Genomic DNA, 144,179 nt, shown 5'->3' on the forward strand with positions numbered 1-144,179 from the left:
CACCTATCCCTACCGCGATATCCCCCCCAATGGGGATATGTGGAATATTTTTCCATCTATTTCTACTGGTAGCGATACATGGAATCAAGTCGTCCATCTATCCCCCCTATTTTTGAATGGTAGGGCCAGATGGAATTTATTCCGCTTTTCCCAACTACTTTCCCCCCTGGTAGAAATAGGTGGATTTTTTTCCACGTGTTCCTCCGTGTGATTTCCCCCCTGATGGGGATAGGTAACTTTTTTTCCACATTAACCTCTTTTTTCCTCCCCAGGTGGGGACAGGTGGATTTTATGTTACCTATCCCTACTGCCTTGTTGTTTGGAAGGGATATATGGAATTTCTCCCACTCGTCCCTGCTACCTTGCTGTTTGGTAGGGATATATGGAATTTTTTCCACTCGTCCCTGCCACCTTGCTGTTTGGTAGGGATAGATGGAATTTCTTCCATTCGTCCCTGCTACCTTGCTGTTTGGTAGGGATATATGGAATTTCTTCCACTCGTCCCTGCTACCTTGCTGATTGGTAGGGATAGATGGAATTTCTTCCATTCGTCCCTGCTACCTTGCTGTTTGGTAGGGATATATGGAATTTCTTCCACTCGTCCCTGCTACCTTGCTGATTGGTAGGGATAGATGGAATTTCTTCCATTCGTCCCTGCTACCTTGCTGTTTGGTAGGGATATATGGAATTTTTTCCACTCGTCCCTGCCACCTTGCTGTTTGGTAGGGATAGATGGAATTTCATCCACTCGCCCTGCTACCTAGCTGTTTAAGGCCTGCGCAACCCGGCGGGCCGCAGCGCAGATCACCCAGAAGGATTAACGTGCTCCTCGATGCCGCGGAGTAACAATCCTCCGTGATGCTCCGAGATCGGTCTCAGAGCATTCAAATTTATACCTGAATGAAATAGGGAAGAATACACATTGATAAATTTAAAGTGGTCTGCGTTGCGCTCCGCCGGTTTGCACAGGCCTTTAGTAGAGATATAATATGGACTTATTCCACCCGCCCCTGCACCTTTTCATATATATGTTCAGATAGCCTCGTCACAATTTTTTTGGCCAGTCTTTCCAATGTAATTAGGTAAAGATGATTGGAGAAAACTTCCATGTATCCCTATTAAAATACAATCAGGTTAAGATGATTGGAAAAGTTTCCATGTATCCCTACCAAATAGCGAGGTTGTAGGGATAAGTGAAAAAAAATCCACCTATCCCCACCAATGGGGTATACATAGAAATAATTCCACCTGTCCCCCCAGAGGGGGAAACAGTAGGTACGGGTGGATAAAAATCCATTTATCCCTACCAGGGGGAAAATGGTAGGGATATGCAGAAAAAAATCCATTTGGTATCAATTAGTAGGGATAGATGGAAAAGTATCCCTACTAGTAGAAATAGATGGAAAAATATTCCACATATCCCCACTGGGGGGGATATCGCGGTAGGGATAGGTGGAATAGGCGTTAAAAATAAAGCGGTACTTTTGAACTTCAATGCTCTGAATAATTAAGAATTGTATCTTATATCTTCGCTGTCCCGGCTAAGCTAAAAGCATAAATTAATCACTGGGTATACCTATTACTCCGGAGGGAAGGGTTTAAATTAACAAAATGGCCCAGTACCGTATCAAATGAAAGACAACACAAATGAATTACCGATTAATTTAAGAAATATTTAGGCCGATTTTATAATTTATAGATTCTTCCTCGGCAACGACATGATTTTATCGTCACGATACCTACAGCAGGGGACCAAAATGTATGATTGTATGCAATCGCTTTTTATACTATCGTCCACGATTTAGTTGCCGCTCACTTGCCGTTAACGATAGTATGTCTGAGCGACTACCGCGAAAACTGAAATTCGCAAATTGCGGGGATCTTTCTCTTTTACTCCAATGAGTAAAAGAGACTTTTACGTATTACTTTAGACGTAATTCAAGTCCAAAAAAAGTAAGAAATGTTGTCATTTTAAATAAATGTACTTTTTCAAATCGTAGGAGTAATGTTACTAATAAATAAATTATCTTAGCGTGATTATTTATCAAAATGAATTTACTATTTTACAAACAAATTAAGTGGCTCCTGTGGTGTTGCTTATGTCCATGGGCGACGATGACTGCTTCCCATCATGCGGCTCGTCTGCTCGTTTGCTGACTATTACATAAAAAAAATTATTGCAGTGGCAACATTGTCTTACTTTTTTTGGTCTTGAATTACGTTTTGCAGTTTAGGGTTGAATCCTGACAAAATGTCCTGACGTCACCCTAAATATTCTGACACTTACTGGCGTCGTCCCTTGCAGTAGGCCCCTTTTGGCCATACTCGTAGGACAAATAAGCTCCAAATTTGACCGCTATCACAGAGCTACCTATATATGTATATCGAAAGTGCATTTGGTTGCGTGCGCCCGCCCGCCCTAGAGTGCCGCACTGACGTTCATAGAATTCATACCGGTAGTCTTACACGGTACACTATCTGCCGTACCTATTCGAATTTCAAGATATTCACAAGAGACGACACGTACTAGATCCATTCTAGATACGTTATATATAGTTTAGATATCAACTAGTTCTCTTTTGCAGCGCAATTCGGGCAACCAATGTCACTTTTACGTTAGATAGAGTAAGATATCTATTAGATACTAGCTGTTGCCCGCGACTTCGTCCGCGTGGAATCTTATCTTCAACATTTTACATCTTTAGTACCTATAATTTTTATATCCAAGCAATGTTGAAATTAAGTACTTTTCTTTTTTAGCAAGTTGTATGAAGTTTTAAGTGGATTTTGATGTTGGTTGCTGAAATTACTTTTCTTGTATTCTCATAATAGGTACCTATGCCCTTATACAAAGATTCAAGTTCCGCATTCCGCAATCAGAAAATATCTCCATACAAACTTTCAACCCCTTTCTCACCACCTTGGGGGATGATTTTCAAAAATGCTTGAATTAGTTTTCATGTTTTTTAAATTATTACCTTTTTTTCCAAAAAGTTAAAGTTCCTAGCTTAAAATTAAATTTACACCCCAAGACGAATTTTCATCCCCTTTTTAGCCCCCTTAGGGATTGAATTTCCAAAAACGTTGCAATTACTTTTTTTTGTAATCGGCTATTATGTCTTTCTAAGAAGTTTCAAAGCATTTGTAATGGATTCAAACTTTGAACCCCATTTTAACCCTGTTAGGGAATGAATTTTACAAATCGCTGAAATCACTTTTATTGTATTCTAAAAATATCCCCAAATACAAAGATTCAAATCCCGCGCTCGAAAAAATGCATGATATCCATACAAACTTTCAACCCCGTTTTCACCACCATAGGGATGAATTTTCAAAAACGCTGAAATTAGTTTTCTTGTATTTTAATATAATACCTTTTTACAAAGTTTCAAGTTCCTAGCTTCAAATAAAATTTGCACCTGAAGACGAACTTTCATCCCCTTTTTAACCCCCTTAGGGGTTGAATTTCCAAGAACGTTGCAATTACTTTTTTTTGTAATCGGCTATTATGCCTTTCTAAGAATTTTCAAAGCATTTGTAATGGATTTAAACTTTGAAACCCATTTTAACCCTGTTAGGGGATGAATTTTACAGAAAGCTGAAATTACTTTTATTGTCTTGTAATAGTATCCCCAAATACAAAGATTCAAGTCCCGCGCTCGAAAAAATGTTTGCTATCCATACAAACTTTCAACCCCTTTTTCACCACCTTAGGGGATGAATTTTCAAAAACGCTGAAATGAGTTTTCTTGTATTTTAATTTAAAACGTTTTTACAAAGTTTCAAGTTCCTTGCTTAAAATAAAATTTGCACCCGCAGACGAACTTCCATCCCCTTTTTAACCCCCTTAGGGGTTGAAATTCCAAAAACGATGCAATAACTTTTTTTTTGTAATCGGCTATTATGCCTTTCTAAGAAGTTTCAAAACCATTTGTAATGGATTCAAACTTTCAACCCCTTTTTAACCCTGTTAGGGGATGAATTTTACAAAACGCTGAAACTACTTTTATTGTCTTCTAATAGTATCCCCAAATACAAAGATTCAAGTCCCGCGCTCGAAAAAATGTTTTATATCCATACAAACCTTCAACCCCTTTTTCACCATTTTAGGGGTTTAGTTTTCAAAAACGCTGAAATTTATTTTCTTGTATTTTAATAATATATCTTTTAACGAAGTTTCAAATTCGTAGCTCAAAAGAAAACTTTAACCCCATACAAACTTTCATCCCCTTTTTAACCCTGTTAGGGGATGAATTTTACAAAACGCTGAAATTACTTTTATTGTCTTCTAATAGTATCCCCAAATACAAAGATTCAAGTCCCGCGCTCGAAAATTTTTTTGATATCCATACAAACTTTCAACCCCCTTTTCACCACCTTGGGGGATGAATTTTCTAAAACGCTGAAATTAGTTTTCTTGTATTTGAATTTGATACTTTTTTACAAAGTTTCAAGTTCCTAGCTTAAAATAAAATTTACACCCGAAGACGGACTTTCATCCCCTTTTTAACCCCCTTAGGGGTTGAATTTCTCAAAATCGCTTCTTATCTCTTGTACACTTTATAAATGCAATATTTTAATAGTATCCCCAAATACAAAGATTCAAGTCCCGCGCTCGAAAATTTTTTTGATATCCATACAAACTTTCAACCCCCTTTTCACCACCTTGGGGGATGAATTTTCTAAAACGCTGAAATTAGTTTTCTTGTATTTAAATTTGATACTTTTTTACAAAGTTTCAAGTTCCTAGCTTAAAATAAAATTTACACCCGAAGACGGACTTTCATCCCCTTTTTAACCCCCTTAGGGGTTGAATTTCCAAAAACGTTGCAATCACTTTTTTTGTAATCGGCTATTATGCCTTTCTACGAAGTTTCAAAGGATTTGTAATGGATTAAAATTTTCAACCCCTTTTTAACCCTGTTAGGGGATGAATTTTACAAAACGCTGAAATTACTTTTCCCTTCTTCTAATAATATCCCTAAATACAAAGATTCAAGTCCACCACTTGAAATTTTTTTTGATATCCATACAAACTTTCAACCCCTTTTTCACCACCTTAGGGGATGAATTTTCAAAAACGCTGAAATTAGTTTTCTTGTATTTTAATAATATATCTTTTTACGAAGTTTCAAATTTCTAGCTTAAAAGAAAACTTTAACCCCATACAAACTTTCATCCCCTTTTTAACCCCCTTAGGGGTTGAATTTCTCAAAATCGCTTCTTATCTCTTGTACACTTTATAAATGCAATATTTTAATAGTATCCCCAAATACAAAGATTCAAGTCCCGCGCTCGAAAATTTTTTTGATATCCATACAAACTTTCAACCCCCTTTTCACCACCTTGGGGGATGAATTTTCTAAAACGCTGAAATTAGTTTTCTTGTATTTAAATTTGATACTTTTTTACAAAGTTTCAAGTTCCTAGCTTAGAATAAAATTTACACCCGAAGACGGACTTTCATCCCCTTTTTAACCCCCTTAGGGGTTGAATTTCCAAAAACGTTGCAATCACTTTTTTTGTAATCGGCTATTATGCCTTTCTACGAAGTTTCAAAGGATTTGTAATGGATTAAAATTTTCAACCCCTTTTTAACCCTGTTAGGGGATGAATTTTACAAAACGCTGAAATTACTTTTCCCTTCTTCTAATAATATCCCTAAATACAAAGATTCAAGTCCACCACTTGAAATTTTTTTTGATATAGAAATAGAAATAGAATAGAAATACATTTATTTATGACAAACAAACACAGATGACAAAAACATGTTGACAAATATACAATGTATAACATTTAGTGAATAATGCCATAAAAGGGTCACAACTCAGCATGTTGCTGGCAAAGCCAGCGCTGTTCTTCCGTTGTAATATATCGGAAGAACAGCGCTGGCTGATATCCATACAAACTTTCAACCCCTTTTTCACCACCTTAGGGGATGAATTTTCAAAAACGCTGAAATTAGTTTTCTTGTATTTTAATAATATATCTTTTTACGAAGTTTCAAATTTCTAGCTTAAAAGAAAACTTGAACCCCATACAAACTTTCATCCCCTTTTTAACCCCCTTAGGGGTTGAATTTCTCAAAATCGCTTCTTATCTCTTGTACACTTTATAAATGCAATCTGGTGTGCAAATTACAACTTTCTGGCTTTTGTAGTTTCGGCTCTGCGTTGATGAATCAGTCAGTCAGTCAGTCAGTCAGGACACTTGCATTTATATATATATATATAATATATACTAGCTGTTGCCCGCGACTTCGTCCGCGTGGTATCTTATCTTAAATATTTTACATCTTTAGACCTATAAAGCAAGCAATGTTGAAATTAAGTACTTTTCTTTTTTAGCAAGTTGTATGAAGTTTTAAGTCAAATGATGTTGGTTGCCGAAATTACTTTTCTTGTATTCTTATAATAGGTACCTATGCCCTTATACAAAGATTCAAGTCCCGCACTCACAAAATATCTGATCTCCATACAAACTTTCAACCCCTTTCTCACCACCTTGGGGGATGATTTTCAAAAATGCTTGAATTAGTTTTCATGTTTTTTTAATTTAATACCTTTTTCTTGCAAAATTTCAAGTTCCTAGCTTACAATTAAATTTACACCCCAAGACGAACTTTCATCCCCTTTTTAACTCCCTAAGGGGTAGAATTTCCAAAAACGTTGCAATTACTTTTTTTTTGTAATCGCTATTATGCCTTTCTAAGAACTTTCAAAGCATTTGTAATGGATTCAAACTTTGAACCTCATTTTAACCCTGTTAGGGGATGAATTTTACAAAACGCTAAAATCACTTTTATTGTCTTTTAATAGTGTCCCCAAATACAAAGATTCAAGTCCCGCGCTCGAAAAAATGTTTGATATCCATACAAACTTTCAACCCCTTTTTCACCACCTTAGGGGATGAATTTTCAAAAACGCTGAAATTAGTTTTCTTGTATTTTAATTTAAAACGTTGTTACAAAGTTTCAAGTTCCTTGCTTAAAATAAAATTGGCATCCGCAGACGAACTTTCATCCCCTTTTTAACCTACTTAGGGGTTGAAATTCCAAAAACGTTGCAATTACTTTTTTTTTTAAATCGGCTATTATGCCTTTCTAAGAAGTTTCAAAACCATTTGTAATGGATTCAAACTTTCAACCCCTTTTTAACCCTGTTAGGGGATGAATTTTACAAAACGCTGAAATTACTTTTCCTTCCTTCTAATAATATCCCTAAATACAAAGATTCAAGTCCCACACTCGAAAAAATGTTTGATATCTATACAAACTTTCAACCCCTTTTTCACCACCTTAGGGGATGAATTTTCAAAAACGCTGGAATTAGTTTTCTTATATTTTAATAATATATCTTTTAACGAAGTTTCAAATTCCTAGCTCAAAAGAAAACTTTAACCCCATACAAACTTTCAACCCCTTTTTAACCCTGTTAGGGGATGAATTCAACAAAACGCTGAAATTACTTTTATTGTCTTCTAATAATATCCCCAAAAACAAAGATTCAAGTCCCGCGCTCGAAAAAAATTTTGATATCCATACAAACTTTCAACCCCGTTTTCACCACCTTGGGGGATGAATTTTCTAAAACGCTTATATTAGTTTTCTTGCGTTTGATTTTGATACTTTTTTACAAAGTTTCAAGTTCCTAGCTTATAATAAAATTTGCACCCGAAGACGAACTTTCATCCTCTTTTTAACCCCCTTAGGGGTTGAATTTCCAAAAACGTTGTAATCACTTTTTTTTAAATCGGCTATTATGCCTTTCTAAGAAGTTTCAAAGCATTTGTAATGGATTAAAATTTTCAACCCCTTTTTAACCCTGTTAGGGGATGAATTTTACAAAACGCTGAAATTACTTTTCCTGTCTTCTAATAATATCCCTAAATACAAAGATTCAAGTCCACCACTTGAATTTTTTTTTGATATCCATACAAACTTTCAACCCCTTTATCACCACCTTCGGGGATGAATTTTCAAAAACGCTGAAATTAGTTTTCTTGTTATTTAATAGTATATCTTTTTACGAAGTTTCAAATTCCTAGCTTAAAAGAAAACTTTAACCCTATACAAACTTTCATCCCCTTTTTAACCCCTTTAGGGGTTGAATTTTTCAAAATCACTTCTTATCTCTTGTACACTTTATAAATGCAATCTGGTGTGCAAATTTCAACTTTCTGGCTTTTGTAGTTTCGGCTCTGCGTTGATGAATCAGTCAGTCAGTCAGTCAGTCAGTCAGTCAGTCAGGACACTTGCATTTATATATATAGATAGAAGATAGATAGATAGATGAATTAGATCTCTAAGTCATATCCTGTGGAAATCGTTCAAGAGTATCTCCAGAATCGCGCAAATGTAAAATTTGGCAGGTTAGATCTTAAACATATCGTTATCGTATCTTGGTGATGTTTAATAGACGTCTATTTCATAATCCGAATCGGGCCCATAGAATTCATACCGGTAGACTTACACGGTACACTACCTCTGTGAATTGTGAGGTCGCTTCGGTGCACATGACATGACAGCGCTATGCACGTTTAACGTGGTCATAATCCATAATAATCATCTCATCACTTAGCATATCGGAGTGACCGCCATAGTGTGAATTTTGGGGTAGGCGAGTCAAACTGTTGGGTTTTTGCTACTTATGTCGGCTACATACGTAACGATAAATCGTTACGTATGTAGCCGGCATTAGAATCCTGTATGCATATTTTACACATAGGTACCTACATCCAGTTATTTACCTTCAAATAGCTGTTAACATGCATTTAAATACTAGTTTATGATTGATAGGTGATTAAGTGATTACAATCGATTTAAGTACCTAAGCAAACAAAATAAAGTAAATAATCAAAACACGCTACCGAATCGTTTAGGTAAGTCTTAAATATTAACTTTATGATGGTTGCTACAAGATGGAAAATCAGATGTATAAAACTATTTGTCAATCAATAATCAATTAATCATACACTAAAGGTACATGCATAGTATAGGAGACCTACCGGCGGAGTGGAATTAAACTTCCGGTTATAATAAATCTCTAATTAATAAGTAAATTACAACAACATTTAGAAAAATCAGCGATTGTTTCTGAATGTCATGCTTCAGCCTAAAACTCGTTGAACCATATACGGCCCCGACACTATCATTAGTAATGAAATGATTTTTCATGACACTTCAGCGTTTGGTCCAGTCCGGTCATTATATTCTAAAATCTCCCCACACACACTTATAGACGTGTGGCCAAAAAGGCCAGTCCGCTACAATAGTAGGTAATCACAGTTTAACAAGTAGCGGCCCGATTCGGATTTTGATATAGACATGTATTAGATATCTTTTGTTGGTAAAATTAAGTTTAAATTTTTTTATCATCATAATTACCTCGAATTTTAATTCACAAATAATTAAGTAAATATAAAACATTAAATTAGCTTACAAATCTTTTAGATATCACCAAGATACGATAACGATATGTTTAAGATCTAACTTGTCAAATATGACATTTGCGCGATCATGGAGATACTCTTGAACGATTTCCACAGGATATGACTTAGAGATCCAATTCACATCTAATAGATATCTTACTCTATCTAACGTAAAAGTGACATTGGTTGCCCGAATTGCGCTGCAAAAGAAAACTACTTAGTTGATATCTAAACTATAACGTAGGTATCTAGAATGCATCTAGTACGTGTCGTCTCTTGTGAATATCTTGAAGTTCGAATACGGCAGTGGGCCTAGCTTTAAAGCGCTTATTTTGATAAGCATTTCAGCTTCAGTTCAGTCTTCAGCCCGCATTCGGTCGCGGTGGTCGCTACCACCATGGAATTCCCCGTAAGACTCGACGACAAAAACTATGACATAAAAAAGTTCTTACGCGACCACCCAGGCGGTACAAACACACTAAAGAATTACAAGGGGAAAAATATCTTACAAGCAATGGAAAAATTTGGACACAGTGTTAATGCTTACCATATGTTGAATGATTTTAAAGTGGAGAGTGAGAAAGATAGTAACTTGCGTGGTGTTAGTGAGAATGGTAGGATTATTACTAAAGAAGAGGATGGCAGGGATAAAGAGGAGATCGCGTATTTAGAGGAGCTGGAGGTCAGTTGGACTTAAATATGATTTTTCTCACGTCGGTATCAAACAAGCGTACGTACAATCGCCTGCGCTCGCGGTGTTCCACCCTTAGGGCGATTTTCGTTTGAACGCCTTGCAGGTAGCAGGTAGTAAGGTGTAAGGGATTTTTTTCTAAACTGGAACACCGCGAGCGCAGGCGATTGTACCTATGCCTGATTGTATACGGATGGTATTAGCCTATAGGAATCAAATATTAGGTACATGCATGTAGCTGCATCTACACACACTTCTTTATTTATGTTATCTGGATCAATGGGTCGATTTTTATTCCGTTATTAAATCACATATATGTATAAGTTTGGAGAGTTACATAAAGGAGAAAAATAAGTTTATATGTATACATATTATAATTTTCGATTGAGTTACGAAAATTCGATGCATTTTCGTAACACAGAACAATTTGTGAGAAGACAGCAGGCACTTGCGGTGAAAATTAGCGTAGTTTGTACATAATAGGAAACTTTATCTGAATGTAACGAAAAAAAAGACAAACAATAAAAATGAGCTCTTCTACCTAACTTAGTAAATAAAGTTTTAAAATAATTAACAATAGACTGATGTGATGTCGATAAGGACAAATTAGGAAAAACATGACAGGCGTCCTCAATCAACATAATATATCGACTTACAGCTACTTAATAAAATATTAAAATAGTCAATTATTATAAGTACCTACCGTTATTAATGGAAAACATCGCGCTCTCCGTAGAGTAATTAATTATAAGAAATTTTACTTCTACATCGTCTTATTCAAAATATATTTAAGTATTTCAAGAAATAAGCATTCGAAGAGAAGTAATATGAGCAAAAAACCCTCTTAACAATTTGAACGCTAAAACACTTAAGAAAGTGAAGCACTTAAAGTGCCCATAGCGCCAAGAACGCTAGAGTTTTGTGGACCCTGTCAAAGTATACTTTATTAGTTATCAAGAGTTTCAAGTGAAGTTCGCATTCTTATACTCTGGCACTGCCACTTTGTCGGTAGGAAAAGGCGGCAAATTTAAAAAATTAAAGGGTTGACCAGTGATCACTCGTTTAAAATTTGAATTCCGCGCCTTTTTGACAAGCTTTTTCTAAACTTGCAATGCACCTAACTATAGGTACTCTGTCAAGCAATTTCCGCCAGTACAAAAAGCGACTAAAAAATGTAGGCTTACGTCCCGTAGAACATTTGAATTCTTTTTCTACTGACTTGTTTGACCGGTTATATGTATGGGGGGTCAAATCTTGCAAGTTAAATTTGACCCACTTCCCGACTTCCATTGAAGCTGAAAATTTGCATACGTGTGTAAGTCGCGTGACCATCGAGCTGATCTGATGATGGAGACAAGAGGTGGCCATCGGAACTCTGTGATAAAATAACGCAACCTAATAATTGTGTTTGGGGTTTTTAGAATTGTCTCGATGAGTAGGTAATTAATTAGCTGCCTGTGGAAAAAAGTACAGACAGCGATAAAACCAAAATGGGCAGAATATTTTGTCGTATACGCACGAAATAAGTACCTAAAAAATGGCTACGGCGCCACCGCGGCGTAGCGCTTCGTGGCAAAATTTACAATTTTTTACAGTTACAATTATCGACACAGATTTTCGATATTTATACATAAGGTACTTGCACCTAATAAGACCCAGTTTTAAAGCTTGCTCAATTTCAAAATTTCATACTTTTATAAGTGTAAATGAGTTTACATTTCTCGCCCATGTTTGGTTAGTACCATAGACAAAATTGCAAGATCATATCAAAAATGAAAAAAATAAATTAAAAGTGGGCCTTATTAGGCGCAAGTACCTTACGTCATATACTCTGCCAAGCCAGCTTTGTCAGTAGAAAAAGGCGGCAAAATTGGAAAATGTATAAGCGCGAAGGATCGATCTCTCATACATTAATTAGAATTTCCCGCCTTTTTCAACTGACAAAGTTAGCTTGCCAGAGTATAGCTGGTTATTTAAATATGTCCAAAACTTATTACGGCACTACTGGCAGTTATTATATAATGTTATAACATTGTGTAACAGTCGCAACATAATAATTACATATAACACTATCAATGTGATACACGATTATATAAGCCATTTATGGCAATACCATTAGAAAATCATGTTGCTAGTGTCTGGTCAGCTAGAGTGACCTCAAGTTCAAGACAACAGATTCATTAATAACTGAGCAAGCGGCCAAGGGAGATCGCTATTGTCACTAATAATAAAAACATAGAAATCAAGACTCGTAAATTTGTGAAGAACATAACGCGCCTATCAGGGTCATGCACATTACATTTTATGCTTAACTCTTTGGCATCTTTCCTGTAGACATGGCAAAGTTAAGTGAATCAAAAGTTATTTTTTCGTTGCACAGGTGGGGTAATTTTTTTTCAGTAAGTACTTCAAACTTCAAACTCAGATAAGAAAATTGATACTTATAAATTACTTTCATTGATTTGTCCACAGAAGGGACTATTTTCTGAAATGTTTTTGACCCACCAGCTTATTTACTACATTTGTACTAATAATTTTGTATTTTGTTGGTTTTGTGTTAACTAATAATAATATAGTATTTAATTCAGGGTGGGGCTTGCATAAATCAGTGTTAAGTTAAATGGTTGTCGTGTAGTCGATGTTGTGGGTAATTAATATTAGATTGGTACTTAAGGTAGGGCTGTGCAAGCTTGGAGCGCGGTACAAGTAGAATTAAAAACTTAGTGCAGGTATACTCAATTTTTTTTACAAGCTTTTATTGAGAATGACGAATGTTATTTTTCCTGTTTTGTTTTGTTTTTTGTACAATAAAGTGTTTTACTACTATTACTACTACTATTTAGTTTCACCTGACCGTTGTCTGTCTGTCTGTCTGTCTGTTTGTCTGTCTGTCTGTCTGTAATCAAATCTTGCAAGTTAAATTTGACTCATTTCTCGGTTTCCGATTGAGCTGAAATTTTGCATGCATGTATAAATCGGATGACATTGCAATATTATGGTACCATCGAGCTGATCTGATGATGGAGACAGGAGGTGGCCATAGGAACTCTGTGATGAAACAACGCAACCTAATTGTGTTAGGGGTTTTTAGAATTGTCTCGATGAGTATTAGTTGTCTGTCGTAAGAAAAGTACAGTCAGCGATAAAAGCTTGTACCAAAAAGGAATTTTTGCCAAAAACTTATTAAAATTTTAATATTATTCTGTATTTAACTGAAACATTTTTACCCACATCAAAAGTAAATATCATTAATACTTTGAAAAAATGGTTGTCTGTAAAGTCGGTTTACGGACGATAATTTTGTGTGATAACGTCATGAGGAAACGTTGATGAAAAATTGCATAATTTGGCCGTAACGTTACCATGGACATCTGTCCACAACGTTACCATGGAGATCCGTCCACAACGTGACACTTTCGTGCATGCTACCGGTGTATGTACATCGATTTATAAGACGTTATCACGTCAAAAATCTCGTACTCAATGCCAGGTACTCGTAACTTTGTATTCGTCCCATACATAATTAACACATTTTGATTGGCAAACCAGGAAGTTGATTCAAATTTTGGAATTTATTCTGGTTTTGAACTGGTTTTGATACGATATTGACATTTTGGTGATTGGCGCGCATTTTGTCTACAACTACGCTAAGATACGAGTATACATACTTATACTTTAAAGATAACTTTTTGTTACATCTCTCAGGAATTCGTGATGAACACACGAATGAATGCCCTTACCAGGATTCGAACCCAGGACCTCTTGCTTCGTAGGCAGGGTGCACCATAGGTTAGGAGGCCGCTGTTATAGATCTGAAAATTATAAGATTTCAGGATCACAGACATTCAGGCTCTGAATCCAGAGGTGTTTGTGTTGGTCACGTGTTGGCCCAAAAGTCCACGATTAAAAATGAAACACGATACACGGCAGTCGCATCCCTAGAGCATGCGATAGACGGTCGCGTGACCTTTTATGACGATATTACCTTAATTGAAGTGGTGATGAGGGTGTATCTGGGAATGGTGTTGTAAAATATCTGTATTTCACCTTTTGACAATTATTTATCGACTCAATGGCCAAATTATTTATTTATCTACTCGGTGCAGTCGACTGCAGCAGTATCGTAGCCTGGCGATCTTTGGTGTCGGAGGCCAATATCCATTTCGGGTCGTTGCACCACAGCAGTACTTACCTATAGTTCGTTTTTTTTAGAATTAGAAAGAACTTGCAAGAAGGTAAGCGATCTTGACAAGTCTTTTAATTGAAAAACGCTTTTTAAAAATAAAAAAAAACTATTAAGTATTTATGAAAGAAGAAGAATATAAATTATCGTATTTATCAGTGGCGGCGCGTCAAACATATCCATAGGCAAGCCGGGGCTAATTTGGCTTACATATTTCCTTTACCTACAACTCTGCTCAAACGTCCAAAAACAGGCAAGCCGGTGGGAATCGGCTTTTATGGACGCGCCGCCACTGGTATTTATTAGATTCATAATTGTTACATATTTGCCGTGACGTATTTTTTAAACGTGTTTTTCAATAAAAAGACACATCAAGATTGTTTACCTTATTTCTAATGCTAAAAAAAACGAAGTATATATAAGTACTTACTCAATGGCCAAAGATGCTTTCCACAATTCTCACTGATTTATTATATGACAATTACTACGTAGTCATAGTATCCATGTGCGAGTAAGGTACTTGCACCTAATAAGGCCCAGTTTTAAAGCTTGCTCAATTTCAAAATTTCATACTTTTATAAGTGTAAATGAGTTTAAATTTCTCGCCCATGTTTGGTTAGTACCATAGACAAAATTGCAAGTTCATATCAAAAATGAAAAAAATAAAAAAATAAATTAAAAGTGGGCCTTATTAGGCGCAAGTACCTTAGACATCATAATAATAAAGTATAGTTTGGTGTACTCTGAGAATAAATTCATCATCATCATCATGATGGTGGCCTTTTGGTGATCCAATCTTGGATGTAGGCTTCCCTCTTCTTCCACTCCTGTCGTTCTTGTGTCCGAGAATAAATTATTTAAACTGTATGTACACACATATGTACCTAGGTAAGTAGCTATTTTATTAGGTAGGTACCTAAAGAAAAATTTCTACCTACTAGAAAGTAAAAATGGATTCAGGAAGAAGATACAAGTAGATCATTATATCATTAATGTATTCAGGTAATATTTAATATATTTTTTTTATGTAGTATTCGGAAGGTTCAAATTAGATAATCTTTATTAGTGGATACAAACTTAATACCTACAAACAAAAATAATACTTAAAACATAATTAAATAACTAACCTACAAAACTTAAAAACTAAATCTAAAAATATTTAATATTAGATCACGTATGTTGGCAGCGTGCCTATCCCTACGTACTTAGTACGTAGTAGGGTTGCCAACTTTTTTTGAGTGAAATATAGTATTTTGCAAAATTACATATAAAATATATAGTACACTGAAAGAAAATATAGTACAGTCAAGGAGATGGTTTAAAATAAATGAAAAGTATACCAAATCTCGCGCGTGTCAGTAGGCGTGTGTAAAATCATGGGTTGGACTAGCAAAGGGGTTGCAGCCCTTAGAAAAAAAATCATGCGAGTGATGTTATTACGACACCTATTTTTTATCCGTTAAAATAAGCATCTTTTATTTGAAACTTTTCTCTAAAATCAAAAATGGCCGAGATATTTAACCCGGAAGTTGAGAAAAATCTAGGACATTAAAATTACGATGGATGTTGTGTCATCATAATACCTATTTTTTGTTGTGTTATTCTAGAGAATACGCTAAAATAAGCATGTTTTGTAGGAAAAACTTTTCTTTAAAATCAAAAAAGGCCGAGTTGTTGGACTTTATATTTTAATATTTGAAGCCAGTGGCAACGAGCGAGCGAAACGAGCGAGCAAGACCTTCCTGGGCAGAGCCGACTTGAATATGGTTAGGTTAGAAGACTAAGGCGGGAGCAAAGCTTAGTCTTCGAGGTAATTTTTTTCGACAACCCAAAAAACGTAATAGCACACATTACACAGCAACTTTCGTGTCAATATCCCAACTTTCGGGTCAAATATCTCGGCCATTTTTGACTTATTTTTCCTACAAAACATGCATATTTTAGCGTATTCTCTACGATAACACATTAAAAAAATAAGCGTTATAATGACACATCATCCATCGAAATTTTCCAAGTCCTAGACTTTTTTTTTCGATTTTAGAGAAAAGTTTTTCCTACATAACATGCTTATTTTAGCGTTTTGATTGAAATTTTTCTACGATTCCTATACATTTTGCACTTTTGGTCTAAAATTTTCTTTTTTTGCACCCCCTTTGCTTTAGGCCGACCCATTGTTCTTATTATAATCCTTATTACTTTGATCATTATCAGATTATCATTTTGGTCATCCATTTCAATTAAGTAGTTTGACATATTATTTTAATTTATTTCGTCGATGCAAAGTTACAAAATTCTGAAACTTCATATCACAAGATGAAAAAACCGTTGACAGTTGGCTGAGCGATGTATATGAGGACGTGACAGTGACACTGACAGTGTCACTTTTGACATATCACTCTTGACAGTAACATTGACATGTAGGTTCATGTTCAAGCATGCAACACCGCGAGTGTTGTTTGTTCTTGTTCAGTTTAAGAACTTTGAGTTATGTTGTTATTTTATATTTATAAAAAAAAAAGCACAGCGTAAGGACCCATCGAAATATAGTATTTTTGCGTACTATATAGTATCCTAAATATATATAGTACGCAAGGCCGAAATATAGTACAATACTATATTATATAGTACGGTTGGCAACCCTAGTACGTAGTGACGTCATTTGATTGTAGATTGGCGCCAAAATAGTTGGCACTCAAGGTAAATTATTGTCACAGCTATAAAAACTTCCGGACGTACTTTCGCGCTACTTTTTATGAACAAGACGTAAATGGAACTGAAGTTCCGTAGCTTGTTAAATAACAAGTATTATTATTAATTTCCCCAAAAAATATTATATTACTATTTAAAGAGGCCGCTAAGCTAAAGTATGTACGTACCTTAGCGGCCTATTTAAGGTTAAATTCCAATTTATTTATATACCTACCTATATGTCATCGACAGGGAGCGGCTTCCATGATAAATAATCTTATCGCCGAAAACTGTAAGTGTGCCAAGCCATACAAATTTGACAACGCGACCGATATCTAGAGATAGTAAAGATAGACATAATGACTGTGACAGATACGACTAAAGGCCAGCGTAAACCGGCGGAGCGCTGTGCAGATCACCGAGGAGCATTTACACCGCGCAGCGCACACCGGCGAGGTAAAATCCCCAGCGATACCGCGAGCGCCCGTCATCAGCCCGAGCGCTGGAGGCCGACGCACCAGGGAGCACTTCGGCGCAGGCCGGGGGATGCCGCGGCATGCCGCCGCGTGTATTCTATCACAAGGGATTAGTGACTAGTGTGCACGGGTTCTCCCCCGCCGTCCCGGCGCTACTCCGGCGCACTCGGGAGGCCTCGGCGCATGCCGGGGGATGCCGCGGCATGCCGGCGCCTACCGCTGCGGTATCCTCTAATGTGCTCCTCGATGCCGAGGAGTAACAATCCTCCGTGATGCTCCGAGGTCGGTCTCAAAGCATTTAAATTTATACCTGAAGGTAATTGAAATAGGGAAGAAAATACATTGATAATTTTAAAGTGATCTGCGCTGCGCTCCACCGGTTTGCGCAGGCCTTTATAAACAGTAACAATTATGATGTGATACACTGTGGACTGTGGACCTTATCTGGTTGTAATAAAGTATAAAATGGGCAGTAAACAGTGTTAAATTGATAAAACTGTATCTCATCCAACAGGTATCTGGATATCATTCCGTTCGGGTTACGAATTAAAATATTGCCCCGTATTCGATGCTGATAGCCAAATAAATTGCAAAAGAGGTGATAAGATTTTATCACGGATACGTTGCGCTTTTGTCATATTTCATATAAATATGATGTGTCACGCATCATGCACGAATCACTGTCACACATATTTAATAAGGGCGACCATCATAGGCTTACCTACCTCTATCGTAGTCTAGTGTTAACATCTTTGTCGGAACTGGATTAGATACGCAGTCTGTAATTGTTGTAAATAAATATCTTTTCAACCGTACGGTTTTACTACTTCCTTCAATAACTTAGGTAAGTAGGTACCAGTGGCGGCGCGTCCATAAAAGCCGATTCCCACCGGCTTGCCTGTTTAGGACGTTTGAGCATAGTTGTAAAGGAAATATGTAAGCCAAATTAGCCCCGGCTTGCCTATGGATATGTTTGACGCGCCGCCACTGGTAGGTACCGTAAAATGCGGTGAGTAGGGTCAAAACTGAAATTCAAACCTCGATAACATTTAATTTTTACATATGAAAATTGAATGGTGTATATAATAAGTGTTCCGGACGTTTGTATTTTAGTTTTTATTTTATTTTGGATAGTTCCATTTCATAACTTTGACGATAAAGAGGAAAACCCACCTCACCCCATAGTGCCTCGTATTTGGGGTAAGAGGAGTTTTCATACAAAGGTGATTTTGGAAGATTGTTGGATCGATTTTTTTTTATTATGCGTATTACTATATTGCACTGACAAAATATTAAATTACATAAATTACTATAAGACATAAATAGGAATATAAAACTAAAACTAACTACAATTAAAATAACTAAAACTAAAAATTAAAAATACCTATCAAAATTTGGTGCCCTCAAATTACTATAGCTCCATTTTAAATTGGAATACATTATTTTTGTAGCAGTAGCATTAAAATCCTTTCTCACCCCCCTCTCAAACCTTCTCTCCCCATTCATAACCCACCTCTCCCCGCGAAACTTTACTCACCCCGTTTTATGGTACCTATCATGCACCGCCATTTTTCATCTTTAGCAAAAAAACGCGATTAAGGACATTTAAATGCACTGGCATTTAGATATTTTCATTTTAGGTTTTCGCGGTAGGGCCTCTAATCTTACTCATTGTGTGATGTGATACTTATGTCGTGGCCTCGTGGCGCACGCAGGCAGGTACCCAATATACTTAAATATGTCACAATTTGTGATAAGCAATTAAATTAACTTTAACACTTGTTAATTACCTAATTCATACCTACACAGGAAACTTCACCACGTGCTTAAATTGGGCAATATAATTAGCGCTACTAGTACGCCTATTACTTTATTAATTTGCTTCGTTACACTTAGTTGCTGTTGTTCAAACTTTTAATGCTTTAATATTCAATACATATGTGACGTCCCACGGTCAAAGGTACCTTATGGCGGGTATGGAGTTATGCATACCCCAGTAATCTACAATAAATAAGCTATCGATAACACAAAAGATCAACCTCCTAAGTTGCGTAGTTACAGAGATATGATTTTTTGAAAATAATGTTGTGAAATGAGCAACTTTACGATAGAGAAGTTTTAAGTTTAGCCGCCTAAAAAACTATGTTCCTGAAGTAAGTTACATAGTTGACTACAAATAATAATACCTTATATGTATATCTGAGATTAAAAAAATGTTGCGACTTGTTCTGTAACGCAAATAGAAACCTTTGATATCGACTGATTTATGTGTACACTAACCAGTCTCTTGAAAATAAAGTTTTATTTCATTTTCACGATTGATTGCAATGAGCTCTCAAGATTTAAATTTTATCTATTAGAAAACGACACTGAGAGACAGTTTAAGCAAAAAACAATACCGATTTAGAGGTGAAAATGTATTTTCTGACTTTTTCATATAAAATCAGAAAATTGAATATTTTTACTTTTAATGTAACACACAATCAATTTTTCTGAGCACATATGAAAGAAATTCTGTCATTCAAATGAAATAAATCCTAAAACCCCAACTAAATACTATATTTAACCCCTTATGCCACTTTAAACTTACATAACAATAACAGTATTTGCTCCATACATTTACGAAAAGGTACCTTATGGAAATAAATCTAATAATACATCACTACAAAACATCAATCACATTGAAGCTTTTATCTTTTATGAATAGAAAATATTAATTTACATTAAACTGCCACAAATTTAATTGGTTCTTCGTCATAATAATCTTAAAAAAGACCAATAATTTGTATGTAATGAAAAGGTACCTTGTGGTTAAGTTACATGATGAGGCATGATGATGATGGAACAGTTAGGATAAACTAATAATATTTTGGGGTAAAGATGTTATAAATCGTCTATTTCTTATCAATAATATATTTTGGTTGCCATTGAAGACAAGCGGCATTGAGGTTCAATGACCTTAGATATTCCATAAGGTAATGCGTCGGGTATTGGCATTTTTCAGCAAACCAATGGCTGATTTATTGCATGCGACCAAACCAAATGAAGATTATTCTAGTTAAGAAAGACTTGACGAGAGTAACTTTAGAATAATAGCAGGCTACTTGGATTTATAATGTCGGTCGATGTACGGTTATAATATTTGCTAGGCGCCCCAACCAGAACTGAAATTATCAAATTAGTTTTGCAGAATGCTAATACAGTTCTCTACCAAACTTCTGTTCCCATATTGACTATTTTTGTTGGAAATTTTCAACCTTTTTTCCATAAGGTACCTTTTTACTAAACTCTGAGACGACGTTACTAGGCTTATAACTAACTTATAACAAAAATAAAAACAGGTAAACAAACGTTACGCATTAAGGTTTGAGATCACACAATAAAAAAAAATTTAGCATTTTTTCACCTCTTTACAAAACATTTCATAACTCCGAAACTAGAAACCCTCATAAGGTACCTTTTCCCGTGGAACGTCACATATTAGCACGAGGGGTTAAGCAGATTAACTTAACAGACCAATTCGAGTTTTAATTATTCGATCTCATTCCGAATTCCGATATGATCTGTGTCAAACACAAAAGTGACGTTTTTGGTGGAAGAAATGTCACTTTTGACACTCTAAACTCGAATTGACCTGTTTATGTTACTGTAGTTGTTTAATGACTCTAACTTGGCATAGGTGGTATGCATGGGTGGTATGTATGGGTTTAATATTTGGATGGGAGCGGCTTTTTGGCTTCACAAAGTTTGGAGTCACAACTCTTAAGCGTAAAGGGGCTCACAGATTACCAGTTCGCCGGACGATATCAGCCTGTCAGTTGTTCGGACCTGTAAAATTTTGCGTTTAACTGACAGGCTGATATCGTCCGGCGAACTGGTAATCAGTGGGCCCCTTTATAAGCGATGAAAGGGTGAGAACGACATGAAAGTGATACTTAAGTACGTATTCATATATTATGTATAAGTTGGTCAAGCAGATCTTGTCAACACGGCTGAAAAATGTAGGCGCGAAGGGATATCGTCTCATAGAAAATTTGAATTTCGCGCCTTTTTCTACTGACAAGATTTGCTTGACCATCTATTGTATTATGCAGTTAGTTTCTTCAGGCAGAGCTATAACCGCGGAAATCGAAGTTCGCAAATTGCGGGGATTTTTCTATGTCACTCTAATTACGCCTTCATTGGAGTAAAAGAGAAAGATCTCCGCAATTTGCGAATATCGGTTTTCGCGGTAGCCGCTCAGTATGGCAACTATGGCACCATCGATTGCGCGTTGTTAATTATTTACCGCGGAAAACGGCAGCTGCGCCTGACCTTGCGCGTCGATAATTGCGAGACGATTGCGGGAACTTTAGCGGCCCGCGCACCACCTGCTGGAGTCACAGCCATCAGATATATTGGAGTGGCCAAGGTGCTTAAAAACATCTGAACACGCACTTTAAAGGCGTATCCAGATTAGTCAAGATTTCGCCAATTTGATTAAATTGCCCGATCGAATCAGGACGCGCGGACGCAAACGCCAATTTGGCTCGCCGAATTCAATCGCCGATAATGACCGATATTACCAATAAAATGAGGTGCGGACCGCGGACGCAAGAATACCAATTTGTGAGGCCAGTATTTTCGTTCTGGGGTATTTTTGTCAATTATAGGGCTCTAATATCACCAGTTTTATAAATCTAAAATTGGAGATTGACGACAATTTTATTTCTGATCAAATCGACCGATTTCATCAGTCCCGCCTGGATACCGCTTAACATAGCCTCGTAGGCAAACAACTTGCGAACGCGAAGCGAAACGAATAGCAACGCTTTTTACGATAGAGGTATGTTTAGATATTTGTGAGCACCTTGTCCGCTCCGATATATCTAATGGCGACTGTACCACTATTACCGCAAACATCTAAATTCGATAATTGTCTAATCACGTACGCTGCGGCATTGGGTCGATTTGGCCCGATGCAAGTTTGCCTTATTAATTAGCAAAATTAATGCATGAATTTTTTTAAAGATGTCAATCGATTCTACTTCCTGTGAAATTCAAATGTATCTAATTAACTTGTTTATATTTTGGAACCATCCTGTGTATCTCGTCTAATAACCACTGCGATTTCGCCTAGTTTGCTACAAACTCTGTAATGATGTCCCAAATATTAATTACCTATTTAACCCGTCCTCCATCCAAAGTTTGATTGCAATTAAACGTGGTAAAGCCGCGAAAATGGCGAGGAGAGTTTTTAGAATTTGTATTTGTTATTAGACACTAGGGTTTCTGGTTTCTCGACCTTTTTAATTTCTCGAGGCACGGGAATTCTCGACCAAGATTTCTCGAGTTTCTCGAGTATCTCGAGAAATTTAGAAAGCTCCAAAAAACACCATGTTATTTAATTTTCTTTTGCTTTTTTACAAATCCGACTCGTAGGAATCGTAGGTGAGATCAATAATCAAACATATGGTACATTTTTATTCACCATAAATTGCACTTAATAATCAAAAATACAACAACAAAAAAAACTATAGGTGCAGACGTGCGCACCGGCGATGTGTTATGCTATAGTGTATTTCTTTAGGTATTCAACAAAATGTAAACAAACCACAATATGGTATTTTATTAGGCAGCAATATTCAAGTCATTAAATTTAACTCGATGTGACAAAACTTACAGAAGTTTTACTACGTAATATTAATTACTCGTACTTACTCAACGTAACAATAAAGCTGCTAAAATTGTAATATTTTGCTAATAGGAATATATCGGGATGATTTGATTTATCAATAGTAATTTAGTTTTGTAATACATATTTGTTACGAGGGCTGCTACTTATGTATCCGGAAACACAAAAAATAACAAATATCTATAGTTATAAATGGTTTTATTGCCTTTGTATTTGTCCACCAAGATGAATGATGCACTTTTGCATAATGTTGAAACGACTTTTCATAGCACTTTTTCCATTCTGATCTTGGTATACAAGACGTGCATTTTGTACGCAAGAACGGCTCTTTCGCGAGTTTTTCTTTTTTTTTTGAGCCAAATGTTCACGTAATATCGTACAAATGCTCGTCATACTATTGCCATGAGATGCCTCTATCTTGCGATATATACTATGACCATCTTGCATTATGAGTTTGTCCACAGCATCTATATTTTGTGGGATAAAAGCCGATTTTGTGCGTTTTTTTTTATTCGTCCTACCGTAAATACCGTAATATACTACGACCACAATTTATTCACTAAAACATTGACCTTCGATGGAACTTACTCCCCAAAAGTCGAAAAAAGTCGATCTATGCACTATTTTTGAGTTTAACCACTCCGAACATCGTAAAAAAAACATCTGCACGAAAATTTTCACAAGTAAATCCGTTGAAGATGAAACAAAGAATTTAAAAAAATAATTCTACTATGTAAAACCAATTGATAGACATGTGAAACAAGCTGTATTTTGCTTTCAAAGAGTTCCATTTTTATATGTTATATATATATTTTTAATACAGTTCCAGTAAGTGGCCCATTCCGGATACATAAGTAGCAGCCCTCGTATTACACTTATTACATGGTCCTATAAGTCGTTACAAATGTTTAAAGCGTTTTTTCAATAAAAAGACACTATATGAATGTCATGAATCATGATAGTTCAAAAGTTTCAAAACATGAAAATCGGTTAAAGCTAGAACGATAGGGGACGGATCACGGTAGTTTTTTATTTGGTTGGTAATAAGTGTTTTAAGTTAGTTACTACCTGAAAATATAAAAAAAGAATATTGTTCATATTTATTTAACTACCTAAAGAAATACATTATAGACACATCATGTGTTATCGCGTGTTTTCTTTTTACTTATCACAAGAGATTTATTTCTCGAGTTCTCGAGGCATTGAATATTTTTTTCCCGTCTCGACTTAGGACAAATTTCTCGAGATTACTCGCCTCGGGAATTCTCGAGCAGAAACCCTATTAGACACCTAATTAAAACCAAAAATATAACTTTGCTAATCCGCGAAAAGATAACGTGCTAGTCAAACAGTGCTAACCCGTTATACTTACTTGTGTATTGTTTACATGCAACGGGTTTTTTTTTATAACGGGTTAGCACTGATTGACTAGCACGTTATCTTTTCGCGGATTAGCAAAGTAATATTGTTGGTTTTAATTAATATGGATTTCCGCAAAGTAACGCCTGATTCTATTCACTATTAGACACCTATACTGATTGGGGTATTTTTATGTGCTCTTGGAAACCTTAAAAATGAAACTGCTGACCAAAACTGCAGTGTTGAAATCTGTTCTTTCTAGAACAGTCCGGGTCCGGTGAGGCTTCCGACATTTTGTTTTCTATGACGATTGATCGGTGATAGAGTTGAATCAAGAGAAGGCTGCAGATTTTGATAGCACAGGCAGTGCAAGTGTTATTTCAAACGTCAAACTTCTATGAAATTATGACGTATAAATGATACTTGTACTGCGTGTGCTATCAAAATCGTTGCACACTTCTCTTGGTCTATAAATCTAGTCACATAATGGTTCCAGAAAGCACTTTAATTTTCAAGGTTTCCAAGAGCAAATAAAACACTCCAGGAAATCTAAGAACTCGCCTCATGATTCTCCGGTGTTTTTTATACCGTTATTTCTTTTTTGTTTCTCAGGCTCGACTGGAGTGGTCAAAGCCCCTCCTATCCCAGTTGGACGCCATCGCCCCAGACTACGAGAAATGGGTGAACAGTGCTGTATACCGGCACTGCCGGCTCTTCAGCAGCCCGCTGCTGGAGGCGCTGACCTTCACGCCCTGGTACCTGGTGCCGGCGTGCTGGCTGCCCGCCATACTGTGGCTGGCCACACGCCAGTACAGGGAGCATGTGGCTCAAGGTGAGTAACCATCCACAAAAAAAACCACCAATATCTAAGCGCGTTTTAAAAATAGGAGAGCATAGGAAAAACGAATGAACGAAAGACCGGAAGGACCGACAGGACGAGTGACGGCGTAAGTTACCAGAAAAATATCTCAATGACCTGAGTGACCAAATTGATGACTGAGTAAGTGACTTCTATTACAGATACAAAAGTCTTTTTTACGTGCTTTTATTTAGTTTCACCAGAGATAATATATATAACTCCGTATAAGATAAATAAAGTCTAAGAAAAAAACGTGCCTCGGAAATCAAGAAAAAGTCATTCTCAAATAGATGGCGCCATTACCTTTGGCCTGTTCTCGGCTAGATGGCGTTGACGACACCGTTTGATATTTAACAATTTTAACACATATCAGTGAAAGAACGTGGGTCAGTATGGGACAATAAAAATTAAAAATCATTTAACGTAAACATATTTTGATTAATTATATATACAAAACGCGAGAGTTTAAAGTGTTATAATTTATACATTTTCAATTTTATTTTAAGTTTTAATCGTGTGTCGATAGATGGCAGTAAATGTACCGTGACTACAAAATTTACTTGGGCAATAGCCCTCTATACCTACTATCTATTCTCTTTGGTTTCACCTATTCCTCTGTCTGTGCGTCTGTAATCAAATCTTGCCAGTTATGTGTTGTATATTTGACCCACTTCCCGGTTTCTGATTGAGCTGAAATATTGCATACAAGTCAGTCGGGTAACAATTCTAACAATGCAATATTGTGGTGAAATTGAGCTGATCTGATGATGGAGACAGGAGGTGGCCATAGGAACACTGTGATAAAACAACGCAACCTAATTGTGTTTGGGATTTTTAGAAGTGTCTCGATTAGTATTAGGGAAGACTCACGCTAAACCGGGCCGAGCACGGGCCGGGGTGTCCGACATGTAATTTCTATGACGGCTGAAACCCCAGAGGCTCCGGCCCTACCCGGCCCGGTCTAGCGTGACTCATCATTTAGTTGCATGTGGAAAGAAAAGTACAGTCAGCGCTTTATACCAAATATACTGACCAAAAATTTTTTTTTGCTAAAAACTTATTTCTTTCCAGATAGCAGTGATGCGTTATCAATCCTTCAGTTCTTCTGGCACCTGGCGCTAGGTCTATTCCTGTGGTCCATCATAGAGTACTCGCTACACAGATGGGTGTTCCACTTAGACCCAGGGAAGAACCTCACCATGATAAAGATACATTTCCTGATACATGGGCTACATCATAAGGTAAGAATTTTGTTCGAAATCTCTAAGGCAGGCAGCGTAATAATTAGCTTTTGATTCCCTTAACTTTGCAATGTGTAGGTAGGTACCTCAGGGAAAACGCGAACGACTTAAGAATAATAGGTATAAAATGTGATGGTGATGCTGATGACCCATGTTGGATAAGGGTGAAAAACGTGAACTGTAAAGATGAAATAAAGAAACCTGTCTTACTTAATCTCGATTTATAAAACTATTACTGGATTGTAAATAATTATGGCGCGTTGTTTTATCCGCTACTATCAATGCTGACTGTACCTTTATACTCGAATATAACTGTGACTCATTAAGGTCCCACTCATGTTACATTACAATAATTTCTTTCATTGTTTAGGCACGAAACCGCAATAAAATAAGCACAAGTACAATGTGGTCTCCAGTTACATGTGCTTTGAAAACGATTAGGTAATTGTTATAGGTACTATAAGTTCTTTGTGCCCTATGGTATTTCATGAATTCATAAACTTATTTACACATTAGGTCAGGTATTTAATATCGGACGATTACCAACTAAATATACCTATGTAGTAGTTAGGTATACAGGTTTACAGGTAGGTACTTATTGAGGAGATGGCCTACCGCGAAAAACGAAAATAGAAATGTCGTTATCTGCCTTGAGGCTCGTAGCCCCCTCTATTAAATCCATTCCATTAAATCCAATTCATGGAAAGACTCTAATGCTTTAGGAGGGTTTTGAACCCCTTATCCTGTTGGAAAGTGTCTTCGTAAACTATAAGAATCTGGTTTTATAGGTTACTGCATAAACGCACGTGGAACAAGTTTCAATGTTTGAATAAATATACAGCTTTTGTTCGCGTGCGTGATGCCGTCACATTCGTTTCTGCCGAATAGCCTAAATTTGTAATCAGTGCTTATGCTTATTCTCGACAATATACATCTTCATATGGACTCATCATAGTTTCTTTTACGCCCAGATTTAACAGGTTATGGGCCCAGCACGCTTCCTCCTAAATTCACTAATCAAATGGGTCAGTGCCATTGTCAGTGTAAGTAAAAAAACACAGTCAATGGGTCAGTTTGCGTCAGCTTTAAACCTAATTGCCTTCCCCTTTGACATAAATTACTTCGTTAGGTATTTATTAAGTCTAGATAAAGATAGGTATAGTTTGCAATGCAAGCAAAAAACTCAAGCCATTAAAGCAAGCGAACTGTGTTAATAAACTGGGTAGCGGTATTTTACCTACTCAAAAAATATCATTTTGATTGGATATGGATATGCTTTTACTCTAATTGTATTTCGCTTGCTCTAATATAAATGTGCATAAATGCAGTCTAAGTAATGTAAAATCGAAATGCAAATTATAAAGTGGGAATGCAATTCTAAGAAGTGAGTCATCAATACCATCGATTTTGTGTCTGGCTATGCATACTTGCATAAAGCAAAATTGAATGTTGACGTCGTACAGTCGCCATCAGATATATTAGAGCGGCCGAGGTGCTCAAAAAAATCTAAACACGCACTCTAACGCCTTGACAATAGAGGCGTGTTCAGATATTTGTGAGCACCTTGGCTGCTGGGATATATCTGATGGCAACTTTACCTACTGTGCTCAGTATTAGGCAAAATAAGTATTTACTTCCTAGTCTACTAATCAAAATTAGCATTGAAATGAGGAATTACGCAAAATATGTAAACAAAATATTGTTCGAATGGAACTAACATTCAGTCTAAAGTCACTCGATCCGAGGTCCCAATTAAGGTTCAGAAAGTAATAGACCATCACCACCACCCGGACACACACCAGGTCACCACCACACAATACGATTCAAAAATCCGCTTTAGTAGTTTTGCCGCTACGCTACGGACGAAAACCGATCAGATACCCCTCTTCACACCTACAATACCTATGTACATACAGCAATAAGTACAAGACTACATTACTGCATACCTACAGAGATTGCTAAAACCATAATAAGATATTTAAACATATCGCACTATTCATATCGCTTTTTTTTAATTTCGTACTTGGTAAAATTTTACTACTATTTTAGAAAACGACCTTGCCTATTCAATTAGCGGTTTATTTGCAGACTTAAACACTTTTTGAGCGATATCCATTACTGAGGCGTTGCTACCAACTTATGACCTACTTACTACACGTAGGTACAGGTGAGGTGTGGTCATAAAAACATTTTATTACCAATATTTAGTGCAGTACCTAGTTATGTTGACATTTTGTTTCTACATATCTATTATTGGTAGGTTGTAGTTGCCTAGGTATGAATATCAAGACAATATGTCAACATATTTTAGGTAACAATTCTGTATTGAACTAGTAAATTACTATGTTGATTGGTACATACGTTTTCCATTGTAATGTAACGAAGTTGATGGCATTTTTTACTTTACGATTGCAGGATAACAAATACGTTAATATTTCGAATACTTACAGTAGTGTTTTTGAAAGGTATTTTAAAGCAAATACCATCTACCTTTCTCGTACCTACGTTTACTCATTTTGAACCTAGAAAATCTAGAAATGAGTCCGCGCGAACGTTAATTACGAAACAGGTCAAAACCTGCACAATTGCGCACCTGAAAAACCGAATATTCGGCGGCCGGATACTGAATATTCGACCGATGTTCAGGCCGAATATCCGGTATCCGGCCAAACAAGTATCCGTTGCATGTCTAATCGGAAGCATAAACTTCATATTTTACGCCTAGCGCCAGAACAAAAATCTAACGACTCCTGTGCTACCCCCTATAGTTTATGCAAGCTCGCTCCCTATAAAAACAAAGTGTAGTTCTCATTTTTCACGTCGTCATTTGATCCACAGATGCCATTTGACGGTCTTCGCCAAGTGTTCCCGCCGGTGCCTGCTCTGATGCTGGCTTGCATCATTTACCAGCCACTGTCGTGTTTCCTGAGTTACCCACTCATCAAGCTGACTGGTGGACTCATAGGTATGTGATATTGTTTGATTCTTACCTATTATATTACCTAAAGTAAAATTTTAGAAATTTTACATATTTTTGTGTGAAGAAGGAAAATTTCCTTTTTCTGGAAACTTTCTCTATTCCTCATAAAATTTTCCTGAATTTCCTCCACTTTTTTCCACACTTAACCTGCAATTTTACCCCTTCTCAGGTTCCCCTATTTTTGAATCTCTACCAACTTTCTTACCTTTATTGGTAAAACCTTCCTTCCTATCATCAGTAGGTAAAGGTTATAAAGACACGAAGGAATCAAAACATCGTGTAATATATTACGGCACTTAATAATCGGACTTGCGTGCAAATTGCCATGTTTAACTTTAGTTTCCAATTAACAAAGTGTCCAAATTGGTCTGCACTTTGACCTATTTCTCTAGTTAGGGGATGATTTACTGCTTACATTCAGTTAGGGTCAGGGTTTTTTCCACATACCTAGTTATCAGAGCGGCTACCTCGAGAACCGAAATTCGCAAATTGCGGGGATCTTTCTCTTTTACTCCAATGAACGCGTAATTAGAGTGACAGAGAAAAATCCCCGCAATTTGCGAACTTCGAATTTCGCGGTTATAGCCCAGGACCAGATAATATAAGCAGATAAACACAATTCCACCGTGTCCCAAAGATCTCCCTCTGAATTACGAAAAAGTAACCCAAACCCAGTACAAAGTAGTATATGTACTTAATTAGGTACATACATTTTTTTGCGGGATAAAGGATGACTCACGCTAGACCGGGCCGAGAGGCGTCTGACATGTAGTTTTCTATGACATGATCGGTGATCACGAGGTGCTTTCCATAGAAAACGAAGCGCCGGAAGCTCCGGCCCACCCCGTCCGGTCTAGCGTGAGTCATTCTTAACTTGTCACTTTTTATTTTTTCCGACTAAAATGAGGAGCTCCTCAAATTTTATCCAAATGTGACGAAAAAAAGACAGCTAAATAAAAATCGGGCCACATTAGAGGTTTTGTTCCGTTTGATAAATCGTTTCTCGTAATCTATGATTAACTAATTAACAATGTTGATAATGGATCTAGGTATCAATTTACAGCAAATCTGAATCATGGAGTTAATCGATTTTATCCTGTGCTTTAGTTCGTTTTCTTTCAGTGTGTCTCTATCGAATGGGTTATGGGTTATTGTTACCAGTGGTAACTACTGGGATTTTTTTTCCTATCCTTTTACCACTGGTAACTACTGGGAATAGTACATTACTACAGAGGCCGGGACGAAAGGGGTTGCCGGCCGAAGACATATATGTAGACGTAGGTGGTAACTACCGGGAATTTTTATATCCAGTAGTTACCACTGGTAACAACTTGGTGGGAATAACCCTACCGAATGCATTATATCGCGGTATACCGTTAACCAATCCTTTGTTGAAATTAAGTTCAAGGTTGATATTGGCTGCAAGCGTCAGTTGACATATTTAGCGATCAAATGATTCAAAGGCGTCAATACAGAAAGGTATGTACATAAGTCTATTTCTTATATTTCAGGTTACTTAACGTACGACATGATACACTACTACGTGCATCATGGCTCACCAGCCGACGGAACCTACCTCTACGCCATGAAGCGCTACCATTCCAATCATCACTTCGTCAACCATGACAGAGGTATATATTATATTAAACTAGCGACCCGCCGCAGCTTCGCACGGGTTAACAAATTATACACAAACCTTCCTCAAGAATCACACTATCGATATGTGAAAACCGCATGAAAATCTGTTCAGTAGTTTTTCAGTTTATCGCGAACATTAAGAACAAACAATTTCAATACTGTATATAAAAATGATTAGTGTATATTTCAATTTATTATAATTCTACATCCTTCCACAATTTATTTCTACATCCCGATGCTCTGAATCAAAATATTTCGCAAAAATTAGACGGAATTAAAAAATAACGAGGACTGTTGATAATCATCATTGGTGACGTTGGGTGCCCCACGTTGGGCGCCACGTATAACCGGAGATGGTCAGAAGGGGTCCTGTGATTTACACGAATGACTAAAGAAGGGATCACTCACTGAAAATTGTCGTAAGGAAACGGCAAACGGAATCGGACTGCCAGTATGGCGCACGCGAGGTGATTGGTTTAAGGGGTATCCAGACGGAACTGACGAAATCAGTCGATTTGTTCAGGAAAAAATTGGTCAATCTCATCTAGCGTCCACACGTACACAAATTAAATCACCAATTTGCATTCTACTATGAAAATTGGCATTTTTGTGTCCGCACCTGCTGATGTGATCGGGGAATCAAATTGGTATTTGCGTCCGCACGGCCCTGTTCGATAGAAGAATTTCATCAGATTGGCGAAAAATTGTCTCGTCTGGATACAACTTTAGAGTGAATGTGATGAATGGTGAGTGTATGAAGATTAGGGGGTTCACAGACATGTGTATGAGGATGTGTCTACACGTTTGTGTAGGAACTAAGGGCTGTGCTACAGACGGTAATATGTACATTTCTTTTTATATTCCAGCATTTGGCATCAGCAGCGAGCTCTGGGACCACGTGTTCAAAACCTTCGTGAAGCTCCGGACGCTCGGCTTCAGTTTACGATGGGACTGATCGGTTTGGAACCTAGATAGTGATAGGTATTCAGAATTAGATAGAGTATTTAAACTCACGGGAATATGATATAGGTACGACAGCCTAGACTACCTAGACTTCTTTACGGAAATATAGAAATAAGAACGAGTAGAACTGTAAATTATGAGGGAACAGATGAACATACATATACATACCCACATACATACCGGTCAAAATCATAACCCTCCTTTTGCGTTGCCGTAGTCGGGTAAAAAAGTGAATTTGATTTCGTAAAAATTGGATTCGAGCATAAAGGCCTGTGCACACCGGCTACTTGCGTAGACGTGGACGTGCGCGATGTATATACAGAGGGCCTACCGCGAATCACGTTCGACGGGTTGCCTGCCTGTCACACTTACGTACGAATTTACAAGGGCGACAGAGAGGCTACACGTCGAACTTGGTTCGTGGTAGGCACTCAGATCCTTATGAGAGACGGCACACCGCTTGCGTGACGTGTGCGTGCGCGGCTCCGACATTTTAGAGCACGTGCACGTTTACGGACACGGAGCTGATGTGCTCTGACCTGAACCCTGTACTTAACCTTATTAAATGCACAAACGCAAATGTCCTACCACTCTATCTTATTCTGAATACCCGTATTATCCCCTCCTAAAGTCAGTGTCCTGAGCCGCAAAGTTTTACAATAATGGATACAAGAATTAACCCAACGTGAAGAAAATCTTTAAAAAATAATTGAGACCGTTAGGAGGAAAGGAATCTGCATTTATTATTTTAGTCATAGGTGCTAAGTAAATACTTAGAGTTAGACCAAGATAAGACTGCAACGATTTTGATAGCACAGTGCAAGTGTTATTTAACTTATTCATACGTCACTATCGATTTACGCGCTCCGGTTTCACACGGGTTTCAGAAAACCTTAACAAATTATACACCTAAACCTTCCTCAAGAATCACTCTATTGATAGACGAAAACCGCATGAAAATCCGTTCAGTACTTTTTGTGTTTATCCCGAACATACATACACACAAACATACAGGCACAGAGGGGGACTTTGTTTTATAAGGTGTAGTGACAATTTCATAGAAGTTTGACGTTTAATAATGCTTGCACTGCGTTGTGCTATCAAAATCGTTGCAGACTTATCTTGGTCTAATATTACGTATGTGTAATTTTAAATTCTATAAGTACAAACCATATATTATATATATATATAAATCCTATATTCTACACTTTCATACATAAATCAATCATTTTAAGATAGACCCCAAAGTTTTAAAAGAAGATGTCAAAGGGATAATTTTCTTAGTCCATATTAAGAAGACAAAAAATTAACTTTAACTGAATATACAATTTATGTGTATGCTGCAATAGAGATACCACATCAGAAGCATAGCGTAAAGATAATAAGATTAGGTTATCATGTGATACCACCAAAATTGTGTATAGATGATACGATTGTTACGATACATATTATTTATTAGATTGTATATTAAGATACAATTGATAGATATATTGTAGATATAGATGTAAGAAATAGATAGATATAAGTAAAACTATTTGTACACCGACTTCACGGTAGAATATGATGGAACTTGCATTCATTCTAATTTAAGATCACATCAATGTACCATATCAATGTACCATATTAAATTGTCTTTCACCTGTTAGTATCTGATCCTTTCGCATTTTCTCAAAGGTTAGCTGGAAGAGATCCCTTTTAGGGATAAGTTCGCCTTTGTACATAACATTTTTATTTTTGTTTTGTTTTTGTCCATTTTATGTAAACCTGTTTATGTGCAATAAAGTGACATACATACATACATACATACATATTCTGACCAATAAATACATTTCATTTCATTTTAGCGTTAGTCCATAATAAGTACTATTTGACCGTAGTTCTGTAGAAAACGACCAATTTTTTATTTTTGTCCAAGTGACTTACATTAATTACTCGATTTGGAGAGTTGGTCGCTTTTCGCATTGATAAAAAAATTTAGGTGGTCGTTTACTGCATAACTTTTGCTCTTATTTTGTTTTTAAGAGTCATTTAAATCAAGCCGCCGCAATACAATCGAGGTTTCGCTTTTATTTTAAAACACCATTCTGAAAGAAAACACATGTCAGGTACTAGGTTACTCATTTTCGTTATTAAAAATCGAATTACAAAGAAATTAGAGCGAGAGAACCTCATATAGCGTTTTAGATGTTGCAATAAACAAGTCAGAGTTTAAGTTTTTATCAAACTTATTTTCGCTCTAGGGGCTATTCATAAATTACGTCATTTCAAATTAGGGGGGGGGGGTCTGGACATCGGATGACGGTAGCATGAAGTAAGAAAAAATGGGGTCATTTGAAGCATGATTTTTGGATGACTATAGGGGGGGGGGGGGTCAAAAATCGTCAAAAATCAGTTAATGCAAAGTTTCATGTACTCGGAAAGTGTCATTCTATGGAACTTGCTAATTATGTAAACAAATCGCCATATTGAAATTGTCTATGAATGATGAATTTCCTATACTTGGTCAAGCAAACCTTGTCAGTAGAAAAAGGCACGAAATTCAAATTTTCTGTGGGACGATAACCTTTAGCGCCTACATTTTTGAGATTTGCCGCCTTTTTCTACTGACAAGATCTGCTTGACCAGGTATATTGACCTTTATTTAAGTACATAGTTAGCAAAGTTCCATAGAATGACACTTTAAGTATGCATTTAAGCACGCTTTTAACAGGAGGCTGATTCAGATGTTACAACTACCTACAACTGTGTATTTGTTAGGTTATTATTTTATTTTGATAAGACCTTGAAGGTGATTAGTGCGTGCGAAATGATTTGAAAGTCGTGCGAGAGATTCGGGCCAATCACAAAGACGATCGTCAAGGTCGTATCGAAGTCTTCGAAACCCTACCAAGTTGTTAATACCGAATCGGCTAGCACCTGCAAAAAACAAATATTGTTATTTTGTTCGTATAAAAAACTTATTTACATTGTGATAACCATTGACTTTGGACATAAGAATACATAGACTAGGATAAGAATATAAATAAAATATATTTGGTCACTTTAAATGTTACTTATAGGTATATACGGGTGATATATATTTATTATGTATAAGAAGTAGTATTAAGTATGTCGTCAAATGGTATTGATTATATTTTTTTAGTTTTCTATGTCTTTTTTCATAGCCTTCCTTTATCCTTACCACATGGCAGAAAGCAACTCACACCTTTTAAAAAATGTAATCACTTAAAATTAAAAATGATTAATTCAATAATCAGTAGTTTACATTGTACATATAGTGATGGTACAGTCAACGGTAAAAATATGGGTGTACAAATCATTTCAAAAATATGTCCCATAACTCTTATGTCATTGAATTAAGAACTATGGGACATATTTTTGAGTAAGTTGTCTACACCCATATTTTTAACGTTGACTGTACCTCTTTTTAAGTAAATCATTACCTAATCTCAATACTTATTGCTTAGACCGCTAATTTCATTGAAAGAATGTAAAAATCTTCTTCCTTCTTCCTCGCGTTATCCCGGCATTTAGCCACGGCTCATGAGAGCCTGGGGTCCGCTTGACAACTAATCCCATGATTTGACGTAGGCACTAGTTTTTACGAAAGCGACTGCCATCTGACCTTCCAACCCAGAGGGTAAACTAGGCCTTATTGGGATTAGTCCGGTTTCCTCACGATGTTTTCCTTCACCGAAAAGCGACTGGTAAATATCAAATGATATTTCGTACATAAGTTCCGAAAAACTCATTGGTACGAGCCGGGGTTTGAACCCGCGACCTCCAGATTGCAAGTCGCACGCTCTGACCGCTAGGCCACCAGCGCTTCCAAAGAATGTAAAAATACACACTACAAAATTTCAACTGGTACACCTACATTTACATGAGTTGATTTTCATAACACACCTACCGTATTTCTACTAATCATTAATTAAAGAGATCCCATTGTTAATAAGATTAGAGAGATATAAAGACAGGTATGTGCCTACTTATCTGATTGTCACATATTTCTTATCATATCTATGATGAAACATTTTTAAGGTGTTTATTGTGAATGAATCATAATCAAATTGATGCATTTACATGATCTGAATCACAAAATAAATGTTAATTACCAAGTAATATGGTAAAATAAGAAAAGTAATCAAATATCATAAGACTAAATTGGCCGATAATAATTTTGTAACATAAATGATAAATGAGATATAATGCTGTTGAGCAAATATGGTGTAAAGGATATGAGGAAATGTCCTATCCCCCAGCAAATGACTTACGAAACATACGTGACTTGATTACAACCTGTAAATGGCACTAACTCGATACAAAACCATTATTTTAATTTGATTAGTGTAAACATAAAGACATCAGTCTAAAACACTGGCCTAAAATAAAATTAAAAAAGTGACGTTCCATTTTCAAATCCATTAGCAATTAAATAATGCGCGCGACCTATTTTTTTTAAACGAAGGAACTCGCTCGTTATGCCAAATATGAATACGAAAAACCTTTTTGGTGATTGCGGGAGTGTTTTTATTAGTGTAATTGCTTGTTTAGTGATAAGTGGTGCAAATGGGTGTTATTATACAGGGTGGGGGCCGCTGGCGAACGACTGGCGTCCTGACCTGTGCCCCGTATTGGACAAAATTGGGTCGGAATTTACGGATTTGTTTAAAACGCATTCTATGAGTAAGTACTATTTTTAAACTAAGAAAAACTTATTACTACTGATTAACACGGTAAATCAATCGATTTATTTTACTTTTTTCTTATTTTATATTTATTCTGGTGTGCAGAATTTAAAAGATGCCTTATTAATTAGCCAAGTAATTAAAAGTAAGTTTAAAGTCATAAAAATATAAGATTTACATGATAACGCGGTTATCTCTTAAAATATTTGCCTACACCTGTCAGTTTGTTCATTCTAATCCTAGATACAAATGTAGATACCTTCAACCGTCATACAAATTTTAGATTTTTAGGGTTCCGTACCTTAAAAGGAAAAAACGGAACCCTTATAGGATCACTCGTGCGTCTGTCTGTCTGTCCGTCTGTCACAGCCGATTTTCTCCGGAACTACTGGACCAATTAAGTTGAAATTTGGTACACATATGTAAGTTTGTGACCCAAATACGGACATGTAACATAAACGAATGAATTTTAAACATGGGGGCCACTTTTGGGGGGTAAATGAGAGTTTTTCAAACTATATCATGTTATAATATATCAAATGAAAGAGCTTATTTATTTATTTAAACTTTATTGCACAAAACTTAAAAATAATGTACAAATGGCGAACTTAATGCCTAATGGCATTCTCTACCAGTCAACCATCGGGCCAAACAGAGACATGTAAAAATGGTGCAAGGAGAACAGAGGCATTTTATTAGAACATTGGAAAACAACTGAACAACGAACAACTAATAATTCTGATAAACTACATATAGAATACACAAATAAATATACTAGAATATATAATTTTTTTTTTTTTTTTTTTTCTAAATCTAAAACTATAAATTACATCTAAACCTAAACTTAAACTAACCTAAAAAACTATTCAAACAACCCACCCCGCATCGCCCCCGGCGCAAAGGTGCCCATCACACTTGCCGCGTTACCGCGTTGAACCGCGATGGACAACCTCTGCGCCAGGAACAACCCGGAGCGGGGGTCGAGACCCCTCTGCCGCAGGCGACGCCCCAGCTCCCCGAGAAAGGTTTTCGCCTCCGCGCACCAACACCCCGATGTCTCCACAGCCAAGGGAACGAACAAGTAGTTCGTTAACCCCGAGTACTTGTCCCTCTTAAGGGACGCCGCCTGCTCAGCGGCTGCACCTGCCGACCTCACAGTGCGGCCAAGGTGCGTGGCGGCAAATGTGCTGACGCAGGTGGCGTCCCACAAAAGGCACTTTCCTTTCTCCCACGGCACCAGAGTCAAACCGTCCGGCCTTTTGCCATCTGACCGACTGAGGCCCGGCGGCTCCAGCACACACGGGACATTGGCTGAAACCAGCGCCCTTCGAACAATGTCGTTCAACGCGTGGTGGCGTGGGAACCTCCCCGCGCATCGGCAACAGCTCAAAGCGTGGTGCCCGTTACTCTCCACCATGGACCCGCAGATGCATAGATGTGGTTGACAAACATCGCAGCCCAGACGAAGAGCAACGGCCACCCGCAACGAGTCCTCGTCGAGCAGGGTGCCTAAGTTCGGGGAGGGAAGGGCGTGCAGCCAAGCCCCAGATTCTAGCGCCGAAGCCGCGTTCAGTCTGGCTCTTTCCGCACCAGAAGCTTTGCCTAAAAGGCAGTCGAACAAACGCTTAATCCCGACCTCGTCCCACAAGCGCTGACGGAACGGTTGTTCAGGCACTGACGCACCCGGGTTGAGAGCCTCCCAGGCCGACAACGCATCGGAAGCGAAAGGTATTTCTGCCTTGCCACCATCTAACGATAAAATCTTAGTGACAAGGTCCACGTATATAATTAATATACTACTACATATTTCATACATACTCATAATATATAATATATAATGATGGACACTACTCGAACTCTTGTTTCAGCAGCTTATTGTAAGGATCTCAAATATATTTTTATTATAATTTTCGAATAAACAGTTTAGAAGTAATTCAAGAGAATAGGCAAAAAATGACCATTCCCCTCCTTTATCTCCGAAACTACTGGGTCTAAAATTTTGAAAAAAATACAATACCTATAGATGACAGGAAAACCTATTAGAAATGTACAGTCAAGCATGAGTCGGACTTAATTACTTAGTTTTTGATCCGACCCCTACGGATTTTTTAAAGAGATTTCACTCACGTTTCACATAAAAAAATACATTTAAAAAAATTGTGTATGTACGGAACCCTTGGAACGCGAGTCCGACTCGCACTTGGCCGGTTTTTTAAGTGCGAGAAAGAAAGCCAAGTTCACTAACAAAACATCTAAAACTATCAGATCAGCTAATAACTTAAAATAAATTAACGACTAAACCCCTTATTCATAAAGCTTTACGGGCCTGATTTAGTTAAATTATGTTTTATCCCTTTCTCACAAATACATAAGTCAAAATGACAGATAAAGACATACCTACGATTATTAGCTAATTGAGGCTTGTAGCGCGTTTATGAATAAGGGGGCAAGACTGGAGTTACCTACCTATAAAGCTCACCAAAAACCTTCAATTTTAAAAGTGTAAAATTTTATAAGTACTTACTCGCAAGTAGGTAAGTACATATAACGGGTTAGCACTGAATGACGAGGACGTTATCTTTTCGCGGAATAGCAAAGTAATATTTTGGTTTTAATTAATATGGATTTCCTAAATAAATAAATAAAGACAAAGACCGGAGTTACCTATAAAGCTTACCAGCAACCATGAATTTTAAAAGTGTATAAATACGCAAGTAAGTACATATAACGGGTTAGCACTGATTGACTAGCACGTTATCTTTTCGCAGATTAATACCAGCAAAGTAATACCTATTTTAATTTTAATTAATACATCGACTTAAGACGAAAACAGCCGAAGTCGCCTTTCCATACAAACAGTCTCCATTTTGCTCTGTGGCTATTAACATTATTTAAAATAATTTTGACAAATTTTGGTGTATATCACCGACCGAAAGTTAGAGGAGACGTCTTTTCTATAGGTAATATATCCGAAAGTTTCCATTTTAACGAAAAATCGCTTATAAACACCCCTATATCCTATTTGAAAGACCTTATCCAACGACAGATATACAGCTACACTAATATTAATTTTACCCTCTTTACGTGTGAATCCACTTCTAACGTTTAAATTTAAATATTTTGTCGATGTGATTGATAGGAGTATACCTATACCTACTCGTATGTAGGTAGAATACCTACCTATACCAAAATGCAGCTTTCTTAACTATCACTGAGCTTAGCCACGGATGGACAGTCGGACGGACATGACGACACTATAAAGGTTCCTAAAGGAGTTCTAAAAATGGATACTTAATGCTAAAAAAACTATCTATTAAAAAACACATAAATAGGCAAAGTGGCACCATTAAGGATTCCTTTTTTCAAATTTAAACTGTTGTGAGACATACTAACATTGAATAATTACACAACAACAACAACAACAACAACAAGTGAGTCTAAACCGTAAAATTATTCAATAATTCCTTTTTAACCATTTTATTACGGAACCCTAAAAAGAATAAAAAAATAACGCAGTGAACGTTGGGCATGTTAGGCAACCTTGATTAAGTTTCCAGCAACTCATTCTATTTAATTTATTTCCAAATTTTCTAGAAAATCGTACCTTATCTACCCTTGTAGCACCTGTACACTTGTGCCTACGAACCACTATTACCCAACAGCTCACAGTCAATAACACGTGCGTTTGCGCACGTGACGTTGCCGCTGTTCATACGTGCGCGGAAATATGCCTTATTGTTAATAGACCAAAAGACGAGTGTTGCTTGGGAAACAATTTGAGATATGACCGTTTGCGGAGAGCTCTGTTACATCGTGTCTAGATATTGATAAAACATAATTAGTAATACCAATTTAATAGTTTTACGTGAATTAACAATGGGTCGAATGTAAATTGAGAAATAATGTGAGATATGATAATTTGTAGTAGCGAACGTCTCTCAGCCGGCCTAGCCAAGGTTACAATAGCTATCGCTTCGACAACGAAAAGCATTATGTCTCTTTATCGCTCTTCCTTATTAGTGTGACAGTGACAGTTGCGATTCGATCGCTACGGAGCGTACGCGATTGGCATCTTGGCTACACGGCCAGGTCTCCATAACCTGGTCCTGTCTAGAGAAACATCTCCGTTTCAACTTGGGCAATAATGCTTTCGTACCTATGTAAGGCTGGTCTGCTCTAGATACAGGTTGCACTTCTCCACCCAATCTATTATAGTCGCACCAATAAAAGTCTGCAGCAGATTTGATAGCCCACGCAGTGGAAGTGTTAGGTCATAATTTCATAGAAGTTTGACGTTTAAAATGACACTTGCACTGCGTGGGCTATCAAAATCGCTGCAGACTTTTTACGGTATAACCTCTACATATTGTGAACAGGTTCAATAATTAATTAATCCATTATGAATCCGAGAGTATGAAAAAAAAACAATTCAGGTTTGAAAAATGTTTTTTACATCACACAGAACCACTAGCTTATTGTACCTATATGTACAAGTTGGTCTGATTGCTATGCTATGGCGGCAAAGAGAATCCCCATCGAATTTCCCAACATGCAAAATATCAGCAAGTTTTCGTGTCGTTTCAATCTTATATGGCGCTGATATTATCTAATCCAAACTCTCGCACTTTCAGACGAACAAGGCTCAATCACCTCCCAAATGGTAGCCGAATCCCTCCGCTGCGGCCGCGAACTGTCCCGCGCCTCAGCCCGCCGGGGCAACGAATTGGTTAAGAACGGCATAAACCTGTCAGGCTGCACGCCTGCCATGCTGCATTTCTTCACGGGGAAGCAGAACGCGGAGGCGAAAGCTGCTGCTGAACTGTCCCATGAAATCCTGACGGCAACCAAGTTGCTGCAGCTTAAAGTTTGCTCTTCGTGAGTTTTTTTTCTGTTACAAATAGTGCATGGTCTTTAAAACTGTCAAGCGGGCTCAGGGCTCTCCAAGTGCGTCGTGGCAAAATGCTGGATAACGCTATACTATCCTTAGGTATTTAAATAAAAGTAAACAAATCATTTGTACATTTTCGGGTAGTTAACCAACCAAATACAAAACCGCCTGGATCTGTCACTGAACGACCCGACTTTAAACTACATTATTTGATCAACTACGAATCTCTGAATAGACAAGCCAGTGGAAATCGAGTTTTGTGAATGCCACTGAGTCCCGCTAGTTCATCGTTAGATAGTTGAGGTCGGCCCTGCTCGTTTGTACTTAGGAGCTAGTTAAAGCCTAGAGTAGTTACTGTTACCCTGTGAAAGCAGTTGCCCCAACTGATCTAACTCTGAACTGTAACCATTGCTGATCTGTTGAGATTGCCGCCTCCCAGTTAATACAATTCTTAGTCTCGTTTTTCCGCTTCGTATACACGCCGATCTTTTCGACGCCCATAAAGTTAATTACAGCTGCTTGCCATCATTAACTGCTGTATTTTCCGCAGTTGCAACGTCACCCCGAACACCTTCATGGCATTCCTCGAGCACCAGGTCATCAAGATCCACGACCCGCGCTACTGCAAGCCGGTCCAACTTAGCTGCACAAATTCGAAATACAGGTAAAGCGGTAATTGTATTGAAGGGTTGAAATGCGAAAGAGGAGTTTTTTATCTGCTCGCGCGCATTTCGTAGGTATAACGCGCATCCATTGCCAGTGATATCATCAAATCTCGAAGCAATATTATTGAGACCGCTTGATTTGTAGCCCAACTCATTTAATTTTGAAGTAGTATGTACTATCTCTTTGTTAGGTACTCGTATAAACTCATTTTATTTTAAATCTGTGTCCTACCCAACACTAGTGAAACGGTTTTATTGATCTATTACCAGGACCATAGACGGCAGCTGCAACAACCTCGTGCGTCCGTATTGGGGGAAGAAAGCTTCTCCATTCACGAGGGTGGCCCCTCCGTGGTATGCTGATGGTAAGTAAACTTTCCCTGGGCGGTTATCACTGATAGTGTTATATTGTTGGTTAAATCCTTGACCTATCCTTTGAGTCTGCATCAAGATTTTCAGAGTTTTTCAGACTCTATAATGAAATCGAAGCTCGAGTCCTTTTTAACTTGTTAGAGAGCCGAGTGTTTTGTAGACTCTTTTTTACATAACCCAATTTATTTACAAAAAAATCAATATGCTATTGCCTCCATGTTAAATTGATGTGTAAGATATCCTACAGATCATACAATAACGCCTATTTTTGTAGTGATATTTAGATAAAAGCTATAAAATAATTTACAGAATTTTTTTTTTCAAATCATACTATTTCCTACTTACTTTTTATATATTTTGTTAAGAATTAGGGGATATGTCAGATCAAAATGTTACTATGAACTTCAATTAAATTCAACAATCTTGATAGTCCTCTACAATTTTAAACAGAGAGGTTTTGATCTCGAGAAACTAGCCCATCCGGGCGTAGGTACTTATGAAGTGCGTGCTTAGAATAAATACCAAGAATCGAGCTGCGACTGCATTAGGTATAGGAATTTTAATTGTAATGTACGTTTGGGTGTTTTGTCCACCTAAAGACAGAGTTTACGCACTACAAGAACTTCCATCGCGTCCATTGATCGCCTCGTTTCTCGATAGCGCCCTTTTCAACATGAATCTAATGGCCCCTCTACACGATGGGCCAACGCCGGCCACTCCAAGGGACGCATTTATGCGTTAGAGGGAGCAAAAGATATTGCTATCTCATTCTACCGCATGGCTGCGTCCCTTGGAGTGGTCGGCGTTGGCCCATCGTGTAGAGGAGCCATAAAAACTTCGTTATGTACAGGTATCTACGCCATGCCGGTTGCCAAGAGCGGCGCCCAGCTGCCAAGTGCCCGGGTGTTGTCCACTCGGCTGTTCGCGGACCACCCGGTCAACAGTCGCGTGTTCTCCTTCATGAACATGCAGTGGGGGCAGATCGTTGCCCATGACTTGCTGATACATAGCGTGGAGACGACTGGTGAGTCAGTCATGACTAATATCTTCTTCTTCTTCCTCGCGTTATCCCGGCATTTTTTGCCACGGCTCATGGGAGCCTGGGGTCCGCTTGACAACTAATCCCATGATTTGACGTAGGCATTAGTTTTTACGAAAGCGACTGCCATCTGACCTTCCAACTCAGACGGGAAACTAGGCCTAATTGGGAGTAGTCCGGTTTCCTCACGATGTTTTCCTTCACCGAAAAACGACTGGCAAATATCAAATGATATTTCGTACATAAGTTCCGAAAAACTCATTGGTACGAGCCGGGGTTTGAACCCGCGACCTCCGGATTGAAAGTCGCACGCTCTTACCGCTAGACCACCAGCGCTTTTTTAGTCATGTCCAATATATATGCTTATTTTAATAAACTGTAATCGTGATTTACCCAAAGCACGCAAAAAACCGTGAAATAGACCTGTGTTGCGTTGCGACGACCTCATTCTTTAGGTTTTTGCTCGTGTTAGTGGAGAAAGTTCGTAGCATCATCCATAGGCACCTTACGGAACACTACCTACTCCAGCAAAGTAGCTACCTATATTACGTAAAGGTACAACATATATTTTAATCTGATATCCAAATTGATCTCGGAGTTGAAAAGTATTTGCGTGATAGGTTAGAGGAGGTGAAGAAAAGCATCTGAGGAAACCTGAAAATAGGTAGGAAGATATAGTCAGCGGCAAAAGTGGCAAAGAGGGCGAGAGATATTATATATATAGTTATCCATGCCGTAATCGGCAACGGCGACCCTAGCTAATTACGAGCGTGAGCTCTGATATGGCTGGCAAAGCCGAACTTACTTTTAAAAACTCTATCGCAGGTGGGACAGTAATTATTGTAAGTATAATTATAGGAGGGTTTCGGCCGGGATTTACGTATCTGACGTTTCGCATCAAGGTCAATGAGACGAGCGTCTTCAAAGTTCTTTACGCTCATCTTAACGCGGGAACGCCATTCTGGCCGCTGAGAAGCAAGCTCCTCCCATTTGTCAGGTGGTATACCGCAGGCAGTTAGGTGGCGCTTAAGCACATCCTTGTAACGTAGGTGCTGCCCACCTTGCTTCCGTTTACCAGCTGATAGCTGATGTAACTAGCCGTAAGCCCTATCTATAAATATAAAACATTTAAGTAATAAAAAGCCTTAATTATGAAATTGAATTAGATTTTACTCATACTTCAATATAAATATTAAGTTAAAACGTTTGATAACAACGCCATCTGTGGGCAGTGGAGGGAATTAAGTTCATAACAAGTTATGTATTGACCGACGGAGCGTTATCAACGAGACACCTAACGTTCAAGTAGTTGCGTAAGAAATCCATAGATGGCTCTAGGAAGTGACATCAATCAAAAATAAATCTTACGTGTGAGGCACAAGGGCTACACAGATAATGTGTCGTTACGACCTTTGGTTCTGAGGTATCAAATGTCTCAATTACAGAGCGTGTCTGAGCTACTTCGTCGAGCCAAAATAATTCTTAAGTAAAAGATGTAAGGTTGATTTTTGTAGATAATTCGTTGAAGATAGGTATCATTTTCAAGGTGAATGTGACTGAACTAAGGGTGGAGGCGCAGGTGCGTTCGTAACTCGGACATGATTCTTGGAAGAAATGTCTGAGGTAGGCAGGTGTTCTGTCTCAACTAGGGGTGGCGCGCAGGTGCGCTCGTACTTCGGACATGATTCTTGGAAGAGATGTCTCAAGTGGGCAGGTGCAGCACAGATGTTTTGTCTGAACTAGCGTGTCTGAGTTAGCAACAAATCATATAAAAGGGCTGAGAGGAGCGGTCACAAGTTTAGTTTATCTTCAGCATCCGGACCGACACCTGACTTTGGTTTTCATAAAGTGCGTCAAAATTACTGGTGAGTGGAAAAACTCTGTTCATTTTTCTAAGTGTTTGGCTTTATCGAGGAAAAGACTATGTCTTTGTCTCATAGAGTTAATATTTGGAATTCGTATCTTTGTTTGGCATTGTGGAAGCAATGTTTTGTTTTCATAATGTTTAAGCTTGGGTATTATTCGAGCGGAGTATTTTCACTTTGCTATTAATTTTTAATAGGAGTTTTGTAACGAAGGTTTAGAGTCTAGTGAATACTCTGGTTATCTATCGTTGGCTTTCGGGGACGAATGTTTTCGGAAGGCTAGAGTTAGAAGATGTGTTATTGTTCGGACAGTGCGGGGTCAATACTTCGTAACGTTGGAATTTAATGCATCTGTACTGAGTATTTCACTATCATTTTGGGCCTTCTTGACATAGAAATCAATTAGATTCAGTTTAGTTATTTGTTTTAAATATAAAGTCTATTATATGGCATTATTATTGAATAATTAAGGATAATTGTTTCAAAATTGTACCCGAAAACTCCTAGACTATTTTTATATATTTCGAAACCAAATCAGTGTCTAGACAGACAGTTTGTCTAGCCTTTCATCTGTTATCCTAACGGTGACAAACGACGGATGGAAGGAGGTTTTTCCTATTTACCAAGATGAGGGTTGTCTTGGGGCTTATCTTTTTACCTACATAGAAAGCCAAATATCTCTCCCTCCTTGGTCTACCGATGTCCAGCTGTAGCTAGTAAAATGGGAGATTTCACGTGTGAATCATCTGGAGTAATCCGGGCCCATTTGAAACCTACAGTATTCGGGGACCTCGTATATTAAATATATTTATTTATACCATTCTTAGACACAATAGGGTCGTCCTACCCGAGTTGCCACCCGGTCTTTGTACCAAATGCCTCGGGGGGGGGGGCAATAACTCGAGCCTATAGGTTGAAATTCTCAGAATCGCTCGCTGAATGATTACAGCTTCTCGTAGGGACTACACTTGCGTATATTCCAAAGTACCAGGTCAATGGTAAGAATGAACTGTGCTTTGGTTATACTAGATTAGGGACAGTGGTTAGAGTTAGGGTAGAATCACACACTCATTTGTTGTTTTTTTTAGGGTTCTTTTAGTTCTAGTTTATAAAATTGATATGGTTGATATAATAATAATATATTTATCTTTAAGGGTTTAAAAATATGGTTTCTTTATCCTAAAATATGTGTGTTTAAAAGGTGAAGGTTCTACTGTCTAAATCTTCCTATTTTCTAATTTATATGGGGATCTTGTTTTATGAAACTTCTATTTATATTTCTGGTTTTCTGGTGTGGGGACGAGGTACTGAGTGGTTCAATCAGGTTTTCATGATCAATACTTAAATATCAAGCTGGGTTTAGGAGTACAGGCTGGTCTGAGATGGACGGATCGAAGATTAGTTCTGTTTTAGGGACCCCTTTTGGCAAGACAAGAGTAGTTCAATGGGAAAAGTTGAGTGAAATAATGCTCATCTTGATATTTCAGTTTCAATAAACATAATAATTTGCAAATAAACTCGGTACTTTGTTTATACATCTAGAGAACTAGGAATTCTGACTATATTATCAGTTCTGGGGAATGGGACTGGGATTAGTATCCCTAGCTTTTGAATATAAAAAAGATAAGTAATTTTGATGACTGATGGATACTTTGGCACTTCTTTCCATCGTCATCTAGGTGCGCATAGGTTCCGGAGTGCTGGTCAAAGCCCGTCTGGCTATAGGTAGGGTAGGTGATCCGATTGATATTGTTATCGGACTAAGAGCTCCCAGACCTGCATCGAAATATGGAGGCAGTATGTGTGAGTAAATCACACGTCGTTTAGAAGATGATAGTTAAATATAATTATCCTTAAAATGCTAGGGAGTAAATGAGCTTACCTCAGGAGTGCTGCCTCTATAGTACCCCGGGAGCTTAATAGGCGTAGCAGGATTTTACCAAAAACATTTTTAAATTCATATTATATTCATACCATTCGAATATTTAACAATAACAATAATATCTTGCCTTGAAATTTGTTCAATATACTGTGTCTGAGACTCAATTAAAATACCCTTCAGATTATTCTTTAATATCATAATAAAACATATCTTCAGTACCATAATTATCTTCTTACAATCTAGGTAAAGTAAAATAATATTGGAGTCCAAAATATAGCTGTTACTCATTAAAGAATCTAGGGTATCTCGGTTCACTTCAGAGGGGTCCTAACTACTAGACTAGACGATCACGTGGCCAATTATTACTGTAATTAGGGAATTATGTATTTATATATTTATTTATATAGTTATGAGGGTGGAGAGTGACATTTTGAATGCCGTGACCAGTATGTAAAGTGTACCATGGGGCACATTTTGGTGCAGTGACCATGGGATCTAAAGTATACCTTTCTTAGGGTACATTTTGGATACCAAGGTATCTAAAATAAATAATAGAAAGTAGCCTTTCAGGCTACATTTTGTTGCAAGTGAAAGCGGAGTGGGTACGCTATTTTTGGATTCTTAAGAAAAATATTTGCTTTGCCTTGTAACTAATAAGACAAAATTTTACTTCATTATTTAATAATTAAGGCCTTAAATACATTTCTTCGGTTTTCAGTCTTGGTTCTGGGTAGTGTTCTTAGAAATACTGCTGTCTAGAAGGTGCCTTTCTTTCAACATTCAGTCTTGTCAGGGACTTTTAAGAACATTCTTCATTTTCTAACTGCTAGTGTATCTTGTATCTGAGAAATAAAAAGAACATACATTAGTTGAATAAGAATTGACTTATTTTAAGCATAAATAGGAAATTTATTTGTAGGTTAACATTTAAGATAAGATAAGGCAGGATAGCTTATACCTAAGTCATATCATGTAAGAGTATTTTAGTTTAAATTATGAGGGGGTGAATCTTATTGTATTAGCCACAAGTAGGAAGTGTAATGAACTGATGATGAGCGGCGGGGAAGAAAACACTTCAAAATTACAGTGGTCTAAAAGAATGGGGGTGAAGCCCAACTTTCTTATAAGTAGCAACGCAAATGTAACACTACATTTGATAGCTAGTGCTTAGTTTACGACAGTTAGGATGGAATTAAATGGGGGTGAACATTAATATAAAATGTTCCCAGTTTCTTATTGTTAGGCGAATTGGTTTTCACTTTCACTAGGTATGCATAGTATTTCATAAATGCTTGCCTTTCATAACATAGTAGTAGGTAACATAGTAATAGATCATTGTTTCATTAATACGAATAAATCAAATAAATAATAAAATCATTTTGTTGAGTACTTCTCATCATTTCAAGCCAGGAGCTGACCGGGTTGATCTGACATATCAGGACTACGTATAGTTGTTAGTTAAGATAGTCTATGATAACAGTAACAGAATCTGATACAGTACTGTATGATAAGAAGTGTGGGTAGGTATGCCACCACGAATGAACTTTTATCTACATACTCTTCAGTACGGAACCCTAAGTCACAACATTTATCAAGAAATTGCTATTATCAACTAGAGCCTGGCCTCTTAGATTTTAACAAGGCTGCTCAAATAATTTCATGAAAATCTATTTAACGCGCTAAGCAGCGAGCATACAAAATCATATCAGTATAGACATATTATCATAGGTGACTTAGAATTATAGTACTTTCTTGCTTGCAGTCGAATTAGTATACAGTTGGTTTAAGCTAGCATATATAGTACCTACACATAGATAAGAATAACGCAGGGATCATTTTTTCTGTCTGTCGAGCAGCCATTGTTTCAGCAAAATTCTTGAAATACCGCCATCAAGCAGGAGTCTTCAAAGTACCTGTAGTAGTAGGACCCATGGTCGTCTGAAATAAAATAGACAAGTATTAGAAAATTCAGAGAATAGAGTACAATAAGTAGCTTTAGATTTTCTTTTCCTTAGAGTCAGTTTCAGTCTGGCAATATATCAAAATGTTTCTTAAAATCATCCATTCGCGGGGGTGCGTTATTATTTTCAATACAAAATAAAATATACTTAAACACATCCAATGGAAGTATTTGGATTTATAAAGTAAAATAAAGTAGGCAGTACTGAAGTCTTCCTAAATCCAAAAAAGTTTGAGAATCTTTGTCTTACAGGGCATATTTCCATAAGCTAGGTCTTAAATAAGCTAAATTAAGTTTACTTAAGTTAAAATAATTAGAATAAGACATGTAAAGCTAAAGAAGGGTTTCATCTCTCCGCTCTTCCAACGGGAACTCTCCGCTCAGGTTTTTCAAATATTTGTGTCAGCCACAAGTCATGAGATTTTTAGTTTATAATGAGTTTTTTATTTAAGTAAAGAAATAAATACCTGTCATGTTACTGGAGACAGTCTGTAGATGAAGGTTGTAGGCAGGTAAATTGTTACTGCAGAGCTTTGCCAGTTCTCGGAACACTGGAATTGAATATGTGAAAAAGTTAGTTAAAGTAGGGTTTATTTAAGAAAACCTATTTATAAGTTTCATTAAAAGTGTTTATTATTTACTGCAGGTAGGGTCTTCATAGCTGCTTCAAGTTTCACTGGCAGCTACCGGCAACCATTTTTGTTTGCTGGAGATTAAAACAGAGTAATATTTATTGCAATAAAAGAATAATTATGATAAAACTAGGTTTGGACCCTCATATTTTATATAATTTACCGAACAACTGCGGAATCCTTTTCCAAAGAAATTACATATTTATTAACAAATTTTCTTTAACACGCTAGAAGTCCTGTTTATTTTTAGCTGACTTTATCAAATAATTATGGTTTTTATAATATATTGCACTTCCAAATTCAGGAAACTTGTAGTTTAGGAAAGATTCAGTCTTTTCCAATTGAAATTTTAGAACGACAATATTTATTAAATTTCAAATACAGTAAGATTTAACCAGAGAGTAGATGCCTAATAGCAGAAATGTCATACTTACGTTTTACAGTTGTTAGGTTTCATCAAAAATAGCAAAGGAGTCTCCAAAGCGTAATTTCATTTTCTTTTCAGTGAAGCTTTGTGCATACCAGCGTTCACTTTTTTAGAATTGTCAGTTTGCTGAAAAACCAAACAGCTTGTAAATCTTATTGCAATAGAAAGAGTGTAGTGAAACACGAATACTCCATTAGATAGACAGCATAAAACAAAACCCCGCATGTCATTTTTATATACTGATTTTAACTTTGTTCACTTACAGTTTTTAAAAAGAAATGTGTTTGTTGCTGAACAAAGAATAAAAATAAGGCGACACAATACATTAGGCATAAGCATTATAAGATAGGTTTATTTAAAATCAATTACTTTCCGTTAGCTGATATTCTAGTAACAGCTTTTAAATAGCAGTAGTTTATTAAATGCAAGAACATACTCGTAAAATCTTACCTTGTTTTGAGCAACAGTTGCCACATTTAATCCATTTCATGCACATTATCTACAGCTAGACTCATTTACACATCCTTGTACAAGACAGTTTGTACACTGGATCGTAGTTAAAAGCACTAGGTTCACCCATCATTTGACGAAAAAAGTACAAGTTTCTAGGGGGAGCATTGGCCATGTAATGTTTCTGAATTCCCACATCATTTGTTTTCTACAGAATCTGCAATGTTGCAATGCAATATTATTAAACCCATAAGAGCGCTCTCAGAGGCAATCTTTGCTTTATAATCTTTATATTTCAAATTTGGTCCGTCTGGGTAATTTTGTTGTCTCAATCATCCACGAAACAACGTCACATCGTAAACAGAGTTTGGTTCTCAACGTTTCCTGGATGTATTGGTATTTGAATAGTATTACACCGGTAACTAAGGTAACTTTGAATAATATATAACATCACAAACACTAATTATGAAGAAAATAATGTCGTTACTGAACAAGAAGAAAATACAACAGCAGGTTGACAGCTTGACAGAGGCGAGAGTTGCCATAGACAAATCACTTAAGCAGCGTTCCGATTCAGTCTAGAATAACTTGTGATTTGAAGCTATTAAATTGATAATTAAATTGTTCTCATTGTATTTGTATGTTTTTATTATCAAATTGATATGACGTACAAATTATGGACTTGAATAATAAAGTATTTCCTTTTTCAAATTTAATTACTTATGCCATCTATTGGAAACTTACTTACAAACAAACAATACCCGACTAAATTGTGTGAGTTGTATTTTGTATGTTGCCAGGAATATTAAAGCGTGTTTTTGATTTTGTCGCATTATACTCACACACCGTGTTGCCAGGGATATTAAAGCGTGTTTTTGAGTTCGTCACATTATACTCACGGGCGCACGCGCACCTTTAGAAAAATATATTATCTATGCAAAAAGGCGAGTCTACACTGTCGATTTCATGCGGCTTTGGAAAATGTAGGCGCGATGAGTTGTCGTCCCATAGAAAGTTTGATTTCGCGCTTTTTCTGCTGGCAAACGTGTTTGACCGCCTATAGCTTCAATTTTGACAGTTCATACTATTACTTATTCTGTGGTTCAGTTTATTATTTAACTTGCAAAATAAACAAAGCGCGTTTTTACGGATAAATTATTGTTTTGTGAGAAAGTGTAATGTTATTTAATTGAAATTACGTTAAAATGAGTATAATTTATGATCATTGTTGTGCGCAAGTGACAAGATTTACTAGATTTAGTGAGTTTTGTGATTTTATTTGACTTTCAAAGTGATGAAACTTGAGCAAGTGATTACAACTACTTGGAAATCTGTGGCATTGCTGAAAATAACAACAAAGACGTGCTACAGCTGGCTAACGCGTTCAAGCAACTGCTGGACCACGCAATCTGGAGATATTCAAGAATATAGGAAGAAGAAACCTTATCGGACTGGAATCCATCAACCTGCGTTTCGGCGTGTACTTGGCTTGAATCACGGTTTCCCTGTGCGACAGTAAACACGTGTGTGGTTGCTTCAATAAAGACTTGAAATGTAGGCGGAGAAGAAGAAAGCAAGGTGTACTTTGGATAATCGCGGACTCTCACAACTTTGTATAACTATAATGGAAGATTTATAAAACATTCAAAGAACTCGTCCTCTTTGCAAGTATTTTGAAATCAAGATGGACAGGTGATTGATTGCACGGGTCAAGAACGAAGACAAAGGATCTTCTAGGTGCAGGAGATACTGGACAAATTCTCATGGAACTTCAGGAAACTCAGTATGTAGTCTTTCTTTTTTCTTTTGCTTGCTTTGTTCTAAAGTATATTTACCTACCTAACCCTTGTATTATAACTAAGAACACCTGTAAGAATAAATGCAAAGGTAATGAAACAAATGCATTTGTAATTGTTTTAGGAATGCCTAGGTATTTAGTTCTTAAAAATACCTAGACATCTAAAATAGTATTATGGTTTGGATTTCTTTTTAAATAAGTTAAGTGAAACTGTTGTGTTTTATAGTGTAAATAGAGGTGTTATAATTGTCTAAGTGAAGTGGGAACCTGAATTAACTACATTCAAATTAAGTAAGTTCAAGTGTGTGTTACAGTGTGTGTGTGTGTGTGTGTGTGTATGTGTGTGTGTGTGTGTGTGTGTTGTGACACACAAAGTTTTGACTACTTTAGTCACATTCACATTGCTTGCTGACAACTGGATAATTTTGACAAGATGTGGACAAGATGGAGGCAAGTAGGATCTTGTAGCCGGTCTCCTAGCAGCTAGTATGATCAAGTAACTACAATCCCTGGATTTTCTGTTGAAAAACGCCTTGATAAGGACTGCATAGAATTTCAAGACACAGTTTTAGAGATGGAGATGCCGACCAAGAAGAGATATGTAGACGTGTGACTTCAAAAGGATTGTAATATTTTTTTATTTTCTTTGCTAATAAACAATCAAAACTTTATACTTTTCAAACTCTTAAGGTTTTGTTGTATTCTACTAAGGGGTACTCAAAATCAAATTAGTAATTGAGGGTATGTTTTGTGTAAAAACTGTTGTAATTTTCAAAACCCTTATATTTTATTTATTTATTTATTTATAGCCTTATTTCAGAATACATTTTTTTTTATATACCTTATCTACAGTTTTCCTTAATCTACATTCTACGGTAACCGCTTCTGTGTACCTTTGGGAAAAGGCCTTCCCCAATCTTCTCATTATGAACTAATCTAGTCCATGTTTTTGTTTTGTCCTTCTAGCCATCGGACCATCTTTTTATGCCCTCTAGGGTGCTAGTGTTACAATTTTGCTCCAGTTATCTCCTCCTCTAATAGTATGTCCAGTCCACTTCCATTTCAGTTGTTTTGTGTTGTATGTAATATCAGTACCTAAACCCTGTTTTGTCTCTTAAATTCTTGCTAGAGTCAGATCCGCTGCAGACTATTCTTGGTCTGACTCTACTTATTTTGTCTATTCTTATTTAAGATGCTTTTTTCCATGGCTCTCTGAGTTATGCATAACCGTTTATATTGTGCTTTGGTGAGTGCCCGCGTCTGGCAGCATATGTGAAGATTGGTAGAATGCATGTGTTAAAGAGTTTTCTTTTGATGTGCATACTTATTTGACTATTTCAAAACCCTGTTAAACATGAATAATTACTTGATTTTTTTTATTCATTTTGGAATTGTAAAGTTGTGTGTGCATATTTATGTGTACATTGAGAGCAGTGTAAATGTGAGATGTCAATGACCTTTAGGTAAAAATGCATGGAACTATTTCGCTTTATAAAACAAATCGTTACTTGAGCAGCATATATGCTAAAATTTATGAATCATCATCATCATCAACATTGTATGTATGTATGTATGTCACTTTATTGTATGTACATAAACAGGTTTACATAAAACAGACATAAACAAAACAAAAATAAAAATGTTATGTACAAAGGCGAACTTATCCCTAAAAGGGATCTCTTCCAGCTAACCTTTGAGAAAATGCGATTTGTAACTGGCATATAGTTTTTTTTCTTTGAATGTAAGCATGTTTTGAGTTATTTTGGCTTTTCAATAGGCTAATAGTATAGAGACAATGTATAAGTAGAGTCAATATTTATGGTTTTAAAATCTATGAATCACATTACAGCCTTAGGTCAGTTTTCTTATAAGTGGCTTGGCCTGGTATTGGGGTAGTGAGATCAGAGTTGTTTATCGGCCATACAATGTACGGTTACGGACTTTTGGTAGAGTGATAGGTAGACATTACAAGCAGTTGCATGGACTATCTGGGGTTTAACAACGGAATGGTTAAGCACGTTTCGGGATTGATTGTTCGTAGTCTGTATATTTCTGCGTTTATTTATTGCATAGTACGTTATCGAAGTTGCGTTTTGAACGGCATTAATGAGTGAAAGGCGGGAAAATTAATCACAAAGCGTCATCATGAAATCTTATGAGTGCGGTTTTATTTGTACGTGTCAATTGGTTTTAATACCTACTTAACTAAAGTATTATCGAGATTTATAAAAAAAAGTGGAATTAAATGAAAGAATAAAAAGATATTTTTTAGAAGCATATAAAACTAAATATAATGAACTAGTCTTGGGTTAGGACAGGTTGAGTTTTTTTATTCATATGAATATGTAATTTTAAATAAAAAATTCTATATTTTTTTCATTTTGATTACTAATCGGGGCGTTGGCTGTCTGTATTAATCGAGTGAAAGCGTAATTGAGGAGGAATGAATCTGTGTGTGTGAATGAAGTACTTATGGTTATGAGTTTGAGAGGATTGTATGTGAGGGATGTATGTACATGAGATGACGGATGCTAAGTGGACGAATGAATATTTCTTGGAAAGAATGGATTAATGCAGATAGACAAAGGCTAGAGCGTAATCAGACTAGATTTGTCGGTATTTGCAGGGGAACAACCAGGGGAGGGGATGGGATACACAACTAGCTACAAAATTATTATCAGTAGGTTAAAATCCATTGGATTCCACCCATTTAAAGGGGTATTTTTTTGTAGCTATTACTCGACAAGGTATGCGAACTATTCCAAAAACCACACACTCATTTTGGATGAGATATATCTGACACTCGACATATTTTATGGGCTGGGAGTGTTCAGAACGGACGAGGCTCTTACAAGAGATTAATTAAGTACAATTATATGTTGTTGTCTTCAATATGAGGCATAATAATTAGTAAATATTTTGTTTTATTTGACTTATTTAAATTATTTTTGGTTCAAACAATCTCTACCGTATCATATTGAGGTACTTACTTGTGTCAATTTTAAGTTTATTTCCATAAAAAAAAAAATACACCCAAATAAACTTAAAGGTCGGTATATTTTATTCAAGTATGAGACATGCGCCAAGAAAACGTGGCTGAGGGTGATAAAGTAATGAAAATTGGTTTGAATTTTGGCAATGAAATTTGACAAGCTTCGTACTTATAAAAATTAAAGGTCTCTTCGTTTTGCGAGGGGGTTTTTGCTGTCTCAGCAGATGCTATTCTACGGAATTGTACGGCCCCATTCGTGTAGAGACAAGAGTAATACTCGAGGCGGCCGGGTTGAGCTAGCAAGAACGGGTTAACTAGTAGCCTGCCAAACCCACAATTTGGTATTGCTGGTGGAGCGGGGAGACTGGGGAAAAGGCTATCATTGTTTATTGACAGGATTCTGATGAACTTATTTCAGAGCTGAGTCACTAACAGTCATTTAGTAATGGAATACACACCACACGATTAATTGGGGAGGGAAAGCACCGACAAGTCTAGAAATAGATTTAAGTTTCCATAGCTCATTCTTGTGATCCATTATAAAAACTGAAATCTATTGGGGGTGGATGTAACTAGCCGTAAGCCCTATCTATAAATATAAAACATTTAAGTAATAAAAAGCCTTAATTATGAAATTGAATTAGATTTTACTCATACTTCAATATAAATATTAAGTTAAAACGTTTGATAACAACGCCATCTGTGGGCAGTGGAGGGAATTAAGTTCATAACAAGTTATGTATTGACCGACGGAGCGTTATCAACGAGACACCTAACGTTCAAGTAGTTGCGTAAGAAATCCATAGATGGCTCTAGGAAGTGACATCAATCAAAAATAAATCTTACGTGTGAGGCACAAGGGCTACACAGATAATGTGTCGTTACGACCTTTGGTTCTGAGGTATCAAATGTCTCAATTACAGAGCGTGTCTGAGCTACTTCGTCGAGCCAAAATAATTCTTAAGTAAAAGATGTAAGGTTGATTTTTGTAGATAATTCGTTGAAGATAGGTATCATTTTCAAGGTGAATGTGACTGAACTAAGGGTGGAGGCGCAGGTGCGTTCGTAACTCGGACATGATTCTTGGAAGAAATGTCTGAGGTAGGCAGGTGTTCTGTCTCAACTAGGGGTGGCGCGCAGGTGCGCTCGTACTTCGGACATGATTCTTGGAAGAGATGTCTCAAGTAGGCAGGTGCAGCACAGATGTTTTGTCTGAACTAGCGTGTCTGAGTTAGCAACAAATCATATAAAAGGGCTGAGAGGAGCGGTCACAAGTTTAGTTTATCTTCAGCATCCGGACCGACACCTGACTTTGGTTTTCATAAAGTGCGTCAAAATTACTGGTGAGTGGAAAAACTCTGTTCATTTTTCTAAGTGTTTGGCTTTATCGAGGAAAAGACTATGTCTTTGTCTCATAGAGTTAATATTTGGAATTCGTATCTTTGTTTGGCATTGTGGAAGCAATGTTTTGTTTTCATAATGTTTAAGCTTGGGTATTATTCGAGCGGAGTATTTTCACTTTGCTATTAATTTTTAATAGGAGTTTTGTAACGAAGGTTTAGAGTCTAGTGAATACTCTGGTTATCTATCGTTGGCTTTCGGGGACGAATGTTTTCGGAAGGCTAGAGTTAGAAGATGTGTTATTGTTCGGACAGTGCGGGGTCAATACTTCGTAACGTTGGAATTTAATGCATCTGTACTGAGTATTTCACTATCATTTTGGGCCTTCTTGACATAGAAATCAATTAGATTCAGTTTAGTTATTTGTTTTAAATATAAAGTCTATTATATGGCATTATTATTGAATAATTAAGGATAATTGTTTCAAAATTGTACCCGAAAACTCCTAGACTATTTTTATATATTTCGAAACCAAATCAGTGTCTAGACAGACAGTTTGTCTAGCCTTTCATCTGTTATCCTAACGGTGACAAACGACGGATGGAAGGAGGTTTTTCCTATTTACCAAGATGAGGGTTGTCTTGGGGCTTATCTTTTTACCTACATAGAAAGCCAAATATCTCTCCCTCCTTGGTCTACCGATGTCCAGCTGTAGCTAGTAAAATGGGAGATTTCACGTGTGAATCATCTGGAGTAATCCGGGCCCATTTGAAACCTACAGTATTCGGGGACCTCGTATATTAAATATATTTATTTATACCATTCTTAGACACAATAGGGTCGTCCTACCCGAGTTGCCACCCGGTCTTTGTACCAAATGCCTCGGGGGGGGGCAATAACTCGAGCCTATAGGTTGAAATTCTCAGAATCGCTCGCTGAATGATTACAGCTTCTCGTAGGGACTACACTTGCGTATATTCCAAAGTACCAGGTCAATGGTAAGAATGAACTGTGCTTTGGTTATACTAGATTAGGGACAGTGGTTAGAGTTAGGGTAGAATCACACACTCATTTGTTGTTTTTTTTAGGGTTCTTTTAGTTCTAGTTTATAAAATTGATATGGTTGATATAATAATAATATATTTATCTTTAAGGGTTTAAAAATATGGTTTCTTTATCCTAAAATATGTGTGTTTAAAAGGTGAAGGTTCTACTGTCTAAATCTTCCTATTTTCTAATTTATATGGGGATCTTGTTTTATGAAACTTCTATTTATATTTCTGGTTTTCTGGTGTGGGGACGAGGTACTGAGTGGTTCAATCAGGTTTTCATGATCAATACTTAAATATCAAGCTGGGTTTAGGAGTACAGGCTGGTCTGAGATGGACGGATCGAAGATTAGTTCTGTTTTAGGGACCCCTTTTGGCAAGACAAGAGTAGTTCAATGGGAAAAGTTGAGTGAAATAATGCTCATCTTGATATTTCAGTTTCAATAAACATAATAATTTGCAAATAAACTCGGTACTTTGTTTATACATCTAGAGAACTAGGAATTCTGACTATATTATCAGTTCTGGGGAATGGGACTGGGATTAGTATCCCTAGCTTTTGAATATAAAAAAGATAAGTAATTTTGATGACTGATGGATACTTTGGCACTTCTTTCCATCGTCATCTAGGTGCGCATAGGTTCCGGAGTGCTGGTCAAAGCCCGTCTGGCTAGAGGTAGGGTAGGTGATCCGATTGATATTGTTATCGGACTAAGAGCTCCCAGACCTGCATCGAAATATGGAGGCAGTATGTGTGAGTAAATCACACGTCGTTTAGAAGATGATAGTTAAATATAATTATCCTTAAAATGCTAGGGAGTAAATGAGCTTACCTCAGGAGTGCTGCCTCTATAGTACCCCGGGAGCTTAATAGGCGTAGCAGGATTTTACCAAAAACATTTTTAAATTCATATTATATTCATACCATTCGAATATTTAACAATAACAATAATATCTTGCCTTGAAATTTGTTCAATATACTGTGTCTGAGACTCAATTAAAATACCCTTCAGATTATTCTTTAATATCATAATAAAACATATCTTCAGTACCATAATTATCTTCTTACAATCTAGGTAAAGTAAAATAATATTGGAGTCCAAAATATAGCTGTTACTCATTAAAGAATCTAGGGTATCTCGGTTCACTTCAGAGGGGTCCTAACTACTAGACTAGACGATCACGTGGCCAATTATTACTGTAATTAGGGAATTATGTATTTATATATTTATTTATATAGTTATGAGAGGTGGAGAGTGACACTGGGAGTAGAAAACGGATTTCGGTAGTCTGCAATCACTCATACGCCAAACATGCCCACACCACCTTAGCTGACCCTTCATCAAGAGCGCCTCCATGCCAGGCATCTTGCAACGACGAAGTACTTCAGTGTTGGGAACGCGATCTTGCCACTTTATATGCAGAATGGAACGTAGACAACGTAAGTGGAACGTGTCTAGCAAGCGAATGTCGCCTTTGTACAAACACCATGTTTCCGAAGCATACAAAAGAATCGGAAGAACCATGGCTTTGTACACCGACAACTTCGTCTGCAGCTTTAGATCATGCGATCCCCAGACACGATGCGTTAACCGACCGAAGGTGGACGCAGCCTTAGCAATCCTAGATGGGATCTCGGAGGTTAGTCTGTTATCCTTTCTGATCTGGCTCCCAAGATACTTGAAAGTGGACACTTCGGTTAGGGGTTTCCCTTCTATAGTTAGGTTGGAAGTGTCCGCTTCGCAATTACGGGCTGGTTGTTTAAGCACATTGTTGTAATCAAACATTGTTGTTACTAACCACTGTTAGAGACTAACCACTTGTTTAGACTTTTGCAGCAGACTGTACATCTGACGTGATGCTGATGTTACTACTTATAGTTACAATTTTATTTGGTTAAAAAAATATCAGTCCATTCATTTTATATACCGGCGAATCATGACGTTATTGCAATCATATTTCTAGACGAAGGCGGTATCCAGTGCTGCGTTGGCGAAGGCGTCGACATGTTGTCCCCCGATTTGCAGAATGACAAGTGCATACCCATCTGCGTGCCTGATGACGACCCTTTCTACAGAAATCATGGGATCCGGTGTCTCAACTTCGTGAGGAGTGTCACAACGCCAAGAGAGGACTGCAGGCTTGGGCCTGCTGAGCAAGTAAGTGAAACGGTCTGGTAACGGGCTTCCAGCGGAACGTTTGGCGGGGTGGACACTGAATGTCACCTTCAACGAGGGCAGCGTAGATGTGACCACGCCCAGAGAGGACTGCAAGCTTGGGCTTTCTGAACAAGTAGATAACGGGTAACTGAACGGCGCCTGAGCGTTAGAATCTTCGAATGCTTTCACATTTTTTTTAAATATAATCCGGCTGTCATGCGATCACTATTGTAACGTTAATGAAAATTTTCCTCTTTTCTCAGCTAAACGGTGCGACCAGTTTCCTCGACGGCTCCCAGCTCTACGGTTCAGATCCAGTTTTAGCCAAAAAGCTGCGCACCATGAGTGGCGGCCGGCTGAAGGAGGAGAAGAAACCGTACAATAAAAGAGGCTTCCCCCCGTCGGTGGATAAGAAGATGGACGTCTGTGATTTGAGGAACTCATCTGAGCCGTGTTACATGGCGGGTAAGCATATTAATTTGTTGTTGAAAAAATATTGTTGTAATTAGACTTGGCTAGCACAACTGGTTATGATAGGAATGCGCAAAAAGGTTTAATCGGGTAGCTACGAATCGCTTCTGAATGTCAAGTGATTCCGAATATCACCCATAATGTGGTCGTTCTATTTGTAGCTGGCCCCAAACGGCCAATCCTTTGTCAATTGTTAACCCTTTGACCGCCGTTGTCCGGTATAGAAGACAACGATAGAACGATACCCTGGCGCCGTCGTCTTGTATACAAGACACAAATTCAACCACTGAGTTAATGTGAAAATAATAACAATTGCAATTTCATTTACACTCGTGTTCATATTTAAGGTCTTTGTTTTTTCATTTATTTGCATTTTAAGCCGCTATATAAATCCCTTCTTTTATAATAAGGCATTTAAAAAAATTGCTCCAATTTTCAACATTTTTCATGTTCCTCGTCGCCGTTGTCTTGTATAAAAGACAGCTAGGGATGGGAATGTTAACTCGATATGGGAATTTTTAAAGTAAATATAAAGTCAGAAATATGTTTTTATCTAAGTATTTGAACACTTGTTAATCGCCAATTTTTTTCAACGAATAGTAGGTAACTACTTACTAGAATACGTAGAACGAGAGTCAGATAGGCATAACTATATTTAAAGTTCAGGTAGCTTCTTTTTTTTTTTTTTTTCAGGTAATTACAACACAATATCTAAGCTTAATTACAAAAGTATCGTTAAACCAGTAAGGTTTGTCTCGATACTCCATCCGCGGTAGATTTTATACAACAATAAAATATCTTTTAACAACAACTTAAGAAACTACTTACATATTCATAACATGCTCAATTTAATCTAATCTATGCCTCTCATGTGCTCGAAGCGCTGGCAGGATTCCCCGCCATGCCAGTATAAATGATGTCCTCCGTCGGGCTCTTGTTAGTGCCAAAGTACCTGCAGTCCTCGAGCCCAGCGGTCTGGCCAGGGATGACGGCAAGAGACCCGACGGAATGACACTGGTGCCTTGGAGCATGGGTCGGCCGCTAGTTTGGGACGCTACTTGCGTTGATACCCTGGCACCGTCCCATGTTCCAAGCACCAAAGATTCTGCTGGCGCTGCGGCTTCCTCAGCCGAAAGCCTCAAGCGCCGCAAGTATGCCGCTCTGGGAAGCAGCTACATATTTGCGGCGTTTGGTGTCGAAACTTTGGGGCCGTGGGGGCCAAGTGCGCGTCGACTGTACAAAGACTTGTCGGCGCGCTTAATAGAGGCTTCTGGTGACCAGAGGGCTGGCCACTATTTCGCCCAGCGTATTAGCATCGCTATACAGCGGGGAAATACGGCCAGCCTTCTGGGCACCTTGCCCGTTGACGGCGACCTGGGGCAAATTTGTTATCTTTAGTTTTGTAAGTTTTATTATGTTTGTTTATTCCTTTCTTTGTTTTTATCAATAAATAATTCCGTTTTAATGAATATTAATCTAATCTATCATTTAAATTACAACAACCGACCCCACTGCACTGAGCGCTAAATAAATATTTTTTTTTCCTTATCCTATTGTTCTGCCGACCAGCCTGCACTCGCCCGAGTACAGGATGCTCCAAATATGTTTGACTAAGTTTTTAATTATCTTATTACGTATAGTTAATAATCCTACCAATGATTTCAATATTTTGTAAGTTAATCTGTCTGTCGGTCTGTATGTATGTCAAGTCATCACGCTCTAACCACTGAATCGATTTTGATGTAATTTGATTATTATGGAAGCTATAATTAATTATAATCTTTAGCTCTATAAAGTAGAGTCAGACAAGTAAATTTGCCATTGTAGATTGTGGACTATTTAATTGCAGAAGAGATAAATAAAAAAAATAATTGATGTTATTTTATAGCTTAGTGGGAAGGGATACACCGCAGCGACCGCTTCGCACAAGTGTGGTACAGAGACATACCTGTTTATCAGACTTTACTTTTATTGTTATAACATTGAAGTTAATGTGTAATTTTTTTGTAACAAGTCGTTGAACGTTTTTTTGATAAGAGTTTACCTATAGATTAATGTAAACCAAACTGAAATTATAATGATAGATTCTAATTCCGGAATAATATCTTCACTCATTAAAAATTCAACCCACGTGTAATTTTCACTAAAACAGTTCCGGTATATTGACTTTATCGACACATGATGCGCAGCTTTAACGTTACGCCAATAAAGTTTACGTACCGACAAGCGCTTACGCCGTTGACCTAGAAACTATTATTACTTGATCCGCGCGGAAACAGTCCTTGTCGGTCTGCATTGCGGGCAGTCCATGGGCGCCGTTGTCTTGTATAAAAGACTTCTCGTACAGCCTAGTGCGGTGATATCACGTCTTGAATCGACATTGTTTAGTGGTTGTTTTTTATGTTAAATCCCTATATTTTAAACATTTTCGGGTGTAAAACATATGTTTAATTTTGGCAATTTGGAATGAAATTAAAACAGGATAAGAACAAAGCTAAATTAAAAAGATTTTTACCATAATATTGTAAATATCGATATCACTATTTGCAATCCCTAAACTTTTTATTAGTTGTTTACTTAAAATTTGCTCTGGCGTGTGAGTGAGCGTCTTTGCGGACTAGGTCCGGCGGCCAAAAGGTTAAGTAAAACCGCACGTGCTACTGTTTACTGATGGCTGGTATGTCTGAACCAAGTTCTGAACTCTTAACAAAATGAATGAAACTGTGAGACAAGCGAAACTTGTAATGAGATTACTTACTGTTCTCTAAATTCTATACATGGCAACAGGTGACGGCAGAATCAACACGACTCCAACGCTCGCCATGATGCACACGATATTGATACGCGAACACAACCGCATCGCCGACACCCTGGGCTCCCTGAACCCCATGTGGAGCGACGAGAAGATCTACCAGGAGGCCAGGAGGATAGTCATCGCTGAGCTACAACATATCACTTATCAGGAGTGGCTGCCGTTAAATTTTGGTGAGTACACTTTAATGACAAGTTGGTTATTCATGGGCAATTTAAGGGTGAGACTAAAGGACTCAAGCCCAAAAGCATGTGAGTCCCACTATGAAAAATTAAGGTCCCTACCTAAACCTACTCTCCTTCGGTTTAAGCCCTTCCCAAACCAAAATCCTAGTTGGGACCAATCATTGGGTTGGTTTGATGCCATGACCGATGATAATTGTACGCGAACATAACCGCACCGCCGACATCCTGGGCTCCCTGAACCCCATGTGGAGCGACGAGAAGATCTACCAGGAGGCCAGGAGGATAGTCATCGCTGAGCTCCAACATATCACTTATCAGGAGTGGCTGCCGTTAAATTTTGGTGAGTACACTTTAATGACAAGTTGGTTATTCATGGGCAATTTAGGGGTGAGACTAAGGGACTCAAGCCCAAAAGCATGTGAGCCCCACTATGAAAAATTAAGGTCCCTACCAAACCTACTCCCATTCGGTTTAAGCCCTTCCTAAACCAAAATCCTAGTTGGGACCAATCATTGGGTTGGTTTGATGCCATGACCCATGATAATCGTACGCGAACATAACCGCACCGCCGCCGACATCCTGGGCTCCCTGAACCCCATGTGGAGCGACGAGAAGATCTACCAGGAGGCCAGGAGGATAGTCATCGCTGAGCTCCAGCATATCACTTATCAGGAGTGGCTGCCGTTAAATATTGGTGAGTACATTTCTAACACAGGTTTATAAAATCATACAATCATACAATCATAGGTAGTCGTGTTTATAAAATCATACGAATCACATCATTGATTTGATACAAACCAGCCAATACAGTGCTAACTCCTAAATACGACAATTGTTAATATCGAGCCGCCCCGTCTTCAAAAAATGCTAAGACAAATGCAGTTTTGATTTCTCAAAATAAGCATTATAATTCGACTGCCTTTTCAACTATTCTTCAAAATATTTCACCTGTAAACAAGTGAATTCATTAGGTAATTTATCTTTCGCCTCTAAAATTGCGAATTTGTTGTATAGTGTGTCAAAGGACTGTCTCATTTCAATCATAGACAGAGAGAATCATAATATCTTTGTCTTACACTAGTACTAGCACCCAAATGAAACGGATGAGTATAGTTTTCCTGGTTCTTACTGACTGACAAACTGGTTTGACCAACTATATTTATCCCCTTCCTTTTTCAGGTGAAAACTACTTCCGCTACTACCGGATATCGCCATCCAGCCTGTACAGCCGCGACTACAGCGACGCCGTGAATCCGGGCTGCATTAACAGCTTCGGCGCGGCTGCCTTCCGGTTCTTGCACTCTATGGTGCCGGAGACCTTTATGACTTGTCCGGCCAGCTATCAGACCGGTTATGCTTACAAGTTAGTAAATACCCGACTTCAAAATTTCGATGGAGGAATTTATGAGCGTTTTTTAATTTTTTTAGTTGAAGTGTTCGATTTTTCAAAAACGGTCGGACAATTCTGGATTTTTGTTTGAAAGGATAACTTCACCGTTGGTCCCATTGTAGGTAATAATGCCAGGATACTCAGGATCTGATGATGAGATTTGAAAAAAGTCCAGGAAACTCTTCAAATATTAGTGTTTCTGATTAGCTTTCCGGCTTCTCTTAAATTTGCACGGTCTACGGCATACCACAGCATGCAAAATAATATTGGGACACCTTATATCTCGTATAAAGATCGAAAGTCTTCGTGATTTCAACATAAAATATTTCAAACTAATAAGTAATTGAGTTACCTAACTTTTCATATTTTTTTCACTTTTGTAGGCTCAGCGACCACTACCATAACCCATCCCTGCTAGAAGTCTCCTTCGACGACCTAATGCGCGGAGCCCTAGCATACGCCTCCTCAGAGTCAGACCCCTACGTGACCGGGGAGCTGACCAACAAGCTGTTCAGGTCCTGCAACAGCTGGGGCATGGACCTCATCGCCATGGACATACAGAGGGGCCGGGATCATGGGCTGGCGAGCTATAACGATTTCAGGTACTTTTACAACCTCATCCCAATAGAAAACAAGCGTATTCTGATTCTGACCAGCTTGATCTTGAGCCCTAGCTTATGCCTCGGAGTCGGACCTCTACGTGGCCGGGGAGCTGTTCAAGTCCTGCAATAGCTGGGGCATGGACCTCATCGCCATGGACATACAGAGGGGCCGGGATCATGGGCTGGCTAGCTATAACGAGTTCAGGTACTTTTACACCCTCGCCCCAATAGAAAACAAGCGTATTCTGACCAGCTTGATCGTGAGCCCTAGCTTATGCCTCGGAGTCGGACCTCTACGTGGCCGGGGAGCTGTTCAAGTCCTGCAACAGCTGGGGCATGGACCTCATCGCTATGGACATACAGAGGGGCCGGGATCATGGGCTGGCTAGCTATAACGACTTCAGGTACATAATACCGTCACCGCGTTCCAGTCTTTACCTAAGTATATAAGAGAATTCGCTGTGTCGACACTTAGTTACACGCGGTATCAGTGTTTTCCGGTTACAGAAATCGCAAAACACAACCCGATGTCAAATGCAGAGTGCCGAAATTTTAAGGCTATAGCCTCAATATTTATAGTGAAATGCATTATGCTTGTAATATTATTAAATATTTAAACATTCCAGAGAGGTCTGCGGGTTAAGAAGAGCCAGGAACTTCCAGGATTTGGCTGGAGAAATGTCCCAAGATGTGAGTAAATCTTAACATCTCTTAGGGCCACTTGCAGGGTTAGCCACTCACTCGGAGTTAACAGTTAACACAGGGTTAAATTGTACTAGTAACTCCGGGTTTAACCCATTGACATATTATCTTAGGACTGGGACTGGCCTTACGGGCAATAAGAATGGGGCTTGAATGGCGCCAGTAAAGCGGTGTGACATCGCTACAACGCGATTGGTTGCAACTGGTTGCGTTAGACTGCACAATTGGCTCGAATTTGTGAGTAACACGGCTGAACTAGTACCATTTTTTAGTGGCCGTAAGGCCCGTCCTGAGATACGTCAATGGTTTAACCGGTGACCGACACACTAAACCGGTCAAGGGTTTCCTTTAACGTCTTTCGAAGTCTTGGCTTTCTATTGTTTTTTTTTTCAGCGCATCAACGCCCTCGCCTCGTTATACGAATGCGTGGATGACGTAGACCTATTCGTTGGAGGGATACTGGAGAAGGACGTCCAGGGTTCGATCCTGGGCCACACCTTCCAGTGTATCGTCGCTGAGCAGTTCTACCGGACCAGGATTGGTGACAGATACTTTTATGATAACAGCAACCAGCCCTATCCATTCACGGCGGGTAAGCTTATCTTTTTATCGAGTCAAAAGAAAAACCAAAATATATAAAACCAATTCACTTTTATAAATCCATACGATCCATCACGATTTTTAAAGAACTGTCTAATATGATCATTATAAGCAATTTATGTCATGTAGGTACTTACTTTATTGTAAATGTAAAAAATAATTCCGTACACGGCGGGAAGGAGTTGATAAAACGAGATATTTTATTGAAGAAATTTGAACTTACAATAAAATTACATAAAGTTAAAAATTCTTCAATTTTTTCCCGCCATTTATCAACTTCTTCCCGCCGTGTACGGAATTACGAGTATTCTTGAACTTTACTGAATCTATATTTTTCCACAGAACAACTGTCAGAGATTAAAAAATCGTCGATGGCACGTCTAATCTGTGACAACACCGACGTGGCGTACGTGCAACGATCGCCGTTCGAAGTCGAGTCCGTTTACAATCCGAAATACAGCTGCCAGGACTACTCGGCCATCCCTTACGTCAACTTGGCGGCGTGGAAACGACCTAATAGCTTTGAATGTGATTAAATTACCGAATGCTGTAGACTATTTCATTCCATATACGCAACTGTAGTCTGGCAAACCCATTTTGTCAGTCGAAAAAGGCGCCAAATTTTAAAGTTAGAGGACTCGATCTCCCTTATGGTCCTCTAATGTCCCACGGTCATACAAGTACAAATTATTTTTAAATCATCATTAAATTGAACAGAGTAGCTTTTTTTGTAAAACTCAATTTTAAAAAGAAACTATTTTAATTATATTCTAAATATTGTAATACCTGACTAGAGGATAGGAACTATGAATTTTGCACCTTTTTCTACTAAAAATCGAATCTAAATCAGAACTTGGAAAAATAGTTGTTTTGATTAAAACAATCTTTGTTTTTTTATTTTTATTTATTACTGTAAATAATTAAACAATAAATACCTGTATAAACCATTTTTTCTTATTAATATAATTAATAGTAAATATTAACACTTAGAGGAATTGGACGAAAGACAGTTACGTATTATTGTAAGATTTTTAGGTTAGGATTGGGATTTCTAATCAATATAGATTAGGGTAAAAATCTACTTTTAAAGATTGTATAATTTAGAAAACTTGTTTATTCGCATATAGCTTAGCAATTTTCATCTATTTTCGTGAATCTTTAGATTAAATTTAATATATTTTTAATGAATAACCTTTATTAGTATATTATTAGTACCTTTACCATATTATAAGTATTATATTAAAAAGACAAATATTAAACATGCTGATCTAATTTAGAATATATCAAATTTTATAACATGGATACTAATCAGTCATTGAAATATACAATAAATAATGCAAAAAGGATTATAGATATATTATTATCATAGTTTGTGGATATCATTCATATTGGTAACAATATTATAAACAAACGCCACAAGTCATCCAGTTTTTTAAACTTTTAGCATTGTTACAAAAGTTCCGTCTTTTCAGTTTTGTGATAAAGTTTACGAGTATAGGCGGTAAGTTAAAAGCATAGATCGAAGGTGAGAAGTTTCTAAGATGTAAGTAGTCGGCCATCTTAGTGTAAATTTGCTGTAAGTAATTGAACGGTAACTGGATCGCTTGTAGCAAAATCACCCCAGAACAATAACATAAATGGATTATAAACTGAAATAAATGTCATATACTAAGAAAATAGTGACCAAGGCCTCCAGTGCCCCAGGCTGGAATCGAACCAGCGTTGTTTGCTATCGCGGCAGGTGCCTGTGCTATTCGGCCACCGGGCCACAGCGGCATAGGTCGAATTTTTCCAAGTATATGCAATTCTTACCGAAGGCTTATGGCACCCCCTGGATATTTTAAGTTGTTTTTACTTGATAAAAACAAATTAAAATATTTTCTGAAAATAATTTAATTTGTTCTAATAGTAACAATTAATGGATGATAGCAAAATAGGCTTAAAGGCCTAAAGCACATTATGATAAAATACAAATTTACGTGGATAGACATGGATTGCTCTTAGTAAGAATATCATATTATTTAAATTTCATTCTTTATTCTGATGCGATACATTTGAGATCAAAACGTGTATGGTTTACTTGACTTGCCCAAATGAGGTCATGTTTTTGAGGTTACGTTTGTTTGTATATTTCTTTGGCACATTATACTCGTACTTAATATACTAGTTGCCATTTGCACCTAGCATAACTACTCAACGAACAATTTGGCACTGACATAAACGCTATCGAGTTACTTTCTATGCATCTCTCTCGTACTCGCAAATTAGTGCGAGCGAGATGTACTAGATGAAATTGTCATTTTGTACCACTTTCATTACATTTATAAAAAAATATAAAATAAATATAAGCGGGATGATATGGCAAGATTTCCATCAGCGTTTGGCATTTTATCGACATTGTTGTATTTGCTGATAAGGTATGTGTCGAAATTGCGAGATAAGCTATCTATAGATTTTGCGTCACGATCAAATGCGACAATTTGATCAAATACGAATATGCCTGGTGACTCATACTCAAGAAAATGTAACATTCATCATAACGATACTAAGTTGTACTACAATATTTGGCATTTCCTTTAAAATGGGGAAACGTTAAATCACAACCATCCGTCGATCAGTTCCGAATTCAAATGGCAGTTATTGCTTTTTGTAATTTTAGAAGTCTCATCTACTATTCAATAGTATTAAACCTTGAAATTTCTACTACACATTCTTCCACATTTTAGAAATAAAATGCAATAAGTATTTCTATTTAAATAAACATATTAAATAACAAGATATATTTTGTAAGCCAGTTCCATGGTAATAGTAGAGAGCAATATAATAGTTTTTGTGTTGAGGACTTTGTTTTATAAGGTGTTGTGATATATGCAAATTGTAAGTTGCGCGATACCCAGAGGGTTGATTTTCACAATCCTTTAGAAGAACGGCCTCTTTAATAAACTTTGGGCCCCGGTTTGGTCCTCGGTGCCTTTGCAGCATATAAAAAAAATTAAGAAAAAAAAATGTACTTAAATCAACAAATTCCTGTCCTCTTTACCTGTCCACAACGAGGTAATCTTATTCTGAAAGCTGCTCCATTTCACGGGTGTGTGTATGAGTTGGGCGATACCTCCAGAGCTGGGTTTGACGATCCTTTCGAAGAACGGCCTCTTGTAGAGCCGTTGGGCCTCGGCTCGTTGGTCCTCGGTCACTTTGCGGTCGTCCAGGTGGTTGAGGGACGGGAATTGGGAGATTACAAATAGTCTGGAAAGACATTTCAAACCTCGTAAATTTTGGCATTTTCATTTTTTTTATATTTCATTTTTTACCTACTAATCATAAGAATCAGGGATAGTTATTAAAAACTTAATTCATATGACAAATAGTAAATCAATGAAGAAAATTTAAAAACTGGAAATAATTTACGCGTAATCGGTAGGAATAGTTGGATTGGAATAGTATGGTTCAAGAGATTATTGTATTTATTTCCATTACTGTAATTTATTTTTGTAAACCTGTGTTGTGTACAATAAAGTGATTACTACTACTACTACTACTATTTATTAAAATTATTGGGTGCAGAATTTGTGTATAACTGCTTGGCGGACAAAGATTCAAATTAAAAGTTAAAACTAGTTACTAGCAGTTAGGTTAGTATCATCAGGAAAAAACAATCTTGAAACGCTGTTTCTCCCAGTTTAGGGATTTGGGAATCCTCCCAGTCAATATGAAATCATCAATGTTATTAAATTCAACTTAACAATATTGATTGTTATACTTTTAAAACTAAATAATTTCGTAAACATCAAGGTACCAGCCGATAGTAGTTTATTTGGAACTTTTTTTTTTTTTTTGAGGTTTATTAATGGAATTTAGAGAATGGACCTCTATCCTATCCATAAGATTGACGCCGGGATGTCCCGGAGGGACATCCCGGGGGAAAAGAAAGAATGCCTGTGTCCTGAAGGGACACAGGTCTTAGCCTCTTGTGAGGGTGTTGAATGTGGTCAGTCGGTTGGTATAGTCAAATTGGTTATATGTCAATAAGTTGTCTGTTTTGTTTTGACGTCAATCAAAACAACTCACTATGATATCGACATTATCAGTCTAGACGGGTCAGAGCAAAGTTCGTGCATCGGCTAATGAGCATAACATAAGTAATGCATCTAATGATGTATTGAAAATAAAGTATCTAATGAAAAATGTCGTAAAATTGAGACAGTAAATTACTAAAGCCATTATACAATAGCTTCTTCTGTTTTTTTTTTTACATTATTTTTGTCTTGTCAATCTCATGAGACTACAAAACAAACATCCAGTGCTAGGACTTAATACGAACTTTTTTTACATATGTATGCAGCTATGCTCCTGATTTTATTACCCGACGTGCAACAAGGTCATTTTTTTCTGTTTTTGTTTCCTCTTTTCAAAAAAATGTGTCAGAGTGGAGTTTTTTATGGGATAAAGATGTGCTTTTATTTTTCCCGCAAAAAATACTCTTTTCAGCAAGGGAGACATAAACAACACCATGTTTTTTTTATTTGGTAGAATGTATTGTATAATACAAAAGTGTGTCTATAAAATGGTCTAAAACATAATAACGAAACTGAATTTTGAGCAAAATGTCAAATAGGCACACAGAACGAGCCGCCTCGCACGGAAATTGCCGCGTCGGTCGGTGTTGGGCGTACCTCACCCGAGGCAATCCGGATGAGGCACGTCTACACAGGCCGAAGTGCCGCGCGGCCTAACGATATTTGTTTCACAAGTTCTAAGACATCCTTGAGACAAGCAGTAGTTTTAGCCCAAGACCATTCGAAAAGGATTCTTACCTGTACTGTAGGTAATCATAGAAGTTCCCGCCGTTGAGATAACTCGGGGCCGCCGGGTTGCCCATGAGACATAGATACTGCAAGTTGGGGCAAGATTCCTTCAGCTTTGCCACCCACGGGTATAGGGAGCCGATCTTGCAATAGTTGACCCTGGGGAAATTTGAACTTTATAGCTTAGACTTAGACTATAAGGTTCAGTTTTGAAGTATTTGTGAGTATCCCCTGAGGTAAGTTATATTAGATCTTATGTTTAACTACTTAAGGTGCATTTTAAACTCTAAACGAAATTGTCATAAACTAGTTAAAATATACAAGTCCTTCAGATATGTTTCAATAAAAAAAAGAGAAGGTATTTTTATTTGTTTGCTATCAGACAATGATTACCATTGGAGTGTGTTTGTGCTGGGTCTCAATTTGCTGACTGAGAATTTTTTGAAAGTAAACTTGATTGAAAAGCGTTGGTAACCTAGAGGAGGAAACTAGACTAAACTCAATGAAACCTAGTTTCCCCTGGGTTTGAATGCCTACACCAATACTGTGGCAAAAAAGCCGGTACAAAACTTGAAGATCACTTAATGCCTTTTATAGCCCATAATTGATAGCCGGTACTTCGGCCCGAAATACTAATACAGTAATATATAGCAGTTGGGTGTCGGCGGGCCGTATTAAAATGTGTTTGCGGGCCAGGGTTTGGAGAGCCCTGATGTATAGTCTGTGGGTCGCAGTCTAAGTCGTTACCATAACAGCTGTAGTTTGGGTAATGGTGGCAGCACACAGTTCTCTGTGATGGGGTTATCATCCGCGATCAGTGATGTGAGGTGCCTGAAGTGCACCAGGGGGTCCAGGTTCCTGCAAAATTATAATAAGAGAGATCTAATCTAGTGAGTTGTTCAAACAACATTGTATGGTGATATTCTCCCCGCCAAAGGTATTTTCAATCTAGTCTATTAGAAGGTTAACATTCTACTACCACTTACGTGATTTTGTTGTGGCTGATGTCCAGATGCCAGACATGGTCCGCGAACCGTTCCACTATGGTGCGTGGGATTTCGTACAGTCTTTCATATGCCAGAGTCAGTCTTGTTGAGTCCTCTTTATTTTCTACATTTCCCTCAGTAGTCCTGAAACACCCATACATTACATTTTAGTTATAGTGCTCACAGACAAGCATACCGGACTGAGATCTTGGTCTGGTTAAATTATCTCTTTGGCCGGATCCACACAGAGCGAGCATACGTGCGAGACAATTTCCTCGCGCACAAAAGGGCCAGTGTAGACGTGCCTCGCACGCGTAGCGCGTGTGTGGACCTTTTCTTTTCATTCATGGCTGCGTCTTTAACGGACGTACGTCGAACCACCTTCCACTCGATCGAACAGGCCTCGGACCGGACCAACGGCTGTTACAGCTTTTATTTTGTACTATCCATACGTATCCCGATCTAAAGCAGCTTCCAGTCTTTGACAAAGGCGAATAGCTCGTCCCTCTGTTCCCGACGAAATCTATCAGTCTTGTCTTAACATTATTACGTTATTTTATTTAATGTCAACTTACATGATTAAGTCTGGTGGAACTTCTGTGATAGAGTCTACGAGTACCTCGCTCGAAACATCAACAGAGATCACTCCGTCGTCATTCTTCGAAGTGCTTGGTTCACATCTAATTCATAAAACAATTATATTACAGTCAAACGGTCCGTAGGAAAATTATAAGTATGCTTGCTGTCTAATGAGAATTTAACGGGTGTTTGACTCGTTTAATGGAAAATTCCAAACAAACGTACGGAAAAACACGGTCACAAAAATATCAATAATAACAACATTAAACCACAGATTAATAATATGTAGCTAGCTACATTAAACTGTCAAATTAGCTGTTTGAGATATATATTTATTTGTATGCATTTTTGCTGTTCTTTACAAAATAAAAATAGGTAAATAATATATCTGAAATATATTTATTTTAGCAGTGATTTGTTTATATGTACTGTTCGAATCTGGTTATACCTACTACCTACTCAATATTTTTATCGGGATGCTTTGAATAGCTTTTAGTAATGTTACAAGTAAAAAAAAATCTATTTTTATTGGTGTTTTTTCATTTTTCATCATTAAAATTTATTATTTTAATTTGTAACCAATTTAAATCATTCTTCGTCGAATTTAATTTCTTCGTTGTCCGATTTCATAACAAAAGAAGTTCAATCATTGTCTACTTTTCCAATATGATGGGTCTTAGAAAGACAAATTGAGGTAAACTTTAAAAGACTTGGGAATGAGAAGTCTTGTTTAATTAAAACAAGACTTCTCATTCCCAAGTCAATATTTATTTTAAAACTTTTGCTCCAAGCACAGTCTTGATACCCAGGAAAATGTAGTATGCGTTTTCTATGCTAATTTTAAGCTGTAGGTATCTGTATTTTGATTGAATAATAATCTTGTAAGTATCATGTTATTGCATTTTAGTCCACTTTATATACTATAATAAATACTTACTGGTTCTCTGTGTGTTCACTGAAATCCATAATGTAAGTTAAGTATTTTTTGATATAACTGATTTTATTTTGGTGTAATTGAAGTTGTGCCTTACCTACCAGCTTCAAAATTTATAACTAATGAATATTATGATACAACATTGACACTACCTTGATAAGAATTATACTTATCTATTTCGAATCGAGGACGTAATATACAGAAAACATGATAAGGAATCTAGTATTTGCTATACCTAGTAAGTGTATTTGTGTTATTAGGCCTTGTACTTAGACAATTTCTTTTAAAATAATATTAAATAGAAATAATAAATAACACGCAATTGATATAATTATTTATCTAATAGTTTTAATTCGTGACCGTGATTTAACTGTTGTGGAAATAATAATAATAACATGGTAACATTTTCAATATGTCAAAACTTAGTTAACACGTCACGTCAAAACGTCACCACATCACAATACAATAACACCAGATGCACAAGTATTTACCCGTAAATTTCTTTATTTTATGAACCAACAATAACAATTAATTATCATGGACGTAAGTAATAAGCATCACTATTTTCTAAGATACCGATTATCTTAGTTCCCTTTCACTTATTAACTTTTTTAAATGTTTTTAGGAAAGTAACATACCTATCGACATAAATATAGGAAAATTGCAAGATTGGCTGGTCAGCCGTCGGCATGTAAACAAGGAATGGCAGAAGAACGTTATAGCCGTTAGAGAAAAAATAAATAATGCCATACAGGACATGCCAGCGCACCAAGACATAGCAGCTTTACTTTCAGGCAGTTACATCAATTATTTCCATTGCCAGAAAATCATAGAGATTTTAAAAGAAACTGAGGCCGATACTAAGAACCTCTTTGGACGGTATGGTTCTCAGAGGATGAAGGACTGGCTGGATGTGGTGAAGAGTTACGAAAAAGAAAACTTGTACTTGGCGGAGGCAGCGCAGATGTTGGTTAGGAATATTAATTATGAGATCCCAAGTTTGAAGAAACAGATTGTTAAGGAGGAGCAATTGCAAGTTGTAAGTGTTTTTGTGTACTTGTTATAAACATATATGATATAATTATAAAGTTTGTTTAGAGTGGAGGTGAATTTAATTTTAATATGTTTTATGTTTGTATATGAAGTCCAGATGCACCTAGTATTAGAATAATATTGCTCACCTATTTTGATAAAAAAACTAAGTTTAATTATTCCCTTTTGATTTGTTGGAAAAAAAATCACTATTTGTATTGTACATGGAGGCAATCAGTTGAGAAGGAGGCTGGATCAACTGGACTCGGCTGGAAAGAGCTGGAAGTAGCCACTCAAGATACAAATGGAGGATTCTTCTGTGAGCCCTATGTCCCTAATGAGGGATAACAGGAATGCATCATTATAACAAAATTGTGTTTATCATACTTTCATTCTACATTTCAGGAATATGAAAAGAAGAATGCAGACCACCTGAAGAACGAGGCATCAATGAAGTCCGAGTTCCTGGCGCAGTGCCGGCAGCTCGGGATCCAGGGGGACAAGATCAAGAGGGAGCTGGTGGAACGGCTGAAGGAACTACCCGAGATATATGAAGATGTATGTCATTTATTATGCAATTTTCAAGTTTAGGCAATTTTATGTAGGGTTCAGTTTTGAAATGGCAATAAAGAGTAGAATAAAATAAAATAATTGTAAAATCTAACGTTTAGGCACACTTTTACCGCCCCTTATTCATAAACGCGCTACAAATCTCAATTAGCCAATAATCGTTTGTCTTTATCTGTCATTTTAGGGATTATTTGTCATTTGTCATAAAACATAATTTAACTAAATCAGGCCCGTAAGACTATAGTGACTACATAAACTAGCTACACTTCACACCACATCTATATTTTGATCAATATACTGTTCTCGCTAAAGATACTTTTGCTATCCTTACATTTCTCACCTAATCACAAAAGAATATAATTAATATCATTGACATGGGTTTGATGCAAACATGTTTTTATTAAATCCATTTTCATATCTCATTTTCAGATCGGCAAATCTCTTAAGCCCATCCAACCTGGCATAGATCTCTACTCTGCCTTCACCAAATATGCCCTCGGAGACAAGGCTCCTGAAGTTCTACCGTTACTGCAGTTTGTGGTGAACCATGGTAATGTGACGGTGTATGAGTGGAGCTACGGGGAGCCGCCGCTGGCTGTGGAGCCTGACCCGGTGCATATTGAGCTGGATGATGAGGATGGCGCTGGTGACAAGGTAATTTGTCAGTCAGAGAAAAAGAACCAGAAAAAAATATACTCATCCTTTTCTTTTGGGTGCTAGTACTAGTGTAAGACAAAGATAGTATGATTCTCTCTGTCTATGATTGAAATGAGACATTCCTTTGACAAACGATATGAAATTAAAGCATGGAAAAATAACCTTGATTTGTAGATTGATTTTGGCGACGGCGGCGGGATTGACTTCGGGTCTGTAGACGCGCCCGCCGACATAGATTTCGGTGTCGGCGACACGGGCGAGATCGACTGGGGCAACATCGACAGCGCGCCTGCTATTGACCTGGTAAGTTATCTCGAGTATCATTAGTGTCCCTAGCATGTATTTCTCAATTATATTTAGCTAGACTGTTACTGATACAGCTCGGAGCAGTTGTGACTATTGTGACACACGCACTAAGCTTCATCATCATCATTTTAGCCTTTTCGACTCCGTGTCAAACACAAAAGCTGTCACTCGGACGCCACGTCACCGAAGTGTCAAAACTGAAATTGAACTTTATGCATATGCACGTAGGTCTGTGTTGCTCTGTGGTCTGTGGATTAATTGGTCTTTGGGGTTGGACCTACGGTGTGGATATATCGGCCCAAAAAGTTAATCGCCCACTGCTGGGCATATGTGTGTATGCCACGTATCCCGGTCCCGGGCTAGTCTTATCCAGAACTGCCCCGCGATTTTTCGGATGTCATCCACCCAACGAGCCAAGTACTATTTAAGCTTACATGACTTAAATTTCAATAACAATACATCAACTATTAAGATAAGATAAGATAAAGATAAGATACAAAATAGTTTATTCAAGTAGGCATATTACAATGCGCTTATGAACGTCAAATAAACCTTTACCGGCTCCAACCGTACACCTCTGCCCCGAGAAGATTTAAATCCCCCCTCAATTGGAGGAGGGTATCCCAATATGGGACCGGCAACAAACTCGGCGGGACACATCTTTTCAAAACATTATTACACCTTATAATTAACATGCATTACGAGTAATTAAGAAAAATACAATTTAAATTACTATAGAATTCATGCAATTATACTCAGTGAGTACATAACTTTATAGAGTTTGATATAAAAAATAAACATATATGTACATGAAATCACAAATACGTAGCTCTTTCAGAAAACATATCAAATCTTACAAAAGGAAAAGAAATTAAAATCAATAAAAGAAATGAGAATACATATTATATGAATCAGGGTCATATTTGGACCTTTAGCCATATTGTGCGAAGTGATTAAGGTTGCCTCCAGAAACTCGCGAACTAAATTGACAGGTCAATATGCACATATGATACCACAGTTTGGCCAGTGCTGTTCGTATCGATATTTTCAAAAAAGTTTGAATTAGAGAATATCGCGAGAATCCACCGCTAGCGGCGCTACTGTTGCGCGGTCAGTTAAAATGTATCTTTAAGTAATTTAAATTATTTTACAAATGTTACTTGGTATTTCGAAAATTGTGCAAATTTATAGTAATAAATACTGGATAAACATATTGTAGGTAACTAAATAAATATTTTATTATATTTATTTTATTTTATTTGTTAGAAAAACTTACAGCTAGAGTAACAAGTTGTAGGTAATAACATAGAAACAGTGATTTTGGCTCAAAATACAAATAAGGCCGACCCAGAAGGGAAAATAAGATTAGGTCAGAATTTAAATACAGTTGACCAAAAAAGTCTGCAGCGATTTTAATAGCCCACGCAGTGTAAGTATTATTTTATACGTCAAAATTCTATGAAATTATGACGTATTAAATAACAGTTGCACTGCGTGGGCTATCAAAATCGCTGCAGACTTTTCTTGGTCTAACTTTAATTATCGACCAATCTCATCTACCGGTCACATTGTATAAAATTAAATCACCAATTTTAGTTTTATGGCGACAACCGCGAGCTCTTGATATAAACAACTTGCCCCCAAACCTGCATATTAAGAGCCAACAGGAGTGGTCATATCTCCATACAAACGTACTCGACTGTTTCCTCCGTGGGTTTTGATGCTAGAGCAATGATTTGTCGGACCGTTTTGCTTTTTTTTGATATTTTTGTTTTTTAAGGCGCTAGAGCCTTTCAAAAATGGACTCTTTGACTATGCCGCAATGAGAGACGTAGTATTCAAAACGGATATCAATTAGCCAAAAAAGCAAAACGGTCCGGCACAGATAATTTCATAATCATTTAGATTTCCAAATTTGGTTACGATTGGTTAAGTTTTGGAGGAGGAAACACTCGAGTACAAAACTTTGATTTTAGAGATTTTTAAGAAGGATTTTTCGCCTTGTTCTTATCGCACTAGTTATAGGAGCCGCTTCCGTTAGCGAGATGTGTATATTTACCTAAAATCAGCTCCTCCGAAACGTCTTAACATTGAAATTTGTCAGTTTCACATCCGCACCTCCTGATTTGATTGGTAACGTCACAATCTTACAATCGAATCAACCACTTTTCTCGTCACATTCATACAAGTGGAAATCGTTTGTGACCCCTTTATAATTAATTATCACATGGGTAGTAAGTGCATCTTACTTATCGATATCATTTTATCGACATATACCCCTGACTATTTTTTCTTTGCTATTCCTGGTATCATTTTATTTGTCAAACTCATGTCAATTTATAGTGCGTCAAGCAAATCTTGTCAGTAGCAATGTAAAGCAAACTAAAGTAGGGCAACACTCAAAGAGTAGTATTGCGCTAAGAAAAGCAGCAATGTATAATGTACATCGAACCAAAACTTTTTTTTCCGCTGAGCGCGCCTTGTCACGTACGTCAATTCAAATTGTCACTCGCGGATTCTCTATTGAAAATGTTTGAAATTGTTATTAATACGTATATAGACGGACAATTTAAAAGCGGTGTGTGATGTTGATAAAAATGATTAACCAATTTGAAGATCTCAAAATAAAATTGTAAGTGGACTATGCCGTTAAACAAGAATGTATGAATAAAATCATTGCTTCAGCAGGTAGATGTCATACTGGATTTTCATATTTTATTAGATTTCTCAGTTGGCACTGTAAGCATTGTAGGCACCTTAGCTTTAATTAAGCACAGTCTTGTTTAATATATTGGTATTTAATGGTGACACAGCAGAAATATCTCTTGAAATAGAATCGATTCAGAATGAAAACATTGTAAACCATTTGTAAACAAACAAGATGATGGCTGTCATTCACGGTCCACATTCCACAGATAAAGCACAGATGACACGCGATTTTCGAATTATTCGAACACAGTGTTGCTAACCCGCGATTTTTCAAATTTGCCGCCGTTTGCTACTGACAAGATTTGCTTGACCCAGTATAGTTCGCGAGTTTCTGGAGGCAACTTTTTGTAGGTAGGTCATACTGAACAACTTTTTCTATGGGACCAACCCCGAAATTCCAAAACAAAAATTTGGCCTTCCCATTGAAAACGTCGACATCCACTCAACCAAAATGTATGAAACGGCCAAAAAAATTTTTGTGATTTCGGAGTTGGTCCCATAGAAAAAGTTGTTGAGTATGGCCTACCTAATAACCTCGCGCAATATGGCTAACGGCCCAAAAATGACCCTGTATAATGGTTATAATGGGATAATCTTTAACCTTTTGAACGCCGCGAGTATCGTGCGCCGCGTCATCATGAACCTTGCTGGAATACACGAAGGTTGATATTGGGCTGTAGCCGCGCGCGTCAGTTGACGTCTGTGGCGGTCAAAACGTAAAAAAAAGAATGGGAAAAATATGTTATTATTATTTTTATTTCACATGGCTTTTTAGATTACTTAGGCCCACTTGCATCATCCCATTAACCCGGGGTTAAGCGGTTAAACCGTTAACCTAGTGTAACCATGGCAACTCTAGGTTTAACCAGTTAACCCCGGGGTAGTGGAATGGTGCAAGTGCGCCTTAATATATTCTTATAAGATTAGTTTATTCACAGGACCTATCAAGCGACCTAGCCGCCGTAGCCCTAGAAGAGTCCGGTATAGTGGTGGAGTCAGCGGGCGTGGCGGGCGGCACCGCGCGCGGCCGAGACGCTTTAACACTGCTCGACAACCCTAGTACTAGGAACCAGATCATCGACCAACTGGTCGAGGTCAGTAGCTGTAAACCACATTACTCAACCCTTTAACCGCCACAGTCGGCCATCGCCGACAAATGCTACAGTATAAAATGAACATTAATACATTGTAATAAAGTTTACTATTGCATGTCATGTAAACAGTCGTGGTGGTCAAAAGGTTAAAGGAACTTACTATTATCTACGCTCGATGGGGGTCTGAGGACATCTTAAACTATAATCAGTGTGGGAATTGAGCGTTTCTTTTATTTCTTGCCATTTTTATACCTATATTGTGTCCTGCGCGATCCTGACTAGAAATAACACAAAACTGGCAAAAAACAGTTTTGTGTTATTTCTAGTCAGGATCGCGAGCCCTTTTCAATTTTCATCTTTATAGAGGAAAAAAGTGTCCTAAAATTTCCATACATTTTTCAAACTTTCCTTTTTGTTACCGCCATACAAAGTATATGGGGAAATGGTAACACAATAGGAAAAAAACTCTGGGACATTTTTTTATCCCATTAGGATCGAACGAGCTCGTGATTCTGAGAGTAAAAATGACTACCTTTAAAGGCACTAAATTATTTTTTGTTCACAGCTCGAGTCCTTCCTAAAGATGCGCCTCTACGAGACGAGCACCGACACACAGTCCTTCTCGCTCTTCCAGCAGCTGCCGACGGAGAGCCCGGACGCGCTGGCCGCCATGTTGGCGACCGCTCAGGCCAGCGCCGCGCGACTCACCGCCACCAACCATTTGCACAACGTTAAACACTCACCTAGGTACTTTATAATTGATCCTATAGACCAGGCGCAAAATACGTCAGCTGCCGCTCTGTTGGTAAGCCAGAAATGTGCGTCTGACCGCTTCTAATACAAACCATTTGCACAACGTTAAGTATTATCAGGTAGTTAAGGTAGTTTATGATAGATCTTATAGAACAGGCGGACATTTAATCAGTCATAGCTTCCCGGTCTGTATACAGTTAGATGTCTGGTGATGCCTCGTGAACATCAACTGCCGCTCCGTCGGCCAGTGAGTACTCACCGCTACTAATGCACAACGCAATGATAAAGAGTCACCCAGACACTCGCTACTCAGGACATACAATAAGGATCTCCCCAGATATATCGATGCACATTTGGCAAAAACCGATAGAAAAAACTATGCCGGCGCGATAGGAGCGAAAAAGCCATCGACGCGTCGGCTGGTGCCGGTCGATGCGAGCCGGGCCGAACGACTTTCGCTCTTATTGCGCAGACATAAAACTTTTCTCTTCGGATTTTGCCGATTCCGCGTCTACATATGTGGGGGAACCCTAAGTGTGCGATAATCTCTATGCCTAATTATGCATATCTTTAATGTGATTATTGCATACAAATAGTGTCTCATCTTAAATCTTACAAACTGGATCTTTTATGTTAAAATTTCCTCGCAGATACGTGGACATGCTGACAGAACAATTGAAACAAAAGCTGGTGGTGTGCGACAAGCTAGCCGGTCTCGCGGCGCGCGCCATACAACAGCGCGAGGCGGCCATAGCGCGGGCACACAGCTTGCGGCCCGAGGTCTCCGCTCTGATCGCACGCACTCGGACGCTGCAGGAACAGGTACTGAAACATCCAGCTGTAGTGCTCCTAAATACAGTCTAGAACAACTACAGAAGCTGGTGGTGTGCGACAAGCTAGCCGGGCTACAGCAGCGCGAGGCGGCCATAGCGCGGGCACACAGCTTGCGGCCCGAGGTCTCCGCTCTGATCGCACGCACCCGGACGCTGCAGGAACAGGTACTGAAACATAGCTGTAGTGCTCCTAAATACAGTCTAGAACTACTACGGAAGCTGGTGGTGTGCGACAAGCTAGCCGGGCTACAGCAGCGCGAGGCGGCCATAGCGCGGGCACACAGCTTGCGGCCCGAGGTCTCCGCTCTGATCGCACGCACCCGGACGCTGCAGGAACAGGTACTGAAACATAGCTGTAGTGCTCCTAAATACAGTCTAGAACAACTACGGAAGCTGGTGGTGTGCGACAAGCTAGCCGGGCTACAGCAGCGCGAGGCGGCCATAGCGCGGGCACACAGCTTGCGGCCCGAGGTCTCCGCTCTGATCGCACGCACCCGGACGCTGCAGGAACAGGTACTGAAACATCTAGCTGTAGTGCCCGTAAATACAGTCTAGAACAACTACAGAAGCTGGTGGTGTGCGACAAGCTAGCCGGGCTACAGCAGCGCGAGGCGGCCATAGCGCGGGCACACAGCTTGCGGCCCGAGGTCTCCGCTCTGATCGCACGCACCCGGACGCTGCAGGAACAGGTACTGAAACATCCAGCTGTAGTGCTCGTAAATACAGTCTAGAACAACTACAGAAGCTGGTGGTGTGCGACAAGCTAGCCGGGCTACAGCAGCGCGAGGCGGCCATAGCGCGGGCACACAGCTTGCGGCCCGAGGTCTCCGCTCTGATCGCACGCACCCGGACGCTGCAGGAACAGGTACTGAAACATAGCTGTAGTGCTCCTAAATACAGTCTAGAACAACTACAGAAGCTGGTGGTGTGCGACAAGCTAGCCGGGCTACAGCAGCGCGAGGCGGCCATAGCGCGGGCACACAGCTTGCGGCCCGAGGTCTCCGCTCTGATCGCATGCACCCGGACGCTGCAGGAACAGGTACTGAAACATAGCTGTAGTGCTCCTAAATACAGTCTAGAACAACTACAGAAGCTGGTGGTGTGCGACAAGCTAGCCGGGCTACAGCAGCGCGAGGCGGCCATAGCGCGGGCACGAAGCTTGCGGCCCGAGGTCTCCGCTCTGATCGCACGCACCCGGACGCTGCAGGTACAGGTACTGAAACATCTAGCTGTAGTGCTCCTAAATACAGTCTAGAACAACTATAGAAGCTGGTGGTGTGCGACAAGTTAGCCGGGTTACAGCAGCGCGAGGCGGCCATAGCGCGGGCACACAGCTTGCGGCCCGAGGTCTCCGCTCTGATCGCACGCACCCGGACGCTGCAGGAACAGGTACTGAAACATCCAACTGTAGTGCTCCTAAATACAGTCTAGAACAACTACAGAAGCTGGTGGTGTGCGACAAGCTAGCCGGGCTACAGCAGCGCGAGGCGGCCATAGCGCGGGCACACAGCTTGCGGCCCGAGGTCTCCGCTCTGATCGCACGCACCCGGACGCTGCAGGAACAGGTACTGAAACATCCAGCTGTAGTGCTCGTAAATACAGTCTAGAACAACTACAGAAGCTGGTGGTGTGCGACAAGCTAGCCGGGCTACAGCAGCGCGAGGCGGCCATAGCGCGGGCACACAGCTTGCGGCCCGAGGTCTCCGCTCTGATCGCACGCACCCGGACGCTGCAGGAACAGGTACTGAAACATCCAGCTGTAGTGCTCGTAAATACAGTCTAGAACAACTACAGAAGCTGGTGGTGTGCGACAAGCTAGCCGGGCTACAGCAGCGCGAGGCGGCCATAGCGCGGGCACACAGCTTGCGGCCCGAGGTCTCCGCTCTGATCGCACGCACCCGGACGCTGCAGGAACAGGTACTGAAACATAGCTGTAGTGCTCCTAAATACAGTCTAGAACAACTACAGAAGCTGGTGGTGTGCGACAAGCTAGCCGGGCTACAGCAGCGCGAGGCGGCCATAGCGCGGGCACACAGCTTGCGGCCCGAGGTCTCCGCTCTGATCGCACGCACCCGGACGCTGCAGGAACAGGTACTGAAACATAGCTGTAGTGCTCCTAAATACAGTCTAGAACAACTACAGAAGCTGGTGGTGTGCGACAAGCTAGCCGGGCTACAGCAGCGCGAGGCGGCCATAGCGCGGGCACGAAGCTTGCGGCCCGAGGTCTCCGCTCTGATCGCACGCACCCGGACGCTGCAGGAACAGGTACTGAAACATCCAACTGTAGTGCTCCTAAATACAGTCTAGAACAACTACAGAAGCTGGTGGTGTGCGACAAGCTAGCCGGGCTACAGCAGCGCGAGGCGGCCATAGCGCGGGCACACAGCTTGCGGCCCGAGGTCTCCGCTCTGATCGCACGCACCCGGACGCTGCAGGAACAGGTACTGAAACATAGCTGTAGTGCTCGTAAATACAGTCTAGAACAACTACAGAAGCTGGTGGTGTGCGACAAGCTAGCCGGGCTACAGCAGCGCGAGGCGGCCATAGCGCGGGCACGAAGCTTGCGGCCCGAGGTCTCCGCTCTGATCGCACGCACCCGGACGCTGCAGGAACAGGTACTGGAACATAGCTGTAGTGCTCCTAAATACAGTCTAGGACAACTAAAGCGGGAGTCAACCATTATAGTCGACGAGTAGAAAAAATAATAATTTAATTTTCATTTGTTTCCTAGTTCAAATAGTTAGAAATATATTTGTTTTTCAGATCGAAGCGGACATATCCAAGAAGTACAAGGGCCGCCCGGTGAACATCATAGGTGGCGTCAAATTCTTATGAGCAGCCTGTACAAATGCGAAATGACGCTGTTTCCCATTGTTGACCTCTGTATTTAATATATGGCAAAGTTTATTTACAAGCTGATTGTTTCATTTAAAGAGTATCGATTACCCCTGGCGACCTCACATAGAAGTTAAGTGTCACCCGAACCGGCTTCAAAGAGCCGTTCCCATACAATCGAAGGTAATATCTCATTTTAAAACGACATGCTTAATTACACAGTCACCTGCAATAATGTATTAAATTAAATACAGGACATTCTTACACAGATTGACTAAGTCCCACACAGTAAGCTCAAGAATGTTGTGGGTACTCAGACAACGATATATAATATATAAATACTTAAATACATAGAAAACAACCATGACTCAGGAACAATAAGTAGATTGTACAACAGGGGCATAAAGTGACCCATTTTTACCCGAGGCAAATTTTTGGTCTGAGCGAAGCGAAAACCAATATAGTAGACGAGGGTAAAAATGGACATTTATGCCTTTGTTGTACACTCTGCTTTTCACTTCGATTGCGAGGAAAATATACTATTTTAAAAATCTCATATTTTAGGTTATTTTAACGTATTTATTCAAGACTAAAGAAAATTGTTCTTGGGCCGGTCGGGGGCGCGCCGGCAGGGCTGGCAGTTTGTATGGCAGAATTTGGACTTTATTGCTAAGTCGATAAGGGTCGTAATAGATGATTTTACTTTATGCTCTAGAGCATAATATGCGATTTTATGTCGTCTACGCACGACATAAAGGTGCACTTTTTGAGCATGAGAAGTGAAAATATCTATGTTATCACACAAATAAATGCCCTTACTGGGATTCGAACCCAGGACCATCGGCTTCACAGACCGGTCGTCAAAACGAAGGTACCTATTACACAATGAAGGCCGCAAAAATATCTTATTCGATCTTATTTGTGGAGCCATAACAGCGTGTCATATATTTTTGCGGCCTACGAAGAGTAACATATTATTGCAGGTGACTGTACGAATCTTGGCTTGAACATTTACGTAACACGTATCTATGTCTGGTACAGTCGCTATCAGATATATCAGAGCGGCCGAGGTGCTCAAAAATATCTGAACACGTACTCTAACGCCTTGACAATAGAGGCGTGTTCAGATATTTGTGAGCACCTTGGTCGCTCCGATATATTTGATGGCGACTGTACTAGTTTCCGTTGCTATAATTGTAATAAGTACCCATATAAAAATTTTGAGTGAGTGCTGGTTTTACATACCTACAAAATCTCGTCGTACGATACGATAACCAAATGTCATTATGCGGGTATAATTCTTATGTCAGTGTACGTTCGAATTGACCTGCATGTAATTTTACGATACATCAATATTTGCTAGTTACCTTCCGTCAATGTTTATTAACACGTTTAAAAACCCTTGCAGAACAAATATTTGTATTTCAATTATTTACCTAAACATGATTGCTCAACCTACCAACCAATACCGTGATTCGTCTCTTTCATAGTTTCATAGTGCATTGGGCACTTGAGAATTGCTTCACATTGCACTTAACACACTGCCGCGTACTAACAACACAGTTAATTAACCAACAGTAGACCTTAACACTTGGTAATAAGGTGCACGATTGAGGTACAGTCGCCATTAGACATATCGGAGCGCATAAGGCGAACACGCCTCTATTGTCAAGGCGCTAAAGTGCGTGTTCAGATATTATTGAGTACCTCGGCCGCTCCGATATATCTGACGGCGACTGTACTGTGTTGACGATATTTACTCGACAGGTGTCAGTTTACATACATAGTATGTTTACTTGCAGAATTGGCCTTACACTAGGTATGTTCGATGTTTGCAAGATTATTGCGTTACGACCCTGGACTAGTAGACATCTTATGAAGAGCGATCATGTGCAAGAGAACAGTATTAGCATATGTTAATTGATTGTGAAGCCTGACCAGGAATATATGATAACGCGCCATGTAGCGAAATTTCACTGGAACTTATTTTTTCATACTATATACTGTCATCATATACATGAGAATAGCAGCGCCCTCTTGACAATGATCATATATTAGTGATCAGGCTATAATATAATAGATGTGTAAAGGCTAAGAGAAAATTCTTGCATCTAATTTGATTTTGATAGCCAATGTAGATGGCGCTCTACGGCTCCGTACTAAAAAATAGGTGTTTGATAATTCAGTAGCGGCAAAACGGGCAAATCATAGGTATGACTTAGTACAACGCCATCTTATTCAGCTGTTACACTCGAGGGCACGAATCAAGATTTTTTAAAGACTTCTCTAGATACCTCTCTATTAAATCAATCTTTTTGCGTGTCAAATGAACGCCTACATAATCTTGTCACTCCATGGCTTAAACATATTCCTTTATAATTATCCGCTATGGTTCACAAAATCAAATATATAAGACAACGATTCATGGAAAAAATAAATAAAATAATTGTTCAAATGCTCATTTTTTCTTCAAAGTGATATTAATGATATTTCATATCTTCCTTCTTTAAATACAACCTGTAAAGGAATCGAAGTAAATGATGACTAATGATTATGATTTTCGGTACATGTTCGGTATATATATATGTTCAGTACTTTCATATTTTCATATACTTTTGTATAAAAATAATAGGCATGTTTAGGTGAGGCTGGTTTTTTAAATATTTGCCATTATCAAAATTACCCCGCTATCGTATTTTTTTAACCAAATAAAATAAAAATTCTCGTGAATTCTTTATGCGAACCTTTGCAACAGGTCAACGAAAGTTATAATAAGTAACCAACAGCACAAAATGAGATAACATAGACACACGAGAGAAAATCTCTTCTAAGCATCTAAGAATGTCCCGTTACGTAGGTAGATATAGATAAGTAACTGCGGCTTATTATGTGACAACTTGTCATGTCTTAATTGACTCAGCTTTCATTACTCACGCTGCGACGCCAAAGAACCTTGTGGAAGGGGTTATTCCCACTAGTTACCACCAAGTCGTTACCAGTGGTAACAACTGAGTTTTTTTTTGTTGTATGGGAAAAACATCGATGATTGGAACATGCTTACCATTAAATTTGACCCGTGAATCTGATGTCTGTTTATGTCACTACCAAACAGAACATTATTTCCTACGTTATTATTTTAGAACACCCATGATAGCATTCGAGAAAACTATTCAATTACCTTACCAGTCTTGTTAGTTCTATGTAGCCAGTAGTACTCCCAAGAGAACTCTTATGACCTAAGTTAGTCAAGAAACAGCTATAACTTATAATTAATATCTCTTAATTAGGTACATCTAGGGATCATTTCACAAGTTTAAGTGCATCTTGGTTTAACTGACTCATGTAACTATAAACAAAAGTTTTTACATAAAAAGTGACTAAATAATTAACTACAAAAGTAAACTATAATCAAAACTTTAACCTGTTGGGTTCCCCAATATTTCCCGATGCTGTTCCTGGACTGTTCATAATTTTTATGTCTAATAAGTTACTTTTTTTTTCACACTCGCTCAGTAAATGTGGAATTGCACGCAGGTTTAGCGGGAGTTATAGAAAAAGCGTTCTCCCTAGGGAGTTATGAAGTTTCTAGTGCCATAGTTAACAGTGTTTTTGTCTTTATACTTAATTTTTGTATCGCAAGTGTGATGAAAAACAATGTGTGTAACTCGGGGCGTAATAATATTGCAAACTCGAGTCTATAAATCGCTCCGGCAAGCCGCCGCGATTTAACTTACTCTCCTTTTAGGTCAGTAAATGAATGCTCAAAAAACGTTGTAGAGGGAAATGCTAGGAACACAATTTTTGACTACGTAACTTTGTTTAGACTAGTTAGGAGGTGAACATATCAAAAGTCCCCAGCTGTAGCCCCGGTGCTGCGGGGAAGAGGGGGGTAAGAAGGTCGAATTTTTCGGTTTTTCATTGATATCTTGGAAACTTTGCATCTTAGCGACATGACTACTAAGACAAACCGAAAGCTCATAAAATTAGTTACAAGTTTTATCTAGTCAAGTTTTTCGATATTTTGAATAGTTTTTGAGATACCCGCTCTTGAAAGTTTATTTAGGGATTTTAATTTTATCTTGATATCTACATCAGTGATGCTGTTAGGCCATGTTTGGTATCATTTTCGTATAAATCGGGGCTGCTGAATTCATTTATGGTATCACATTGACACTATTCCGAAGTAAAACCAAAATTAAAAAAAATATATTTTTAAAAATCCCTCTTCACGCTTAAACTGCTGAACCAATTTCGTTGAAATTTTGTATAGAAATAGTTTCAGTCTCGACACAGGACATAGGATGGTTTTTATAACCAAAAGCATCTTTTGAGGATGTGAAAAGTGGGGTGGAAGTTTGTATGAGGAGTCAATAACCGCTGAACCGGTTTAGGTGAAATTTAGGATGGTATACATCTGTGATTTAGATGAAAATGATACCTAACATGACTTCAAACTTTACCTTAAGCAGTATTTACCTCAGGAATTCAGTTTCGTCGACGAAGTTGAATTCCCCCCATACTCCATTTCACAACTTTAAAGGATGATTATTGAGATAAAAAGTATCTTATGTCCTGTCTTGGGACTCGAAATATCTGTATACCAAATTACAATTAAATTGGTTGAGCGGTTTAAGCGTAAAGATGAATTAAAAAAAAAAGGTATTTGTTTAAAGTTTATATGTTTTTTCTAAGGAATGGTGTCAATGTGATAGGTACCAAAAATGAATTCAGCACCCCCGATTTATACGAAAATGATACCAAACACGGCCTAGCAGCTTCACTGATGTAGATATCAGGATAAAATTGAAAGCCCTAAATAAACTTTCAAGAGCGGATATCTCAAAAACTATTCAAGATATCGAAAAACTTGACTGAATAAAACTTGTTACAAATTTTATCAGCTTTTGGTTTGTCTCAGTAGTCATGTCGCTAAGACGCAAAGTTTCCAAGATATTAGTGAAAAACCGAAAAATGAGACCTTCTTTCCCCCTCTCCCCCCCAGCACCGGGGCTACGGCCGGGGACTTTTGATATGTTCACCTCCTAACTAGTCCAAACAAAGTTACGGAGTCAAAAATTGTGTTCCTAGCATTTCCCTCTATAACTTCTTATTTCTTGGCCTATTTGCAATATTCAACTTACGCCCCATGTTGCACAATGTACTATAACCGACTTCCAAATCTCAAAAGGAGGAAGTTATCAATTCGGTTGTATGTTTATTTTAAATGTTTTTAAAGCAGGTTGGCCCAAAAATACGTTGACGAGAATTTTTACTGCGGCATGCGACATGTTTTAGTTATTGAAATCATTGTAGTTTTAATTTTGAATATCTATATAATCAAGAAAAAAAATATTCCTTCTATTTTTTTATCAGATTTTTTTTTTGCCAATAGTGTGGCAACGTAGGTATTTACGTTCTCTGTTATATGTATTTTTACTTCAACGTATTTGATTTTGTATATAGTAGAGGTATCTAAAGTATACTCAGACAAATAAAACTCATAGTATTTGATAAATTCATAATTCATAAGTCATAAAAGTACATTACGTTACAAGTGCGAATAGTAGGAAATAGGAATAAAGTAGCATCATCATATGTATGTACTGTAAAATTCATAATTCAACGACGTCCCCAGTAATATGGATAGTAATATGGATAGTAATACGGATAGTAATATGGATAGTAATATGTTGTATTATAGGAATACGGATAGTAATATGTTGTATTATAGTAATACGGGTAGTAATATGTTGGAAAATAGCAAGGATATACGGTATTCTTTCCATTCTTATCTTCTCTTCTGGTGCGACAACGTCCTGAGCGGGCGATGGCTTTTGTCCCATAAGTAATATTATGCTGTGAAAACAATTTCTCCAGAACGTTTGATCGAATGCTGTTCCATATATCATGTAATGTTTTTTCCTTGGATCTGACTTCTGGCAGAACCAGAAATGAATATTTCTTTTGGTCCTTTGAAATTGTTTCTTGGTGTGACTTTTTTAATAAACTAAAAATGTTTTGTATTTTGTTTGCTGTATTATTTCTTATAGGACTTAGGTTAAGTAAGAATAATGATTCTTTATTCTTTGGGTAGTGATTAAGAAGCTTTTTTAAAGTCACATTTCGTTCAGTTTCCAAGTTGTGTGCTGTATATTTTTCTTCATTCATATGGTAGGTTCCTTGATTTTTTCCTACAGGACTTAGGTTTTGTAAATATATTGATTTGTTATTAAAATTGTAGGTATTTAGCAACTTTTCTAAGGCCACTTTTGGTTCAGTTTGCAAGTTGTTTCCTTGATATTTTCCTACAGGACTTAGGTTTTGTAAGTATATTGATTTTTTATTCACATGGTTGGTATTTAGCAACCTTTCAAAGGCTTCATTTTGTAATTTTTTTAATTTTTGCATTTTTTCCGACAGTGTCTTTGAGTTTAAATTGTTCTTTAACTTTCGTGGTAATCGGTATTTTTCGGTACTTTGTTGTAGTGATTCAGGGTCAAATAATATCCTAAAAACATGATTTGCGCTACGTGACTTCAGTTGCTCGTACGGGTCTACTATTACCGAAGGTAAATCAAGGAAGGAAAGCGGTTTTTTCTTGATCTCAGTTAATTTTTGAGACGGTGGCGCGCAATCACCGATGATAAATAGAAATGATACAATAAGGAGTTGCTTCCATATAAGTCGTGGCATCTGAAATAAATGATTGTTAAAATGGGAAACCAATTCGTATTACTCAAGTAATAACACAAGCACTATACCTAATAGTATATTATTTACTATCAAGGACTGTCTTAGTAGTAGCAGTAGTAATAGTACATTATTGTCGAGGCTCGGAAGTAGCTACTTGCAGGCTGAGGATTCGTTTTAAACGGACGACCTTGGGAGTCCGTTTAATTGAATCCGAAGCCAGCAAGTGGCCTTCCAGCCGAGTCATATACAGGGCGTCCCACAGCTATGCCACATGGAGGGAAAGTACCCTGAATATTGTAGATGGAACATTTTACTGAAAGAAGACATTATTTTAATTTTAAAAACAATTTAAACTGCATTCATGATTTTTAAATAATTACATGGTTGAACCGGGAATCGAACCCGCTACACGAGAAAAAAAAAAACAACCTGTAGCTTTTTCATCCCGATCGAAAGGCTTCATCATAAGGATTATTTTTTGCTAAATAACATAGTGTCAGAGACTAAAGGAAGACCATGAATTTTAACATTTGATGCGAAATTTAGCGAAATAATCAAAAGAGAGCGGCTTTGTATTCAACAGAATGACACTCATTTTGAGCATTTGATAAATTAAATTGGTTAATTTGAATTAAAAATGTTAAAATTCATGGGTTTCTTTTTATTACCGACACTATGTTATTTAGCAAAAAATAATCCTTATGATGAAGCCTTTCGATCGGTATGAAAAAGCTACAGGATGTTTTTTTTTTCGTGTAGCGGGTTCGATTCCCGGTTCAACCATGTAATTATTTAAAAATCTATGAATGCAGTTTAAATTGTTTTTTAAATTAAAATAATGTCTTCTTTCAGCAAAATGTTCTATCTACAATATTCAGGGTACTTACCCTCCATGTGGCATAGCTGTGGGACGCCCTGTATAGTGCTTTTCTCAAAAATGGTGCAAGACATATAAAAATTATAGAAATATTTTACAAAAGCAACGTTCTTACGTATATATTTTCACAGAAAAAAGCCCTTGCCGCCTTTTTATTTTTTTAATAAATAAATAGAAGTGTATTTTTCTGCCGAAAATGCGCCAACCTATTTGAGACACCTAAATAGTCGCGGTACTAATCATCTGTTTGGCTGTTTAATGGGCCTGTGCCTTCATTTGATATGGCCATTCAACATTCAACTTTTAAAAAGTTTGGAACTCGACAAATAATGGAATTTGTATGCAACATTGCAGTCCCAAAATCGAGACTGCAATGTTTTTAACTTTTTAATTTTTGACTGACCATAAACTACGCGCTTCGCGACCTATTTTTTAGACGGCAAAGTCGACTTTGCCGTCCATTTTTGAGAAAAACACTTTATTGTACAAAAATCAAGACAAAACAGGAAATATAACATTCGTTATTAGTACAAAGGCGAACTTATCCCTTTAAGGGATCCCTTCCAGTTAATCTTTGAGCAACTGAGGGAGAATTGGAGACGGTAGACATTCGTACTGTACCAACAGCGTAAATAAAAGAAAAAAAAGAGAAAAGAATAATGATAATAAAAAAGAAAAGTTTCTTAGTTACTTATAATATTAGCAGCTTACCTACAGCAAATATATTCATATATCATCATCATCATCATCATTTCAGCCTTTATACGTCCCACTGCTGGGCACAGGCCTCCTCTCGAGCGCGAGAGAGCTTGGGCTATAGTCCCCACGCTAGCCCAATGCGGATTGGGGACTTCACATACACCTTTGAATTTATTCGCAGATGTATGCAGGTTTCCTCACGATGTTTTCCTTCACCGAAAAGCAACTGGTAAATATCAAATGATATTTCGTACCTAAGTTCCGAAAAACTCATTGGTACGAGCAAGGGTTTGAACCCGCGACCTCCGGATTGCAAGTCGCACGCTCTTACCGCTAGGCCACCAGCGCTCGCTCATATGTACATATATACACAAAACTAAATACATATATATTCTATAATACATATTACACATATACAAAAACTACAATACCGCACACATCCTTTAAATTAAGTTTTGTCTGCTAGCCATAACCTTTTTAAATTCGCCTTAGTTAGCGATTCGACCGATTGACACTGTCGAAAAGTATATTGAATATGCGAATTATTTATGTGAGTTATTTATATTGGTCATTTGTGAGGTACGCCTAGATACATATATTTACTAGATAGAAATGACTATCTCTAATGTAAAATATCAATTAAATTACCTTTTCTTTCATAAGGATGTCTTCATCAGTGTTAACACTTGTCTATACGAAAACTGTCTGATATCGTGGCGAGTTAATTGGTTAAAATACTTCAGACCGAATTATTGCTTTTTTAATTACATTTGTCAATTTAGTGTGATTACTAAATTGGTCATAGTTTAGGATACGCTAACCTTATCTAATCCAAAATCGAGTGTGACTATAGTGATAGCAACCGCAGCTGCATTAAGGTACCGTTCGAATTCAGACTACCGACTGCATTATGAGTACTCAAGCAAATGTCAGAATCGATGTTGCTGCTCGGATTCTTGACATTTCCGGCAGAAATGTCACGCTACAGTGATGCTGATGTAGTTTGAATCCAAACGGTACCTTTACTGTTGCGCCTTGGGTTACTGCTGCGGCGTTAGGGTTGCCACATCGAAAGACGCTATTATCGGGAAAAAATATCAATTTTTCGGGATTTTAGGACTTAAGTCGGGAAAAAGTAATTGTATTAAAAACAACGATATTTCACATTATTGGCACTACCTTAGCTGCTCTGCCCATAGACGTTTTCATATAAAAATTGTATAAATTCTTTGAGATCTTGAAGTTCAAGATCTCGAAGAGAGCGAAGTCTCTCGCTCATCGGTCGACGCGGGTCGCTCGCTCGCTCGACGATAGTTCGGAATTTGAAATTATTGTTTTATAACGTGAAGCTGGTTTTCGGGACAATTTTCACTTTATCAGGAATCGGGAACACATGCTAAAAATCGGGAGAAACCCCCCCAAATCCCGACCATCTGGCAACCCTAAGCGTCGTTGAAGCGGGCGTTATCATTGTCAGTTCCCTTGATAAAACGAGTTACAGATTGCACGTTTAATTCGCGACAGTAATGCGGCTCAGAGTGTCAGTTACTTTATTAGGAAACATGACAGGGATATAGTCTGCATCAAAACAGCAATAGTAAAAGTGAGAACTGCACTACTCTTGCGACGTTATTGTCATTCATTTTACTATGGAAATTGACAATAACATTGATGTGTCGGAGCAGCTGTAGTGCAGCTGCGGTCAGAAATGGAATGTCACCTTAAGCCTGCAGTTTTCATTAGTAATTAAAAGTTTATACCTATGTTTATACGAAATAAATACCTTATCTCTGTTTTGGCTATGTATACGAGTATATTCTTGACTGTGTCTAATCCTTACAAGTAATTCCACCCTCTCCTTGGCCATCGTAAGTTGCTGAGCATATCTACCAGCTCTCCCAATTCTTCCGCTTGCTTCTTATCAGGATTATGTTCCATCTCATGTTCTTTCAATGCTTTAAGCATTTTTAGCATACCACAGGGTATACTCTGTTTTCCATCGTCTTTGGTAGTTTTTTGAGTAGTTGGTTGGTTGGTGGTTGGTTGGTAATTCGGTATTGTAACATCTTCTGTGACCTTTTTAGGAAATATTTGACGGCTTGCGTGGGTTGCGGATAAGAAAAGTAGGAAATATGTTATGTGAGCTATAGCCATCTGGAATGCGGAAATATTTTATTCGAAGGATCAATTTATTACGTGTCATTTAACTGATATAAGTATATATAATTAAGACTGCGGCCGATCACAAAATTAGCCAGATAATAAAATTCCTTGACATCATTCCTCTCATCAACCTGGCACATTATGATACTTAAATCTGGCCTAATGTTAATAGGTATATCATGAAATAGCGGCGTAATCATATTATTATGCCTAAGAATTTCCTGATCTTGCAGATTTTACGATCGACCGGCGACTTAAATACCTCATTACTTATATATTTATACATAAGCTTACCTACGTTTTCGGGAATAATGACGTTTGTAAGCGATATTGATCGATGGTTAGGAATATTTATGGTACCTAAACACATACGACTAGAATTTTGATATTTAAATAATTTTAACAACACTTTTTAAGATTTCTATAAAATAAACTATTATTTATCAGTGATTTTCTGGCGACATTAGTCACCTCGGTTCGGTTTTGAATTCGGTTTAGTTGTTCAGATTTGATAAGGGTTCGATTTGAGTTTATTTTATAGCAAACATAAAACAAAACTATGGATACAAAAGTACGTACATACTGTAAGTGTATTCACATGTTCAATGAAGTAGCTAAGGGGCTGTCCATAAATTACGTCATCAATTTTTGACGATTTTTGACCCCTCCCCTATAGTTAATCATCCAATAATCATGCTTCAAATGACCCCATTTCCTCCTGCTTCATGCTACCGTCATCCGATGTCTAGACCCCCCCCCCCTAATTTGAAATGACGTAATTTATGAATAGCCCCTAAGTAGATGAAGTGTTCAAAACACAGAGTCTACACAGATTTTTCTACCGTATAGCAATAAATATATTATGCTCAAGTTAATTTGAACATCACGCCCGTTTAGTAAATTCTTGCTGTTTTTATGACATTCTCCAATGAGAATGAATCTTACCGAAATTCTGCTTGAGATTCATTGGAATCTTCGAAATTCGAATTCGAAGAAGAAGATTATCACACTGATGCAAGTTTGCACGTCAGTGTAGAGGGTGACATCGACATCGCTATGCACGTACGTGTACCTATAGATATAGCAATGTCCCGCTCACGCACCGGAGCGATGTGCGGATTCGCATCCAATGTGAAGCCCGCATTATTTTATTTACGCTTGATTACCTACTGCCAAGCACTTGATGATGCAGCAAATGTGGAGTAACAGCAAATATAACATATATATATAACTTGGTCAAGCTGATCTTGTCAGTAGAAAAAGGCGGCAAATTTGAAAAATGTAGGCGCGAAGGGTTATCGTCTCATAGAAAATTTGAATTTCGCGCCTTTTTCTACTGACAAGATTTGCTGGACCGTCTATATCTTATAACAGCCTTATATTAGAGCTATAACTTTTTATTTATCTTTCTATCAATAAATCTGTTTGTTAGCTAAGAGTTTCTTGTATAATGTAATGTCACATCCGTCACATCACACAAGTCGTGGGACTTAAGACCTATAGTTGAATGAACAATGCACTCGACGATAGAGAGATTGTTGAACGACAAGCACCACTGGAGCATGGGATAATCGTCCTTACGCAATATCTTCGTAATGCATAACATAACTTTGAAAGTGATGCGATATAATCTTTGCTAATGAAAGTCACTCGCAGTGAGTAAAATGAATTAGTTTCAAAACTATTTGTAAATTTTATTACTGGTCATAAATAGTAAATATTGTAACTTTTGTTTACTTTATCTCGTGGCTTGTCTTTAACATTACCTAAGTCAACTTTTAAAATTTAATAAATACTATAGGGTTGCCTGACTAATCAAATCAGGTTCTTTTTTCGAAGTGTCAAAACGATTAGCTACTTTTTTTTTACCTAGCCTACTTTTGTGTCCCACTGCTGGGCAAAGGCCTCCCCTCGTTTTCTCTACTCGACCCTGTCATCGGCATTTTCCCACCATTTGGAGTAGAATGCGTCCAAGTCGTCCCGCCATCTCCTTTTCGGGCTGCCTAAACTCCGGTCTGCACCGTCTACTGTATTCCGTGGGTCCCACTCAGTGAAATTTATATGTATCAGGCCCCGGCGGCAAAGTTTGTTTTTCGTTTTATAATGTTTTTGTCGTAGGCATCACAATTCCTCTAGGATGAAACCGTTTTTTTTTTTAATCTGACTTCTAATTTCATAGGCATGTAAGGAAGGAATTCGGTTTTTGTGCCACCAAGCCACCAAGGATTTTGAAGGGTACCTAAGTAACCTTGGTAATGGCTACCTATCATATTGAAAATCTAATAAGGTACGAAGTAGTACAGAAATCAAGCTACTTAGATATTACATACATTACAAAAGTAAAGGGTTCTATGGATATCCATTAACCTACAATACCATTGTTTTTCGTACAATAGGTATATGTAGTACAGATGCAAGATGGTGACCAGTCGTGCGTTCAGAGAAAAGTTATTTAACGAAACATTTAGGCCGATTGCGGGTAAAGATACCGCAAATACAAAAAAAAATGCATGTGGTCGACATTTTCGTAATGTCAATTTTGTGTACCAAACTTTGGAGGAAATGTTGTAGGAAAGAGAGCTTTTAAAGAGTTGAGTTAATGTAGGTAAATTACCTAGTAGTAGGTAGTTACTAGTACTCGACACTTTCCTATGTTGCCATCTTCAAAATCTTGTACTCTTTAGCCACCTGACGACACTCATGCTACACACAACATGCCTGGTACATAAAATATGCCTGATTAAATTTTTTGACTCTTTATCAATTTGACAGAGTTTGAACTGGCAAATTTTGATACTCTACACTACAGTCGTTAGGAGGCTTAGCCATTTCTATTGTCAGTTACAATATCGATACAGGCCGCGTAGCCAAGATGCCAATCGCTTACGCTCCGTAGTGATAGAAACGCAACTGTCACTGTCACACTAATATGGAAGAGTGATAGAGAGACATAATGCTTTTCGTTGTCGAAGCAATAGCGATTGTAACCTTGGCTAGCCCGGCAGTAGTGTCTCTTCTTGATTGGCGTGAAGATTATTTACTGCCAAGTCAGGAAAAGGCCTTAGGAAGAAGATACCCAGGGTTGGACGAAATGAAACAAAGTAGGTAGTTGTATCGTTTACCTTTTTATTTATTTACAATATTAATTTATCTACAAAAAATAGTCAAGCACAATACTGCATACGCGTTATGTGTTCCTTTTGTTAATGTTTATTAATTAATTTTAATTTTGTGTTGCTAGTTAGTGGATAAGATTATGAAATATAGGTACCCAGGACTAGACTAATACTTTTTTACAACAGTACTCATACCTTTTGTAAGAATTTCCGTGATAATTTTTACTTTTAAATTTAACTCCGATCGATCTATTTTACTAATTCCGAGATGATCCGTAAAACACAATCCGTACATATAAGTTATTTACAACATGGACCGCTATGTACAGTCGACTGTACATAGAGATCTTGGCAATCCTATATTTGACGTCTTTCTATACCTATAATTTGATGTATCTATCTACATGTTCACGTCATTTATATCACGTCAGGTGTGGCTGCACAAGACTGCTAATAGTGCAAAGTCCGTGCAAACTTAGCCTAGACGGAGTGTAATCCTTTATCTATTTGCTTTTCTTCACTATACCACAATGACGGGGCGTTCTTAAAATTAGACTTCAGCTGGCTTCACTCATAGTTTATTCCTTAAAATTCTACTTCCACTGGCTTAACGCATGTTCAGTTTATTTTGGAGGTATTTAATTAAAAAGTAAACTTTCAATTAACTAAGTGACTTCTGACTGCTAATTTTGACGCTCCGCCACTGCTATATATTTATATAAATCATCGAGTATGTACTCTAAGGTGGCTGCCATGGATATTGGCCACTACATATTGATTGGCTGCTCTTAACAACAAGGTTTCAATTGACTTGTTTCTTTCTGATTTGTTAGGAGTGGCCATCAATTACTATGTAGTGGCTAATAACAATAGCAGTCACCCTATTTACAGTTTGCCGTTAATGGCAGTGACATAGTGTAAATGTCCTTCACTTGCTTCTGCCCTTCGCCTTGCCTGCTTTCATCGGAACATCAGCAAATTCTGCAGCAGTCTCAAAGGAGAGGACCGGCACAGTGCCCGTTTCCTCGGACATGGGTACCGTCTTATACACATGGCAAACTGCCGATCACACTCGCAAGATCTCGCAGCGCAGCCGTTGATGAACTGGTGTTGGGTCTTGTAGTTCTCCAGAGCGCAGAGAGGCTCGCCGTGGTAGCACTTCCAGTAGTACGGCTGGAAGTAGACCGTGAAGAAGGGGCAGTAGATGTTCTCGTAGCAGCGGTCGTGCATTCTGCAGCAGCTGTGGAAAAAGGAATGGTTTAAGGATGGGATTGACGGGAATTGTTTTGGAGTGTATCATGTTGGTGTGTGTGTTGTATGACTTGCGTGATCTCCATGCCGATAACTGGTGGGAGATGGCACAGGATCGAGCACTCATTTTGGGTCGCTGCGCCATTAAGTAAGTAAGTAACATGTTGCGAGCTGGTAGATGTACCTACATAGGGTGAATGACTTATAACGTTCGAGCGATTAGGTAAGAAATATTGTACAGATACTTTTAATGAATAGTTTTCAGAAAAATAAAATCGAAGTAACTTGTCAATCCCATCCATAGGCCTGCCCTCCCCGCGGAATCCGCAGTAGCACCCATATCATTTGTAAGACGGCGATAGCAGGCATTGCGGCCTGTCGCGTAGTACATACATCATTTTGTACCATGAGCCACAAAAGTGCATGGCAACAACTTTATCAATGAATTCATTCAGAAATTTTCCGTGCAATTTCGCCTCACTGTATATGTGGACCAGATTCATGAGAGTAAGAAGGATATATGATAAGGAAATTACTTGTCAATCCCATCTGTAGGCCTCCCCTCCCCGAGGAACCCACAGTAGCACCCGTATCCTTTGTAAGACAGTGGATCGCAGCCCGTAGCACAGTACATCATGTTGGCCAGATGCACCACTCCCCGCTTCCCGCGATTTTCGCCTTTATTGACGAATGGCTGGGGTTGGACATGCCTGTGTAGTAAAATGAAATTGGCTTAATGTATTTGGGGTACGAGTCCAGAAAAGTGTCGCGTGTCGTGAAATATCTACTAAACTAGAAGCACTTTCTACTGTAGCAACAGTAAGCAAGATGCATCAATTGGTAAGCGTTGCAGTAGTATAGGTAAGTGTTGCTAAAGTATGAAGTGCTTCTGGTTTGTTAGATATTTAATTAACAAAGACACAACACAAGGGCCATCAGTTGACCTTTTTTAACGCAACGATATATGTAATTAGGTACCTATTAACTACTATGGTAATAATGTTGTTACATATTTTATGCCTTATATACCTACTAACGTGACTCAGTTTACATATAGGAAATCCATATGTTGATAATGTTGTTACATATTTTATGCCTTAGATACCTACTAACGTGACTCATTCTTGTGTTTTATGCTTAAAAAGGTTTTGTTCTCACTACCTACTGTTGTTGGTAATTTTTTTACATCTGTCGTGTTGTTATAGGATTGCCTTACATAAGTTTATTAATTAGGTAAGCATAGTTAAACTATGCAATCTTGTAAGCAACTGTTGTACCTACTTGTTACATTATTTATTACGACTTTTTATTTTATTTCTATTCATTCATATCTAGGTAGCTAAATCGTAAGCACTGGCAGCGCAGCGGTGAGGCGTGCAATTTTTAAATCGGAGGTCACTGTTTCGAATCCCAGGGTACTACCAATGAGTATTTTGGAACTTTTCGGTGAAGGAAAACATCGTGAGGAAGCCGGATCAATAAGGCGTACTTTCCCCTTTTTTGAAAACGGTGAGATGGCAACTGCCTTCTGTTGAACCTTCATTTCTCTATGGATTAAGTTGCCGAGGGGCCCTAGATTCCCGGAGCAAAGTCAGGACAACGCTAGGAATATGATAATACATACCTGACTCCTTTCAAATAATCCTCCTCAGGCACAGAGGTCCTAAACGGGTCTCTGGCAAACCCGACCAATAGCTGATGCTTGTTTTGACTACCTGCAAACTCATACTCTAACTCATTATCTTTGGTATCTAAATAAGAGTCTCTATCACTAGAACTAAAGGGCCTGGGGGCTGTGTTAGTTAGGTTGTTTGGTAAGGTGAATGGCCGCGGTTGGTTGTGTATTTGGACGTAGTCTGTGTTGTTGTAGATTGATTCGTAGGAGAGTTGGGACCAATCTGGAACGAAGAAATGTGTTATTAATATAAATATTCTATGGCACACACAATGCACAAAAGGACATCAAAAAAATAGGAAGTCTAACTAGGTACAGCAAGTTTAGTTAGGTATTCTTTGACTAAATAAGTAGATAGTTTTGGTATACCGTTGCTTGATTATAATTAGGTAAACTTTCCGCTACTTACACAAGGTAGATAAGTAAGTACCTATACTCAATATAAACTCAAAATGTTTTGATAATTTACATTATTTATTGATTAGTACTTTTAGTGATCCTAAATTGGTTTGTAGAGGTAAGTATATTACTTTATTTTTATTATGTAAAAGGTAGTAGGTACACTTGGTGCATTACTAGCTCGTCTCAGGGGCGTAGCTAGAGGATATGGCGCCCGGGGCAGACACCAAATTTGCGCCCCCTCCCCCCCCCCCCCCAAACGAAATGAACGTAAGGTGGCCACTGACAAGCCTTCCAACAGTCCAAATAGCGTGGCTGCAATCCAAAATCGGTCCGTGAATGTCAAAAACGTACAATGTTTAATATTAGGATGCCGTCCATTTGGATGAATCCATTGTAACGGCATCCATTTGGAAGGCTCGTCAGTGGCCTGCTTAACGAAAGGAAAGGGTTATTTTTTGCTTTAATAAGTATACTTTTAATGTAGACAAATACAGTGTTAGGTACCTATGTTTTTTTAGTACATCGGTGGCCAACAAGCTTACGACCCACCTGATGGTAAGCGGTCACCGCATCCTATGGACGTCTACACTCCAGGGGTGTTACATGCGCGTTGCCGACCGTTTTAAAACTTATAAACTTCTTTTTTGGAGATCTCTATTCATAGGTACAGCGTGGCTTTGGACTGATTTGAAGGACCCAAGGTGGCATCCAGGTGCTCCTGTCCAAAGGTGACAGCAGTACTCAATATATGGGATCAGTCTACCCCAGAGTAAAGTATGGCGGTGGCCTCCCTTTATTGAGCACACAGAGTTTTTTTTTGATACGAGCGCACGTCACTGATGGAGATGTCAACACCGATCGAGGCTCCCAATTAGGGTTTGCACGACGGATCTGAAATGTATGAGAAGATTCGTGGATCCGGATCCAGATCCGGATAATTTCATACATTTCGGATCCGGATTGCAAACCTCACTCCCAATACTCCCTGACATGGGAAGGGTTGTGCCTTGAAAAATGAGGTTTTCTTAGCGGTAAACGCGCAAATTTGAGTCATGGTAGAATTGAATCGGATTAAATTGTCCTGATCCCACACCGAAACTCTGGATAGAATGCCTCGATACCTGACACAGTTATTTCTACTATTATTTTATGGGGTCACTTCCCCATCGCTATTTCAGTTCAGTCCAGTTCAGTTATCAGTGCAAATACCACGAACAATTATTAGAAGGCAGAAAAGCAAAGCAAAGCTTCACTCCAGAATTTCTTAACAAAAGTTTTAAGTCTCGAAAACTACGAAAAATCGGCTAACATCTGGTACATGGGGTATATTCTGATAACCCACGAAAGGATTCTAAAAAAAAATTATGGGCGTCAAGGTTTGGACCAGCCTGTAGGTTATACAGGGTGGCTAAAAAATAACTGCATTTTCGTTGCCAGGCAGGTTTTTGGATTATACTGAGCAACTTTTACTATTAGTCCAACCCCTAAGTCGCGAAAAAAAATTGGCTGTTTCCTACATTTTGGCTGGTCCATTTTCTATGGGAGGGTAAACTTTTTTTTCGCGATTTCGGGGTTAGTCCCGTAGTAAAAGTTGCTCAGTCCCAAAACCCAAAACCTCCCTGGCAACGGGAATTTAGTTATTTTTTAGCCATCCTTGTATAGTACTGTCGTCCGCATATCGATGAATGTCGTCGATAGACAACATGTCACAGATATGCAGCAGCTATTGAAGCAGCCGGCCTAGCCGAGGTTACAATCGCTATCGCTTAGACAACGAAAAGCATTATGTCTCTCTATCACTCTTCCTTATTAGTGTGACAGTGACAGTTGCGTTTAGATCGCTACAGAGCGTAAGCGATTGGCATCTTGGCTACGCGGCCAGGTTCCGTCTACTACGGCTCATATGCGCCTGCCGGACAAAGGGCTAGCGATCCATTTGCATAGGTAGTCTCTTGGAGAGTCCATAAGATGGTAACTTCGACAGGAGACCCCTAACGGAAAAGACGCGCTAACACGGGACACAACTCTGAAGCACTCGGCCCGCTCGCCTTATAAAACGAAAGCATAGCAACTCCCGCCTTGATGGAAGTTTCTTGCATAGAGTATTCGCTGATGGTGGGCGGTAGGGCGCTACCGTCGTCTGTCAAGGTCGAGTTCGAGGCAAAAAGAGTAAGAGTAAAAGATCGGCTTTCTCTTTTGCGCTGTGGGCCAGAATACCATCCGCATTTCACACTTCACAGTGGTGGTAAATATGACTGACAAAAGTTTCCCTGCTGCCTTTTAGCAAGGCGGAGAGGTACAGGTCTTTTGCTCATTTTGGCGCCCCCCCTTGGACGGCGCCCGGGGCACGTGCCCCCTCCAACCCCCCCCTAGTTACGCCTCTGGCTCGTCTACACTAAGTTTGCATCTACATGGTCATACGTGCCGCAGGCGTGCGATTTAGCGTGGACGGACTCCAGTAGCTAGTAATACATTGCTCACTTCACCTACTTAAAAATACATGCTCACGAATCCACGAATTAAACAATGACAAAGACATTGCCCTCATTCCCACTCGGTTAAGAAGACGCATTTAAATTTGACCATTAGTATTACACTATTACATAAACATCTGAATTCTAAACCATGGAACCGGACCGGATTAGCCTACTCCCATGCATTTTCATACTTGGTTGGGTTTCCATTCAGACGCGTAACCTATTATACAACCATTGTGCATTATATTGGCTCATGGAAAAACGACAAAACCTCTTTGTAATCAATATGAATATAGGACCTTTTGAGGTATTAGACCCAGTGATGAAAAGTCGAAAATGCCGTGAAATAAAATGGACATAAGTCCTTTAGATTTTACTGGTGCTTGAATGCGTTGCTTGCATTGTTTTGGGGATGTAGTGCATGAAAAGTGGCGATTTTTGAATGGTTAGTGGGTGAATTTGATATGGAAACTGTTGTAATCTGCGATTAACATTATACGGGAGATAATAGTTGCACATGCAATTTTATTATTGCTTTTTTCGTAAGCCACAGTAACTGAACCAGAATCTACCTACGGAGAATCTGAAGAAGGTTCAATTGTTGACTAAATTACTACTTCCCGAACATTTATAATAATTTAGTTTTAATTTATGTATTTCAGAAAACTAGCTAGAGTAAATTCTACACTGTGCAATAAGATAGGTAGAGTCTGTGCGGAAAGAGAAGAGTCGTGGCAGAAACGGGAACTAACATTTTAAATTTTATATGGCAATCAAACCTTTGACACCTGTCTTGTAAAAAGTAAACAAACTTCTGTCAATGTATATTTTTATTAACAAAAACCGCAAGTTTTATGTATAAAATATTTTCAAAACACGATAAAACCGTACATAAAACCACAAGGAAAATTATATTTAACATTGTTCGGTTTTGTCAGCGGGAAGAAAACGGCTAAAAGCCGACTATCGACTTACAAAAAGTCGCGGAACGTGTTTTCGCTATTCGCGGGTATTGATGTTGGATTTAATATTAAATAATTACCTACTTAATAAGCCCCCTAAGTAACTTGTCTCCGGTACATAATCGGTAAGCATATTCATTCAAAATATATTAATTTTCATAAATATGCAGGTCATTCATGATCTTTAAAATAACTGACAAATAGTCTTGATACTTGCCATTTTATGCATATTTGTATGTAATTTCTTTTTCAGGATTGTGTAAAAGTACCTACGGTATCTCGAATAAAAGACCGCTAAGTAGGTGATATGCAAGAATTCGTAATCTACGTGCCGGATTCAAGCACATCCAGTTCAGATGAAGATAGTTCTATGAGTGTCCCTGGTTGTTTTGAAGCTAGCTTAAACATAAGTGACATTGAATATTTTAATTCAGACTTCGATTACAAAGAATAAAACGTTTTCTAATAAAATATTTCTTTATTTGTAAGTTCGTTTACTAGGTTCTGAATAAAACTTTTTCTAATAAAATATTTCTTTATTTGTAGGTTCTGTTAGTTACGAAATTATATTTCATATTTAGCAGTGACTTTTCGGCGAAGTAAAATATCGTGAGATGAGAGAACCGGACATATCCCAATAAGGCCTACCTACTTAGGCACTATTTTTATTCATATTCATATTTATTATTAATAATGTACACATACATTACAAGTCAAGTTTACAATGGGTGAAATATATCCCAGATAAAATTACAGTTCTATTGCCCAATTTCTACCCGATCTACCCGGTTTTAATAACTGTTGGACTGCACAGATTAGGCAGTACATAAATGAGACTCGTATCTTGTTTGGTACTAAAATTACAGTTGTATTGGGCAGATTCTTAAATAGTTTTAGCAGTTTTGTCAATCGCAGTGACTTTTTAGTATCTGAGATATAAAAACAAGTGTGTTTTAAAAAGAAAACTAGTGCCTGCGCTAAATCAGAGGATTGAGTTGACGAGCCGACACCACCACCAGGCTCCGTTTAGTAAGCCGTGGTAAAAAACCGGAACAAAAGGGATTCAAGTATCATGACCTTTAGTGTCGTACTATAATCACGTGACCAGTGTTGTCAGCATAGCAAAAACCATAAAATAGCACTGGCGCGCCCTCAAATCCCACGACTCTTCTCTTTCCGCACAGACTCTAACTATGGGCGAAATTGTTAAAGAAGAGTTAAAATAAATCTTTAGTTATGACTCGAGTTAGCAATTTTAATATCTCCCGTGTTACACACAAGATTATTCATAATGCTGAATGTTATTTAATGTAAGTAATATTTCGTTCTGAAAGCTCTGTCTTACGGTTCTGTGTTTATAGTTATTGATAACGATGACATAGTTAATAGAGACCTGAATAAGTAATAATTAAATCTTCCCAATTATCACATCATTAATATTGCCGCGATAATATACAGTAACCAACTAAACGCAAATACAAGAATAATTACCCCGTGTAATGTTGGCAAACAATGATTTCAGTGTAATCTCGACGAATTAATGTCATTACTAATTCATAAGCTAGGATAATAGGTATTGAAACAACTACGCAGTATCGTTCGCTAAATATTATTGTCACAGGATCCAACTAATATTTTTAATTAAGGCCCTGTAGATTTGTGTTCTCTCACTTTCATTGAGCGTAAGCGTAAACGAGATGGATGTACGATTGTACGTAGGTACTCGGGACCGCGGATATTATGTTTTTAAATTATAATTTTGTTGTAAGTTTAAAAAAAGAAAAAAGTATTCTCTGAGTACCGTCAAAAACAAAATTGCGGACTTTTAGAAGTAATATTCATATTTTCGTGATTTTCCTCTATCGAGTGAAAGGCAAAAAATCAGAGTTCGAATCATTGAAGTCCCTAGAGAAAAACTTCAAGATCACTAATTAATTTTTTGGCAACCGTATTGCTATCTAAAATACCGGTACGATTTTTCAAAAACTCCGCTTTTTGAATCTACGGCACCTTAATGCCAATAGGGTAAGTGTGGCTAGCCGCCACTTGGGGCATGTCAAGGCATGTATACGTTGATTAGTGTTTAGTGCGTCTTTATATGTATATTATCCCTACATACTTGTATTTGTTGTATAAGTCTAAAAAAAATTAAATAACTAGTGATTACTTATGGCAACATTTTTGAGATTAGTTGCCAAGCGGACTCCAGCCTATGCCAAAAAAGCCAAGAAAATGCTAGGAAATAGTTCGGTAATGGATTTGGATATGAGTTTTGTTTTATAAGTAGCTTCTAGTAGATTTATTATGTTCTTTATCGTGATAATGTGATGTTTTACAATTAGCATAGGTAAGCACAAGTTAGGTTACTTAGGCACGTTAATCATTGATCTCTGTTGAAAAGATTATCATGTTACTGCAAATTAATATTTTTTTTACGATTATCAGTCATGCAAATTGTGGATTTCGTGATTCATATAATTATTGTATAATAAGTTCAAAAAATCCTTCGTATGAAATTAACCTAGTTTGAAACTCGATAATTTTATCGAAGTCATTAAACACCTACTTAAAATTAATAATAACTACTTAAAATTTTGGTTTTCCTCAGAAACGCGTAACTTTTCAGGATTGCCATAAATCAAACCACCTAATCCCATGTATAGCATAACCTTACGAAAATCCTGAAAAGCTAACGGTTCCAGAATTATGTATGAGTAATGATAATATGACAGTCATAACATTATGACTTTCAATAATTATGTCAAACAAAGGGATGCGGTATTTTTATTATAAAGGTGACAGTCCATTTCCAACGACAGCTGCATTACTGTTCATTTTACTATGGAAATTGACAATAACAGCGACGCGTTCAGTACTAGGAGTGCAGCTGCGATTAGAAATGGAATGTTACCATAAGGGTTAGGTATTTGTTAGTACGAAGACGAAGACGGCTAAAATCTCGTGACGCAAATGCGCAATAATCAATCTACGTACTTAATAAGTTAATACCAGCAGTTGGACGATCAGCAAAATTGCGATAATTGCAAGCACGATGCAGACTATTGTTTCTAGTATATATAGCGTGAGAGATTAAATTATGGTTCGACATAATTTGACACGTTTTGCATGGTCGGTATAGTCAGCGGCAGAAGTTGCTAAGCGGGACAGGTGTTCAAAATAATCTTGACGCGATTTTATTGTTAAGAGAATAAGAGCGTGTCAAGGTAATTTTGAACACCTCGCCCGCTTAGCAACTTCTGCTGACTGTATCTCAAATTAATGTAATGGTTTGAGGTGACGGACGCCGGGCTTCTGGAGCCTATTCAGAATTGACGATTTGTTACAGCCTGCCAAAAAAAGAGTAGATATTAAAAAGTGGCAACACTGTAGTGTGTGTAGGGACGACCCCTTTCAAATCAATGCTTATAAGAGAACGGGACGACACTACAGTGTTGCCACTTTTTAATTTCTACTCTTTTTTGCCGGGCTACATGTCCAGTGAAGGCAAGCACAGAGGCGAGGACCAGATGAAAGTGCCTTCTTTAATTAGAGGTCCGCGGTGTCGCCACTCACTGTCAGCTCTACACAGGCTGCCCCCGCGGGGCGATTATTATTATTATTAAATATACCTGCCGGCGTATTATGGATGGCTTTATCCATCTTTATCCACGTGATAAAACAACTGTTACTTTTGAACACCGTAGGATAGAAAGTAACGGACACCGTTTTATCAGGCTGTCACGTAGACAAGAAGGACCATCATATCCGTACTGCCGGCTTAGCCAAGGTTACGATCGCTATCGCTTCGACAGCGAAAAGCTTTATGTCTCTCTATCACTCTTCCATGTTAGTGCGACAGTGACGGTTGCGTTTCGATCGCTACGGAGCGTAAGCGATTGGCATCTTGGCTACGCGGCCTGGTGTAAGAGAAATTAAAAATATAGTTCATTATTTGCTGTTCCTCTTTCCCATTATTTTTTCCCTGTCTACATAGATGACATAGATGTTATGAAATTGTATTGTATTATATATATGAGATGCATTTGAGTGGTTCCATGTAAAATGTAAATAAAGAAAAAATAAATAAAATATCTTATATCACAGTTATTTTACAACACCGTGAGAACCTAATGTAACTTATTATTAGCAAACAAATGGAATTCAGGTCATTGACCCAAAGCGACCGTGATTGACCTTTGTTTAAGTTTGGAATTGCTGTGTTCGAAAATTGCGGATTGGTGCAACGCACGCGGAGCATACAGCGAGAATAAAAGATAACTAATGGACAGTATGCTAACTACCTTTAGGTTTAAATGAAAGGGTTATATTTTCTGAGAAAAAAATCATGCTTCTAATTTGATACCTGATATAGATGGCGCGGTAGTTGCAGTTTGTGAATCTAGTTACCTACAACAAAATATAATTACGCTTTATAGAGCGCCAGTGCTATAATAGTGCTATATCTAATAAAATTTTCTTAGACTTTTCTTTTCTTTTACAATTCTTTGTTGGCCATTTTATTTAATGGTGGCTCGCTCTGGTAGGTAGGTTGACCATCAGGCCAATAGTTGATGGCCACTTAGTGCAGTAAAGTGTAGCCGTCCGGAAGTCATGAGAATGGACACTTCACTTGTTCATTCGTGCAACTTTTAAATCTGGAGTCGTGGGTTGAATTTTTCCACTTAAAGCTCATTTTCAGAATTGGAAATCTTATCATCAAAACCGGATCCTAAAACGTAAAAAAAAAACAATTTCCAAATGTCTAAACCTATAAACCTACGTATTGCCACTCCACCATTAATATTATTTTTAATTTGACGAATCACATGACTTTGGAAATTGGAAAAGCTAATAATAGCATAGGTAAGTATGAGTTGGTAAGTAGATAATATAACCGCAGTAGGTAATATGTAAGTAAGAAGCAGTGGTGGCCGAGTGGATATGACGTCTGACTTTCAATCCGGAGGTCGCGGGTTCAAATCGTGGCTTGTACCAATGAGTTTTTTTTGGACTTATGTACGAAATATCATTTGATATTTACCACTAGCTTTTCGGTGAAGGAAAACATCGCGAGGAAACCTGCATACATTTGCGAAGAAATTCATATAGGTGTATGTGAAGTCCGCATTGGGCGTGGCGACTATAGCCCAAGCCCTCTCGCGCACGAGAGGAGGCCTGTGCTCAGCAGTGGGACGTAAATAGGCTGAAATGATGATGATGATGAGGTAATATGTAGATACCAGGTAAGTAGAATCACAGAAGTTTTACACCAATAAAGTTACAGTACTGGTGCTATGTAAACTGCGGAGATTGTGCAAGAATCCCCATTCCGATTCGATTTGGCGATCTCGCACAAATGTCAAGGTGAAGAGAGCCGGACTTACGATCGCAATTTTGATGTAAGTAGTTAATTGAGTTAACGAAGCGCCTGTGGCCTAGCGGTAATGGCTCCTCTACACGATGGGCCAACGCCGGCCACTCCAAGGGACTCATTTATGCGTTAGAGGGAGCAAGTAATATTGGTATCTCATTCTTCCGCATGGCTGCATCCCTTCGAGTGGCCGGCGTTGGCCCATCGTGTAGAGGAGCCATAAGAGCGTGCGTCGTACCGATGAGTTTTTCGGAACTTATGTACGAAATATCATTTGTTATAACCAGTTGATATCGGACATCGGGAATATCGGGATATTCGGGATCTATGGTTAAAGTTGTCGTGCTGTTTGGGCACATTCTGTACAATATAATGGCTCCTCTACACGATGGGCCAACACCGGCCACTCCAAGGGACGCAGCCATGCGGTAGAATGAGATAGCAATATCACTTGCTCCCTCTAACGCATAAATGCGTCCCTTGGAGTGGCCGGCGTTGGCCCATCGTATAGAGGAGCCATAAGAACGACAAAATACAATGCATCAAGATTGTCTAAAATAATATACAAGCACAAATGATTAAAAAGTTTGTTCTGTTTATTCACACCTACATTATAAATTCAAAGTGATAAAACGACACGTTGAAGTTTAATTAAAACTTGTTAAAAGCGAGTTAATTTTATAAACAGATGACATAACTTCAAAGAGTTTCATAATTATTGGACATTTCGCATAACATGGCAAATTTATGCATAATTACATTTGCAAATCAGTCCAATATTATGTTGAGAGGTTTAATAAAAGTTGAATGCGAAATTCAGGTGTTCTGTCAATTTAGTTATATAGTAGATTGAAATCCGTGAATTTCTTTATTCTTTAATATTGAATTATATCATCATTTGTGACTGTTATTTGTTATTACGAACTTAGTCAATATAATTTAAGGTCATTGATCATTTCCATGATGATTAAAAGGAAAAAGAACAGCAGTTTTATATTTCTATGCACAAATAATACAATGTGGTATCTACTAATTTCAATGTTCCACAACTTAAAAAAAATCTGCATTTAAACAACTGAAAACGGGGGTTCAAAAGACTACGCGTATGACTGTAGGCTAGTATTTAATACCAGGGGCCTGTTTCTCAAAAGCTTGTAACTTGTAATACAAATGGACGTCCTTTTCTAACAAAAGCTGTCAAAAGTGACATACGCTTGTATTACAAGTTACAAGCTTTTGAGAAACGGGCCCAAGTAGGCAATGTTGTATAGTAGGTAAGGTTTACTCGGGTAATTCCGAATGTCGAAAACTGTCGGATAATTCCGAAAAGAGACTTTTATTATGATGGAATTAAGGGTGATTTTCATCTGAATTTCGGAATTATCCGACATTCGGTATTACCCGAATACACCTCATGTAGTAATTGTAGTATTTACTCATTTCAGCCGTCCATTCCGCATTTATCAAAAAACTAGTTTCGGTTGATATGGAAATATGTGAGATCTCCTTATATAGCTCGTCTTGAAAAATCACCTGCGTGGGAATTTCTTCTTAATACACACGAATGCTATTAAGAATCGTTTAAACCTTCTACAATAATTGGCTGAATGCCCTTCGCAACCCGGGCCCAGCTGCAAGAAAAAAACAAATTTCAAAACGACAATTCACACACTGGCTGTAAAATCGAGATTACGTTTTATGGCATCACACTTTTAAAAATCGATCTATCAATTTGGAATAGTAGCTTTCGCAAACGCGTAACATGCAATTCCATCAATTGGAATTTGAAACTTATGAGATTGTTTACAACGTTGAAATTGTAATGACATGATTGACTGAGATGTGATATCGCAAGAGCTGTGTCTTGGGATTCAGAAACGAATATTTTCAATCTTTGAGCTTTTATAGCTGGCCGGTAATAATAAGTTTGGGTGCATTGCAAGGTATTCGGGTCGCGATGAAGCAATGGATTTCGTATTGATGATTCAGAATTTTATTGAATTAAAGTTATCAAATTTAACTGCCATTATTCGAATAGGCCATCATATTTTTGCCGCAATGCCGCTAGGAAAATTAAAACATGCCGACTAATATTATAAATGCGTAAGTAATAACTAGCTGTCTCTCTGTATGAGTGTCATCATCATGCTTAAACCATTGAACCGATTTAGATAACATTTTGTATGGAGATAGTTTTTACAAATCAAAGAGAGCCGGACTTACGATCGCAATTTTGATGTAAGTAGTTAATTGAGTTAACGAAGCGCCTGTGGCCTAGCGGTAATGGCTCCTCTACACGATGGGCCAACGCCGGCCACTCCAAGGGACTCATTTATGCGTTAGAGGGAGCAAGTAATATTGGTATCTCATTCTTCCGCATGGCTGCATCCCTTCGAGTGGCCGGCGTTGGCCCATCGTGTAGAGGAGCCATAAGAGCGTGCGTCGTACCGATGAGTTTTTCGGAACTTATGTACGAAATATCATTTGTTATAACCAGTTGATATCGGACATCGGGAATATCGGGATATTCGGGATCTATGGTTAAAGTTGTCGTGCTGTTTGGGCACATTCTGTACAATATAATGGCTCCTCTACACGATGGGCCAACACCGGCCACTCCAAGGGACGCAGCCATGCGGTAGAATGAGATAGCAATATCACTTGCTCCCTCTAACGCATAAATGCGTCCCTTGGAGTGGCCGGCGTTGGCCCATCGTATAGAGGAGCCATAAGAACGACAAAATACAATGCATCAAGATTGTCTAAAATAATATACAAGCACAAATGATTAAAAAGTTTGTTCTGTTTATTCACACCTACATTATAAATTCAAAGTGATAAAACGACACGTTGAAGTTTAATTAAAACTTGTTAAAAGCGAGTTAATTTTATAAACAGATGACATAACTTCAAAGAGTTTCATAATTATTGGACATTTCGCATAACATGGCAAATTTATGCATAATTACATTTGCAAATCAGTCCAATATTATGTTGAGAGGTTTAATAAAAGTTGAATGCGAAATTCAGGTGTTCTGTCAATTTAGTTATATAGTAGATTGAAATCCGTGAATTTCTTTATTCTTTAATATTGAATTATATCATCATTTGTGACTGTTATTTGTTATTACGAACTTAGTCAATATAATTTAAGGTCATTGATCATTTCCATGATGATTAAAAGGAAAAAGAACAGCAGTTTTATATTTCTATGCACAAATAATACAATGTGGTATCTACTAATTTCAATGTTCCACAACTTAAAAAAAATCTGCATTTAAACAACTGAAAACGGGGGTTCAAAAGACTACGCGTATGACTGTAGGCTAGTATTTAATACCAGGGGCCTGTTTCTCAAAAGCTTGTAACTTGTAATACAAATGGACGTCCTTTTCTAACAAAAGCTGTCAAAAGTGACATACGCTTGTATTACAAGTTACAAGCTTTTGAGAAACGGGCCCAAGTAGGCAATGTTGTATAGTAGGTAAGGTTTACTCGGGTAATTCCGAATGTCGAAAACTGTCGGATAATTCCGAAAAGAGACTTTTATTATGATGGAATTAAGGGTGATTTTCATCTGAATTTCGGAATTATCCGACATTCGGTATTACCCGAATACACCTCATGTAGTAATTGTAGTATTTACTCATTTCAGCCGTCCATTCCGCATTTATCAAAAAACTAGTTTCGGTTGATATGGAAATATGTGAGATCTCCTTATATAGCTCGTCTTGAAAAATCACCTGCGTGGGAATTTCTTCTTAATACACACGAATGCTATTAAGAATCGTTTAAACCTTCTACAATAATTGGCTGAATGCCCTTCGCAACCCGGGCCCAGCTGCAAGAAAAAAACAAATTTCAAAACGACAATTCACACACTGGCTGTAAAATCGAGATTACGTTTTATGGCATCACACTTTTAAAAATCGATCTATCAATTTGGAATAGTAGCTTTCGCAAACGCGTAACATGCAATTCCATCAATTGGAATTTGAAACTTATGAGATTGTTTACAACGTTGAAATTGTAATGACATGATTGACTGAGATGTGATATCGCAAGAGCTGTGTCTTGGGATTCAGAAACGAATATTTTCAATCTTTGAGCTTTTATAGCTGGCCGGTAATAATAAGTTTGGGTGCATTGCAAGGTATTCGGGTCGCGATGAAGCAATGGATTTCGTATTGATGATTCAGAATTTTATTGAATTAAAGTTATCAAATTTAACTGCCATTATTCGAATAGGCCATCATATTTTTGCCGCAATGCCGCTAGGAAAATTAAAACATGCCGACTAATATTATAAATGCGTAAGTAATAACTAGCTGTCTCTCTGTATGAGTGTCATCATCATGCTTAAACCATTGAACCGATTTAGATAACATTTTGTATGGAGATAGTTTTTATCAATCATCATTATTAAGTATGCTACGCAGGCGAAGTCACGGGCAGAAGTTAGTTCATCTATAAAACAAGCTGGACTCGCTTTCTAACACTAAATTACAAGGAGTTTCCAAACACCTTTTTGCTTGCTTGAGGTCACGACCTACCGGTTGAAATCTCCTGACTTACCAGATCACAAACCGGAAACGTTGGAAAGTGAGTGTGATGTTCTAACTGATCTGGGGGCTAGTCAAGATGACAAATGAACGTCGTCAAACGCCAAACGATTAGAAAAAATAATTATATTGGGATCTGCATCTGTATTGCTACGAAAAGTCACGTGACTATGTTCGCACATTATTTATTTAAGTTTCGAATGGCGTTTTCTATTTAACGATTGTCATATTCGCTAGGGCACCTGAGTACAGGTGACAGTCCATTTCCAACGACAGCTGCACTACTGTTCATTTTACTATGGAAATTGACAATGACAGCGACGCGTTCAGTACCGGTAGTGCAGCTGCGGTTAGAAATGGAATGTTAGTAATGTTACCATACATCTCTTTATAGTTAAATAAGAATTAAGACGAAAGTGGACTATTGCTCCGAATCCGCCTTTCGAGCGGGCACAGTTTGTTTTTTAAACAGGTACAGTCAGCAGCAGACGGGCCAGGTGTTCGAAATACGCGAACGGTAACGCGACTTTATTGTTAAGAGCATAAGAGTGTGTCAAGGTAATTTTGAACACCTCATCCGCTTAGCAACTTCTGCTGCTGACTGTACAATAGGTACATGAAATAGTGCAAAAATATATTCCATAATGTCAACAACATTCAGGGAGGAAAATGAGGACTACGTTCGTATGGAGAAGTTATCGTCCCCTATTCCTCTTAAGCGTTAGCACATCATTTTGATAACATGAAACGCTCAGCTAATTCTGCTGCTGACCGTACCAATGTGATTTGGATGCGAGAGTACAATGCCATTATAAGGTCTACAGCAAAATTTGAGCTAACGTAAGAGTACAAATATGTACAATGAAGCCAGATGTTTATATTACTGACCTTCAATCTGACTGATTGAGCACATACTAATGTCACGACATTTACGGGATTAGCGAAATGGTTTCTCAATCAGGTCTATTATTGCACCATGCGCTTTTTAGGGTTCTGTACCCAAAGGGTAAAACGGGACCCTATTACTAAGACTTCGCTGTCCGTCCGTCCGTCCGTCCGTCCGTCTGTCACCAGGCTGTATCTCACGAACCGTGATAGCTAGACAGTTGAAATTTTCACAGATGATGTATTTCTGTTGCCGCTATAACAACAAATACTAAAAACAGAATAAAATAAAGATTTAAGTGGGGCTCCCATACAGCAAACGTGATTTTTGACCAAAGTTAAGCAACGTCGGGCGTGGTCAGTACTTGGATGGGTGACCGTTTACTTTTTGCTTTTTTTCCGTTTTTTTTGCTTTATGATACGGAACCCTTCGTGCGCGAGTCCGACTCGCACTTGCCCGGTTTTTTTCGTAACTTGATCGTCACTATAATAACAGAATACCTAATATCGTTCTAATAAAATATGATGGAAAGATTCTTAGTAATATACAGGCATGATGATTTATATTCTAGTCCCTCCTGCATTCATTTTGACGTGTAAAGATTATTTTGCTTTGGCTATGCCACTAAAAGAGGTATGAAAAAGGCCGCTATTAGCGATAAGGCCGCCTTTTGTCTACCAAGATTATTGTTTAGGTTGAGTTTCTTCTATAGGTATATCATTATTAAAAATATCGGACGCTTATCATTTTACTGGCAATTTTTTTGTAAATTATGGCGTTAATCTCAAAAGCTGTCTCCAAAGGTTCTGGAGACGCAAATAATTTTAGGCATTATGAATAAAGGAAGAATTCATTAATTTAGCCTAACATTTACGAAGTCTGACATTGTGAAGAGCTTACGGTTATAATCTCTCTTCATTGTAAATGGACTATATATATGCGGTCACGGCTTTAATGACGGAACGACGAAAAAACTGGCCAAGTGTGATTCGAACGACTTGATATATAAAATGATTTGGATTGCAATTATTTTTTTGCAATTACCCCACAAAAGTGACCCTTATGTTTAAAATTCATTTATTTATGTTAGATTTAACTACATATTTGTACCAAATTTCAACTTAACTGGTTCAGTAGTTCAACAGAAGCACGAGTGATCCTATAAGGGTTCCGTTTAATCCTTTTGAAGTACGAACTCCATCAGCTAAAAGTGCCAGTTCTATGCATTATCACGTCATCAAGAAGATCTTTACACCTTTAATCCACTAAATTACTCACCTTAAAATTATAATTTGCAAAATGGGCAGATGCATATTCTGATTACTTACATCGAGCATCCATAATTAATTCACATTTAATTTGGCAATGGTGCACGCTCCAAAAACCCCTTGCCATTCCGATATTTGGCAACTCAGTACAAGGTCGACGAGTGGAAGAAAGGAGATGCGAAATTATCTTGATCTTTTACGTAATAATGTGAAATATATCGTCCATTTCATTAATTGCTTTTTAAACAAGTGTAAGTATAAGCTCTTATCCGCGGCGTCTTTATACAGATGTCATAAAGTAATGCAATTATTAATGCAAAAGATTCCATTCTCAATGGAATATTTTCTGCATTTATTGTTTGCCAAGAAACCTGACCGTTGTCAGTCCACAATCAAAGCTAATTTGGTGAGTCATTCTTAGTATTTATTTAAGGGCTAATTGCACCAACCATTCTTAACAGACTGATCAACATCACTCAACAGAAAACTATGAAATTTCCCATACAATAAAATTTTGCGAACGTTTTAACGGTGACAGATGGTTTGGGGCAACCCACCCTTAAGCTGGGATTTTGTTTGCAGTAGGATGATAATATTGAAGCATACAATGTACCTATCATGATATCAGTTCTCAGGTAGATAGTTTTGACAGATAGATATATTCACTTAATCAAAAAATGTGTCGGAACATCACCGCGAATCCCTGCAATGGAGAATTCCGATTTATCCAGGTTTACCATAACCAAGTTTTACTGTACTCGGGCAAAAGATCTTACCTGAAAAAAAAATGAAAAAATCCACCGCATTTCTTCACGGTCTTAAATCCGAGCTCGGCATTTCTTCACGGTCTTAAATCCGAGTTTAGTAATAAAACATAAGACGTTACGCAAGTGAAAGTGCGTGATGGTGGCAAAATGGCGAACTTCTTAATTTGATCCGGCGCCGGCGCACGCCGGTTGACCGCCAACGAAAGTGGTTTGGCGCGTGCCCATTACACGTCGGGTTAAATGAGATAAACGGGAACTATGGGATAGTAAGTATGTAAATAAATAGTATGTTTTGACGACCGGTCTGGCCTAGTGGGTAGTGACCCTGCCTATGAAGCCGATGGTCCCGGGTTCGAATCCTGGTAAGGGCATTTATTTGTATGATGATACATATATGTATTTGTTCCTAAGTCATGGTTGTTTTCTACGTATTTAAGTATTTATTTATTATATATATCGTTGTCTGAGCACCCACAACACAAGCTTTCTTGAGCTTAACGTGGGACTTAGTCAATTTGTGTAAAAATGTCCTATAATATTTATTTATTATTTAAATAGGCAACAAACACTTTAGATATTGCATAAAATACACCGTCAATTGATAGGGGGCAAATAAAAATAGCAGACATATAGCAAATACATTTTGAAATCGGATAGAATAGGTAGGTTATATAGCAAATACATTTCGAAATTGGATAGAATAAGTAGGTTGTTTCCCTGACAAGTCAAACCAGCTTCTTTTTTCGAATTTTACAGTTCTTTGTAATTTTTTAAATATAAATTATGTATCTAAAACTGTGATCGGTTTTTTCTTTAATTTTCTAGTGCTAACCTAATTTCATGGATGGTTAGAAATAATTTTACTATTTTAAATACAGTCCACACCCCATTGCATAATCTGATACAGATCTATGTCGGACCAAGTTCTGCAGTAATGACAAAATGTGGCAAAAGTCCTAATTACTTTGTTCTATTCCATAAGTCGGTGCAAAGTTAGCTTAGACGGACTCTAGTTTAGGTACCTATTGACAAGAATGTTGTATGTATGTTAATATACTAAGTATAGTAAAAAAATCCTGGTAAGATACAAAACATGAATTTTACTAGTGTAATAATATCGTGTCGTGCGATGTTACGTAAACAGTTCCTAGTGGTCATGATCGTGAAAATTATTTATATTAAAATAATATACCGGGTGTGGCTTGTAATATGAGCAAAAAATTAAACTGTAGGCTGTACTCCTCATACTGACCAACATTTGTTCAGCGACTTTTAAAAATAACTTGTGGTTTGATTTTTAATACACCTTAAAGTGTATTCTAATACGCAATGTATCGCGAATTTTGTTATGTTTAAGGCATGACAAGCAACGTCAATCACAATGATATGGCGCGGCGATGGCGTCCATTGAATATAATATTTATTTTGTATGAAAAATAGGGAGTCTAAATACTTCATAATTTTTAAAAGTTGTTGAACAAAAGTGTCACTGTTTGAGGAGTACAATCTATGTTTTAATTATTTGCTCGTGTTACAGGCCACACCCGGTATACTATTCCGTATATTTTAATCCTACGATTTTCTTTTCGTAGAAAGTGACATTGCTGCTTATGAATGACGTGGTGACATTGCTTTATTATTGATAGAAGAATATTCAAGATGTGATTTAATTTGTTTGTACTTTGTGATGTAACTAGTTTGCTTTGAAATTAATCTTTATTTATTGTGAATCAGAAATTATGCGTACCTACGAGCAATAGATATTGAATAACTTTCACGATTTAAAATTTTATGAAGTAAGTAGGTAGGTACATATGAAAAGTGCAAGGTAATGATAAATAACACGAGAATGTAATAGAAATATTAACAGTAACTATAATTAATTAATTATGTAACTTAAGGTGGAGTGGAAGGCAAGAGAGGTCGCGGTCGCTCGCCAACCAGGTGGACTGACCAAGTTAGAGAAGCCACTTCCTCGAGCAAGTTCCATCAAGCAGTGAGGGCAACAATGGATCGAGACCGATGGAGACAGCTGATCAAGGATGTGAAACCTAGTGATCACGATCCTCAGGAACGAGGGAACGGCTGAAGAGAAGAGAGTAACTTTTATTACTTAAGTAAGTATTCATGCCAATAAGATCGATTGAAATTAAATTGCACCCAGTTTAGAAATGGTTCATCTCTAAATGTTACAGCTTGAGGTTTAGTCAATTTCTGCATGAATAATAGAGTCGGACCAATAACAGTCTGCAGCGGATTTGATAGCCCACGCCGTGCAAGTGTTATTTATACGTCATAATTTCATAGAAGGTTACTTTTGAAATAACACTTGCACTGCGTGGGCTATCAAATCCGCTGCAGACTTTTCTTGGTCAGACTCTAGTTGAGTTAATTCGTCTCATATCAATAGCAAATCTAGATGGGATTTAAAGTTCCAATAGGCTTCTTGCATTATTGACCATTCGATATTTATCTTTTTTCTGTTGATTATAAATTAATTAATTTCCGACAAGTTTTTAACCCAAAAATAATGATAAAACCTCAGTAAGCTGATGTGTCTCCGGTTCAACGCCTTTTGTCGAGACAAAAACTTATTAAAGTATTAAAAAAGCGTATTAATATATACCTTATCTCATTCCACTAAGGTTTAAAATGATTACTTATCTTTTTTCACGCGAACGTCGGGACGCTTACGTCTATATGGTAAAGAATTATGCTTGATACCAAAAAAGGTAGTGCAATAAATATTATTAAATCTGCATTGTGGTAAATCGATGCCTACGTTTTTTGCAAGAATGTCTTACGGCCGAATAGTACGATAAATAAAATATGTGAAAAAAAGGTGTGAAGGTTAGGTAGGCCAAGCAAAGTTAATACTTAAATCGTGATATACCTACGTTTTATCCAAAATATACTACCTGTATACAAAATATACAGGTTACGATCAGCCAAAATTCTTATGTTCACTGATACACTACATTTTTTTACTGTGTTGGGGATGTTCTCAAATTAAGCATTAAGTAACCGTTTTTTTTGTAAACGGGTGTAAGGTAAACGTACTATTGCTCGACATGCTAATAATGCCCAATAGATGACACCTTGCTGTCACCTCTATTGACAATGACTTAAGTTTCAAGATGACATGTGAATTATACGGTGTATTTTCGTTTCGGCCAAATACATTTCGCCAAATTTCACTTCCCAACAAACTTATCGCAATAGTTTCATTTCCCAAAGGAACCTTTAGCAAAGTTACACTTCGCATATAATTTATTTGGTCAAATTATCATTTGGCATGATTTTACTTTGTCAAATGTTATTAGGACAAAAACTTATTTAGCAAACGTTTTTTATTGTCTAATATTATATTCCAAAAAGATGTTTGGTCAAAATTGTCACTTCGCAAATTTGACAAATAGGCATCTCTATTTTTAAAGTACTTTTTGTTATGTTATAATAGGTACGTTAAATTCTACGTAATTTGGGTGGGTTGGGTTAGGTTTGAACTGCGATCCTCACAAAACGGAACCGCTATCAGAAAAGTGGGTTAGGTTAGGTTAGAACTGTCACCCTCACAGAATCGAAATGCTTTTAGAAAAGTGGGTTAGGTTAGGTTAGAACTGCGGTCCTTACAGAAACGAAATTCTATGTACTAAAAAAAGGTCATCGAAGTGGATTAATTAATTTAATAGAATAACGAGATGTAAAAAAATTGCATGACATTTTAAACTAAAATGTGGTTTGAATATTGGTGGTTATTTACTATTTTTGGGTTACAATGATTACTTTGGTGTTATTTGCTTTAATAGAATAGCAAGATGTAACAAATTTGGTTGTCATTTTACATTAAAATGGAGTTTTAATTTTAGTGATCATTTACTACATATTTTTGGCAGTAAGAATGTTTTTTTTTGACGTTACATTTTACTATGTAATATATGTAATGATCAGTTAAATACTAGACAAATAAAATTCTGCAGCCTCCACTTTATTGGTATGTAAATTGTATGCCACGCAATATTTTGGGACATGTAAGTTATGCTTAATGATACATTTGACTAAATAATATTTGGTAAAATGAAACTTGTCCAAGTAATTATTTGCTAAACAATAACTTGCCAAAAAAGACTATTGCTAACTGAAAATTTGCGATAAGTTGTTTTGCCAAACATTTTTTTGGGAAATGATAATTTGGGAAACATAGTTTGGGATGTGATACTTTGGGAAACGATTTTGGCCCATTCGTTAGTAAACCGAATTATACTTCACTTCTTCTACAGCATACTCTGTCCTTTTCTGACAAGCAGGAAAATGTCTAAATATAGTCTACTTATTCACACTAATAAATTCATATTACCTGGCGGAAAACAATTACGCACCAGCACATGCATTGGAAATTACACTGAATTAAAAAAGGCTTAAGCGCCGTGGAAATTATGCGAGGATTAACCATTTGGCTTCTGCATGGTAAAGCAACGTTGCTTAGTTTGAAAGGGCGTAAGCGCCTTACAAGAATGAATGACGATACGTCTTTTTGATATAGTGTGATAAAATAGCCCTTCTGGTGACATTCGCTGCTGCGATTAAGTTAATCGCGGTCGTTTGTCTCCTGCGCCACGTACTAACAGCGACACGCTGTACTGACACAAGGTGGATCTTATGGCGTCTGCAACAAGGTTGACGAATGGTCAGTTAACTGTCACCATGGTATCGGCAAGCGCAGTGCGAGTGCAGTATGAATTACATAATTATGTTTATAAAATTACCTACTTTATTGACCGTAGTTTACAAGTTGAAGCGATATTTGGATTGAAAGGTGGATGCTTTAAACAATTTAGCTACCGAATCCTGCCCTAATACGAAGTAAATTTGTTTACCCTTCCCTTCTTGTTCGTTTACACGCTGAAGGCAGACTCGTAGCAACACTACCTACCGCAATAGTAACCTATCTACCCTTCGAATACGGCCCCGATTTTAGTCTTACATTCTTCTCAAGGACTTACTTGACCAAATCACCATAAATAGATAATCATTTTGTGCTGCAGCTTAAGTATTCATCATCTCAGCCATAAGACGTCCACTGCTGAACATAGGCCTCCCCCTTGGACCTCCATTCGTACCGGTTGGAAGCGACCCGCATCCAGCGGCCTTAACAAGGTCGTCCGTCTTTCTTCCAGCTTAGGCCGTCCGTCCAGGTATTAGGTAAGCATAAATACGTGATAGAAAAACATGGTCAATTATATTCACATGTACCTACTAAGCATGTGTAACAACATTAAACAGCCTTCCTTCCACTTTTGTTTGCTACCGTAGACAGAAAATTAAAATGGCAATGGCGGAAGATTTATTATGCTAACTATGTGGAAACGAGCTTGGTCAAGTTTATGACCAACATCTAATGGAAATAGCAGATAACATTAGTTGACACGTCATAGTACACTTAGGAAACACTCCTAGTTAGTATTATTGTGGCTACAGTTTCTACTGTAGGCTTCAGTAGAACCTTGCTAATCCAGACAATACGCTGTCCGCGTCGGCTTCGACCGACGGCGCGATTCGGGAAATGAATTAGAGATTCACTATAGATATAAAATAGTAAAGATATGTGACGTTCCACAGCAAAAGGTCCCTTATGGCGGCTGGCGCTTACGCTATTATTAACGCCGCTTCAATATTCAGCCGGGGCTATGGTACCTTTTGCCGTGGAACGTCACATATCTTTACTATTTCATATCTAGTGCATCTCTAATTTATTTCCCGAATCGCACCGCGAATACAGGTGACATTCCATTTTCAACGACAGCTCCAACTACCGTCGCGACGTTACTGTCAATTGGGATTGTCATTCATTTTACTATGCAAACTGACAGTAACACCAACGAGTCGCCCCGGCAGTGCAGCTGTCATTGGAAACGGAACGTCACCTTAACCACGATCACTGGATTTGCAAGGGTCCGGATTAGCGAATCGTACTACCATCAAGATCATGGAACTCTATACACCGTGTTTTTATTGAATTCCGTTAACTTTGGGGTATGGTTACGTACGTTTAAGAGAACTAAATGGCATAAAAAATTTTTTTTTTGCTTTTTTTTATAAAATAAAATAAAGTTTAAAAAGTAATTAAATGTCGCATATAGCGTTGCTGTAACACGGGCATTACATTTAACTCAACCAAACAATTGAAATCTGTGACATATCAATGTCATTTTGAACATCTATCGACCGAGATTGTACTTAAGTTTAGTAGCAAATGTATGAACTCTTTCTAAATACTAATCAATATGTATACCGGCCCTAAGGCAAGTGTACACGCTTGTAGAGGCCTTATAGGAAAAAATAAATTATTGATTATCTCCGAAATAGAATTAATTAGAATATCGGTGTCTTTGAGAAAGTTACTTAATTTAAGCTCAGGAATGCACCCTTGAAATTAACGGAAATAAATAAACACGGTGTGTACTATTTAATAGACCATGTTTTGAACATAGACGTCGGCTATTTTGGCTTCGTACACCAGAATTACCAGGTGTGACATCCACCTCAAACTGAGCTTCATAACTACTTTACCAAGTATAAAAATTCATCCAAACAATAACCTATGTACTTACAATAATTAAATTAATGTTCAAAGATTACTTAGAAAGCGTTAAATTTTAGTCTTTTTGACACGGGAAGACCTCTGTAGCGGCTTAACGGGTCCTATAATTGGACGTATCAAGTCGGTCGACTGATTTCCGATGCTAAGAGGTGTATTCTGATTGTAGTAACCGGTTATGAATTTGATCTGGAATTATTATGGATATAGATCACACTGACAACAACACACACCGGAAACGTCACATATGACACTGATAGCAGTGTCATATGTGACGTTTCCGGTTTAAGAAATGTTCACTTTTGACACTGATAGATTATCCATAACAAATAAAGATCAAATTCATAACCTGTTACTACAATGAAAATAAGCCTCTAGGTGTTGCTAATTTGGTCGATGGTTTCACTGACTGTTCAGGATACAGCCCAAAACTACATCGGAAGCTGATATAAGTCATAACACCAAGAGACAGAAATTAAACCTTGTTTCTATACCGTCTACTGCCTTCACATTAAACAGCTGTCTATATCAGCTAATATTAATGCGAAAATCGCGAGAATTAAAACCAAAATATTACTTTGCTAATCCGCGTAAAAGATAACGTGCTAGTCAATCAGTGCTAACCCGCCCGGCGTCAGACCGTCAACAACTCCTGAGGATGCCTCGTAGAGAGGCGAAATACGTGTCGAGTATTATAAGGTCTTTTATAGCCCGTCAACACACTTTGTCAGTAGAAAAAAATGCATAATTCAAATTTTCTAAGGACGGTAACCGGGTTTCTATATTTTGAAACATTTTCCGCTCTTTTCTACTGACGGAAATGGCTTTAAGCTAAATACTAAAATGACCGTTCAGCAATTACCCCAATTTGTCACTGTCAATTTCCTTGATAATGTTCTGATATGCGGCCTTGAATGTCACCTTTAAGGTGACAGTCCATTTCCAACTACAGCAGCACTACCATTCATTTTACTACGGAAATTGACAATAACACCGACTTTCGTACTAGAAGTGCAGCTGCGGGCAGAAATGGAATGTTACCCTTACGCTTTTATTGGTGTGTTGTTGTTACAGTGCTCCGAAACTTAATTTTTTTTGTATCACTTTAGTCATGGAAAATTTTGCCATACTTGTTTGGCTAATTTGCCCTTTAGCCCGGTCTGAAGGACCTCCAGGCTTCCGCAAAGCACTTAGACTTGGAGAATACCGGTTCCACAATCAATAAAAACTAAATCAGGCCGCGTAGCCAAGATGCCAATCGCTAACGCTCCGTAGCGATCGAAACGCAACTGTCACTGTCACACTAATGTGGAAGAGTGATAGAGATACATAATGATTTTCGTTGTCGAACCGATAGCGATTGTAACCTTGGCTAGGCCGGCAGGTCTCTTTATGTAAAAAACCTATACAACGTGACCCGTTTTATCTTCTTGAGTTTATATGAACTTGAAATCTAAGTTTAAGTTAGCCTCCTAAGGCCCATCTAACTAGAAAAAAATGTCAGTTAAATTTTAGATCAATCGTGTAGGAAATATGGTTGAATTTATTATGTTATGATACTAGTTTATGATGTGGCACGAAGGAAAAGAAATGCGACTCTGTTCCAATTGAAAATGGTTTCAATTACATCGAAGTTAATAGTACTATGTGAAGGACTATGGGCCTTAGGAGGCTTGAAAAGCAATAAATCACAGTATAACGTGATCATCATGTGCTACAATGTCAGTGTGATAGAGTGACCAGCAACCTAATTGTAAGCTAATCACGTGATACAAGTACAGTGGGGGTTAATTCGCGTGAGGTTTTGATTTACCGAGTTTGGATTGGTTATAATTAAGTTGTAGGATTTTGCAATTTTTTAAAATATTTGCTTATTTTTAGGGTTCCGTAACCAAATGGGACATTATATACTAAAACTCCAGTCCGTCTGTCTGTCACCAAGCACTCATGAACCGTGATAGAAAGTTGAAATTTTTACACATGATATATATATTCTGTTGCCGCTATCGCTACAACAAATACTAAAACGTATGGAACCCTCGGTGGGCGTGTCCGATTCGCACTTGTCCGGTTTTTTACATACATCAAGGCTCGTCATAATCAAATAAAAACACCAGAAAAAAATTAAGATACCACCTTATTTAATTTTTCGTGGGGAACTAGCGATTTGAATTCACCGTATATACAGCTAGGTTTCCAACTGTTAATATGCCATTACATAGGTATATCCTAATATATTATTTTAAAATATCTAATCCGGTCCTTGGGCTGATTTAAATTTAACTGAACTATGTATGTATGGGTAAAGAACTGCACCTACTTTACATTTCGTTATAAGTATTGTATCGTGCTTTGTAATGTTTCTCAATGTTATTGTTGCGATGAATTAAAGTTCGCGGACTTATAATTTGGATAATAGGGATTACATTGTGTCGTATCGCCATAGTTATAATGCTACTTTTAATATAATCCTTTGATTTTCCATTTAACTATTTATATGTAGAAAAGTGAAATAAATATTTCACAGACTTAGGCCATATGAAAAAACATAGGTTTATTACAACATTAAATATCTTAAAGGCAATGTAGTGATTTGGGTTGTGGATATTAAATCTAACTTAAAAATGTATAGGTACAGTCGGCATCTAATGTATAGTAACGGCCAAAGTCGTGTAATACATCGCTAGGTACACATGCTTATTTCTATGGCAACAAAGGTAGAGTTAGACCAAAAAAAGTCTGCAACGATTTTGTGCAAGTGTTAGGTGTTTATTTATACCTACGTCATAATTTCATAGAAGTTTGACGTTTAATAACACTTGCACTGCGTGTGCTATCAAAATCGTTGTAGACTTGTCTTGGTCTAACACTATGTGTATTCTTTCTTTTATACATTTTTTTGTAAGATGTTAGTCTCTAAATAATAAAATGTTTTTTACCTGAACTACATACTACTGATGGCACTAAACATATTACAAGACCCGCATATACGCTCTCCCAACTGAATTTCTTTCGTCTACTGATAACACAGCACTCACTGTCACAGTTTACAAACTCTGTACACTCCATCTCTTTATCTAACCTTACACAATTATATAAAGCTACATGCTTTCTTTTAAAAAAAGCACGAAGTTTTTTTATTTGAAATTGGCGCGGCAAAAGCGCGGGAAAAAGACGCGCGAGGCGCGTGCGCGGTTAACGTACAATGAACCGTATTTTTTCTGTAGGCACAGACCTCCCGCCATACAGCCAGTGAATCTGATTATGGAGTTATAAACTGGGTATAATGAGATACGACGAATCTTGACCCTGTGCGAGATTACGTATATCTTGCGAAAAATATGTAAGTTGTAGTACTCGTATTGTTTGTTATGTTGGCTAATGCGTAGTGTAACGGTATGCAAAAGAGGTGATTATAATTAACTCATGTCTTATTTACTGCTTTTGGCTATTGTGTTTACAAATAATTAGTTATGACACTTTTTTCACCCGAGGCAGAGGCAGGCCCAAAGGTAGATGACGAGACGACCTGGACTCATTTTGTGGCGACTGGCGGGTGTATGCACATTGCACAAAGCCATGACGAGTGGCGGAAGACAGGGGAGGTCTTTGCTCAGCAGTGAGACACAATACTAGGCTGTAAATGAATAATGTCACTTTTTTGTCATTTTTCAGTGACAACGTGACATGTAAAGCAGAGACACCTACACAGGCGTTTTGTAAAAATAAATAATAAACGAGCACAACAACACAGATCGACTTACGCCGCGATACGGGAAATGATTTAGAGATTCACTAGATAGAAAGATAGATAGTAAAGATATGTGACGTTCCACGGCAAAAGGTACCATTGCCCCGGCTGAATATTGGAGCGGCGTTAATAATAGCTTAAGCGCCAGTCGCTATAAGGTACCTTTTGCCGTGGAACTTCACATATCTTTACTATTTCATATCTAGTGAATCTCTAATTCATTTCCCGAATAGCGCCGTTAGGGTGGTCACAACCCTCAGACATGAGGATGAAATTCGTTATGATGGAAGAAATGATGAACGATAGAAACACAAGTAGGAAAAAAACCTGTACTGTAGTAATATTTTTTATACCACGTCTACTGCAATTACCATAAATTTAGTTAAGTCCGTTTAATTATCTCTTAAATAACTATGTGTCGTACCGTACCGTAGCTACCTACTATAATGTACAATGAACAATGGGTGTGTATTGTTCAATCATACATAATCTCCCTACTTCTAATACTTTATACTTGTCCAACATGTTTATGTTGTCACTATAAATTCGAACGTTTCCGAAAACGTAAACGTTAAAAACTAGTTTACGTGTCGTTTCGAAACCGTTCGTGTTTACGGAATCGGATGACTGATTATGGTGAAATGTGCTTACGTGCTCAAAATCACATTTCACGGTGGCAGAATAACTAAATATACGATTACCATCAACCGGACAGAGACGGGGCGCTTCCCGCCGCCATACAATCGAAGTAAGGCTATCATATTAAAATATCCAGTACGGCTACCATCAGTTTGGCGTTGACATAAACGCTATCGTGAACGTAATTTACTTTCTATGCATCTTGCTCGTACTGACATATTAGTGCGAAAGAGATACAATTTCATTCGATAACGTGACGAGCGTTCGCGTTTTGTTTATTTTTGTATGGGATTTTGAACAGCGCGCCAAGCGGGACGTTTTTGAAACTGTAAATCCTATATAAAATGCCACTTAAGATGACACAGGAGCTGAGTTTTAAATATTTTAGGTAAATATACCCGTCTCGCTAACGGAAGCGGCTCCTAAAACTAGTGCGATAAGGACAAGGCGAAAAATCCTGCGTAAAAATCTCGAAAATCTTGGTTTCGTTCTCGACTGTTTCCTCCTTCAAAACTTAACCAATCGTAACCAAATTCAGAAATATAAATGATTATGAAATTATCTGTGTCGGATCGTTTTTTTTTTTCGGCTAATTGATATCAGTTTTGAATACTACGCCTCTCATTGCATAGTCAATGAGGCCATTTTGGCCATTTTTGAAGGGCTCTAGCGCCTCAAAAAACAAAAATATCAAAAAAAGCAAAACGGTCCGACACAGATATTGACAATATTAATCTGTGTTGAAAAAATAATTGCTCTAGCATCAAAACCCACGGAGGAAACAGTCGAGTACGTTTGTATGTGGAGAAATGACCACTCCTGTTGGCTCTTATCGCAAAGGCGTAGGTACGTCACATCAGCCTATCGAATGAAATACACTAGGAGTACTGAACCTACCTCTACTACCTCTTTTTATTAGGGTTCCGTACCCAAAGGGTAAAACGGGACCCTATTACTAAGACTTCGCTGTCCGTCCGTCCGTCCGTCCGTCCGTCCGTCTGTCACCAGGCTGTATCTCACGAACCGTGATAGCTAGACAGTTGAAATTTTCACAGATGATGTATTTCTGTTGCCGCTATAACAACAAATACTAAAAACAGAATAAAATAAAGATTTAAATGGGGCTCCCATACAACAAACGTGATTTTTGACCAAAGTTAAGCAACGTCGGGAGTGGTCAGTATTTGGATGGGTGACCGTTTTTTTTTGCTTTTTACTGTTTTTTTTTGCATTATGGTACGGAACCCTTCGTGCGCGAGTCCGACTCGCACTTGCCCGGTTTTTTTAAGTGGTAGAGTTAAGAAAGCGAGTAGATATTGAAAACCAAAGAAAAAAATGGCACAATAATTATGCGACACGTTTCCAAGTATTGTCGGTAATCAAATGCAACCACATCAAATAATCATAATTCTGCTGTAAAACAGTTATGGCAACCGTATATTTTATTGATAAAACACGTGTTTTTGCGCCGAATGAGTCATAATTTTTATATAGCCTGAAGATGGGATGGGGACCTTGAACATTTTAATGGATTATTCTACCTACCCTAACTTACATACATGGCTGTAATATAAAAAAACCGGCCAAGTGCGAGTTGGACTGGCGTACGAACGGTTTCGTACCATTACGCAAAAAACGGCAAAAATACACGTTTGTTGTATGGGAGCTCTACTTACATATTTATTTTATTCTGTTTTTCGTATTATTATATGTATAGACAGATGGACAGACAGACGGAGAACGGAGTCTTATTAATAGGGTCCCGTTTTTACCCTTTGGGTACGGAACCCTAAAAGATGCCGAACATGCTTGTCATATTATGTACAAGTACAACTACATACTAACTATGCAGCAACAAAAGTAATGGATGCCAGCCCTTTATTTAAGCCAAATCTCATAGAAAAAGGGGCAAGCTATGATGGCGCCATCTATGCAGACCTTTGACAGTTACGAACCCCATTACGTGTCTGAAGTAGTAGAATGGTAGTAACCATTCTCTAATGAAAAAAGAGAATTTAATAAGTACAACGTTCATTTTCCCAACGCTACTATATATGTCTTGCAAAAATCTCTAGGTTTTCATTATTCCATTATCATTATCAGTTAATCAAACTCAAACCCACGCTATTCGTACCTCCGCCAATTATTCACACAAAACGCCTAATCCGAAACGAACGTACACAAACTAGCAATAAAATTAATCTCCAGCATTGAAAACCAAACATCGGGCCAAATATCGCTGTGAAATTAATCGGAAAGGCCAAGTGTTTTTCCGCAGACCTTTGTTAATAAATGCCTTTAAAAGCCATTACTTAGAGATAATTTATTGTCCCGAATTTAATGGGAAGTTACGGGAATAGGATCAGGAGCAGTATTTGAGAGAGGACACAGGTATTGTACCTGGTTTTAATACGTTACCTTTTGCGCGTTTTCATAATGCCCTACATTGAATCGGTAGCTACTGAAACAGTAAAGACATAGGTATTGTTAACTATGTAGACATAGACATTTATTCATAATATTTTAAATATTATACATGTCAGGCATTATTCAGTTCTTATTTAACATGAATATCTATATTTTAACTAATTCCATGGACACGTAACGCCGACCACAAGCAGATGTAAGAAGGGTTATTCTATCAGATATGTGTCAATGTTTGGTTAATGTTCATTACCCGGGGTTTTGGGTGCAGGGCTATAACCGCGAAAATCGAAGTTCGCAAATTGCGGGCATTTTTCTCTGTCACTCTAATTACGCCTTCATTGGAGTAAAAGAGAAAGATCCCCGCAATTTGCGAATTTCTGCTTTCGCGGTAGCCCCTCAGGAATGTTTCACACTACCTACACAAACAAGTAATAACAGGAATACTGTGGACATTTTCCGCTACTTATTTTCCGCTAGCTATTGTATTCTATTATATTATATTTATTTTTTCCAGAAATGCGTATTGAAATAGTCCTGAAACTCCTGATGCTGACGCTGTCGCTAACGCTGTACGCTGTGACCTGTGCACAAAACCCGGACTGCATTCACCTACCAAAATGTGTACCAGCCGTACCCGCTGTACCCGTGTACCCGGTTATGCCGGTTGTACCGGTGTACTACTATGTATACTACCCTTATATTTTTGGATAAATGAAAACTAAGTACAATAAAATAATAATAATTAAGATTAGCATCTGATGTGTGTAGAAAATCAGCTGGCAATACATACCTGTGTCCAAACATGTTAAAATCTACGCCATATCCTTATCTGAGGTTATGCCTTTGGTGCCTGGTACCCGTGTGCACTATGTGTATTATCTGCACTAGTTTGTATACAATACTCCTTCTTAAATTGTTCAGTGATACCTAAGTAATACTAACCCATTTTAGCTGTAGTACTGTTAGTAGTAGTAGTTTAGTATTAATAATTTTAGTTTTTTAGTTTTTAGTTGTAATTTTAGTTTATATTTGTTATTTTAAGTACGTACTAACAATACTATGGACCTTGTTGTCTGAAAATAAACGCATTTTATTTTTATTTTTATTTATTTTTATTTTTTTAAGTGATTTGTAATAATATTATATCTAATATAAGACGTAGTTTAGCGTAAAAGATCCATCCTCTAAAATTTGTCATTTAAATGAATGACTTATCCGTTTGACAGAAAGTTCAAATTTTACTAACAGATTTTTGTGGATTGGATCTTTTACCCTAAACTACGTCCTATTTACAGTCCTTGTTTTATTTTGTTGTAGAGTTGACCTTTAGCGGTTGAATTCAAATAAATGTTAGGTATTAAAACTTCGATAAAATAAATATTTTAAACAAATATTTCGCCCACAAACCAGACTGACAAAACAAACTTACCTAAAAGAAACAAATCGAGAAAAACAAAGGCAACCGCAAATTTATAAACACTGAGCTACTTAACAAAGTTGTTGCTACTTAAGCGGGTAGCTAGATGTATCTGTTTATAATTATGCAATACTTAAAAATGTTTTACCCTTTTTTGTATAATGGTAACATTCCATTTCTAACCGCAGCTGCACTACCGGTACTGAACGCGTCGCTGTCATTGTCAATTTCCATAGTAAAATGAACAGTAGTGCAGCTGTCGTTGGAAATTGACTGTCACCTTTAGTCAAATGCGCATTAGCCATAATACAATCTTAGCCAATAAGGTTATGAATTTATTAACGTTTAATACAGATTATTAACACTGCATGTAATGCAGGCATAAGTCAGTGTCGTAGACCGTAGATTGGCGTAGATGGCCCCGCACCCCCACTTATATGCAATTTTGTAAGTAGGTATACATCCTTCACATGATAGCGGATAGGGTTGACTGTCCCTACTTGTTACACTGTGAGGAATTGCATTCCCCCATTAGTGTTGTGTCCATATGTTACACGTAATAATAAAAATATTCATTCATTATACAGTGTGGAAAGATAAGTCGGGCCCTGGAGGGAAACTACCTTAAATCCTTAAGCTGGCTCATATTACTTAATGGAGACATTCCTTTATTTTTAAAAAGAAACAAAACTGCATTCGAAGATTTTCTAAAACTCGCTTGCCTCGCCCGGGACTCGAACAGACTAAAAATTCCAAAAAATAAATACTCGCAATTTTATTCTACTAGTCGATACAGTTAATGTTAATGATAACATTTCTCCAAGAAACATTAGGTCTTACACTCGTCTGTCGTATAAAATATCCATAAAATCTAATATTTAGTACTCAAGATTTTTTTAGACAAGCCAATTTTGAAGAAAAAAAAAGAAAAATCTGTAAATGCAGTTTTGTTTCTTTTTAAAAATAAAGGAATGTCTCCTTTAAGTAAAATGAGCCAGCTTAAGGATTTAAGGTAGTTTCCCTCCAGGGCCCGACTTATCTTTCCACACTGTATACCTGTATGGACCTATTTAAAAAGTATAAATATGAGCAGTTCAATTTATTTAAAAAGCATAAATATGAGGAAAGAGAAAATTAAACAAGCGGAAACCATAATAGAAGTCGATAAAATAACTTCACGGATCTATAGTTTTAAATTAAATCTATATTTACCAACTTGAACGTTACTTACACAACAGTTTTGGAGAATAATAATTACAAATATGATGCTATGAAACTATGAAGACAAAAGGTTCGCGGAATACAAAGTGTATCTAATAGACGTCATTTTAGCCTATGGGTTAGGTTTTAATTGGTAAGGTTATTTTTAATAAAATTAATTTCTTCTAGGAATGTGTAAAATTGTCTTATTAGTAATTCTTACACACGCCGTGACAATCAAAGCACAAGGAACGAACGTAACAATAGAAGAAGCAACCCCAGATAGTGCGAATGGAAACACTTCAGTAACTTCATCTAGTCCAGCAATGGAAAACACCACATCGGCTGCATGCATTGAGTGTGCACCCTTCATACCTGTACCCGTGTACCCAGTCTACCCTTTTTATGGTTATTATTATTACCCACTGTATTACCCGTATTTATTCGGGTAATACCAAGAGGACTACAAGAGGACCTACATCAACTGCAGCATTTTTGTATAAATATACACTTTTTACTTACAAATATTTCAGGCAAATTTACTCTTACCAAAAATAACATTTAAAGGTTTTCTTCCAGTAAAATGATTTCATTTTCAAATATTTATGACATAATTATCTAGGTGCTTAATCGATATTTATAAAGTGTTTTTGTATTTTCTTCATTTAACGATTACCTCTAAGTCCTAAAAGTAGGTACAAATTAGTATCAGACGGATTTCTATTAATTAATAGGTAATACATATTAGCGTCTATATTAGACGATTTTTAAATGGAAAATTTCCCACTTTTTTATGAAATAGTTCAAACTTACCACCTATTACCTATGGTTTCTCCATCTGAAGTCTGAGATTAAGACATTTGACCTTTGTTTATTAGAAAGATAATTTATATTCTGCGTACTAAGATCTACGCGTGTGTAGAGGTCAGGCCAAAATATCGAAGTATTTAAACATCCCATCACATTACATACGCTTCCGTTGAGAAAAATAAAACAAAAACGGTTTATTCCATAGCTAACCATATACCATTGAGAGCATTTCTCTTATTAATGAGTGTCGTTGAAAGCATTTAAACAAACGGGCGTGCACCGGTGCCGCTGAATCAATGCTCATTAATGTAATGGATGTAGCTGCAATAGTTGGCGTTGTTTTATACAGGGTGAACCTATTCCGTGGGACGGACTAAATAGAGAACGTAATATTTAAACGGGATGGAGAAAGAAAAATATTTTTGAGGCAGGCGGCATTCTCATATAATAATTAATACACCACGATATGACGACCAGTCTGGCCTAGTGGGTAGTGACCCTGCCTGCGAAGCCGATGGTCCTGGGTTCGAATCCCAGTAAGGGCATTTATTTGTGTGATGACATAGATATTTGTTCCTGAGTCATGGTTGTTTTCTATGTATTTAAGTACATATTTATATATTATATATATCGTTGTCTGAGTACCCACAACACAAGCCTTCTTGAGCTTACTGTGGGACTTAGTCAATCTGTGTAAGAATGTCCTATAATATATTTTTTTAATATTATATTTAATACAACTAAGTAACTGATTTAATAAAGAAACTATAAGATCAATTTGGCTAATTCCGTCATAGGGACTACCTCCGTCCACGAGCGTATATTTCATTGATTTTTAATCGTAGGAAAAAACGATTTGCTTTTGATTGCTGAAACATAAAACGTCTTATAGTCACAATAATTATATTTAATCAAAAGCACAATGAGCACATATTTTAGGTGGAAACGGTGGAAATGTGAAGTGTATATTTTCCCGTTTACATGGTAGCGGCATCCATAAATAGAACTAGAGCATAGAGCACAGAGAAATGTAAAAAGGAATTATTAGAGTTTCGTTCTGTTGGACTTGCCAACAGATACATGTTCTAGGTTACCTGACACATAATTACCTCATCAACATTGGAAACAATTCGACTGACTGTGCACAATAATACGGGTGCATAACAGTTAATACTTGTCCGCACACTGACCCACTTTCTAGCAGGATTACCCTCGTTAGCTAACACTAGCACCACATTTAGGCAAAGCTTTGGGTGTGTTCCCATTGCTGGAGCGTTCGCGGTGACTATAAGGCCCCAACCAGAATAATGACCTATTAGATTCGTAACCTCCATTTCATTAATGCTTTAGGGTGACAGTCCATTTCCAACGACAGCTGCACTTGTTCATTTTACTATTGAAATTGACAATGACAGCGACGCGTTCAGTACCGGTAGTGCAGCTGCGGTTAGAAATGGAATGTTACCATTAGTAGTCGTATCTTGAAGAAACACGATGTTCGGTTTTGCTAACTTTTTTAAATTGACCCTTTTTGTTTTTACGAAAGCGGCTGATAACCTTTAGCTAGAGTGTTCTGTAATCAGGTGGTTTGTAGACCACTGGTTTCTGGGAGCATCCATGGTATTTAAAATATATACTTTTACAAAACATGCCAATTTGTGGTGGTTATATTATAGACATTTCCAAACTGTGTCGCTGTTGCTGTTGATTCATTCTGCATTTACATTATTACCTATTTATGTAGGTACATAATCGCAGAGCGCACATTATGCTAGTTTTCCTGAGCTTACAATCGCTACTGCTTGGTAAGAGTTTGGAATTAGAAATTTACTGATTTAATCTGTTTGTCAACAACTTAGCTTATTCCTGAAAACCATGCAATAGTTCAAATTTTTGTTACTAAGTATTAGTCGCATTGGTAGATTGAAATGGTGAAAAAAGTGAGATAAAATTTACAAATAGGACGCAATTTGTTTACATAACGTCATTTCAAAACAAATGACTAGAAATAACCAAATTTATCGTCTAACATTGCATGGGCATGGTAATTATTGAATACAAAACATTTTATCTAAATGCCTAAAATAATTTTATAAGCATTGTTATATTTTTGCGATGAGGGTTTCTTCAGGCGCTAAGGTATACTAGATTTATAGCACTTGTACGCTATACGCGATGTATACTTATGGAGAACAGATAACTATCAGTTGGTGTCAGAGAAGTTTCAGTCATATTGACCATTTTTGTAGTCAAAATTCTGTCGCTGCTACTACCTAATTTTAGGCACAAGACGCTGTAAGTATGGTTAATTATTCTTGATTTATTTAGTAAAAGTAGGTACTTACGTTTTTGATGATGTAAGACACAGGTTTGCAGTAGATCAGATCCAAAAAAAGTTCGATAAAATTTAAACTAAATGTAAAAATTCGGAAAATAGCTGAAGACATAAATACCTACCTATATCAAAACAATATTTTTAAATGCTTCATATTCTGTAAGAACGTTAAGTACCTACTTTGTTTAATATTAATAATAAACACTAATGATAAAAACCTTATGAAGTGGAAAAAACAACGGGTTGCACCCCGGGAGTGCCGACAGAAGTGAAAACTCAATGACTAGTCCAAAATGTCTGCAGCACTATGTATAATTGATCCATCCTCCTTTCTATTGAAAAACTTTAGTTCCGAAATTGCTGGTCATAGAACTTGTTTAAAATTCGAAATTCAAATTTGTAGCGTTAATTGTTTAAAATTCAAATATAAATTGTAAAGTTACCTTGCAAACCTCGCATCTAAATATATTTGGTCATGATATTTTGAGTTTTATTCACCAGTACTAGAGTTCACTTTTATTAGCGATTTCATCAAGATGTAGCTTTATTGATTAGAACCTTTTTCATGTAATGTCATTGAGTTTTTCTTTATTGATGTAAATGCCATATAAATGAGTGGCCAACTAAACCTTACGGTCACGTGATCGCCTTACGCTGTCTCGATTTTATCATTTTTCCCCAGCTCAAAAAGTGCCCAGCGCCGCTAAAGAAGTATTCACTTCAAAAAGCGATTGCAACGATTCAGAAAATGGTGTAAAACGAACGAAAAGGAACGCATTATCGACAATGGAAATGAGTTTCTGAAGTGGTCGCAGAACCAAATAAAATATGATGCGATAACAGTCTCAACGTGTTTTAGTTAAGCGTACTATTTTATTGACTTTATACTTGTCGTATCTAGAATGAAATGCGTGAGTTTTGACATGTTAAGTTTTAAGGTAAGTTTAGTGTTTTGGGATACTTATTTTTATCCAGTTACGGAAACGGTAATGCTTTTATTAGTCACTGTGTAGCTACACTGAGTAGTAGCTGAATGTTCTATTTTTGAGTCGCAATTTTCGTTTATTACTGACCCCTATTTCGGATTCCTCATGACTCTCATGATATAGGTATATAAATCTTCACAGAATGGGATTGACAACCTTTAAGAGTTTCTAAATGGCTCCACTTCGGTCGCTAATTAAGTATTTATCTTTTAAATCAGCATGTACAGTCGCCATCAGTTATATCGGAGCGGCCAAGGTGTTCACAATATCTGAACACGCACTCTGACGCCCTGACAATAGAGGTGTGTTCAGATATTTGTGAGCGCCTTGACCGCTTCGATATATCTGATGGCGACTGTACCTAATCTGTTCTTTGCTGTGCGTAATAAAATGATTAGTTGATTACCGTTGTTTCAGGTCTTCCTTCTTTTCTTGATACCATTAACTGAACAGTCGTACAACAGGCGTGCTCCACCAGACACGAGTAAAATTTACTTTAATTGTTTCTAAACACTTTAAGGGATCAGCCGGCCTAGCCAAGGTTACAATCGCTATCGCTTCGACAACGAAAACCATTATGTATCTCTATCACTCTTCCATATTAGCGCGACAGTGACAGTTGCGTTTCGATCGCTACGGAGCGTAAGCGATTGGCATCTTGGCTACGCGGCCAGGTTGGGTGATAAAAAAAATGATTTTGCTTAGAACATGAGGATCAGTATGATGATTCCATACAACTGCTCCTCTTGCTGCGGTGTCCTTTTTTAATACCTGCTGTAAAGGAAAGAATCACACAAATTGACTAAGCTGCACAACTTTATATACGTAATACCTTCGTAATACTTTACCCATGCATGATTCAAGAACAAATTTCAGTGATCATCACACAAATAAACGCCTTACCAGTTTATTTGCGGGCCCGGGAACATGGGCTTCATAGTCATTGTCACTACCAACTAGGCCGGACAGGTCTTACTTACCTTACTTAAGAGCCAACATGAGTGGTCATTTCTCCATATACAAACGTACTCGACTGTTTCCTCCGTGGGTTTTGATGCTAGAGCAATGATTTTTTCAACACAGATTAATATTGTCAATATCTGTGTTGGACCGTTTTGCTTTTTTTGATATTTTTGTTTTTTAAGCCGCTAGAGCCCTTCAAAAATGGCCAAAATTGACTATGCCGCAATGAGAGGCGTAGTATTCAAAACTGATATCAGTTAGCCAAAAAAGCAAAACGGTGCGACACAGATAATTTCATAATCATTTAGATTTCCAAATTTATTTACGATTGATACAGTTTTGAAGGAGGAAACAGACAAGCTCGATTTTTGAGATTTTTACGCAGGATATTTCGTCTTGTCCTTATCGCACTAGTTAATAATTTAAATTGAATCCAGTAACTGTAATGTCATACGATAAATAAATAACTAGTTTTAGGAGCCGCTTTCGTTAGCGAGACGGGTATATTTTCCCTAAAATATTTAAATCTTAGCTCCTGTTTCGTCTTAATATAGCAAAATATACTATTGCAAAATATCTGTCGGGTATACCTCGTGTCCAAAGTGTGTAGAACAATAAATTATACTCCATTATTTATCTTTTGTTATTTACAGAAATCACTAAACCCTTCACAATGCCAGACATTATTGATTCAAACTTGGCTAATCAATTGAAAGTCCCAAACAAGGAATTCTGCCAGAAGATGGCCCTAAGCGACGCCGATTTCTTTATGGCGATGCCGTGGTGGTACCACTATTGTGAACGTCTGAGAGAAGAAGAAGAGAGCAAAACGAAGAGTAAGGCAAGATTCCTTAAGCCTTACGTGAAACTCTTGCGTAAGGTACAGGATTATAAGAAGACTCATAAAATTTGGAACGAAGTTCCATCTGTTTCACGACCTAAAAGATTATTATAAACACAAAAAGTAAAGGAAACGATAAATCGAGATGTTTTGTTTTATTTAAATTTGAGTATAAGGTATATGACTGTATTTAAAATAAATTATTTTACAAATAGAGAAACGTAGCTAGCGTTATTTTTAGACACAATTTCTATTTTAAAACCCGTATAAAACGTAGGTAATTTGATTATGACGTCAAAAGCTAGTGTTTCATATCAAATATAAATCCCATAGTAGCAAAAACATTTTGACAGTCCGAAAACAGAAACTGATTTGGCTAGTAGTCAAATATCCTATTGAGTTTAATGACCGTTTTAGAACCCCACCCTAAAGAAGCTATTGTCTGGTCGATTCCCATACAAAAGTTGTCATTTATATGAATTTACATTCAGTTAAATATCTCCGACACACATAGATGTGCATTGTACAATTGTGTAGAGTTAGACCAAGAAAAGTCTGCAACGATTTTGATAGCATAGGTACGCAGTATAAGTATTATTTATACGTCGTAATTTCATAGAAGTGTGACGTTTAAAATAACACTCGCATTGCGTGTGCTATCAAAATCGTTGCAGACTTGTCTTGGTCTGACTCTAAGCCTCTCGTCTTAAGCACAAGTCTCTATAGGAATTTACCCTAAAAGCATACGAAACCTTGAGCGAATTTAAACGTGTTCAGATAATTGATTACTTTTGGCAAATTTGTGTAAGTAATTGATTATTCGAGAGGAAGAAATCTAAATGTAAATACTGCAACGTTCCTGGGAATACAGGGTGAAGGTGAGATTAAATTTGAGAACCAGGGATACTTGGTATTATAATTTGCGTGTTGAGTGTAGATATATTTAACAATCGTTATTTATAGGTTTAAAAAAAAAGTACAATCTGCGAAAGACGTCAGTTTAGATAAAAAATAAGTTCAAAAACTAAAACCCGACTACTGCAAATCGCGCTCTAAAAAGTATGAAACAAGATAGAATTCTTATCTGAAATTATTAAAACAGGAAATATTATAAATGTTATCATTTTTTTAGTAAAAAAATACAACGTAATATAATTTACTATATTTTTTAAATATTTACAGACTTACAAATATTTACGCCCGACTCTTTTAGTATGATCGGCGCCCGGCTTTGGAATGTGTATACAGCGTACCTAGTATGTCGGGTTACGCCCGACTAATTTAGTATAAGGGCGCCTTCAAGGTGCCTGGCTTTAGAACGCCTCCAGCGTATCTCGTACGTCGGGCTACGCCCGACTCTTTTAATATGAGGGCGCCGAAGGCACCCGGCTTTGGAACGCCTACAGCGTACCTCGTACGTCGGGCTACGCTCGACTCTTTTAGTATGAGGGAGCCTTCGGCGCCCGGCTTTGGAACGCGTACAGCATACCTCGTACTCTTTTTCTATGAGGGCGCCGAAGGCGCCCGGCTTTGGAATGCCTACATCATGTATTTCCCAAATATCGCAAAATTAATGCTTATTTCTTGGTTTAGCGCAAAGACGGATAAATCATTTTCAGCAGAAATTTATCTTTAAACGCTTTTTTTTTGGATCTAATTTGATTGGCCTGAAAGACCTTCGGGCAATAAAGGCAACGGCAACATCCTAAAACTAGTTTAGTTTCTTTCATTTACCAATCAATCACAATTCTTCCTCATCATCATCACCATTATTCAAACCAAAATTCCCGCTCGCCACAGCTCTCCTCGCTTTGATCATCTCCAGCAAGTCCACCTTCTTCATGGTTACCTTCACCAAATCCTTTAGAATCTTCTTAATATCCTCATCCTGGGATATGAGGCTCTTGATATGTTCTCTAGCGTTGCCGCTGTCCCTTCTTGTATGTAATGGGACCGGTGGTTGCTTCTTTTTCTTCGGCTGCTTCATAAATTGTGGTATTGGCTTCTGCTGTGGCATTGGTGGCATAGTTGGCATTGGGTTCCTTGGGCCAATCGAGTTGAAATGATTCATAGAATTCATAGAATTCATAGAATTTATAGAATTCATAGGATTCATGGGATTCATAGGATTTATAGAATTCAGAGAATTCATGGAATTCATAGGCCTAAAAGGATTTGAATTACCAGGATTCATATAATTCGTAGGTTGACTTCGCTGAAGGCTATCAGGGCCTATTTCATTTTGTCCGCAGGAGTTCGTACAAGACATGGAACAGCACATTCGAGGTATGCACTCTGGCTGTTTTGGTTGTGCTGGCAACACTAACCGTTCGGGTGGCAATGGTGCCAGCTCTTGCTTTTTGGGCCTGAAGTCTTTGTAGAAGAGGATGTTTTCTATACTTTCTTCTGAAGATATGTCGAGTTTCTTTGAGGCGATGGAGGTGAAATGGAGGGTGGTGGCAATCTGAAATGGGATAATTTTTGACAATTTTTCATCACAAAATGTAGTTTAATGTTACAATAAGATAGTCCGACTTTACTAAGCATACTTTATAATTATAACATTGTTGATTTTTGTCAATACCTATAATAGATCAAAAAAATATATTGCAGAATATAGCGTAAAAAAATATATCTTAAAAATTTCAAGCAGGTTATTAGCTTACCGCAAATAAAAATTTCATGACCACCATTCAGAACAACTCAATAGTGCAATGAATCTCAATCAATATGTATCAAGGAAATCTTTATCAGGATGTTTTCAAAACATTTCGTACGACGACTTAGGTTCATTTAGCTGTATTGTTGTTCATTGATAAAAAGGATAAATAAACAGTGGACATTTCACATAGCAATCGATTTATCTGGAATTAGCACTTTTTACAGTTATTATACTTTCCCTAAGTTAATAAATATACCCTGAATATAGGTACTTATGTCATTGTAATGCCACATTGGGAATAAAAAAAAATTATTTTTTACGAGGAAATGTCGCCAGCATCCTCGATACAATGTTATTAATTTATTTAGTATAATGAGTAACATCAAAATTATAAACTAAAATTAAAAACTACCTAAAATTAAAAACTAAACTAATCTAAATTAAAATGAATCTATAAAAGGCCCCCGCGGCATTGTGCCAAAGATGCTGGCAGCATTCCCTCGCTGAATGGCAATACTAATGCGTTGCGAGAGAAAGCTGCCAGCTCTCTGGTCACCGGTAGTATCGGCCAGCTTTTTCGACAGTTCTTTAAAAAGAACATGAGCGCTTGGACCCCACGGCCCCATTTATTTTAGTATTTGTATTGTAGTAGGTACCTCTGTATATTTTATTATATAGGACACCTTTATACAGATCGACCTAGTCCCACAGTAAGCTCAGTAAGGCTTGTGTTGTGGATAATAGCTAGACAACGATATAAATAATATAAAAGGTATACATAGAAAACATCCATATCTCAGGAACAAATATCTATTTGTGAGAAACACACATATAAATGCACTTCCCAGAATTCGAACTAGGGACCTCCTGCTTCCGTATAGAGTCCCTTTTGACACTTTAATATGATGGAAAAAATGTTGAAAACCTTTTGTAAAATAATTCAATACCTTTAACTATTTCCTTATCCATAAAACCCGGCTTTTATAAAGCCGTTTATAAAATTAGTCATTAACGTAACAATTTAAATAATGTACGTCGAAAATTAGTGTTTAAAATTAAGTATTGCCTTCCTGATACTGTCCGGCAGTAAAAATATTCAAGAACTTTGGGACCTTGCACATAGAACCTAAAATTTATA

At 37.7% G+C, this 144,179-nt stretch overlaps 7 protein-coding genes and 2 long non-coding RNA genes across 9 annotated transcripts; 4 read left to right on the top strand and 5 right to left on the bottom strand.

Moving 5' to 3' along the window:
• Positions 1-9,789: 9,789 nt before the first annotated feature.
• LOC134674039 (fatty acid 2-hydroxylase) lies at positions 9,790-35,328 on the top strand. Its single transcript, XM_063532091.1, has 6 exons — positions 9,790-10,111; positions 25,113-25,332; positions 26,431-26,600; positions 29,439-29,565; positions 31,092-31,211; positions 32,085-35,328. The coding sequence occupies exons 1-6, from the start codon at positions 9,827-9,829 to the stop codon at positions 32,171-32,173; spliced, it is 1,011 nt and encodes a 336-aa protein (XP_063388161.1). The 5' UTR covers positions 9,790-9,826; the 3' UTR covers positions 32,174-35,328.
• A 1,098-nt stretch (positions 35,329-36,426) lies between these two features.
• On the top strand, positions 36,427-67,792 carry LOC134674244 (peroxidase-like). The gene is made up of 13 exons (XM_063532310.1): positions 36,427-36,867; positions 41,501-41,744; positions 42,308-42,421; positions 42,693-42,787; positions 43,645-43,818; positions 60,195-60,388; positions 60,652-60,853; positions 63,647-63,844; positions 65,036-65,219; positions 65,630-65,848; positions 66,475-66,538; positions 66,944-67,142; positions 67,493-67,792. Exons 1-13 carry the CDS (start codon positions 36,663-36,665, stop codon positions 67,684-67,686), a joined length of 2,286 nt encoding a protein of 761 aa, XP_063388380.1. The 5' UTR covers positions 36,427-36,662; the 3' UTR covers positions 67,687-67,792.
• LOC134674321 (uncharacterized) lies at positions 48,142-50,109 on the bottom strand. Its single transcript, XR_010099597.1, has 3 exons — positions 50,008-50,109; positions 49,389-49,518; positions 48,142-48,422 (listed from the first exon to the last, which is right to left on the bottom strand). It is a non-coding gene; the product is annotated as an uncharacterized LOC134674321 (long non-coding RNA).
• Positions 67,793-70,034: 2,242 nt separating the features above from the next.
• On the bottom strand, positions 70,035-73,772 carry LOC134674151 (leucine-rich melanocyte differentiation-associated protein-like). The gene is made up of 5 exons (XM_063532210.1): positions 73,517-73,772; positions 72,942-73,085; positions 72,703-72,813; positions 71,965-72,114; positions 70,035-70,396 (listed from the first exon to the last, which is right to left on the bottom strand). Coding segments are annotated over exons 1-5 (642 nt in total). The 5' UTR covers positions 73,519-73,772; the 3' UTR covers positions 70,035-70,161.
• A 1,099-nt stretch (positions 73,773-74,871) lies between these two features.
• Positions 74,872-85,320, top strand: LOC134673572 (CDK5 regulatory subunit-associated protein 3). Its single transcript, XM_063531572.1, has 9 exons — positions 74,872-74,997; positions 75,080-75,493; positions 75,892-76,044; positions 76,486-76,710; positions 76,888-77,016; positions 80,667-80,822; positions 81,388-81,569; positions 82,226-82,397; positions 85,172-85,320. The coding sequence occupies exons 1-9, from the start codon at positions 74,992-74,994 to the stop codon at positions 85,241-85,243; spliced, it is 1,509 nt and encodes a 502-aa protein (XP_063387642.1). The 5' UTR covers positions 74,872-74,991; the 3' UTR covers positions 85,244-85,320.
• A 6,353-nt stretch (positions 85,321-91,673) lies between these two features.
• LOC134674285 (uncharacterized) lies at positions 91,674-94,462 on the bottom strand. Its single transcript, XR_010099590.1, has 2 exons — positions 94,161-94,462; positions 91,674-91,936 (listed from the first exon to the last, which is right to left on the bottom strand). It is a non-coding gene; the product is annotated as an uncharacterized LOC134674285 (long non-coding RNA).
• Positions 94,463-98,781: 4,319 nt separating this feature from the next.
• Positions 98,782-128,136, bottom strand: LOC134674108 (uncharacterized). The gene is made up of 4 exons (XM_063532167.1): positions 127,950-128,136; positions 101,667-101,940; positions 100,579-100,752; positions 98,782-100,031 (listed from the first exon to the last, which is right to left on the bottom strand). Exons 1-4 carry the CDS (start codon positions 128,077-128,079, stop codon positions 99,752-99,754), a joined length of 858 nt encoding a protein of 285 aa, XP_063388237.1. The 5' UTR covers positions 128,080-128,136; the 3' UTR covers positions 98,782-99,751.
• A 10,357-nt stretch (positions 128,137-138,493) lies between these two features.
• On the top strand, positions 138,494-140,493 carry LOC134679574 (uncharacterized). Its single transcript, XM_063538530.1, has 3 exons — positions 138,494-138,527; positions 138,993-139,059; positions 140,192-140,493. The coding sequence occupies exons 1-3, from the start codon at positions 138,513-138,515 to the stop codon at positions 140,491-140,493; spliced, it is 384 nt and encodes a 127-aa protein (XP_063394600.1). The 5' UTR covers positions 138,494-138,512.
• Positions 140,494-142,033: 1,540 nt separating this feature from the next.
• LOC134679575 (sporozoite surface protein 2-like) lies at positions 142,034-143,129 on the bottom strand. Its single transcript, XM_063538531.1, has 2 exons — positions 143,046-143,129; positions 142,034-142,843 (listed from the first exon to the last, which is right to left on the bottom strand). The coding sequence occupies exons 1-2, from the start codon at positions 143,070-143,072 to the stop codon at positions 142,121-142,123; spliced, it is 750 nt and encodes a 249-aa protein (XP_063394601.1). The 5' UTR covers positions 143,073-143,129; the 3' UTR covers positions 142,034-142,120.
• Between the last annotated feature and the right edge of the window lie 1,050 nt (positions 143,130-144,179).

Source organism: Cydia fagiglandana, chromosome 2, assembly GCF_963556715.1.
Source record: "Cydia fagiglandana chromosome 2, ilCydFagi1.1, whole genome shotgun sequence".
In the NCBI taxonomy this organism is placed as follows: Eukaryota; Metazoa; Arthropoda; class Insecta; order Lepidoptera; family Tortricidae; genus Cydia; species Cydia fagiglandana.

Coding starts and splice junctions, on each gene's coding strand:
- LOC134674108 (XM_063532167.1), bottom strand. CDS start 128,079: ATGGAGTGTACAGAGTTTGTAAACTGTGACAGTGAGTGCTGTGTTATC. Junction 101,941..127,949: donor ATCAGTAGTATGTAGTTCAG/GTAAAAAACATT, acceptor TCTTCGTTCCAG/ATTGGTCCCAACTCTCCTAC. Junction 100,032..100,578: donor CCTACAGATGGGATTGACAA/GTAATTTCCTTA, acceptor CTTTTTCCACAG/CTGCTGCAGAATGCACGACC.
- LOC134674244 (XM_063532310.1), top strand. CDS start 36,663: ATGCCAAATATGAATACGAAAAACCTTTTTGGTGATTGCGGGAGTGTT. Junction 42,422..42,692: donor TGCACAAATTCGAAATACAG/GTAAAGCGGTAA, acceptor ATCTATTACCAG/GACCATAGACGGCAGCTGCA. Junction 65,220..65,629: donor CAGACCGGTTATGCTTACAA/GTTAGTAAATAC, acceptor TCACTTTTGTAG/GCTCAGCGACCACTACCATA.
- LOC134679574 (XM_063538530.1), top strand. Junction 139,060..140,191: donor GCGTGCTCCACCAGACACGA/GTAAAATTTACT, acceptor TGTTATTTACAG/AAATCACTAAACCCTTCACA.
- LOC134673572 (XM_063531572.1), top strand. Junction 80,823..81,387: donor TCATCGACCAACTGGTCGAG/GTCAGTAGCTGT, acceptor TTTTGTTCACAG/CTCGAGTCCTTCCTAAAGAT. Junction 82,398..85,171: donor CTCGGACGCTGCAGGAACAG/GTACTGAAACAT, acceptor TTTGTTTTTCAG/ATCGAAGCGGACATATCCAA.
- LOC134674151 (XM_063532210.1), bottom strand. Junction 72,814..72,941: donor ATCAGCCACAACAAAATCAC/GTAAGTGGTAGT, acceptor ATAATTTTGCAG/GAACCTGGACCCCCTGGTGC. Junction 70,397..71,964: donor TATGATTACCTACAGTACAG/GTAAGAATCCTT, acceptor ATGTCTTTCCAG/ACTATTTGTAATCTCCCAAT.
- LOC134679575 (XM_063538531.1), bottom strand. CDS start 143,072: ATGGTGGTCATGAAATTTTTATTTGCG. Junction 142,844..143,045: donor TCATGAAATTTTTATTTGCG/GTAAGCTAATAA, acceptor ATCCCATTTCAG/ATTGCCACCACCCTCCATTT.
- LOC134674039 (XM_063532091.1), top strand. CDS start 9,827: ATGGAATTCCCCGTAAGACTCGACGACAAAAACTATGACATAAAAAAG. Junction 25,333..26,430: donor CAGGGAGCATGTGGCTCAAG/GTGAGTAACCAT, acceptor ATTTCTTTCCAG/ATAGCAGTGATGCGTTATCA. Junction 26,601..29,438: donor TACATGGGCTACATCATAAG/GTAAGAATTTTG, acceptor TTTGATCCACAG/ATGCCATTTGACGGTCTTCG.